A 134,295-nucleotide genomic window follows, 5' to 3' on the forward strand; every position below is an offset into this window, starting at 1 on the left:
TTTTCGATTTTACCTACATAATAATAAAAAATAAGAACTGGCTATTGAAATAAAAAATAACGAGTGCGATTAGAAAAAAAAAATTGATCTGGAAATTTGAGGCTTTGAACCGTGGTCTTTTAGGGGGGGGCGATCGCGACCGGCCGATTTCCCATTGGAGCTATTACAACTTTATTTACAAGTGCGAAATTTACCTTCGTATTTTAACGACATTGTAGCCATTTTTTCACTGTCTAAAAACTGGGATAAAACGACATTTTCTAAAAATGAATCCTAGCTAGATTTATTTATCTCTCCCGAAATCCCCTGCATACAAAACTTCATGAAAATCGTTGGAGCCATTTCCGAGATTCAGATTCTATATATATATATATATATACAAGAATTGCTCGTTTAATAGTATTAGATTAGGGTAATGTTCTACAAATACATAGCATCACCGTGAGCTTTATAATTAAATAACTTTTTTAAATGCCATCCTTGAAGATGTAAATTTGGTATACTGTAAAGGAAGCTATGTAAAATTTCATTATTAAAAAAAATTTGGGACAGTATACGATTTCGTTTGCTGATAAAAATTAGTTTTCTAATTATGCAAACTATTTTAATTTTTCTTTGCAAACAAGATAAATTTGTTATTAATAAATTAATTTATTTTAAACGTAATTAACTCACGAAATGATAATGCAATGTAATAGTCAATATTTATTAGAGAATTTACTAACGCGATGCTATAATGTTATTTGCTAATAGCGGAGAGTTAGCTTTAATCATTTTATTATAAAGCTGGTTTGAGCCGAGATTTGACCTTCAGCCTTGGAAGTACATCCTACGAACCTGATCTTATCTTTCTGCTCTTTAATATGCAACACAAAAAAATACCAAAACGAGTAACCGAAGTAAATAATATTCTTTAGAATATTTATAGGTAATTTTTTATTTTGTCACAACGAATTTGCAAAATTTAGCTATAAATTGTTTCTCGAATGAAGCAAAAACTTTTCTTATCCCTATTTTTCTGTCTTAAATTTGTTTTTTTTTTTAACCACTCTACCAACTAACTAAGAACAGCTTAAACAGGATAAATAAACGTGGTTCTGACTGAAAATTTAAAAGTAGAAAGGAGCTCAACATAGAAAATGATGCGCCAATTTAGGATTTCGATTTCCTTACTTTCAAAGCGTAAGTACTTACAGCAACACCCCTACAATTTCTTCAGTCGTCTGAACTAAATCGAGGTTTTAATAAATGTGGTTTTTTTTTCTTCCTTTCTTTCTTTTACTCTCGAAGTTGCCAATCAACCCCCTTCGTGTCTGCTTAATTCTAAATGATATTGGCGAAATCATCCGTGTTATTATGAAAGCTATAAATCCAAATCCATACTGATTTTTGGTAAATTATTATACTACGTCAAGTGTGAAACTATAAGTATATAAAGCCCGACTGACTTCAACAATCACACGTTTATCTTTACTTATGTAAGCATGTATGTGTAAATTAGATAATCATAACAAATAATTAATAATAAATTAAATTATGGTTATAGGTACTAACACACCAGTATAAGTAAATACTAAAGCAACCAACTATGTATAAAAATTTAAGTACATCATCACCATCATCATCACTTCAGCCTATCCCAATCCATGATTTTCCGCACTCCTCATCGAGCCCACCACCTGCAACCTTAAGTAGATCTTCGGTCCAGCGGGCCGGAAGGCGTCCACTGCATTTGCCTGCGTTCTCCACTCCAGGATACGTCTGCTTCAGCGGTCATTGGTCCTGCGACACAGATGACCATCCTACTGCCACAAAAATTAAAAGATTAATAATAAAGCAAAAACGACGGAATATCACTTTTAGCGGTTTTCGTGCAAAATAAGTACATCTGAGCAGGATCCTAAACAGGTTTTAAGATCATATAAAAAGGTACTTAAAAGTTTTTAAGGTTGTGATGATTTTTACTTATCGAAATCGTAGAGTTAGGTTTACGTATATAAAATTAATATGATTTCTAATAAAAACTGTTTCTTATCTATTAGTAATATAATGAAGATCAAAAGTTTATAAGATTATTTGCATGTTTGTGTCACTGAAGAAAAAAAAATTGACACCTTTATAAACAAAATAACTTTATAAACAAAGTAAACAACTTCTTTGTTATAATTTTTTTCGATCTAATTCATCATTTCATCATTGTTCGTCCTCTACGTTGTATTAGGTACTTACTCGTATTGCCAAAACCCTTATACGAATAACAATTTATTTGTCACCTAGCACCATAAACACTGTGCTCCTCTCTTTTAATAAAATAAACTCTTATACACGCTCTCATCTTCATCTTCATCTCTATGAAATGAAGCATCACACCTCGTAGAGTTTGGAAAATGTGTACTAATTCTATATAGCAAGATTTAAAATAAATATAAAGGACATTAAGAAAAATAAAAATTAAAAGTAAAAAACAATTTCCTAGAAAATGTGGGAATTTTTGTAATAATAATAAATAATAAACAACTTTATTGCACACAGTAACATATAACAATTACATAAGAATAAAGTTTAAAGGGGAAAAAAAAATGATTACATCGCATGCAACGGGCGGTCTTATCACAAGATTGTGATCTCTTCCAGACTATCCACCAGAAAGGAGCTTGTTGAATTTAAGGGGCTTGTGCAGCTTAAAAATATAATATAATTTATAATTATATAATATACACTACCATATAAATACATACATATATATACACATACGCAATACTCACAGTATTAAAAGGTATAAATAAATAAATAATAATTAAATATATAATATAATAAATAAATAAATAATATTATATATAAATAATAAAGAAGAAATTAAATAATAATACATAATAATATGCTTAATTGGGTACAAATATCAGTCGTTTTGAGAAAATAATGGCGAATATATGCGTGTAAGAAATTGAGTCATGGTTTTGTAAAAATTCTTAACTCGATTTTTGAAGACAGATATAGTAGGGGATTGACAGATTTTAGAAGGAAGGGCATTCCACAGACTTACCGCCTTTACCGAGAAAGAACTGGAATATGAGCTCGTGTTATAGGTAGGCGCCGCGTTGGCGCAAAAGTCACAGCCATAGATTGTACCTGTTGCGCTGGCGGTTGCGGGTTCGATTCCCGCACATGACAAACATTTGGTCTGGGTGTTTGTGCAGTCCTTGTGGGTCTCTCCAGAGTGCCACGGAGAGCACGTTAAGCTGTCGGTCCCGGTTGTTATCATGTACACCTGATAGCGATCGTTACTTATAGTAGGGAATATATCCGCCAACCCGCATTGGAGCAGCGTGGTGGACCTAAGATTTCTATCTAGTAAGCTCTAGTAAGCTCTGATCCTTCTCCTATATGGGGAAAGAAGCCTATGCCTAGTAGTGGGATATTACAGGCCGAAGCGTAGCGTAGCGATCGAGGCTGCGGAGGGAAACTACACTACTACACTAACTTTTTAACATCTGCGAGAGACCCCACTGGGCATCCCCAAGGATTGCCAAGTGTACAATAGTGATGCTGGATGACAGGCATACTTTCAAGGATAATACAAATGTTTATCATGTGCGGGGATCGAATCCACAACCGCCAGCACAACAGGAACAATCCATGGCTGTGACCGTTGCGCCAACGCGGCGTCGGCGCAGCCTCGATCATACCTACGAAACTACTCGAACCAGAATATGCCGCCATACACTTTCCAGATATTTACCTTTGATAATAAAGATGCCATTGCCATAGTCTGTTTTTTTAACAAACGCGAACTGAGTATGTCACTCGCAAATTTCCGATATTGAAACAGTGAGATGGGTAAGGGCTTGGACCAACGCCGTTGTGCTTGTTTTGAAATTATAAGGGCCTGTTTATATTAAAACTTCTAAAATTTACTGTAGAGAAAATTAAATTATTTTTAAATATAAATAATTTAATAAAAAATAACAATAAAACAATATCGGATATTAAGAACTTATAAATAAAATAATTATTATATGATTCTTGTAATCTTCAAAAATATCGTCAACACCTGAATCATAAACTGCTCTAAAATATTTATATATGATGGTCGACTTCGTACATTTTTGTATCGATCTTGGTTATCACATGATTGACACACACGACAACACATGACGATCATATTTGGCTATCCACTTCAGCCACTTTTAGTCCTTGTAACAAAAGAATTTGAACTTCGCCAATTTTATAACTATTTTAGCTTGCATTTGTCCTGCGACAATCTTACCTAGATACTGCTTTCATTTCAATAAGGTATAAGGTATATTATCAACTGAATGCCGTCAAGTTTTACCTCGATTTGACTTTATATAACATTCTTATTTTTATCAAATTATTATTCTTGGCTCGTAAGCTAGCTTACTTCAAAAGGTTTCACTAAAGTTTTAACGTAGATATAACTAGCACAACAAAAACATAAAATAACGTTTAATTTGTCAACCTTGCGAAACTCAACTTTGCTCTTTAATTAATTCTTTTTTTTTTAAATAAATAAAAACTGACGATTATTCTAATAACTACTGTAAAAGTTTTATAAGTGTTTGTTTGTTTGAAAGAGATAGTCTTGGGCATAGCTGGTTTGTTATTTATGTTCCTTACTAAATGTAAAATATTTTAGTAGATTCAATAGCCTAAAAGTTATGTATTCGACTAGTATGTTTAATGGGAGATCAATAATTTGTACGTAATTTTACTTAAAATTAATTTATCAATAAAACGAGAACAATTCCACAAACGTGCAAATGTGAATTTCCAGCGGTAGCTTGTTTTACCGGTATGCGTACGATGTTTTTTTGAATTGTCTCAGCGTAAATTATAACAACGAAAGATGTATAAAAGGATGACAAAATGACATCTTAGCTAGTTCGAAAGCACGAAGCCATGAGACGGTCGTTTAGTTTAGTATTTGCCATTTTGTTGGCCTCTGCAAATGCCACAGGTAAATTGTAAAAATTATTAATCATCATCATCATCATTACAGCCTATACAGTCCACTGCTGGACATAGGCCTCCACAAGTTTACGCTAAAAATAACGTGAACTCATGTGTGTTGCCCATAGTCACCACGCTGGGCAAGCGGGTTGGTGACCGCAGGGCTGGCTTTGTCGCACCGAAGACGCTGCTGCCCGTCTTCGACCTGTGTATTTCAAAGCCAGCAGTTATCCCGCCACCGGTCGGCTTTTTAAGTTCCAAGGTGGTAGCGGAACCGTGTTATCCCTCAGTCGCCTCTTACGACACCCACGGGAAGAGAGGGGGTGGCCATATTCTTTAGTACCGTAGCCACACAGTAAAAATTATTAATACGTTAAACAAAAATATTTTAAAATATCTTTTCAACCTTTTCGAGTCAAAGTCCCGGTTCTTAATACTTATTACCCCTGCAAACAATATAATAAGTATATTAGAAATGTAATTATGCATTCCTTTTTTTTTCAGTAACAAGTAATATAATTTTACCTTAATTTGTATGCAAAAATTTAACTCTGTTTACTTTCTGTGTAATACGTAAAAATAGTACATGAGGTTTTTTACAAATTCCAGAAAGAGCTCGTAGAAGCTACATTGGAGGTAGAGGACTTGGCTTTGAAAGCGGCGGTGGTTTTGGATTTGGAGGTGGCAGCGGTAGTAGGGGTGGAGTACGGGGCGGCTTTGAAGGTGGTCTAGAAGCCGGCCACAAAGGTGTACATGAAATATTTGGCCAAGCTCAAGAAAAATTTAACCGCTTCGGAGCAGGCCTAAGTGGTGAAATTGGAGGTGGCCTTGGCGAACACGTGGGTGGTGGTGAAAGCCTAGAAAGAGGTGACATCGAAAAAGGTAGCCACAACTATGGCAGTAAAAAAACTTTCGTTATAAGTGGCAGTGGATCTAGTGGTAGCCTTGTAGGAGGTAGCAATTTAGGCTCTAGCAACCTTGGCGTTGGCCACGGGACATCTAAAGATTCAGAAGCAATATCAGGTAGTGGCTTCGGAAGTGGCATTGCTGGAGGTCTAGGCCATGGATACAATAAAAATTCTGAAAGCGGAAATGAAAAAGAAAGCCATGGCAGCGGAGAAGCATTCGTCACCAGTAGCATTGGATCTAACGTTGGCCTCGGAGGAGGTAGTGGTTCAGGCAATCAAAAAGGCAGCTCTGGAGGCCTGAGTTTTGGTCATGGATCATCTGGAGAATTAGGTAGTGGCATTGTCGGAGGTTTTGGAGGTGGACAGAGTAAAGAATTTGGAAGCACCATTGGAAAAGGAAATCACGGCAGCGGAGGAGCATTCGTCGTCAATAGTAGTGGAACTAATGTTGGCCTCGGAGGAAGTAGTAATTTAGGTAGTGCGGTTGGCGGCTCTGGAGGTCTGGGTACTGGCCACGTAGAATCATCAAAGCCAGAAGAAGGTTCAATAGGCAGTTTTGGAGGCAGCACTGTTGGAAGTGGCAATAAAAAAGGAAATAATGGCAGCGGGGAAACTTTTATCGCCAGTGGCAGTACATTAAGCGGTAGCCTCGGAGAAAGTAGTAGTTCAGGCGCCATAAGTGGTGGCTCTGGAACTCATAGTATAGCCCATGGAGGTTCTGGACAGTTAGGAGCAGGACCAGCTGGTGGCTTTGGAGGTAAAACTGTTATAGGTCTAGACAGTGGACACAGTAAGGGATTTGGAAGCACCATTGGAAAAGAAAGCTACGGTAGTGGAGAAGCATTGTTCATCAGTAGCAGTAAATCTAATGTTGGCCTCGAAGGAAGTAGTAGTTTAGGCGGTGCGATTGGCGGCTCTGGTGGTCTAGATATTGGTCATGTAGGATCAGCAAAGTCAAAAGAGGGTTCAGTAGGCAGTTTTGGAGGCAGCACTTTTGGAGGTCTAGACCATGGAAACAGTAAAGAATTTGGAAGTGGCAATAAAAAAGGAAGTTATGGCAGCGGGGAAACTTTTATCTCCACTGGAAGTACATTTAGTGGTGGCCTCGGAGAAAGTAGTAGTTCAGACGCCATAAGTGGTGGCTCTGGAACCCATAGTATAGCCCATGGAGGTTCTGGACAGTTAGGAGCCATACCACCTGGTGGCTTCGGAGGTAAAACTGTTGCAGGTCAAGACAGTGGATACAGTAAGGGATTTGGAAGCACTATTGGAAAACAAAACTACGGTAGTGGAGGAGCATTGTTCATCAGTAGCAGTAAATCTAATGTTGGCCTCGAAGGAAGTAGTGGTTTAGGCGGTGCGATTGGCGGCTCTGGCGGTCTGGATATTGGTCATGTAGGATCAGCAAAGTCAAAAGAAGGTTCAGTAGGCAGTTTTGGAGGCAGCACTTTTGGAGGTCTAGACCATGGACACAGTAAAGAGTTTGGAAGTGGCAATAAAAAAGGAAGTTATGGCAGCGGGGAAACTTTCATCTCCACTGGCAGTACATTTAGTGGTGGCCTCGGAGGAAGTAGTAGTTCAGGCGCCATAAGTGGTGGCTCCGCAACCCATAGTTTAGCCCATGGAGGTTCTGGACAGCTAGGAGCAGGATCAGCTGGTGGCTTCGGAGGTAAAACTGTTGTAGGTCTAGACAGTGGACACAGTAAGGGATTTGGAAGCACCATTGGAAAAGAAAGCTACGGTAGTGGAGGAGCATTGTTCATCAGTAGCAGTAAATCTAATGTTGGCCTCGAAGGAAGTAGTAGTTTAGGCGGTGCGATTGGCGGCTCTGGCGGTCTGGATATTGGTCATGTAGGATCAGCAAAGTCAAAAGAAGGTTCAGTAGGCAGTTTTGGAGGCAGCACTTTTGGAGCTCTAGACCATGGACACAGTAAAGAGTTTGGAAGTGGCAATAAAAAAGGAAGTTATGGCAGCGGGGAAACTTTTATCTCCACTGGCAGTACATTTAGTGGTGGCCTCGGAGGAAGTAGTAGTTCAGGTGCCATAAGTGGTGGCTCTGGAACCCATAGTATAGCCCATGGAGGTTCTGGACAGTTAGGAGCAGGACCAGCTGGTGGCTTCGGAGGTAAAACTGTTGTAGGTCTAGACAGTGGACACAGTAAGGGATTTGGAAGCACCACTGGAAAAGAAAGCTACGGTAGTGGAGGAGAATTGTTCATCAGTAGCAGTAAATCTAATGTTGGCCTCGAAGGAAGTAGTAGTTTAGGCGGTGCGACTGGCGGCTCTGGTGGTCTGGATATTGGTCATGTAGGATCAGCAAAGTCAAAAGAGGGTTCAGTAGGCAGTTTTGGAGGCAGCACTTTTGAAGGTCTAGACCATGGACACAGTAAAGAGTTTGGAAGTGGCAATAAAAAAGGAAGTTATGGCAGCGGGGAAACTTTTATCTCCACTGGCAGTACATTTAGTGGTGGCCTCGGAGAAAGCAGTAGTTCAGACGGTATAAGTGGTGGCTCTGGAACCCATAGTATAGCCCATGGAGGTTCTGGACAGCTAGGAGCAGGACCAGCTGTAGGCTTCGGAGGTAAAATTGTTGTAGGTCAAGACAGTGGATACAGTAAAGGATTTGGAAGCACCGTTGGAAAAGGAAATCAAGGCAACGGAGGAGCATTCGTCATCAATAGTAGTCGATCTAATGCCGGCCTCGGAGGAGGTAGCAATTTAGGTAGCGCGATTGGCGGCTCTACAGGTCTGGGTACTGGCCACGTAGGATCACCAAAGTCAAAAGAAGGTTCAATAGGCAGTTTTGGAGGCAGCACTTTTGGAGGTCTAGACCATGGACACAGTAAAGAGTTTGGAAGTGGCAATAAAAAAGGAAGTTATGGCAGCGGGGAAACTTTCATTTCCACTGGCAGTACATACAGTGGTGGCCTCGGAGGAAGTAGTAGTTCAGGCGCCATAAGTGGTGGCTCTGGAACCCATAGTTTAGCCCATGGAGGTTCTGGACAGCTAGGAGCAGGACCAGCTAGTGGCTTCGGAGGTAAAACTGTTGTAGGTCTAGACAGTGGACACAGTAATGGATTTGGAAGCACCATTGGAAAAGAAAGCTACGGTAGTGGAGGAGCATTGTTCATCAGTAGCAGTAAATCTAATGTTGGCCTCGAAGGAAGTAGTAGTTTAGGCGGTGCGATTGGCGGCTCTGGCGGTCTGGATATTGGTCATGTAGGATCAGCAAAGTCAAAAGAGGGTTCAGTAGGCAGTTTTGGAGGCAGCACTTTTGGAGGTCTAGACAATGGAAACAGTAAAGAGTTTGGAAGTGGCAATAAAAAAGGAAGTTATGGCAGCGGGGAAACTTTTATCTCCACTGGCAGTACATTTAGTGGAGGCCTCGGAGGAAGTAGTAGTTCAGGCGCCATAAGTGGTGGCTCTGGAACCCAAAGTATAGCCCATGGAGGTTCTGGACAGTTAGGAGCCATACCACCTGGTGGCTACGGAGGTAAAACTGTTGTAGGTCTAGACAGTGGACACAGTAAGGGATTTGGAAGCACCACTGGAAAAGAAAGCTACGGTAGTGGAGGAGCATTGTTCATCAGTAGCAGTAAATCTAATGTTGGCCTCGAAGGAAGTAGTAGTTTAGGCGGTGCGATTGGCGGCTCTGGCGGTCTGGATATTGGTCATGTAGGATCAGCAAAGTCAAAAGAAGGTTCAGTAGGCAGTTTTGGAGGCAGCACTTTTGGAGGTCTAGACCATGGACACAGTAAAGAGTTTGGAAGTGGCAATAAAAAAGGAAGTTATGGCAGCGGGGAAACTTTTATCTCCACTGGCAGTACATTTAGTGGTGGCCTTGGAGGAAGTAGTAGTTCAGGCGTCATAAGTGGTGGCTCTGGAACCCATAGTTTAGCCCATGGAGGTTCTGGACAGCTAGGAGCAGGACCAGCTGGTGGCTTCGGAGGTAAAACTGTTGTAGGTCTAGACAGTGGACACAGTAAGGGATTTGGAAGCACCACTGGAAAAGAAAGCTACGGTAGTGGAGGAGAATTGTTCATCAGTAGCAGTAAATCTAATGTTGGCCTCGAAGGAAGTAGTAGTTTAGGCGGTGCGACTGGCGGCTCTGGTGGTCTGGATATTGGTCATGTAGGATCAGCAAAGTCAAAAGAGGGTTCAGTAGGCAGTTTTGGAAGCAGCACTTTTGGAGGTCTAGACCATGGACACAGTAAAGAGTTTGGAAGTGGCAATAAAAAAGGAAGTTATGGCAGCGGGGAAACTTTCATCTCCACTGGCAGTACATTTAGTGGTAGCCTCGGAGAAAGCAGTAGTTCAGGCGGTATAAGTGGTGGCTCTGGAACCCATAGTATAGCCCATGGAGGTTCTGGACAGCTAGGAGCAGGACCAGCTGTAGGCTTCGGAGGTAAAATTGTTGTAGGTCGAGACAGTGGATACAGTAAAGGATTTGGAAGCACCGTTGGAAAAGGAAATCAAAGCAACGGAGGAGCATTCGTCATCAATAGTAGTGGATCTAATGCCGGCCTCGGAGGAGGTAGCAATTTAGGTAGCGCGATTGGCGGCTCTACAGGTCTGGGTACTGGCCACGTAGGATCAGCAAAGTCAAAAGAAGGTTCAATAGGCAGTTTTGGAGGCAGCACTTTTGGAGGTCTAGACCATGGACACAGTAAAGAGTTTGGAAGTGGCAATAAAAAAGGAAGTTATGGCAGCGGGGAAACTTTCATTTCCACTGGCAGTACATTTAGTGGTGGCCTCGGAGGAAGTAGTAGTTCAGGCGCCATAAGTGGTGGCCCTGGAACCCATAGTTTAGCCCATGGAGGTTCTGGACAGCTAGGAGCAGGACCAGCTGGTGGCTTCGGAGGTAAAACTGTTGTAGGTCTAGACAGTGGACACAGTAAGGGATTTGGAAGCACCATTGGAAAAGAAAGCTACGGTAGTGGAGGAGCATTGTTCATCAGTAGCAGTAAATCTAATGTTGGCCTCGAAGGAAGTAGTAGTTTAGGCGGTGCGATTGGCGGCTCTGGCGGTCTGGATATTGGTCATGTAGGATCAGCAAAGTCAAAAGAAGGTTCAGTAGGCAGTTTTGGAGGCAGCACTTTTGGAGGTCTAGACCATGGACACAGTAAAGAATTTGGAAGTGGCAATAAAAAAGGAAGTTATGGCAGCGGGGAAACTTTTATCTCCACTGGCAGTACATTTAGTGGAGGCCTCGGAGGAAGTAGTAGTTCAGGCGCCATAAGTGGTGGCTCTGGAACCCATAGTTTAGCCCATGGAGGTTCTGGACAGCTAGGAGCAGGACCAGCTGGTGGCTTCGGAGGTAAAACTGTTGTAGGTCTAGACAGTGGACACAGTAAGGGATTTGGAAGCACCATTGGAAAAGAAAGCTACGGTAGTGGAGGAGCATTGTTCATCAGTAGCAGTAAATCTAATGTTGGCCTCGAAGGAAGTAGTAGTTTAGGCGGTGCGATTGGCGGCTCTGGCGGTCTGGATATTGGTCATGTAGGATCAGCAAAGTCAAAAGAAGGTTCAGTAGGCAGTTTTGGAGGCAGCACTTTTGGAGGTCTAGACCATGGACACAGTAAAGAGTTTGGAAGTGGCAATAAAAAAGGAAGTTATGGCAGCGGGGAAACTTTCATCTCCACTGGCAGTACATTTAGTGGTGGCCTCGGAGAAAGTAGTAGTTCAGGCGCCATAAGTGGTGGCTCTGGAACCCATAGTATAGCCCATGGAGGTTCTGGACAGCTAGGAGCAGGACCAGCTGGTGGCTTCGGAGGTAAAACTGTTGTAGGTCTAGACAGTGGACACAGTAAGGGATTTGGAAGCACCACTGGAAAAGAAAGCTACGGTAGTGGAGGAGAATTGTTCATCAGTAGCAGTAAATCTAATGTTGGCCTCGAAGGAAGTAGTAGTTTAGGCGGTGCGACTGGCGGCTCTGGTGGTCTGGATATTGGTCATGTAGGATCAGCAAAGTCAAAAGAAGGTTCAGTAGGCAGTTTTGGAGGCAGCACTTTTGGAGGTCTAGACCATGGACACAGTAAAGAGTTTGGAAGTGGCAATAAAAAAGGAAGTTATGGCAGCGGGGAAACTTTCATCTCCACTGGCAGTACATTTAGTGGTGGCCTCGGAGAAAGTAGTAGTTCAGGCGCCATAAGCGGTGGCTCTGGAACCCATAGTATAGCCCATGGAGGTTCTGGACAGCTAGGAGCAGGACCAGCTGGTGGCTTCGGAGGTAAAACTGTTGTAGGTCTAGACAGTGGACACAGTAAGGGATTTGGAAGCACCACTGGAAAAGAAAGCTACGGTAGTGGAGGAGAATTGTTCATCAGTAGCAGTAAATCTAATGTTGGCCTCGAAGGAAGTAGTAGTTTAGGCGGTGCGACTGGCGGCTCTGGTGGTCTGGATATTGGTCATGTAGGATCAGCAAAGTCAAAAGAAGGTTCAGTAGGCAGTTTTGGAGGCAGCACTTTTGGAGGTCTAGACCATGGACACAGTAAAGAGTTTGGAAGTGGCAATAAAAAAGGAAGTTATGGCAGCGGGGAAACTTTCATCTCCACTGGCAGTACATTTAGTGGTGGCCTCGGAGAAAGTAGTAGTTCAGGCGCCATAAGCGGTGGCTCTGGAACCCATAGTATAGCCCATGGAGGTTCTGGACAGCTAGGAGCAGGACCAGCTGGTGGCTTCGGAGGTAAAACTGTTGTAGGTCTAGACAGTGGACACAGTAAGGGATTTGGAAGCACCACTGGAAAAGAAAGCTACGGTAGTGGAGGAGAATTGTTCATCAGTAGCAGTAAATCTAATGTTGGCCTCGAAGGAAGTAGTGGTTTAGGCGGTGCGACTGGCGGCTCTGGTGGTCTGGATATTGGTCATGTAGGATCAGCAAAGTCAAAAGAGAGTTCAGTAGGCAGTTTTGGAGGCAGCACTTTTGAAGGTCTAGACCATGGACACAGTAAAGAGTTTGGAAGTGGCAATAAAAAAGGAAGTTATGGCAGCGGGGAAACTTTCATCTCCACTGGCAGTACATTTAGTGGTGGCCTCGGAGAAAGTAGTAGTACAGGTGGCTTAAGTGGTGGCTCTGGAAGCCACGGTATTGTCCATGGAGGTTCTGGACAGTTAGGAGCCGGACCAACTGGTGGCTTCGGAGGTAGCACTGTTAAAAATCTAGGCGATGGACATGGCGAAGGATCTGGAAGTAGTGGAAAATATAGCCATGGCCGTGGGGAAGCTTTTTTCATTGGTGGCAGTGAATCTGGTGATGGCCACAGAGAAGTTAGTAGTTTAGGTGGTGCAAGTGGTGTCTCTGGAGGCCTAGCCACTGGCCATCGGATATCTTCAGAGTTAAGATCAGGTTCAAGTGGCAGCTTTGGAGGCAGCATTGTTGGAGGTCTAGGTGGTAAATATGCTAAAGGGTCTGAAAGTAATGCGAAAGAAAACCATGACAGCGGAGGAGCTGTAATCACTAGTAACAGTGGCTCTGGCGTCAACCTTGGAGGAGGAGGTTTAAATGGAGGAAGTGGTAGATTTGGCAGTTGGAGCAGTGGATTTGGAAGTTATAGAGGCGGCTCTGGTTTTGGAGGCAGCTTTGGAGGTGGAAACGGAAGAATTGACGGTAATACTGGAGGTTACGGTGGTGGCCATAGCATGAAATGGCATGAATCTAGCAGTTTTGGAATCAGTTCTGTTGGTAGTACTGGCGGAGGTGTAAGTGGTGGACGAGGATCAGAAGGTTTTGGCACTGGAAGTAGAGGCAATGGTGGTCATAGTGGTGGTGGTAGACTGGGTGGGTTATTTGATGGAAGTTTTGGTCTTAGAGGCGGTGGATTCGGCGGATCAAGAGTACATGAACGCTCAGACCTTGGAATCAGCTCAGGAGGTTGCGTAGCAGGTATCTGTGGCGGATGCAGAACTGGCTCTTGTGGTAGACATTGAGATGCATTCATTTCTACAAAAGCTTATGTAGCCTCAAGTCCTAGTTTTTACGGAAAGTAAAAGAAAATATATGAACAACCTTTGTATCCTCAATTACAAGACATGTAATCCAATTTATTTGCTATTAACAACTATATTAAAATGTTGTTTTTTTTTATATATTTAAATATTGATTATATCAAGAATTATAATGTAAAATATTGTTTATTTACAAGAAAATGACTCACATTATCGTAAATTAAAATAATAATTTAAAATAATTACCATAATGATGACATTATCCGTATGTTATTAGAATTATTAAATATATTTGCATTTTTTTGTAAATGTTTCTTTTAAAAATAAAACCTTACACAAAAAAAACAACACGTAAAGAAACTTAATATATATATATATATATATATATATATATATATATATATACATATTTGTCCAAAAAGCAGGAAAAATATTTTGTAGTATTTTTTTTTTCTATAATAATGGATTAATGTATAAACTTAGTGGTATCAGTACAAAATTGTGAAATTAAAATTATTTTTATTAGAAAAAAATATTTTAGCGTCACTGAAATAAAAGTAAATGAATAAATAATAAAACACAGTTTGTAAAAAAACATTAATGAACAAAATGGTATAGTCTATTAGTATTTAATTTAATTACAAAGATATTGAAAATTTAAAAGAATTACTTTCTCCTTTCTATTAACACTAGCTGTGTCAAGCGATTTCACACGCCACACGTTAAATGGGCTATCCGACTCAAACATAACTTTTCAATTCGAACAAGTACTTCCTGAGACTAAAACGTTTAAACAAACAAACTTTTCTACATTATAATATTAGTATAGATTCCCAAACAAAGCTTCACTATTTGTGTAACATAGATAATATTTAAAAAAATTGTAATCATGTCCATAAAAACAACATCAAACGAAACAAGAGATACAAACTTAAATGTAAGTGGGAATGGGGAGATGTGTATTCAGTCAATTTTGAAAAAATAATTTAGATATAACCTTACCACCAATTTAACAAGAAATTTAAAACAAGTTCTCGCCGTAGCTTTATTATCTAGCAAATGCTTTTGTACAAAAATGATTCAAATTATAATTATATAGAAACGTAATTTACAGTTTTAATAAACGTGAGATATGGTAATTTAAATATAATTCATTTAATATCATGTAATACTTTGGTAAACAATGTTTCTATGTAGATTGTGAAAATTTAAATAAATTATTGTCTGGAAGTGTCAAGTTAAAGTTATAATCATCGTCACGGATATTGAGCGCTGATCTTCAACACGAATAGCAACCAATTTAAGGTCTTTTTGGTAACAGAAGTGAGGCACATACATCATCATAAAACAACAAGTCCATCATAGTGTCGTACAATGAATGGCCAGCCATACATCGCGCCAAACCTGTCACTCATACGGTCGTGCCCCTTACGTAATTGTTTCCGGTCCCTTGCTCCAAATGTACTAAGCTTTGGTTCTAATTAGTACTGCTATTTAAAATCAATATATATATATATATATATATATATATATATATATATATATATATATATATAATAATATCTTTTAGTAACTGAGCCATATAGACATCGTGCAATTATATTTGTTTTTAAATTTAAGTTTTGTTATTGTAATTATTATTTTTACTTAAATTCATTTTAATTTTTTTGTGTGTATTATTTATAAGTCAGGTTTAATATAAAAGAAAATTAAAAATGGACTTTTTATAGACACATTTATTTATTTATTTACACCAACGATTGTTAGTTACAATACTGCTTACATCTACAGCATAATATTTAATTTATTTGCGCTAATTGCACAACCAGTTACAGGTATATACCACATGCATTTTTTTTCCATTGCATTCCTCATGCATTTTTTTTTATGCATTAAACACTAGGAATAACAAAAATACTAATTGCAATGAACAACCTCTCCAGACCCTACCGTGACCCACCAGGCCTCTCAGACGCCCGACGCTTTGGATACATTACAGCAAATATACAACAAGTTCGCTAAGTCAGCTAGTTAACTATAAAAATGTTAAGTCGCATTCGCATTCAGCCTGTAGCATCCCGCTGAGGAGGTAGTAGGCTGTAGGAGAAGGATTAGAGCTTAACCCACCACGCTGTTCCCCTACGAGTTCGTGGATATGTTATAGGTAACACTATGAGTAACGATCGCTATCATGTATATATTATAACAACCGGGACTGACGACTTAAAGTGCTTTCCGGGGTACGAAGGGGAGAACCACAAGAACATCCAAACCGGAAAGAAATATTTGTACAAATACAAATATCCACCCCGAGCGGGAATCGAACTCGCAAACCGTCGGTGTTATCGCATTACCTACCATCTTTATATTTTCGGTTATTGTACCGTCTGTTTTTGTAGTTATTTAAAAAATCACCATATCTCTCTCTCTATCTCTCTCTCTCTCTGTCTCGACACTGATATCCCTCTCCCTCCTTTAAAATCGATAAACAGCGGGTTTTCAGACTAAAGTTTGTGAGCGGCTTTGCTCTTGTAACATTAGATAAAAAGTTAAACATATACAAGTAACACTCACACAATGAATATATCGAAATATAAAAAGGTTTCTTAACCGACTTCAAAAAAGGAGTAGGTAACTTAATTCGACAGTGTCAGCGTTATTTTCAGAACTTAACACCGGTGACTGGGAAAATACCCATGGGCAGAATTTTTAAATTTGGTTTTATAAATATAATATATATACGTACAAAGATTTGAAATATACTTATGAGTGTAGAGTTCCCAGCTGACTACCAGACTATCCACCAAAACCTCATCTGTTTCCGTCGGCACAATAATGGAGCGCCATGGGATCGTTTGCGCATACTACCACGACGCCCCGGTGTATGACATCTCGGCCTCGTAGGAAAGGACACTCTACCGGTCGCCATTCAACTTCTCTGCCACCCATGCAGTACCACCACCGAAAGGACGGGCTACCAGCCCGACCTTATTCGCCGAATTGTCTCGTGCAGCCCTACAGAAGCTGCAGAGTAGCTGCTTCCCTACAAAACTTACAGGGAGCCCAGCGCAACCTAGCCGACACGCACTTTCGCGCTTTACGGCGCGTGAGCACAATCGAAAGCCCACCTGTTTTCCCATTAGTTTTTCCATTGCCCAGCTTATTTTACATTGTTACTATATTATAATAACATAACAAACACCCTTACCTTAGTTTTTAGTTACAGAAAAGTTTCACAGTTCGCTGCTTAAGCGCTTATTAATGTTTACTGTTTATTTGATATGAGTCTTATTAAAATGTTTACAAGAAAATAAATTACAAGCCGGAATATTATTACATAGTATAAAACAAAGCCGCTTCCCACTGTCTGTATGCTTAGGTCTTTAAAACTACGCAACAAATTTTGATTTTTAGTAAATAGAGTGATTCCAGAAGAAGGCTTATAGGTATAATACGCATAATATAGTAGAGGAACACTGATAGTTTTTGCAACCGTGCGAAGCCGGGGCGGGTCGCTAGTATATGTATATATCTTAAACAGTAAATACAATTTCCTTCAAAAGAATACCGGTAGTAAAGCAAATAAAACTGTGAACCTTTATGATTTAAATACATTATTCCGTAACATTAGTCGTGATAGGGATAACAATGAGCGCTATTCTAACAATAGATCAAAGAACGGATTAGCATTTAATAACACACGGAAAACTCCATTACTCATATAAAATAATGTAATTAATCTTTAAACGGCGATGTCTCAGTGCATAGACGGTGTACACCTTAAACGGGTATCGATAATTTAAATCAACATTAAATTTCATTCAGCACACTTACAAAAAAAAATGTGTTTAAATATTGGTTGGTGTCGAAATATTTCTTTTTACTATTAATATAAATTTTGCTTTAGATAATCTTACAGGCGGTTCACGTATTTTAAATGAACAGTAATATGAAGAAACGCGAATTATTATCTAAAACGATTGGCGCAGTGCAATATTTTAAGTGACTTGATCATGTAGGACAATTAGAGCAAATTTTGATATCAGAATTATATAATGCTTTCGAATGCATCACGTACCTACTTATTAAAAATAATAAATATCAGAGATTTAAGGATGGAAAAGAAAAGAAAGAAAGAAATTCTATCTTTCTTTACAAAAAGAAAAGAGATTACGTTTTAAATCACTAATTCACCCTACGCAACACAGTTATGATAATTAATTTACACATTTTTTTTGCTAGAGTACGCTATTGCCTCAGCTGAACCAACCTTATGTGAACTGTAGCCATTACTAATCCGCAAGTTGTACCGCATTAAAAAACAGTGAAACATTTAGATTAAATCAAGGACATAAAAAATAATACACGAATTAACAATAATATTTTTACCACATTTAATCAGAAAGGATGATATAAATCTTAAAAAATAGCACGAAAGAAAGTTGATAGGAACGTGCTGAGGGAACGTGCATGTTACATGATATCATTTTTGAAGAATACTTACAAAGCAAAACCGTTTAACAAATACCCATTCAATTTAATGACTATTATAACCTTTAGGTACCGTCACACGTTTTTTGTCACGTAGTCACTGACGTGTAGTCACAGAGCCTGCTATATTATAATTAATAATTTTGACTATATAACATAAGTTTTTAATGTTTTTTATATAAATAAATATATTTATACAAATAAGTACCAAAAAAATGAATCATCATTTACTTAAATTTTTAATATTTCAAAAACTTTTTGCTCACGTACATTTTTTTAGAATTGCACCTGTTATCTATAATATGCTGTGTGGTTACGGCAGTAGAGAATATAACCACCCCTTCTCTTCCCGTGGGTGTCGTAAGAACTAAGGGATAACACAGTTCCAGTGCTGCCTTGGAACTTAAAAAGCCGACCGATGGCGGTATAACCATCCAACTGCTGACTTTGAAATACACAGACCGAATAATCTTCGGTGCGACAAAGCTAGCCCTGCGGTAGTACCAACCCACCTAGTGCGTGGTACCACCCAGCGTGGTGACTATAGGCAACACGCATGAGTTAAACTCATGGGAAGATGGGCAACAGCGTTTTCGGCCTGTGTATTTGTTAAGTTACCAGAGAGGGAGGAACTCTATTTCCTACTCTGTCCTACGTCAATATACACAATCAGGGCATATCTTTTAGGTTTTTTAAGTAATTATCCTGTTAGATGATGATTTTCTTTTCAACTTTAGAGGACAAAAGGCAAAAGTTTATCTTTGTTTTATAACTGAGATTTTAAATTATTTTTGTTCACCTGAAACATGGTCTCACACATAAAATATTTGAATACCTAAATAATTAGAAAGTGAAATCCACTATTTTTTTTATTATTACGTAACCACCGACTTGTAGCCACAGATACCGCTGTTCTATTTCGAACCCAAATCATTCACGTAAACTACACGCTACGTCACAACTACTACCCGTTACGAACGTGCTACTCGTGATCTCGAAGGTATTAAGAGGCTCAGGACGGGAGGACGCTGGGAACAGTGTATTCTATCAGGTTCGTAAAATGCCGTGGTCTGTGTGACCCCACGATGGTAGTTACAGGTTAAACTTAAGCTGTTAAAAGCTGAATGCCTTGAACCCTTGTAATACATATACCGACCTGTACACGAACATTTCTGAGAACGGCAAAAAAATGCTAACTTACATCAATTTTTTTTAAATAATGAACAACAATAAGTCATGTTGAGTTCCGCTTTGTTCTGTTGTATAATAGTATCGATACATAGGTATTATAAAACAAAATCCTCACCGCGTCTATCAATCCGTCCATCTATCTGTTCGCGTTTTGACTTGACGCGAGCACGGCCCTTCGCTGTTACTGAGATCATTACAATTACTAATGCTATGTCGTCATCGATTATTATATATAATACTACTCATGCAGAACCGGGGTGGCCGCTATGTATATACTTATTACTATCTAATAAATAAAAGTAATATAAATAGTTTATTTGGTTAGTTAGTTAATACTAAGACTTGGATCAGCTTAACATCAATCAATCAATGTAGTGGTTTGAGATTCGAACTAGAAATAATCTTAACCCACCTGTTTAATGGATAAAAGTCAGGACTTTTTAAACAACCCGTTCGCGACTTATTTGTAATATACTAAAGCAGATATAAAATAATTTTCGTCCATTAAATAGATAGATTCAGGTCGTCTATAGTTCGAATCTCCTACTATAGTAACCCCTATGAAAATCGAAACTATCTGTATTAAATTAAAAAAATTCAACTAAATTTAGGAAATTTATGTGAATGTACACTCATAAAACAAGGGCCTACCAATGTAGACTTTCTAAACGAATGCACTACGAAATCATGAAACTATTTTTTCAATAAAATCAAATTACACAATCAAAAGTTATCCGCATATAGCTATTACAAAGATACTCTAAAAAAAGGTCAACTAAATCTTAACCTATAATTACGAAATACGTAAGTAAGAAATAATCAAAATTCTGTGACGTTTTTACACCAAACATGACACGTTATATTGACCATTAGACATAAACGCGAATGAACCATGTGATCTAATAAAATCTATACCTAAGTGTTTGAATACTGAACATTTTTCATTTACTCTAGTGGTCTCACTTCTCTTATCCAAATTAAAACTGATCTCCAAAATGTACTATTAAATTGCAATTTTATATTTATATTTTTGTCAATTTCTAAAATAAAACATTTTAATAGTTTCAAGTTTTAAAGACGTGCCATTAAAAAGTACATATATTTAGTGGGAGATAAAAAAAATAGTTACGTAATTTTACTGCAATGGAAAATTAATTTATCAATAAAATGAGAACGATTCCACAAACGTGTATTAGTGAATTTAAAGCGGTCGTTAGTTTTCCCGGTACACGTACATTGTTCTTATGAATTGACTCAGATAGCGTAGATTATTATCATAATAAAAGATGTATAAAAGGATTATAAAATGGCATCGCAGCTAGTTCGTAAACAAGAAGCCATGAGACGGTCGTTTAGTTTAGTATTTGCCATTTTATTGGCATCTGCAAATGCCTCCGGTAAGTGGTAAGAATTAATAATACGTAAAACCGTTTTAAATTTTTACGAGATAAGTGCAGGATCTCAACACTTTTTCCTTTTATGAACAATGATATGTTTTTATTTTATTTATTTACGCATTGTTTTTAAGTATACACATAATTATACTTTTACTTGATTTATATGTAACAATTTTACTTCTTTCTCTGTAATTATCTATATATATATATATCTATATATATATATATATATATATATTCATAAGGTGATATGGTTATCTATATATATATATTCATAAGGTGATATGGAATAAAAAACCCCAATATCTGTTCGAAAAGCTGATGTGGGTTAAGGATTTTGCACTGCATAGCTTACGCAGAGGCGCGCAACTTCGCTTAAAAATACCAAAACACAAGACATCAAGGTATAGGGGATGCTTCAGATTCTCTGCAGCAAAAATTTGGAATGACTTACCACCCCCATTGAGATGTCAAATGAGTACTGAAACGTTTAAGACAAAGTATCGAAAAGCTTTACTCAATCGACAAATTGCTGCGGAGAATCTGAGTCATGCCCATTGGAAACTGCTTGATCTGAGAAATTTTTTTTTCCAAAAATGATTTTTTCATATACAAGCACACATACACAAACATACACATACACAAACATACACATACACACGCACACACAAATGCATACTCACGCAAGGGTAACTTTTACATGTTATAATATTATTGTTTATACTACAATCGTTTTTTGGTCAATGTCCTGCTTTGGATACATTTACAAAGTCGTACGGAAACCGGGGAGCACACTGCTTATTCCCACCCAGTATCACAGGGAGAAGGGAGTGGCTGAAAAACAGCGCTGCATGGGACTTAAGTCCTGTGTCAGCTGAAGCTGAGCCACTTCCTATTGCCTATTCATATTTTATTTTTTGTCAAATTTTAATACGTTTTAATATATGTTATGTTTCATGTTTTTTTTTGTGTATGTTTACTTAACGTGTTATTTTAACTTGTATATATGTGGCAATAAATCATTTTATTATTATTATTATTATTATATATATAAAAATATATTTCTATTTTGCTTGGTCACCTCATCACGCTTGAACGGCTGGACCGATTTCGCTAATTCTTTTTTGTTTAGTAGAAGGTGTTTTAGGAGAAGTTTCTTATGAAAAAAAAAGAAAATTGCGCGGTAAATTAGAAAATTTTAGAATACTTAACCACCATTTAAAATTATTTCTAATCTCACCTTAGCGCTTTGGACAATATAAACTTTTTAATGTAACCTTATGACGTTTGGATAGAATTGACAGAATGCGTGCTGCAAATATCGTCAAAGATGATGTAAAAACACTTTTTTTAAATATATTTTTTATTATACCAATTCGAATTCAATATTCATAGTTAAGACAATACATAAAAATAGTAAATATGATTTCTTTCAAATTACAGAAAGAACTCGTAGAAGCTACAGCGGTGGCGGAGGTGGCGGCGGGGGAGGAGGATTTGGCTTCGGAGGCGGCGGTGGGTTTGGATTTGGAGGCGGCGGCGGCGGTGGTGGGGGTGGAATAGGTGACTTTGGAAGTGGTCTAGAAGTCATCCGCGATGGTGTACATGGCATACTTGGAAAAGTTCACGAAGGCTTCAGCCACCTCGGAGGTGGCCTTAGCGGGAACGTGGGTGGTGGCGGTGGCCTTGGCGGTGGAATTGGTGGTAGTAGTAGTGTACGAGGAAGTAGTGGAGAAGGCCTAGGAGGAGGAAATGAAAGAACTATATATACGACATCTGACGATGGAAAGTCTGGTGGCTTTGCTTTTACTGGTACCACGGGGAACGGCGGATATGGTGGTGGCGGCGGTTACAGCAGGGGTGGAAGTGGCTATGGAGGTGGAGCTGGATTTGGCGGCAGTGGTGGTGGTGGACTATCAGCGGGAGCTGGCGGCAGTGGAAAGGGAGGCCATAACAGTGGAAGAGGAGGTTTCAGTGGCAGTGGTAGTGGATCTGGCGGTGGTTTCAATAGTGGTCTAGGCGCTGGAAATGGTGGATCTGGTGGTCTAGGAGCTGGCTATGGGGGATCTGGAGGACTAGGCGGAGGAACAGGTGGTGGCTTCGGAGGTGGCATTGGTGGAGGTCTAGGCGGCGGATTTGGTAAAGGGTCTGGAAGCAATGAAAAAGGAAATTATGGCAGTGGAGGAGTCAGCAGTGGCTTTGGATCTGGTGGTGGCCTCGGAGGAGGTAGTGGTTTAGGCGGCGGAAATGGTGGCTCTGGAGGTCTAGGCGGCAGTCATGGAGGATCTGGAGGGTTAGGAGGAGGATCAGGTGGTGGCTTCGGAGGCGGCGTTGGTGTAGGCGGTGGATTGAGTGGAGGGTCCGGAAGTACCGAAAAAGGAATCTATGGCAGTGGAGGAACAAGTTTCGGCAACACTGGCAGTGGATCTGGCAGTGGCTTCGGAGGAGGTAGTGGTTCAGGCGGTGGAACTGGTGGCTATGGAGGACTGGGTGGTGGCTATGGAGGATCTGGAGGACTAGGAGGAGGATTAGGTGGCGGCTTTGGAGGTGGCAGTGGAGAAGGCTTAGGCGGAGGAACTGGTGGATTTAACGGTGGGAACAGTGGCGGTGGATCTGGAAAATATGGAGGAGGATCTGGTGTCGGAGGTGGCTTTGGAGGTGGTCATGGTGGTTCAGGAGGTCTCGGAGGAGGCCATAGCGTGTCAGGAGGTTCTGGAGGAGGAGTTTCCGGTGGCTTCGGTGTTAGTGGATCTGGTGGTTTGGGAATCGGCGGTGGTGGCGGTGCTGGCGGAGGCCTAGGAAATGGTCACGGATCAGGAGGTTTTGATGCGGGAAATGTAGCCAGTGGCGGATATGGTGGTGATATTGGCGGATCTAAAGGATATGGAAGCTCAGGTTCCGGAAGTAGTTCAGGAGGTTGTGGAGGGGGCTGTGGTGGATGCAGAACTGGCTCTTGTGGTGGACATGGAGGTGCATTTGCTTCAGCGAAAGCTTCTGCATCAGCAAGTGCTAGCGCTAGTAGTTACGGAAAATGAATAAAGGTAAATAATACCTTGTATCCTCATGTTGAAAGACAACAATGTAAAAAGTCCAATTTCTTTTCTCGCAAAAAAATAAAAATATGATAAATGAAAAAATAATAGTTTAAAACCTTGTTTTTTCATTTTAAGATTTAATAATATCATCAATGTTTATAGAACGTCAATTATTGTTATTATTAGAAGAAAATTCCTTATTTTGTAATACTTTAAAATAATTGCTATAATTAGAACATTATTGTATATTATTATAATTTATAAATATATAAGCCCTTTTATATACATGTTTGTTTTTATTCATTATGAAAAACTTAAACTATAATAATTATAGCTACAACACACGTACTGATAATTCTGTCCATTTATCTAAGAGATAATAATAGCTTAAATTTTTTATTTTTTAAATTCTCAATGGCAATGAAAAATGTGTTTTTAATAACACTATTAACAGCGCATGTTAAAGTATATGTATTTGAAAAATGTTAGCGTTAAATCATTGACGTTTACAAAACAATCCCAATAATATAAAAACGTCTTATGAAAAAAGGTTAACAAATAAAAAATGATAATTTTCTGTTGTCTTAATATTAATGTTATCCGTACAAAGCTTCATTATACATAAAATACAAGCTATATAATATCATGTAACGACCAGAACCAACGAAACAAGACTCTAATTTAAATGTATGTGAATTCAGGAAAGAAGTCAATTACATCATAACACGTATTACATACGCAGTGCTAACAGTCATTTCTCAAAAAAACTTAAAACTCGTTCTTACGGTGGGTTTTTAACATTTTTTTACTAATTGTAAGATGATTCAAATAATAAAATTATATTGAAACGAAAATTTATATATTTTAAAAATGTTTGCTTGAAATTGATAATTCTTTTTTTAATGTCCGTTATTGTTAGGTCAGGTTTGTAAACACGAAAATTTATATATTCACGCTACGCTAGGTAGGGTCACCGGTCAAGTAGTCTATTTGACGATAGTGTTAGCGCAACAATCGCTGTAATGACTTATAGCTGTTGCGCTGGCGATTGCAGGTTCGTTCCCCGCACATGGCATAACATTTTTATATAACTACAGATGTTGGCGTGGTCTGGGCGCTTGTGCTTGTGTATTTTGGTTTTTTCCGGACCCCCAACATAGGAGTATTATTTGAAAAAAAAATTGTACTATAAAACCATATGGTAACAGCCGCTCTCGTGTAGTATTGCGAGTAGTCGCCTCAATTTTTCTTCAAATTAACGCAAGTTAAGCCGCGGGACACAGCTAATACACATAGTATAATCATAAAAAATAAACTTTAGTAAAAAATATGTGATACCCAATGAAATAGAAGCAGAGAAGTAAAAATAAAATATTTAATATCGTAATAGCTTTAACTACTGATAAATATTTTTGTATTCGCGATTTTATCATTCCAAGGAAAAGTAATTTTCTGGCAATTAACATATTTTTTTTTAATAATCTTATATATAAAAATCAATTCCGACTGACATGTCAACGCCCAGCCTAAACCACTAATGATAGAAGTTTCGTGACATTTTTTTCAATACCTTCTTCTAAGGTTGAAAAAATGTATTTTATGCAATTCCGTCATTTTAAATTTGAAATTAATTAAATGAACGCCTCGTTGCGGGTTCGATCCCCGTACATGACAAACATTTGTATTGGCCATACAGGTGTTTGCCGTGGTCTGGGTGTTTGTGCAGTCCTTGTGGGTCTCCCCACCGTGCCTCGGAGAGCGATCCTGATAGCGATCGTTACAGTAGGGAATATATCCGCCAACCCGCATTGGAGCAGCGTTGTGGATTAAGCTCTGATCCTTCTCCTACATGGGGAAAGAAGCCTATGCCCAGTAGTGGGATATTACAAGCTGAAGCGTAAGCCTGTAAAAATAAAATAATAAAACACTCTTATAATGAGTTTTGAAATTCACTCCTAAAGATGGTAAAAGATTTATTAGAGTATGTATTAAAAATTATTTGAAATTTTTTAATATAATACATCTATATTATGGTATCAACGATCGGTTGCACAATGAGGTAAACCGTTTTCTTAACCAAAAATATTTAATTTTTTAATTCATAATAACTAGCTCTCCGTCGTCGTTTCACTCGCATGGACTATACGATATTGACTGTTCCATTTTGTCCTGTTAAAATATGGTCTATGTCCATCACTGATAACGTAGTTTTCTATTGAAAAAAAGAATTTTTAAAGTAAATCCTGTAATCTTACAGGTAGAGTTTATTCATTACAAACAACAAAAATCAAAGCTTCCTGTTTATTATATTCATCATTATCATTACAGCCTATACAGTCCACTGTTGGACATAGGCCTCCACAAGTTTACGCCAAAAATAACGTGAACTCATGTGTTTTGCCCATAGTCACCACGCTGGGCAGGCGGGTTGGTGACCGCAATACTGGCTTTGTCGCACCGAAGACGCTGCTGCCCGTCTTCGGCCTGTGTATTTCAAAGCCAGCAGTTGGATGGTTATCCCGCCATCGGTCGGCTTCTTAAGTTCCAAGGTGGTTGTGGAAGCTTGTTATCCCTTAGTCGCCTCTTACGACACCCACGGGAAGAGACGGGGTGGCTAAATTCTTTAGTGCCGTAGCCACACAGCACAATATATTATATTATTATATAAGTATTTAATTACCTATAATATTGTGTTATATATTTGTATTTATGTATATATATATATATATATATACGTGTGTGTATGTATATGGTATATATATATATATATATATATATATATATATATATTTATCTCTTATGATCATTGGTTGACTGGAAGAGATGTAATTTCTGTATATTCTTGTTTTTAGTGCAATAAAGTATATAATAATAATAGATAAAGATGAATGATATAAAAAATTCAGTTTCAGCTTATCGCATTAGGGTGTTAATTTTATGTCGGGGATCCGAACTCACACAACACAATCACAAATATCTAGACCACTACAAATATTTATACGCTTCAGCCTGTAATATCCCACTACTGGGCATAAGCCTCTTTCCACACAAGTTTTAGAACAATCAAAGCGCTCTGCTATATACTTGTGTTTGGCACATGAACAGCTACGTATTTATAGGTATAAGTAGAAGATGTGAATATAGAGAGAGATATTAAGTCCAAAACAAGTTATAATTCCAATCAACCGCAACCACGAGTGTATCAAATACTAAACCTATAATTATGGCATTATGCTAGACTTCGCCGAATTTTAACAACCAAAACATCATAAATATTTACTATTTTATTTATACAATATTATCTTTAGAACTGTTACTAGAACTTTATCTTATAAATATAGAGTACCTATTATAAAAACGTACATTTTTTGTCTAGCGTTCAACGAAGTTATATTTTTTTTCTATCTTATAACAATCATTGTTACATGAAACGATATTAAGACGTAATTCTTTGTTCGATTTCCTGGCTGATTCAATCACTCAATAACTACTCATTAATCGTTTCAATCAGAATTTTAAGTGACCTTTTATATTTTTTAAATCATTTGTCATGTAATCATTTGTCATTATGAAGTCTTATGTAATTGAATAGTTTACATACAACAACTTGACTAGTTAAGTTATAATAATTAATGTTTATTTTATTTCTTTATTATTTTTGTTACAAGTTTAGTTTAGTTAGACATAACCCTAAAAGTATGACAGACAAACCAGTTTGTTCTCTATGATAAAAAACAACAATAACTCATCTTAAGTTCCGCTTAGTTCATGTGACTATAGGTATATAGAAAATATTTTATATTGTGTAATAAGTACAAATGATAAATAGTTTCGTAGACATTTATCTCAGAAAGTAGGAATTGATTTTTTTTACATACCATAACTAGTTAAACAATGAGGGTTGTATGTCACTTATGAAGTATATAACATCACGATATAGATCAAATTAGATGAGAAAGCATCACAAACATTAAAAAATTTACTAAATCAATAAAAATTAATCATCGTAAAGTGTTACACGTATAACTTCTGAACGACGTGACGTAAGGTAATAAGGTAAGGTTAGGTTAAGTTAGGTTAGTAGGTAATTCAATGTCGATGAAATCACGAGCTATGTCTGTTACATAAAAAATATATATATGATATCATTCAGAAATATTTACATTCGTCTACAAGCTGCACACTTAATAGGTCGTCGCTAAGAGGCTTCGTAAAACCTTGAATCTTTTATATCATAACATGAGCATACACTCACATACATAGAATATTCTCGCAAATCCTCATCATTTATATTTAAACGTTTATTTATAGTACATATTAGAATCACGATTACCACTGTACGCGTAATAAATTATTTTTACCTACGTCAATAAATATTTTATCCATTCGTTTAATTACTGTGTAATAAAATTATATTTTCATAGAGAATAATTAAATCATCGCAATAACGCTATTTATTTAATAATACAATTTTTCAATTAACGTATTTTTACACCAACTTTTTTATATACTTTTTGCAGACTATTTATATTTAAAATTATTAAGATTAAATTATTGCTAAATAGGTTATTAAGGTTATGCCGTTATAGGCATGGATATAACTATATCCTTTTACGAAAATAATCGCAACGAAACAAAAAATTATGCAATTACAACTTAATAAATTTATAAATAATCAACCAACGATCAATTGCCGTTAACTTAGGTTGACATCTAGCCGGGTCGAGGTGGTGAATGCTAGCGCGACCCCATCTCGCCCCACCCAGGCGGACGACTGCTCACACGTGGTGGTTTTTAGTCAGTAGGAGTCTGACATAACCCTCTGGCGCCCCCGCACTGGCGGGTATCCATGATGGATTTTCCCAACGTAAAAAAAAGGTTGACATCTAGCAATCCCCAAAACGATTTCGGCGCTATGTCGCTTATTGATTAAGATTATTCGCGCAAGATATTAAGTATAAATATGTTTCCGGTTCTATAATTACTGTACAATCATTTTAAATGTTGTTTGTAAAAATATAAACAAACCAACGAGTCTTAAATAGGTAATATTTAATCGTGGGTCATAAATAATAAGAACTTAAACGAACGTTATTACCTACTCTGACGATTTATAAGACTTCAGATTAGCCTTCGCGTGTTTTCGTTTAACCGTGTAGATATATATAATTATATTTTTATATATAAAGGTTATTATAACAGATATATCGCGTATATATATACAAGATAATTTGTTAAAAAAAACCCTTAAAAAACAAAACAACATGACATAACGTTTTACTTAAATTTAACATTTAATGATATTGTTTTCTAATGATCATTATATTTATCACGACAAAATCTGAAATAGTATATTTCATTACCGACAAATGTCTACCCGAACCGAGGCGCAGCCGAAGGCGAGGGTTGACAGTCAGACAAGTTGCAATGACGGTTCCGCACGTGTACTGAACGACTATTTTTAATACAGTTGCGAAAAAATAAAGCAATTTAATAAAATAATAAACAGAAAATTTCTGAAAAATGGCGTCAACCATAGAATATAAGCAGAGTTTTTTTTTTCTTCACCCATTCTGATAGGCAAAGGGAACTAATCGGAACTATGCCCATACAGTCAAGTCTTCAGTAGAAGTTTTTTTATTGATATGAAATGAAAATGAAATTTAATGAGATGAAATGAAATGAAACCTAACCAAACTCATTCAATCAAATCATTAAATCTGATATTGACACGAATTAGTAGCTTCTTTTTAGAAATATACGTATTTGCATGAATCATAAAAACTTCTATGAATTTTTTTGGTAAAAACTTCATGGTTTGTTATTCTTTTTAATAGACATTATGTTGACAGTTGGGAAAGAAAACGCACGAGTTCGGGAAAGGTAAAAAAAAGTACGAGTGTGTAATAGCCCACATCTCGAACGCTATAACGTCCCTGCAATACGCCACTTTTTGAGCAACTGTATTAAAAAAGTTTTTTCATTATAATTTAATGATATTCTTTAAAAAACATTTGTCTAAATTATATATAATCTTAATCGATGATCTAAAAACTTACTCAATATATAAAAAAAATCTTATCTTTAATTCACGTCAATACGTAATATAAAACAGCTATAAGTTTATATTAACTTAATCCACGTCGAGAACTTCGCTAATTTCTGATTTGTAGAAGATCCGAAACTCACTCGATCTTCACCGAGCTGATAATAGAATGAAACATACTTTGTAATAAATTAAGTATATTAGATAATATATAAAAAATAACTAGCCTAAAAAAATCCTAGACTGATTATTTAATTTTTTTTTTTTTAATTGCAACATCAAGATAATAAGAAATTTCTATATATGAAACATTGGGTGGTAAAAAAAATAGGCTACGTTCCAGTACGTGACCACAACGACTGTAACATCCTTCCATCGTTTTTCAATTTAGACGGAAAATTTTATTAGTCACATACAGATAAGAATTATAAGACGGTATCTTTAGTAATTGAACAAAAAAGTTATTATTTATGCTTTATTTATACACAAATAAATAAAATAGGAGTGTCTGTTTGTAATATTAAAATAACCGCTTTTTACAATTTTTATCTGTGTCTGCATGTTCCGGCTAATCTCTGAAATGGCTGGACCGATTTTGACAGGACTTTCACTGGCAGATAGGTGAGGTAATAAAGAGTAACTTAGGCAACTTTTATTTTAGAAATATATTTATTTTATAACTCTGCGAACTGAACAATAACTTTTTGTTAAATTTCACGTGGACGAAGTCGCGAGCATAATTTTAATATAATATATTCAAATTTAAACTTTACTTCACTTATTTCAATGTTGTGAGGTGATTATTTAGTATCTTAAGAGTTACAGATAAAGTTTTTAATCAGTAATATTCGCATATATATTTTTGATTATTTTTGAAAAACATACGAAATGGGACTTTGTAATGTAAACGTTACGATATGTTCGTTATGTTTCACAAACCTAAGCGGATCGTTCTTCTCATGTCCTTTCATGTTCATGAATTCATTGGGTTCGAAAACGTTTTTCAAATAAAGGGAACGGGCGTATTCCACGTAAATAAGTTTTACCGGATTTCTGATTAACCTAAATGATTATGTGCAAAATAAATCAAGTTTAGATCTATCAAATTTATGAAAAAGTTCACTTTTATATTTACACCTAAAAACAGAGTGCTGTCGCATATGTACTATACTATCTCTCTGGGACACACCTATTTTGCTATTCTCTTCCACATTTTCCCGATGCATGCGGCAACGCGAGATCATCCTTTGTCAGCTTATGTACGCCGTTTGAAAAAGTTTCGAAACTGCTAATCCACGTTTTCAAAGTTGTATGGGTTTGCCTTTATTCTATAATTGAATTTAGCGAGAATCTTATATTGACTTTATGATAATAGCTTTGGTTATGATCTTCTTCATCTAGTTGTACAATATTTATGTATTTGACTTGTTCATTAATGCTTCTAGGATATATTTTTTCAAATAAACCAAAACAAGTAATAATCAAACAGTAAATAATACACACTAAGTGTTGAAGTATGTTTATGACAACTAATAAAAAGCTTTTCAATAGGTATACCGATTGTGATGATTCTTGTTTTAATCGAAAGCTGATACTTGTCATCGATATCTGATAAATACTTTTTGAGTAATTTTTGATAACGCGTATTATTACTTGACTGTTTCTTTGTCGACGTACGTTATATTAAACCTATATATGTATAACTTTTTTACTGTGTCTACCAATTTTGATGATTCTTACTTTAATCGGAAGTTAATGTTTGTCATGTACTCGTTTAATTTTGATCGAATTCTGATTAGTATTTTTTTGAGTAATTTTTGATAACGCGTATTTACTTAAAATGCGTTTTTTATATACTGGTACAACGATTTCGATGTTTTTTTTTATAAATCAAAAGCAAAAACTAAACTATGCTAAGTTTAATGCCTGTGTTATAAGGTTATAGGTAACAGCCGACTGACGTAGCGAAATAGTTTTTTTTTTAAATTATACATAGATATAATACATATCTAAATATATAAATACAAATATTACACCCAGACTCAGGCGGGCAATCGAAAATGGCAATCGAACCCACAACCCGCGCTACAGAAAGCAGGATCACTACAAACTGTGCCAATGGGCTAATTATCTATAACTGTTGAATCTATTAACTGTTTTCATTGCTTCTAAAAGCAATATGACGATGGACTAATCCTATCTAATTTGATGAAAGTGATGACAATGATAAAAACGATGACACGTGGATGTCCTTGTGGGTCTCGTCACCGTACGCAATATATAGCACGTAAAACCTGGTTGTCATCATAATGACGTTATTTATGGTGGAGAAATTTTTTGTTCACCGATACTGAAGCAATGTGGTACCAACCACAAGGTTCAAACCATATGGATAAGCTAAGGTAATATATAAGACGATATAATAATATACATTTTGATGTAGATTCAATTTAATCTAATCGTATTATACGAGGAAAATGTACTTAAAAATTAACAATAACATGTGGTTCTCGCATGCCTCCGTCCTTCCAAAGAGCAACTGAATAAAAAACATCAATAAAACGTTCACAAAAAATTAAAGTGCATTTTAAATATTTATCTGATTATGACATAATCAGATTTTAGTGTATATAAGCAGCCTAGGATATCTGTAGGCACAGTCCAACAATGACTAGGATTGCTATAGTTTGTGTGGGCCTCGCGGTTTTCGCTATCGTTCAAGCGACGCCAGGTAATAATTTTGCAATTATATTTAAATTAAACATGTTTTCCGATTGCAAGATGCATTGATGTACAAATCCAAAAATTTAACTGAGGAAGGGCACAGCAGGTACTCTTCTGCTTAAAATCTGGAGCAGCGTTATTGGGGAAAAACGTCGACCAAACAGAAGATAATATTGACAGCTAAATTAATATTAGTTTCAAGCAGTGTATTCGTGTGGTGAGTAAGGTGCCCAGAGCTCCTGGGGCGATTTGGGTTTGGGTCGGTAATGCGCTTACAATGCTTCTGGTGTTGCAGGCGTGTATTAGCTACGGTAATAGCTTGCCACCAGCTGAGCTGTACCGCAAGTTTGCCGACTTAGTTGTATAAAAAAGCCACTCCTAACTTCTCTTTCAAATCAATTTTTTTTATTCCTGACATAATGATATAAGTAAAGATATAATCAAAGTTATTTGCGTGTCTAGTAATTCTTATGATTTACAAATTTGTAAATAAATCGTCTTTTTATTATTTTTCTCATAAAATGTTTTTTTTCTTAGGTGGTTATGGCAAAGGGGGAAACAGCGGTGGAGGTGGATTAGGCGGTGGCGTCGGCGGCGGTAGTGGACTTGGGAGTGGAGGTGGAGGTGGCTTAGGAGGTGGCGGTGGACAGGGTCATGGAGGTGGTGGTGGAATTGGAGGTGGATTTGGAAAAGGTAGCGGAGGCGGAAGTGGTTTCGGAGGTGGCGGCGGTGGCGGCCTTGGAGGAGGTGGTGGTTTTGGGGGTGGTGCTGGTGGTACCGGCGGTGCCAAGCACAAAGGTGGATATGGGTAAGTGTGAACAATTTAATTATTTATTTTTAGTAAATAACAATAAAATTATCGTGTATGCGCCAACAGCGATGAATAAAATCGCAATAATATCGTGTATTTATTATCGTGTATTTATTACAGAACCAAATAACATACTTTAAAGAACAAATTTTATAGCACTTAAATAAATAATGTGTTGCTCCAACGCCATCTATCAAAAATCGAGAAAACGTCGTCGTTAGACTAAAATAAGACTAAATTAATAACGTCGAAAGACTAATAATTTAGTGTCTCATAGCGATAGATGGCGCTAATTTCTTTACCATTTTGATATTATATTTTAATTTTTTTCTTATTTACTGAATTTTTTTGTTCAATTACAATAAACTATAGCTTATGTCACTCCTGAATAGTGTAACTTTCTGTTAGTGAAAGAATTTTCATGATCGGATCAGTATTTGCGAAAATTATCCCCTATATATATAAAAAAATTATAAATTTTACCTCTTTATAATATTAGTATAGATTATTATCGAACTTACCTATGCATGTGTAGAAACTAAGTAATATAACAAAAACAAAATACATTAGGGAAAAGTCGCATGAACAGAATCGTAACAAGTTTAAAAATATTTAACAAAAGGTAAACGATTTTTTTTATACAGTGCGTATTTTTATTGAAAAAGAATTCAGTCAATGAAATACCCAAAAAAAAAACATTGTTTGCTTCCAATTTTAAATTCTAAAAACCGACGTTTTTACTCAATATTTCATCTCACTTCACTCACTCACTTCAGCCTAATACAGTCCACTGCTGGACTCCACAAGTTAGCGCCAAAAATGGCCTGAACTCATATGTTTTGCCCAGTCACTACGCTGGGTAGGCGGGTTGGTGACCGCAGGGCTGGCTTTGTCGCACCGAAGACGCTGCTGCCCGTCTTCGACCTGTATATTTCAAAGCCAGCAGTTGGATGGGTACCCCGCCCTCGGTCGGCCTTTTAAGTTCCAAGGTGGTAGTGGAACTGAGTTATCCCTTATTCGCCTCTTACGACACCCACGGGAAGAGAGGGGGTGGCTATATTCTATCGACTGTAACCACACAGCATAAATATTTCATAAGACTTATAAAAGCTTACTGAGTTTATAAATAGTTTTTAATTGAAATAATTTTGTTTCAGGCGCTAATTTCAGCGCTACAATGGGACACAACGGCTGACAATATTGTTCAACAATATTGAGTAATACTCAACTTTTAACTCTTCATAATATCAAGTTTTTTCCGGCCATAATAATATTTTTTTTTAAATATAGCATAATGTTTCAAAAACTTTGTTTTTTTTTCATCCTAATCAAATAAATAAAATTTTTAACATTATAAAACTTGTTTACTACTAGTAATTTATATTTTAGAAGTTGTATTGGGGCAGTTCGAGATCTCTTAGCTAACTTTTAGAGAATCAACTACGAGTACTTACTAGAAATTACAATTACTTATTACAAAAAACTATTAAATTCATCAGAGCACCCTTAAGTAGTTATGCTGTTACACATATCAATAAATAACATAATAACTAAAATTTCAGGTATATAGGTATAACTAAAATTATAGCGTATGGCACCGCACCTAGTATAAGCGGTTACCGTATTCTATAGACGCCTACAACACCATCGCAAGATTTAACGTTGCTGACCCTACCTCCTGCCCAAGAGCTATGTCTAATTTACTAACCACAGGAACGCAACGTTATTTTGCAACTGAATTAAATTGATGAGACGTTCTGTAAAGTTCAGGCATTTGTCAAGTCAAACGGCTCAAAGTTTTGATTACCATATAGGAAATATATTCTATCATATAAAAATTGAGGCACATTAATAATAGGAAAAGGCAACAGAAACGATTTTAATAAGACTTGAATTATTTTTGAAGTAAAACTTTTTTATGCGTGTTTGAGTTTCGAAATAAGATGGAAAATGCGTGACGAGAGCGTCACAAAAAGTGTGATCGGGTGAGGCGAACGGAAGTTGAGAGGGAGATATAAGTTAGTAACGATAGAAAGTTTTACTTCAGTTCTGTGGTCTAAAGCACACTCATTTTTTATATAAAACTTCTTTACGCACGCTTGACTTAGGGAGTTACGAAAAGTGTGATCGGGCGAGACGAACGGTACAAGTGGGAGAGGTATAAGCACTCATTTTCTTTCTTTTTTTCTCTTATAGCCAATTGCGTTTCGTATATCTAAGACACAGTGCAGGCCTTTTGCTCAGAAAGTATTACTTCAATCGTGTGATCTAAAGCACACTTTTTTTTTTTGGTTTACGTTACAAATTTGTTGCGCTATGAAGTATTAAATGTCGGTATCCTAATTAAAATCAATTTAGATCTCTATCCCTTTTACAAATAATTGGCGAAAACGAATCGATAAATGAATAATTGTGTTTGCTCCCAAACGAAAAAAAAACCGACTTCAATTACATCGAAGAGTAACAACGTATATCGACGAAAAAATAGTTAAGTAACTACGCGTTATCAAAGATTACTCAAAAATCAGTTATCATATCATATGATATGATAACTGCTTTAAATGGGACCAATTGGCACACACCACCTTTCGATTAAAAAAAAAAATTGTCGAAATCGGTCCACACGGTCAAAAGTTCTAATGTAACATACATAAAAAAAAATACTGTCGAATTGAGAACCTCCTCCTTTTTTGGAAGTCGGTTAAAAAATAAAAAATTACAGTCGAATTGAGAACCTCCTCCTTTTTTGGAAGTCGGTTAATAAAGAATGATATATATGATAGATAAAATTTATTACCTGCTTTCAATGCTTTAAAAGAAACAAGTAAAAATCATAGTGACAAAAAAGTTGGCAATGGCGAACTTACCTCTATAACAGATCTCTACCAGTCTACAGCCCCAGATCTACAATTTTTTCGAACCGGTGAAAAACCTGATAGTGGCGCCCCCTCCCTTCAGCGTTTGAGAGAAACTGTCAAAACTAACAAATAATTTGCAGTTTTTGTGTCCATTTGTGAAAATAATAATATATACAAGTAAATAAAATTGGAGTGACTGTTTGTAATATTAAAATGACCACTTTTACTAAATGCGTATGGATGTTGTACACACATCATCATCGGTACATAAGTCAATTTTTTTTTAATTTTCGTCTGTCTGTCATCTGTCTGTTTGTTCCGGATAATCTCTGAAACGACTATACCGATTTTAATGGAACTTTCGCTTTTAAATAGCTGATGTAACGAGGAATAAATAAAGCTACGTTTATATTAGAAATTTATTTATTTATTAACTGCGCTACTCCGTTCTATTTGATTCAATTTGATACTAATCGATTTTCTATTCGATTTTATATTTGGTTCTACTCGATTCTACTCGAATCTACTCGACTCTACTCTAGTCGATTCTACTCGAATATACTCGACTCTACTCTAGTCGATTCTACTTGAATCTACTCGACTCTACTCAACTCTGCTCAACTTTGCTCGACTCTAATCGACTCTACTCAGCTCTACTCGACTCTACTCTACTCAACTCGACTTTACTCGACTCCAAATGACTACATTTGAGTACTCGACGCGATTCTCTATTCAATTCTCTTTTTTAACCGACTTTAAAAAGGAGGAGGTCCACCGGAACAATTGTGTTTGTAATACCACCGGAATAATTGTGTTTGTTCGCAAACGAAAAAAAACCGACAAGTAATACAACGTAAGTAGACGAAAAAATAGTCAAGTAATTAAGTGCTATCAAACATTACTCAAAAAGTGATCATCAGATCTCGATCAAATTTAAGTAAGTCCACATGACAAGCATTAGCTTTCGATTAGAGATCATCAAAATCGATAAACCCAGTGAAACGTTATGCGGCTTAATACTACGTCGGGTGATGAAAAAACAGTCTAGTAAATACATATTATTAGATACTAAAAGTACTTCTCAGATCTCAATCAAATTTAAATGGGACCACATGACACGCAACTCCTTTCCATCAAGACAAAATTCATCGAAATCGGTTCACCCAGACATAACATACATACAAAAAAAAAATACAGTCAAATTGAGAACCTTCTCTTTTTTTTGAAAGTCGGTTAAAAAGTGGGTTTTGCAGAGGCCGATGAAAATTGCCAAAACTTGCATTTGAGACCGAGCTGTTGGTCTGGAAAAAAAACTAAATAGTTATAAATTTTAAGTACTTTAATTTCTGTAAATAAACCATTTACTAAAATTAAATAGTTTTCGAGTTTTATTAAGCAAAAAACCGAAAAAAACAGATTATTGCTTTTTTTCGATTTTTTCAATGTTGCGTCTCGAAATTTGGTCTGTAAATCTCAGATTCGAATTCAGAACCCAAAACACATATAGAATGAAAGAAATCAGAACTACCCCAAAACTTTCCCACTAGTATCTGTTTGGGCTACAAATTGACTGAATTAACACAGATACACTTATGTGGGCCTTATTTTTTAAATATTGGGTGCATATCGGGTAGGTCTGAGAATCGGCCAACATCTATTTTTTATACCGCTAAGTTATAGGGCGGGGGGTTAAGGGGGTTAATAACATATATAGCAAAACAACGTTTGAGGGGTTGTTTTCAGCCTGTAATATCCCACTACTGGGCATAGGCCTCTTTCCCCATGTAGGAGAAGGATCAGAGCTTAATCCACCACGCTGCTCCAATGCGGGTTGGCGGATATATTCCCTACTATGAGTAACGATCGCTATCAGGTGTACATGATAACAACCGGGACCGACGGCTTAACGTGCTCTCTGAGGCACGGTGGGGAGACCCACAAGGACTGCAAAAACATCCAGACCACGGCAAACACCTGTATGGCCAATACAAATGTCAATGTTTGAGGGGTCATCTAGTAATAATTATAAATCAATAAACTTATTCAAAATTAATAATATAAATAAATGTATACTTGACTACATACACACTTACATACATAGATACATATATTGAGAGAATATTCATGTTGATGAATTCGGAGAAAAGATGACTCCTTAACTGGTCCTTAAAAGCATAAATTGAAGTGATAAACAATGATAAAAATGTGTTGAAAGATCTGGGTGGATGTACTTGTGGATCTCATCACCGTATTATGAATAGCACGTAAAACCTGGTTGTTATCATAATGACATTATTTATGGTAAAGAAATCTCTTGCCCATCGAAAATGAAGCAATGATGATGGATGGATGAGGATTAAGATTCAAATTATTTGAATAATACGCCTTTTGCCGAAAAATAAGACGTATACAGTCTGATTTAATTCAGTTTAATCTAGTCGTATGATAAAATTTACATAAAAATTAAAAATAAAATATGGTTCTCGCACGCCGGCGCCTTCTTAAAAGCAACTGAATAAACACATCATTAAAATATTTTCAAAGAATTAAAGTGGATTTTAAATGTTTATCTGATCATGACGTTTTATTAAATGTTAGTGTATATAAGCTGGCTAGGATATCTGAAGGCACAGTCCAACAATGACTAGGATCGCTATCGTGTGTGTGGTTCTCGTGGTCTTCGCTATGACTCAAGCGACACCAGGTAATAATAATTTTGCATATATTTAAACTTAACATTTTTTACGACTCCAAGATGCATTCATGAAGAAATCCAAAAATAATTTTGTTTTTATAATACTAGATCGGAAAACAATCGTACGGCTCACCTGATGGTAAGCCATTACCGTAGCTTATATATATGTTGCAGTCAAAACTCTTAACCAGTCAAAAGCACTATTGACTAGCAAAATCAGTCAAAAGTACTTTTGACCGTTTGCTTTAGTCAATAATACTTTTGACTAAAATAACAGTTAAAAGTACTTTTGCCCAATGGAGCTGGTTAAAAGTACTTTTGACTAAATGATTCCGTCAAAAGTGATTTTGACTGGTTGTATCAGTCAAAACTCTTAAAAAGTTAGGGTGGTCGATAAAAATAACGACAAACGCAGATATAAACTTTTATATTACTCATCATTATAGTGGAGAACCTGCTGATATTAGAACAAAAATGAGTGACTACGAAAAGAAAGAAGGCTTTTTGCAAAGAATTTTAGCAATGGAAGATATGAAAGATAGTCATTTCAATGTGATGACAAAAGACAAATTTGAAAAGTTTGCAATGGATGTGGAAGACGCGAAATTTAATGAAAAGAAAACACCATTACAATACAGTAGGCTACAACGCCTTAAAATCATTGAAGTTTGTGGTATAAAAAAATTAGTTACAAACATAGAACCTGACAAATATTTTTTGCTGGCTGAGGAAATCTACGACATTATTGATGCTGCTCATATTTCTATAGGGCATGGTGGTCACGATAGACTTAAGAATGAAACGGCAAAAAAGCACGCTAATGTAACAAAAGAAATGATTAATATATATTTGTCAATGTGCGAAGTATGCCAAAAATGTATGGTCTGGTTTCGAAACCGATCCTGCACACTGAAATGAACAGCCGCTGCTAAGTCGATCTGATTGACATGCAGTCGCAAGAAGATCGTGGGCATCAATTTATTATGATTTATCAGGATAATTTGACTAAATTTGTAATTTTGCGACCACTGACGTCAAAAGGGCTACTGAAGTTGCATATCAATTAATGGATATTTTTTTGATCTTTGGAGCACCATGTATTTTGCACTCAGATAATTGTAGAGAGTTTGTTAACTCAGTTGTAAAAGAATTCACATCATATTGGCCGGAACTAAAACTAGTAACTGGGAAACCACGTCATAGCCAAAGTCAAGGTTCCGTGGAAAGGGCTTATCAAGAAGTTGAAAATATGCTAGCTTCTTCAATGGAAGACAATAAAACCACTAACTGTTGTAATAGATGTGTAAATGGACTTAAATTTGTTCAATTCATGAAGAACATAGCATTTCACTCGGGGATAAAGCAGTCTCCGTATCAAGTAATGTTTGGAACGGAACCTAAAGTGGGGCTTACAACATCTAATCTACTTTTGGAAATTATAAGCGGATTACATAATGAAGAAGACTTGAAAGTTGCAATCACAGAAATGAATCAAAACTTCGATGATAATGAAGAGAACCAAGAAAACAAGAAAAACTTGAAACAAAAAAAAACACGTAAAGAACAAGAGGAAATCAAAGAACAAGGAGAAAACAAAGAACAAGAAGAAATATTTGAACACAACAGAAACGAATCAATGATATTGGAAGCAAGAGAAAAAGCTCATTTGAATTTAGTAAAACAAGCAAAGAGAATGAAAACAGCAAGCCATCAATCTCATCTACTACTGAAAGTTGGAGACAATGTGACCATACCAATCGCAGACGTAGACAAAGGAAAGGCAGACCTTCGTAATTTAATTGGAGTTGTATTAGAAGTTACTTGTGAGAAGTTATACAAGATTGGGACAAAGAGTGGGATTTTGGATCTACTAATTCAAATTTAATGTGAGTCTACTTAGTGAAATAGTAAAAATAAATGAATTTGTGTGTGTGTGCGTGTGTGTGTGTGCGCGTGTATGCGTGGGTGTGCGTGGGTGTGCGTGCGTGTGTGTGTGTGTGTGTGTGTTTTTGCATGTGCGTGTGCGCGTTTGTGCGTATGTGCGTGTGCGTGTGCGCGTGTACGCGTTTGTGTGTGTGTGTTTGTGCGTGTGTGTATTTGTTTGTAGGTTTTAACTGTTTTTAACATTTTATTTTCCAGATCCGAATTTGATGGCTGCAAAGAAAAATTTATCCGGCGGGATGAGGTGCCCAACTTAACAATTACATTACGAACAGAGCTGCAAAGAACGCTGCTATCCTAACAGGACAAGGTTATGCACGATGTGTATGTTCTACGGGCTGTAAAAACAATAAATGTTTATGCAAGAAAAAAAGTTTGCTGTGTAATTCAAAGTACCCTAATAGTTTGAGTTGCATGAATAAATAATACGACATTGTAGACTGATAAACCTTGTAAAGTTATTTTAAAAAACACGTATGTTGCTTACGATGCATAAATAATATGTAATAAGTAAAACATATATAATTTACAAGGTTCTCATTATACAATCACGAATTATGTTTTGATTTTTTTAAATTTCAATTAAAGTTCAAAATTATTTAAGAAAAGCCATTAACGTAATATAGGTACTGTGTTCTTATAACCAGTGAAATTTCTGATTATTTATTTTAATGATAATTTTTAAGTGCGTGTCTTCTTTATGTTGATTGTAATACCAAATTTTTCGTAAAAAACGATTTCACATTTAATAAATATCTTTTTTATTCACATCTAACGAGTTAATAGTGCTTTTGACTGACGCTTTTTTGCAGTTAAAACTACTTTTGACGGAGAGCGTCAGTCAAAAGTACTTTTAACCGCAAATTTGGAGTCAAAAGTCCTAATTACCAAATATTTTCAGTCAAAACCACTTTTGACCCACTTGTCCAGTCAAAAGTACTTTTGACTGATTTCGCTAGTTAGTAGTACTTTTGACTGGTTAAGAGTTGCGACTGCAACATATATATTATAGCCTGCAACACCAAGAAGATCGCAAGCGCGTTTCCGACCCTATCTCCAATCCCCGCCAGGAGCTCCGGTCACCTTACTCACCAACAGGAAAACAATAGTGCTTGAAAACAGTATTATTCCTTCCCCAGTCGCGCTGCTCCAGATTTTGAGCAGAAAAGTTCCTGCTGTGCCCTTCCTCAGCTAAATTAAAAAAATGTAGATGGAGAAAATATGTAGCAGCCCGACTGGGGTAGTACCTCGACCTAACAGAAGATCACTGCTAAATAATATTGCTTTCTTTTAATAGTGTTGTATTTCTTTTAATAGGGTTCTATTCGATTATGTGTTATGACAAAGACGGAAACAGCGTTGAATGTAAATTAGGCGGCAGCGACGACGACTTTTTCAGAAGTGACGGTCGCAGCCTTGCAGGGGGTGTTGGTGGTGTTGGGGGTATTTCTGTTGATAGGGGCCAACGTTAACATGGGTAAGTGTAAACAGATTTAACGATTTATTTTTAATGGATAGTAATAAACTTGTAGTGTTAGAAATTAGTTTACAATTTTATTACTTATTCTTATCGTAGTTAGCAATTCATTTGTAGGAAGTAAGTAATATAATACAAACAAAATATATTCGAGAGAAGTCGCATGAATAGAATCGTAACTAAATATTTAACAAAAAGCAATACAGTGCATATTTTTATTGAATAATTGTCTTTGTTCGCAAACGAAAAAAAACCGACTTCAATTACATCGACGAGTAATACAACGTAGATCGACGAAAAAATAGTCAGGTAACTACGCGTTATCAAAGATTATTCAAAAAGCAGTTATCAGATCTCGATGAAATTTATATGAGACTACATGATAAACACCAGCTTATGATTAAATTAAAAATTATCAAAATCGGTACACCCAGTAAAAAGTTATTGCGGATTTTCGAGAGTTTCCCTCGATTTATCTGGGATCCCATCATCAAATCCTGGTTTTGTTGCTTATCATGGTGTCAAACTAGAGATATCCCCTTTCTAACAAAAAAAGAACTATCAAAATCGGTACATCCAGTAGAAAGTTAAGCGGTATAATACAACGTAGGTCGACGAAAAAAGCGTCAAGTAAAAACGCATTATTAGATATAACTCGAAAAGTAGTTGTTAGATCTCAAATAAATTTAAATGGGATCAAATGACACACACCACTTTCGATCGAAAGAAAATTTGTCGAAATCGCTCCACCCAGTCGAAAATTCTAAAGTAACATACATTAAAAAAAATAAAAAAAAATACAGTCGAATTGAGAATCTCCTCCTATTTTGGAAATCGGTTAAAAATAATTTAATAAATGAAATGCCCAAAAGACATTGTTTGCTTCCGATTTTAAGTTCGAAGAACCGAACGAAGTCTTCGCAAAATATTTCATTACGCTTCAAAAGCTTACTGAGTTTATAAATTGTTTTTTAATTATTGTAATAAACATTTATTCTTTGTTTTCAGATGCTACTTTCGGCACCACACTGGCACAGGACGGCAGACAATATTATGTAACAATATTGAATAATATTCAATTTTTAGCTTCTTGTAATATCAAATTACAATTCCGGCTATAATAATATATACCTAATATTCCAAAATATAGCATTAATTTTTCAAAAACCATCATCCTATTCAAATAAATACATTTTTTAAAATTACAAAACTTGTTTACTACTAGTAATTTATATTTTAGAAGTTCGAGATCTCTTAGCTATAGAAAATCAACTACGAGTACTTACTAGGTTAATACCAATACAAGTACTTGTTACGAAAAACTAATTAATTCATCAGGAAACCCTTGTGTAGTTATGCTGCAACACATGTCAATCAATAATTTCGTAAGCCTACAAGCAAACAAAATAAAATTTTATTTTATTACACCAAAATGAGTGTGAGGCCTACGGTCAAAATTGAACATGTTATCACGAAGGGGTGTCTATTTGAAAAGCCATTCACGCCTCTGAATTGATACCGCCAAGATATCATGTTATTCGTTGTGATCGAGCGGATGGGCTTAAAGCAAGGAGGCACGTGGTGACGTAGTAATGGATAACCAGGTGTTTGAAATAATGAATGCAACTGTTTACTTGCATAAAAGATTTTTGTTTTTGTGTTGTGTTGTGTTCATTTCCCCTAACAGCAAGGAAAATGACTATATCAATATTCATGAAAGAGCACCAACTGTCACACACCTCGCTGTTCATTTAGAAAACGGACAGCGGGTGTATTTCACTGAAAATAATGTAAATGACATTGTGAATAATCCAAGAGATACTACTTTAACAGCGTTTTTCAAACTATGTGCAGAGGACGACTTCGCAAAAACTCTGACCTACGACAAGGTGCCTGCCTATTTATTATACCTGGAATCAAAATACGAAAAAATTCCAACGACGAAAGCAGGGGGCGGTAGTTCTCGGGTACCCTGGCGTGAGAAAAACAGATGCTCTTGGAAGGGTGTACGTGGTACACCCTAATAATGCAGAATGTTTTCATTTGCGGTTGTTACTCCACGTTATAAAAGGCCCTACTTCGTTTAGAAGTCTCCGCACTTTTGAAGGTGTAACTTACGACACATTCCAAGGGGCTTGCAAAGCTATGGGCCTCCTCGAAGATGACAGTCACTGGGAGAGTACGCTCTCTGAAGCAGCCATATGCTGTTCACCAAAATCACTTAGGTGCCTTTTTGCCATTATGATATCGTTCTGCCAAATCACGGACCCGCATCTTCTTTGGCAAAACTATCAGGAAAGTATGTCCGAAGATATACTGCAACGCAGACGACAAGAATTGTCATCAGATGATTTAGAGTACGACCAAAATATTTTTGATGAAGCTTTAAATGAATTAAATAAAGAGGTCGAATCTCTATCAGGTAAAAGTATAAAAGATTTTGGTTTTAACTTGCCGTTAAATTCAAATCTTTATGCAATGAACAACATCGAGGATTTACGAGAGACTGACTATGATTACACCCAACTCTTACAGACAATTCAAGATGAACATCGCTTAAATCCAGAACAAAAAATTGTTTACGACCAAATATTGTCATCAGTTAATAGTAATGAAGGGAAAATGTTCTTTCTAGATGCACCCGGGGGCACGGGTAAAACATTTATAATTAATTTATTATTAGCAAAAGTAAGGTCTGACAGAAAAATTGCTCTTGCCGTGGCGTCGTCCGGTATTGCAGCCACACTTTTGAAAGGCGGGCGAACTGCACATTCCACTTTCAAACTACCTTTAAAAATTTGCAGTGACGACGTCTCTAGCGTTTGTAACATCTCAAAACAGAGTAAAACAGGTAAATTAATGCAGGATTGTAGCTTGATTATTTGGGACGAAGCTTCCATGTCCCATAAAGTATCAGTTGAGGCATTAGACAGGACAATGCGCGATTTACGCAACAGAAATTGCCCAATGGGTGGCTGCACCGTTTTGTTTTCTGGAGACTTTCGTCAAATTTTGCCAGTCATAGCAAGGGGGACTAGAGCTGACGAAGTCAATGCATCACTCAAAAGATCTTATCTTTGGCCACATATTACAAAATGTGAACTTAATACAAATATGAGAATTTTGTCCTCCAGTGAAGACAATAAACAATTTTCAAATAACTTACTTCAAATAGGTAATGGTGCATTTCAATCCGGAAATGTTAAAATCAATCTTAGTAACCTATGTGCTTTGGTTCAAAATGTGGAAGAATTGGTTGAGACCGTATATCCCGATATTACTAATATAACTACAAAGACTTTATGTTGGTTTAAGGAAAGGGCTATATTGGCACCTACTAATGAACAGGTTGATAAAATTAATCATTTAATTATTTCCAAGTTTGAAGCACCATCACAGATATACTATTCAGTTGATACAGTTTTGGATACCGCAGAGGCAGTACATTATCCAACTGAATTTTTGAATTCTTTAGTTCCTCCCGGAATTCCTCCACACAAGTTAATATTAAAAGTGGGTTCACCGGTGATATTACTTAGAAATTTAAATCCCCCAAAATTGTGTAATGGCACGAGACTCAAAATAGTTAAATTAAAAAACTTTCTAATCGAATGCACTATTTTAACTGGCTGTGGTACTGGTGATACTGTTTTAATTCCCAGAATACCGATGATTCCCTCCGAATTACCCTTCCAATTCAAAAGACTGCAATTTCCAATCAAATTAGCCTTTGGTATTACTATTAATAAGGCACAAGGCCAAACTTTAAAAGTGGCAGGAATAGATTTAACTGATCAATGTTTTTCTCACGGCCAGTTATATGTTGCCCTTTCAAGGGTGACATGTAAAAATAATCTGTTTGTGTTTACTAACAATCCGTCAGAAGTAATGAACGTTGTGTATAAGGAAATATATCAATAGAAATATTCCTTATACACAACGTTTCAAGTAAAAAGTATTCACTTTTAAATATCCGATGCCTACCTTACAGCTTCATCATCAACAATGTGTAGATATCTTTGTCATCACATATACTTCTTTATCTATACCTAAAACACTGGATGTGTCTATAATATGCGAGGAGTTATTTCAATTACTCTAGGCTCCCATCACCACATCCTGACCTGGTTACTATAGGAAAAGCTGCAATGTTTACTCTTTCAAACATAATAAGAATTATCCAAGTCGATACACTGGCCTCGAAGTAATAGGGAAACATAGTCATTATTGGGGAGTTTCGACGATGATATGATATACCTAATCATCGTATTTTTAAAAACAGACAAACAAGTTACACATAAAAATACCAAAATCGTCATAGGTTTGCCTATAATATTTAAGAACTTCCTGCGATTTCACCAGGATCCCATCATCAGATCCTAACTGGACAATGGGACCACCTGCATACGCACCATATATTAAAAAACATCCCTACGAATTGAGAACCTCCTCCATTTTTGAAGTCCGAAATCCACACGGGCGAAGCTGCGGGCGGAAGCTATCTATATAAATAAAAATGAATGTTGTTAAGCGCATAACTCGAGAATGGCTCGGCTAATTTATTTTTTTGTATGTTCCTTAAGGCCCACGGAAGGTGTTAATACAAAAAAAAATTTACTATTGACAGAACGAAGTCTGTCCGGGCAGCTAGTGATAAATATTTAAGATAATAGAGGAATATTGTAATATTTACAGTGATGTATTAGTACTCGGTGATTTTAATTTACTGTCTTGTCCGATAGATATGACTAATAATTATGAATGTTTCAGGAGCTATTGTGGATTCATTCCGAGTAACGGCATAATAAACTGTAGTGGTAGATGTTTAGATCTTGTACTGAGTAATGCTACGAGGGCAGTGTGTGCGTGAGGACAGCGGCTCCACTCGTAACAACTGATCCGTATCACCCGACGCTTGAAGTGAAAGTACGTGTAGACTCGTCGTTCCTGTTCCCCGGTTAGGTACTCCCGATATATGATTGCGATGCTAAGCCATTCAGACAGGCAGAATGGAATTTTAAAAAAGCAAATTTCTTTGTATTTTATCCATCAATAGCAGCAATCATATTCACATTTTTTTTCTTTTCAGTAAACCTACTAAATTAATATTTTCATTTTTAAATGTTTCCTAAAAGATATGGTGTAAGCAATAAGGCCGCCTTTTGTACTTTTTTACTATTCCGAACTTTACTGTCGTTCAATTGTTTTTATTCCTTGTCACATACTCTACTACACAAAACTGTTTCATCTAGCACCGGCTCGTAATAATTTCACATAAATTGATCCCATTTTTAGCAAAAAAGTACGAATTTAAGTTTCTCCTACAATTAATTTATGAGTAATTTTGTTTTTTCAGTAAACGGAATATTGGTCGCGGTTGTTTCTTCTGCAACCAGAAGAACCGTAAAGCTTGTTTCCCAGCCTAATGGTGTAAAAATAAATTTATATAGAAATCAAAAATTACATAAAGTTACAGTTTACATAAATACTGCAGTGTATTTCTCAGGTGGTTCACCTTACACCTTTAATAAAAATATACCACTTGTAGAAAAACCCAAACAAAATTAACATTTTTGTACACATGCAGTATAAATTAAATAATCTAATTACGAACATTAAAAGTTATAATTAAATCGCAAGCAATTATCTTGCAAATGATTAATTATGTTTGTGTAAGCTACTGACATAATAATGCAGGCGAAACCGTATTTAGACGGAAAATTTTATTAGTCACATACAGATAACAATTGGTATGTTGGATGGTATCTTTAGTAATTGAACAAAAAAGTTATTATTAATGCTTTATCTTTTAATATAATGTATTCAAATTTAAACTTCACTTATTTCAATGTCGTGAGGTGATTATTTAGTATCTTAAGAGTATAAAGTTTTTATTCAGTAATATTTAAATATATATTTTTGATCATGTTTTAAAAAACATGCGAAATGGGACTTTGTACTATAGGGCTTTAAGGAGTCGAAATAATCTAAGTAAACGTTTACGATATTTTCGTTATGTCTCACGAACCTAAACGAATCGTTCTTCTCGTGTCCTGTCATGTTCATGAGTTCATGAATTGGGTTCAAACTAGCGAATCGTACAAGGAAAAGTTTTATTCGAAGAATAAAATACACACTTTTGTCTAGAGTTTTTTTTTTCAGCTTTATATTATTGAGTTTAATATACTAACAATATATTTCTTTAAAATGCAAAGCTACGTAAATATAATAAATCAGTATTTAATTAGTAATAATTATTGCAATGATGACATCGACTTTCTACCGTGTGCGGTGCGCCTAATATACAGTATGCGGTTACCGTTGTCTACCGTAGTACCGCGTTGGCGCAACGGTCACAGCCACTGGTGGTGGTGGCTGTGGCGTTGGCGGTTGCGAGTTCGATCCCCGCACATGATAAACATTTGTATTGGCCATACAGATATTTGCCATGGTATGGACGTTTCTGCAGTCCTTGTGGGCCTCCCTACCGTGCCTCGAATAGCACGTTAAGCCGTCGGTCCCGTTTGATATCATGTACAAATGATAGCGATCGTTACTCATAGTAGGGAATATATCCACCAACCCGCATTGGAGCAGCGTAGTGGATTAAGCTCTTATCCTTCTCCTACACGTAATCATCGTTTATAAAATTTACAATACATGATAAAAAAAATAGCAACAAAAAACCACTAAGGTTTCAACCTGTGCTATCAGTGGAAAAAGGCCTATGCCCAGCGGTGAGATATTACAGACTGAAGCTTAGTCTACGCTTATGACAGTGTAGAACTGTAATTATGCTTAGTTAGTATGTTGCCTGGGTGGACCGATTACAATGATTTTTTTAATCGAAAGGTAGTGTGTGTCAGTGGTCTTATTCAAATTTAATTGAGAACTAAAAGGTACTTTTCATGCTATATCTAATAATGCGTTTTTACTTGACTATTTTTTCGTCACCCTACGTTGTATTATAAGTATTGCATAACTTTTTACTCCTTGCATCGATTTTAATGTCTGTTGTATAAATCAAAGGTTTATACTTGTCTCGTAGTCTTACTAAAATACTAGCGATGTCCGTGACTTCGTCCGCGTGAAATTTAACAAAAAATTTATTGTTCAGTTCGCAGAGCTATAAAATAAATAAATTTCTAAAATAAAAATAGCCTAAGTTACTTCTTATTACATCAACTATATCTGCCAGTGAAAGTCCCATCAAAATTGGTTTAGCTGTTTCAGATTAGCCGGAACAAACAGACAGACTGACTGACAAATTTTTTTAAAAAATGCCATTTTAATATATGTCCGTGTATACTCCATCCATATGCATTTAGTAAAAAGCAATTAGTTTAATATTACAAACTTTATTACTCCAATTTTATTTATTTGTATAGATATATATGGTAAAACCGGGATAGATGCCTCACTTTTTGAAATAGCCACCTAATTTTAAAAATATGATTTTTATACGATTATTTTTTATTAATGTAGCTAGCTCAATCCTTTATGTTGAATTATTACTATTTTCTTTTAACCTATCCAATGCAGATTTAGCAGAAATTAGATTTTTGTGAACACTTTTTTTTGAGGATTGTGCCTACCGATATGGATAGTTGCCCCAGCATGAAAATAGTGAGTAGGATAGATTATTATATGGATGAGATTTGAAAACCCAAACCAAATGTTAGGTAGTTCTACTTCTAAAACATCGATGCCTTCATGGGCCAAAGTAATGAAAAACATTTTGGGGTTTTTTAAATCTTTTAATGGTTATAATCAGAATATAATTTTCATATCACACAAATTACTATACCTAATTAAAATTTTAAAGCGTTTGTTTAACTAAAATATAAATTCTTAAGTTTCAACATGATATATATATATATATATATATATATATAAATTTAATTAAATTTTACAAGCATTTGTTCAACAAAAGTATAAATTGTTAATTGTTGGTATAAAATATTCATATCAAGTGTCAACATGCACATTGTACAATCATATTTTCTCATCGAAAGCTGACTGTAGGTTTTCTGTAGTCCAAGAATATACTCGTGATCGCATTCCTCCCTTTCTTTTATATTTTCGTGGCATAGTTCTGCTAGAATCAGTAAAACATCCAAACATAAATATACGTAAATACATAAAAAAAATAACACACACTAAAAAAATTTAAACAATATAAACTTACTCTGTACATGGTGTATGAAAAAAAATCAGGGCAACTATACTTTGTGATAGGGATAGATGCCCACGTATTTTTTAAATAAATTATAAATAATTGTGTTTGCAGATATACGAAAAAAAAACCGACTTCAATTACATCGACAAGTAATACAACGTAGATCGACGAATAGTCAAGTAACCACGCGTTATCAAAGATTACTCAAAAAGTAGTTATCAGTTCTCGATAAAATTTAAATGTGACCTCACGATGAACATCAGCTTTTCATTAAATTAAAAATTATCAAAATCGAAACACCCAGTAAAAAGTTATTGCGGATTTTCGAGAGTTTCCCTCGATTTCTCTGGGATCCTATCATTAGATCCTGGTTTCCTTATCATGGTACTAAACTAGGGATATCCCCTTTCTAACAAAAAAAGAATTATCCAAATCGGTATATCCAGTAGAAAGTTATGCGGTATAATACAACGTAGGTCGATGAAAAAAGCGTCAAGTAAAAACGAATTATTAGATATAACTCAAAAAGTAGTTGTTAGATCTCAAATAAATTTTAATGGGTTTTACCTTATGGTAGATCGAATCTTTTAACTGTTTTCAATGCTTTTAGTCCTATCTGATTTGATGAAAGTGATGACAATGATAAAAACGAGGACACGTGGACGTTCTTGTGGATCTCGTCACTGTACGCAATATATAGCACGTAAAACCTGGTTGTTATCATAATGACGTTATTTATGGTGGAGAAATTTTTTGCTTACTGACACTGAAGCAATGTGTTATCCATGACAAAGTTCAAACCATGTGGATAAAACACCTTTCGCCAAATAATAAGACGTATACAGTCTGATATAGATTCAATTTAATCTATTCGTATGATAAAATATACATAAAAATAACAATAAAATATAGTACTCGCACGCCGGCGCCTTCTTAAAGGCAACTGAATATAAACATCATTAAAATATTTTCAAAAAATTAAAGTGGATTATAAATGTTTATCTGATTATGACGTAATTAGATTTTAGTGTATATAAAGCTGGCTAGGATATCTGTAGGCACAGTCCAACAATGACTAGGATCGCTATAGTTTATGTGGCCCTCGTGGTCTTCGCCATGGTTCAAGCGACACCAGGTAATAATTTTGCATATATTTAAATTAAACATATTTTCCGACTCCGAGATGAATTAATGTAGGAATCTAAAATTCAACTGAGGAAGGGCACAGCAGGAATGTTTCTGCTCAAAATCAGGAGCAGCGCGACTGGGGAAGAACCTCGACCTAACAGAACATCACTGCTAAATAATATTGCTATAATAGTGTCGTATTTCTTTTAATAGTGTTGTATTACTATTTTGAGTAAGATGAACAAAGCTCTTGGGAGGAATCGGGTGTTGAGGTACGGTCGGTAACGCGCTTGTGGTGCTTCATGTATAGTAGGCGTCTATAGCTATAGTAATCACTAGCCACCAGGTGAGCCGTGCGCTAGTTTTCCAACCTCCAAGTATAAAGAAATCGACTCCTGACTTCTCTTTCAAATCTTTTTTCTTAGTTTCTGAAAATAATGATATGAGAAAAGATATACAATCAATGTTGTTTACGTGTCATGTAATTCTTATAATTTATAAATTTGTAAATAAGTCATCTATCTATAATTTTTCTCAAAAAATTGTTGTTTTTACGTGAATATAGTAAAGACGGAAACAGCGGTGGAGGTGTCGTCGAAGGCGGCGTCGGCGGCGGTAGTGGACTTGGCAGCGGAGATGGTTTAGGAAGCGGTGGCGGCGGCGGTCTTGGAGGAGGTATTAGTGTTGGGGTTTTTCCGTTGATAAAGGCCAAGGTTAACATGGGTAGGTGTTAACACATTTAACTATTGATTTACAATCGATAATAATAAACTTGTAGTGTGAGAATTTAGTTTACAATTTTATTACTTAATTCTTTTCGAAGATACCGATTCGTTTGTAGGAAGTAAGTAATATAATATAAACAAAATATATTAGAGAGAAGTCGCATGAATAGAATCGTAACAAGGTTAAAAATATTTAACAAAAAGCAATACAGTGCATATTTTCATTGAAAAATAATTCAATAAATGAGATGCCCAAAAATCATTGTTTGCTTCCGATATTAAGTTCGAAGAGCCGAAGACTTCGCTAGAAATATCTCATAAGACTTCAAAATCTTACTGAGTTTATAATTTTTTTTAACTGTAATAAATATTTATTCTTTGTTTTCAGACGCTAATTTGGGCACTGTACTGAGACACGACGGCTGGCAATATTATGTTACAATATTGAGTAATATTGAACTTTTAGCTCTTTGTAGTATCAAATTACAAATCCAGCTATAATAATACACACCTAATATTCTTAAATATGGCTTTAATTTTTCAAAAACCTTGTTATACGTTTTTTTTATTCTAATTTAAATAAATTTACTAACATTACAAAACTTGTTTACTACTATATAGTAATTTACATTTTAGAAGTTGTATTGGGGCAGTTCGAGATATCTTAGCTAACTTGTAGACAATCAGCTACGAGTACTTACTAGGTATTACAATTACTTGTTACAAAAAACAAATTAACTCATCAGAGAACCCTTAAGTAGTTATGCTGCAACACAAGTCAATCAGTAACATAATAACTAAAATTTTAGATAAATAAAACAAAAAATTCTAAAAATCCATCTTTTGAGTCATATAATTTAGAACGACGTAAATTATTATTATTATTAACAACTCATATCTCGACTGACGTCCTCTTCAATTACTTTTGTACAAAAATTCGTACGAATACATTACTTTTCTGTAACAGAATAAAAAATAACTAAATAAATCATAAGCAATCGTTATTGGTAACATTTTTATTTTACTTTTAAATTCATGAAACAACTATTGCGTAATAAGTAAGCAAGCAAACAGACAAATTTTTCCCAACTTAAATTTCAAAAAAATTTCTCATTAGAATACAACATGTTTTTTAATTTTGCAATTAATATTTTATACTCAAAAAATAATCATTTTGCGGGACGTCCTCGCTTTGGCGGTGGCGCAAAGATCTATTTTTAAAGATAAATTAAAATTATAAATAATTGAGACAGAACTCATTTCTTAAATGTTAGAGTTTTGGATTTCTTAGCAAAATCGAAATACTTTTTTTGCTACTTTAGTTTTTAATAACTTTTGCAATTTTTTCCGTGCTAGAAAACCCTTTCAACCCATTTTTCTAGACGGATCGAATGAGCTATGGCTCATATTTTTAGGAAGTTTATCCCTATTTAACACGTTTCTGAACTTGTTAACCTAAAAATGTTAACTGTGGATCGCATCGAATTCCACGCAGTAGATGCTACGTTATGCCGAATCAAACACATAGACGGACGTAAAATGCCACAAATAATTAATTTAGCTACTCTCAACAACACTCCTACAATTCGGTTTTCGTAAATATGGAATACACTTCGTTAGATGAGGACGACTCAATTAATTAAAATATTCAAAATACGTAAAATGTGTCAAACCAATAATTCTACAAACATACAAATTATATGACGTCCACACATCATAGCTTATTTTATGTTTGTTTTCTCTTTTCGCAACGCTGTCGCTGAAAATGGACGAAATTCGTATAAAAATGTAAATTTATTACTAAATTTTAGTTTACTTATTAGTAGGTAACATAAGGAGCATCGCAAACATATAGCTGAACCCACCACCCTCCGAAGCTTTATTATCAATCTTCAGTCCAAATATTCATTCTACAGTAAAAGTTACAAAAAAAATGCCAAAAAAACTTAACCGAAGGAAAATAATTGACAAAATAGTAGAAAGCACTTGATTATCGTTCGCTCCGTTTTTAACATCATTTTTCATATGTCTGAATGTTCGTTAGTGTACACGTGTAACATTTCAATTCGAAAACTTATAATTATAAAAAGAAAACGTGTCACCTACCAAACTTTATTGATGTTCACATTTTAAAATAACACTAGTAGTGGTCGCCCGGTGGTCGAAATTCAACCAAAACAAAAGAGTATATTATGCGTGTGTGTGTCAAATACATCAGTCAATGTGTGGAATGTTTTTTTTATTGATTTAATGATTTCAAGGTTTTCTACTTTAATAACAAGTAGGCTTTTTAAAGGACATAAATTACACTACCTATTAAAAAACCCATCAAAAAAACGTTAACAAAAAACAAGTTATGTGTATATGATCATGACATATTCAGATTTGAGTATATATAAACCGCCCAAAATATCTGTAGGCACAGTCCAACGATGACTAGGATCGCAATACTTTGTGTGGCCCTCGTGGTCTTCGCCATGGTTCAAGCGACACCAGGTAATAATTTTGCATATATACTAAACATATTTTCCGACTCCGAGACGCATTAATGTAGAAATTCAAAATTTAACTGAGGAAGGGCACAGCAGGAACGTTTCTGTTCAAAATCTGGAGCAGCGCGACTGGGAAAGAACCTCGACCTAACAGAAGATCACTGCTAAACAATATTGCTTTCTTTTAATAGTGTTGTATTTCTTTTAATAGTCTTGTATTCCTATGGTGAGTAAGATTACCAAAGCTCCTGTGAGGAATTGGACGTTGAGGTAGGGTCGGTAACGCGCTTGTCGTGCTTCTAGTTTAGCAGGCGTCTATTAGCTACAGTAATCACTTGCCACCAGGTGAGCCGTACGCTAGGTTGACGACCTAGTTGTATAAAGAAATTGACTCCTAACTTTTCTTTCAAATCTTTTTTCTTATTCCCTGACATAATAAATAAATAATGATATGAGAAAAGATATACAATCAATGTTATTTGCGTGTCTTGTAATTCTTATGATTTAGAAATTTGTAAACAAATCGTCTATTATTTTTCTCAAAATATTGTTTTTTTTTACATTGTTATGGCATAGACGGAAACGGCGGTGGAGGTGGATTAGGTGGCGGCGTCGGCGGCGGTGGTGGAATTGGCAGCGGAGGTGGTTTGGGAACCGGTGGCGGCGGCGGCCTTGGAGGAGGTGTTGGTGGTATTGGGGGTATTTCCGCTGATAAAGTCGATAGCAAACAGCAAGCTTTACATACATGAGTAAGTGTCAACAGATTTAACTATTTATTGTTAATTTATGAAAATAAACTTGTAGTGTTAGAATTTAGTTTACAATTTTATAGCTTATTATTATTGAAGATTTCAGAACCTACTCATTTGTAGGAAGTAAGTAATATAACATAAACAAAATATATTAGGAAGTAGACGCATGAATAGAATCTTAACAACGTTAAAAATATTTAACACAACGCAATACAGTGCATATTTTATTAAAAAATAATTTAATAAATGAAATGCCCAGAAGTCATTGTTTGCTTCTGATTTTAAGTTCTGAGAGCCGAAGTCTTCGCTAAATATTTCATACGACTTCAAAAGCTTACTGAGTTTATAATTTGTTTTTAATTATTGCAATAAATATTTTATATGGGTGCTGTGTGGCTACGGCACTAAAGAATTTAGCCACCCCCTCTCTTCCCGTGGGTGTCGTAAGAGGCGACTAAGGGATAACAAGGTTCCACAACCACCTTGGAACTTAAGAAGCCGACCGATGGCGGGATAACCATCCAACTGCTGGCTTTGAAATACACAGGCCGAAGACGGGCAGCAGCGTCTTCGGTGCGACAAAGCCAGTACTGCGGTCACCAACCCGCCTGCCCAGCGTGGTGACTATGGGCAAAACACATGAGTTCACGTTATTTTTAGCGTAAACTTGTGGAGGCCTATGTCCAGCAGTGGACTGTATAGGCTGTAATGACCAATAAATATTTATTCTTTGTTTTCAGACGCTACTCTCGGCACTACACTGACACACGACGGCTGATAATATTATGTTACAATATTGAGTAATATTCAACTTTTAACCCCTTTTCATATCAAATTATAATTCCGGCTATAATAATATATACCTTATGTTTCCAAATATAGCATTAATTTTTCCAAAAATTCTTGTTGTTATTTTCATCCTATTCAAATAAATACATTTTTTTAAATCACAAAACTTGTTTACTACTACTAATTTATATTTTAGAAGTTGTATTGGATCAGTTTGAGGTCTCTTAGCTAACTTTTAGAGAATTAACCACTAGTACTTAGTACCTACGAATTACAATTACTTGTTACGAAAAACTAATTAATTTATCAGAGAACCCTTAAGTAGTTATGCTGCAATACACGTCAATCGATAACATAATAACTAAAATTTAAGGTAAATAAAACAAAAAATCCTAAAAATCCGTCTTTTGAGTTTATTTTAAATGATATCATTCAGATCGACGTATATTATTTTTATTAACAACTAATATCTCGACAGACGTCCTCTTCAACTATTTTTGTACAAAACCTCGTACAAATACATTACTTTTCTGTAACAAAATACATTTTTATTTTACATTTAAATTTATGAACCAACTCTTGCGTAATAAGTAAGCAAAAGCAAGCAAGAGACAGATACTAAAATTATAAAAATAGGTTCCGAACCCCGTTTTTAATAGGACCCATATTGTGGGTTCTCTATTTGTTGAAAAGTGGAATTCAAAATTTTTTCCAACTGGAAATTTTACACCCTATTTTTTTTCATTATGCAATTAATATTTTATACTCAGGTTAGCGTGGTATGGGCATGTAATGAGGAGGGATGACCGCTATGTCGGTAAAAGAATGTTAGGGATGAATGTCGAAGGACGAAGAGCGATCGGCAGACCGAAAAAGCGATGGATGGATTGTGTGAGTGAGGATATGAGAAAGAAAGGAGTAAGCACTGAAGTGACGAATAATAGAGAGGAATGGAAGAGGAAAACATGTTGTGCCGACCCTACATAAGTGGGATAAGGGCAGGAAGATGATGACTCAAAAATAATATTTTCGCAGGACGTCCTCGCGTTAGCGGTGGCGCGAAGATCTATTTTCAGTGCTAAATTAAAATTATAAATAATAGAGAGAAAACTCCTAGAGTTATGAGTTATTAGAATTTTCCTCCTCCTTATGTAGCTTTTTTTTAAATTACTTAAATGTTAAAAATAGTTTTGGATTTCTTAGCAAAACCGAAATATCTTTTTTGCTACTTTATTTGTTAATAACTTTTGCAATTTTTTTTGTGCTAGAAAATCCTTTGGACCCGTTTTTCTAGACGGATCGAATGAGCTATGGCTCATCTTCTTAGGAACTTTGTCTCTATTTAACGCGTTTCTGAACTTGTTGACTACACTACTACAGCAAATTTTATATTAGATTCCAAAACTCATGAAATGTTAACTGTGGATCGCATCGAATTACACGCAGTAGATTTTACGTTATGCCGCATCAAACATAGAACGGACGTAAAATTCTATAAATAATTAATTTAGCAAGTCTCAACAACACTCCGACAATTCACTTTTCGTAAATATGATATAAAATAAAAATGAATAGAAGAGTATCATGATTAGACATTATTTTTTTTATTAGACATTAATTAAATATTATTTTTTCATAGACGATGTGTTGGCGCAGCGATCATAGCACTGGCTGTTGCGCTGACGGCCACGGTTCGAACCCCCCTCACCATAGACATTTGTATAGACCATATCGACGATGGAAAGGCATAATGTATTATCCGCCATTTAGTAAAATGATCAGGAGAGACGATTAAAGTTTTAAAAACTTTATAACTTTTAAAGTATTGGAGATATCTCTATGAAATTTTGTGAAATAGTAATAAAATTTATTACAAATGTATACGTTTAATAAAAAATAACGTATGTCTAATATTTGTATTATTTTATGGAGTTAACACAAAATACCATAAAATCTCAGATAGGTAAAATTAGTCTATATCTAAATATTACATCCAAAAAATGTCAAGCAAAGTGTTTTATATCCAGAATATAATTTAATATTTTCAAGTAAATTGTTTTATATCCAAATAAATGTGATATTGCTATCGCGTAAAATGACTTAAAAACAAATCCAATCATGACCAGAGAGAGGTAAACACTTTTATGTAACCTTTTCATATCTATGCGAACCTGGTAAAACAGTTGTACAGACATCAGTGTATTCGAACAAAGAGGGTCAAGTAGCTTAACCATACACTTAACTACCATTTAAGCCACAAACTAAACTTTAAAACAAAACAAAAAAAAAATGAAAAATAGATGTTTAACTGAAATTATATTCATCATAAAGTTACAATTAAAAAACTGAATTAAACTTTCATACTGACGTTTACAAACATAGTATATAACATATAATTATATTATTAAACTTAAATTAATACTTGATAAAAAAAAATTAAGCTACAATATGTTCTTTGGACAGTTTTAATTTGTACTTAACTATTTTCAGTATTTTTAAAAGATTTTCAAAAAATAACTCAAAATCTTAACACCTAACTATTAAAAAACTTTTCAGTCCACCATAACGAGTGGTTTAATGAAACTTCTTAGGTAATACTCAGTTATCATCTATCTCACCATTAGAAATGTCTTCAAAATCTGAGTCTGGTAGAACATCTGCCTTATTGGCGGAGGTACGAAGATTCAAATACTCACTATGATATCTTTGAGGAATGACAAATGGTCAGTTTAAATGCAGATTTTATTTGTAAAAAAAAACAAGTAAATTTTGTTTGATTGTATTAAAATAGATTCTAGAAAGAATAGAAAAACGACTCAACGCATAATGTTACCTTATTTTGGATAGGTAAAATGTATTATCTTGGAAACAATGGCATTTTAGAGTAGAGTAAAATGTATTAACTTACAATGACTAACATTTAAAATCGGAGTAAAATGTTTTAATTCTACTGATCAAGAAAAGTCAAGTTGGGTATAATGTATCAATTAAAAAATGATAATATTATAATTTGGTAAATTGTTTTAACATTTAAATTTGGTTAAAGTCAAGCAAGGCAAAGTAGCATAAGATAAAAATTTTAGTTATGAGGTGTTTTAATGACGAAATCCACTATTTACTATAGAGTTAAAACACAAGAAAATATGAAAAACTTCAAAATCACTGGTGTATTAACGACCATAAAAGTCGTCAGATCGAGCTGAAACCAGGACCATTCGAAAGAGTTCATTCTCCCGATTCCAACGGTATATATAACTCGATATCGCCAAAAATGGCGGTTAATAAATACAATTTGCCTTTCCACCATCGATATAGATATCTGTCGTGGTCTGAGCATTGTGCTTATGTATTGTGTATGTTTCCGGATCCCCAACACAGGAGAAAATTCTACTGGGGGCCGTTGAGTGGGAAACGTTTATTAATAATTAAAAAAAATATATATTTGAAAAATATGATATATCATCCAAGGATAATTAAATCGAACGCGTAAATTAATTTTATAAATATACTCGTATATAGGTCTAGGATTAATGAAAACCATATTTTTTTTCTTTTCAGTAAACCTACTAAATTCATATTTTTCATTTTTGAAGGTTTCCTGGAAGATATGGTGTATGCAATGCAGCCGCCTTTTGTACTTTTTCTTGTTTTGTATTTTGGCCTGGTGTCCAATTAAGAATATGCTATTTTTTTACTTGATTCCTAACCTTATTGTCGTTCAAATATTTTTATTCCTAAACGGGATATTAACCGCGGTTGTTTCTTCTGCAACCAGAAGAAAAAATTAAATTACATAAAAATCAAAAATTACATAAAAGTACAGCATTCATAAACAATCCAGGGACGGACAGGGGGCACATCATCACACACACAATCACCTGTGATTCACCTTGTACCTTTAATAAAAACACTCCGCTTGTAGAAAAACTCAAATGAAATCAACGTGTTAGTACATTATAAATCTAATTATGAACATTAACAGTTATAATTAAATCGCAAGCAATTATCTTGACAAATGATTAATTATGTTTGTGTAAGCTACTTACATAATAATGCAGGCAAAACCATATTTAGACGGAAAATTTTATCAGTCACATACAGATAACAATTATAAGAAGGTATCTTTAGTAATTAAACAAAAAGTTATTATTAATGCTATATCTTTTAATATATTCAAACTAGCTGTGTCCGCGACTTCATACGCGTGAAATTTAACAAAAAAGTTATTGTTCAGTTGGCAGAGTTATAAAATAAATAAACTTCCAAAATGAAATTAGCCTAAGTTACTCCTTATTTTTTCAGCTATCTCCCAGTGAAAGTTCCGACAAAAGCAGTCCAACCGTTTCAGAGAATAGCCAGAACAAACAGACAGACAGAGAGACAAAAATTGTCAAAAATATTATTTTGGTATATGTACCGTGTACATCCATATGCATTTAGTAAAAAGCGGCTATTTTAATATTACAAACACACACTCCAATTTTATTTATTTGTATAGATTTAAACTTTACTTCACTTATTTCAATGTTGGTAGGTAATTATTTAGTATCTTAAGAGTATAAAGTTTTTACTCAATTATATTTCCATATATATTTTTGACTATGTTTTGAAAAACATGTGAAATAGGACTTTGTATTACAGGGCCCTAATCTTAAATCTATATGTTCCTGATGTCTCACGAACCTAAACGAATCGTTCTTCTTATGTCCTTTATGTTCAAAAGTTCATCAATCGGATCCAAAAACGTTTTTCAAATATAGAAAACGGGCGCATTCCACGTAAATAAGTTTTACCGGATGTGGTCCTTCATTTACCAACTGATTTCTGATTAACCTTATGATTATGTGCAAAATAAATCAACTTATACCTATGTCGTTTATGAAAAAGTTCACTTTTATATTTACACCTAAAAACAGAGTGCTGTCGCATATGTACTATAATACATAAGTCTCTGAGACACACCTATTTTGCTATTCTCTTCCACATTTTGCCGATGCGTGCGGCAACGCGAGATTATCCCTCGGCTGCCAATATATCGCTTTTGAAAAAGTTTCGAACGTGCTAATCTACGTTTCTAAAGCGATATTGCGTGGGTTTGAATTTTGTTCAGGATTGTGCAAAGATGTTAAAAGAATTGTTTGATGCTGTAATTCTTCTTACCGAACTTCTCAGAAACTTCTTTGTGAAGACCTCACACGATCGTTTTAAACCGTCCTGAATGCCAGCGGACGCACATTAAATAAATATTAACGATGGCGATCATAAAGTATGAGATAATGTTTAAAGAGACTTAATGCTTTAAAAGAGACTTTTACGTTTTAAAAAGACTATTTGAAAGAACAGTATAACTTTTAAACATATTTGATTACAGATGGACAAATATATTAAATTTTCGGTTTTATGTCTTCATAATAATAACGTGACGTAGGTGTCGTGAGAGGCGACTAAGGGATAACACAGTTCCGCTACCACCCTGGAACTAAAAAAGCCGACCGGTGGCGGGATAACCATCCAACTACTTGCTTTGAAATACACAGGCCGTAAACTGGCAGCAGCGTCTTCGGTGCAACAAAGCCAGTGCTGCGATCACCAACCCGCCTGCCCAGCGTGGTGACTATGGGCAAAACACATGAGTTCGCGTTATTTTTGGTGTAAACCTGTGGAGGCCTATGTCCAGCAGTGGCCTGTATAGGCTGTAAGGATGATGATGATGAATAATAACGTAACCGATCTAACGCCCTATTCTATAATTACATTTGGCGAGAATCTTACAGACCACGGTAAACACATGTATGGTCAATACAAATGTTTTTCATGTGCGGAGATCGAACTTGCAACCGCCAGCGCAACTGGTCAATCCATGGCTGTAACCGTTGCGCCAACGCGGCGTCATCACAACACATCAATATTCGAAGGTATTACAGATTTAAATGCAGGGACATAGGCAGTTGCGGCAGTACGTTGCGGGCTTAGATTTGAGCGATGAGTGTTTTTCAAATAACCAATTATATGTCGCTCTTTCAAGATTAACCACAAAAAAAACGTTTGTATTGTTTGATGACAAAATTTAGAATTAGCATTGCACCCGTGCGAAGCCGGGGTGGGATGCTAGTATAAAATAAATCTATACTTGACTACATAAACACTTACATGAACATGTACATACATAGATACACAAATACATATATTGAAAGTATATTCATTATGAGAGGTTCATGAATTCGGAGAAAAGAAGATTCCTTAGCTTGTCCTCAAAAGCATAAATTGGAGTATTAAACAATGATAAAAATGTGCTGAAAGATCTGGGTGTATGTCCTTGTGGATCTCATCACCGTATTATGAATAGCACGTAAAACCTGGTTGTTATCATAATGATATTATTTATGGTAAAGAAACCTCTTGCCCACCGACACTGAAACAATATGGTGGATGAGAATTTAAACTATTTGAATAATAAATACGCATTTTGCTGAAAAATAAGACGTATACAGTCTGATGTAAATTCAATTTAATCTACTCGTTTGATAAAATTTAGATAAAAATAAAAAATAAAATATGGTTCTCGCACGCCGGCGCCTTCTTAAAAGCAACTGAATAAAACCATCATTAAAATATTTTCAAAAAATTAAAGTGGATTTTAAATGTTTATCTGACTATGACGTAATCAGATTTTAGTGTATATAAGCTGGCTAGGATATCTGTAGGCACAGCCCAACAATGGCTAAGATCGCTATACTTTATGTGGCCCTCGTGGTATTCGCTATGGCTCAAGCGACACCAGGTAATAATTTTGCATATATTGAAACTAAACATATTTTCAGACTCGAAAATACATAAATGTAGAAATCCAAAATTCAACTGAGGAAGGGAAAAGCAGGAATGTTTCTGCTCAAAATCTAGAACTGCGCGACTGGGGAAGAACCTCGACTTAACAGAAGATCACTACTTAACAATATTGCTTTCTTTTAATACTTTTGTATTTCTTTTAATAGTCTTGTATTCTTATGGTGAGTAAGATTACCAAAGCTCCTGTGAGGAATTGGGCGTTGAGGTAAGGTCGGTAACGCGGTTGTCGGCTTTTGGCTCAGCAGGCGTCTATTAGCTACAGTAATCACTTGCCACCAGGTGAGCCGTACGCTAGGTTGCCGAACTAGTTGTATAAAGAAATCGACTTCTAACTTTTCTTCCAAATCTTTTTTCTTATTTCCTGACATAATAAATAAATAACGATATGAGAAAAGATATACAATCAATGTTATTTACGTGTGTTGTAATTTTTATGATTTAGACATTTGTAAATAAATCGTCTATTATTTTTCTCAAAAAATTGTTTTTTTTTTGCATGGTTATGCCATAGACGAAAACAGCGGTGGGGGTGGATTAGGCGGCGGCGTCGGCGGCGGTGGTGGAATTGGCAGCGGAGATGGTTTGGGAAGCGGTGGCGGCGGCGGTCTTGGAGGAGGTGTTGGTGTTGGGGGTGTTTCCGCTGATAAAGGCCAAGGTTAACATGGGTAAGTGTAAACACATTTAACTATTTATTTTAAATCGATAATAATAAACTTGTAGTGTTAGGTTAGGTTAGGTTAGTTTACAATTAGGTGGCGAATGCTAGCGCGACCCCATCTCGCCCCACCCAGGCGGATGACTGCTCACACGTGGTGGTTTTTAGTCAGTAGGAGTCTAACATCTCTGGCGCCCCCGCGCTGGAGGGTATCCATGATGGATTTTCCCCACGTAAAAAAAAAAGGTTAGTTTACAATCTTATTGCGTATTCTTATGAAGATACCAAATCGTTTGTAGGAAGTAAGTAGTATGATATACACAAAATATATTATTAGGGAGAAGTCGCATGAATAGAATCGTAACAAGGTTAAAAATATTTAACACAAGGCAATATAGTAAATATTTTTATTGAAAAATAATTCAATAAATGAAATGCCCAAAAAATCATTGTTCGCTTCTGATATTAAGTTCGAAGAGCCGTAGAAGAAGTCTTCGCTAAATATTCCATAACACTTATAAAATTGTTTTTAATTATTGTAATAAATATTTATTCTTTGTTTTCAGACGCTAATTTCGGCACTACACTAGAACACGACGGCTGACAATGTTATGTAACAATATAAAGTTATATTCAGCTTTTAGCTCCTTGTTATATCAAATTATAATTCCGGCTATAATAATATATACCTAATATTCCTAAATATAGCATTGATTTTTCAAAAACCTTTGTTTTTTTTTTCATTCTATTCAAATAAATACATTTTTTTAACATTACAAAACTTGTTTACGACTATTAATTTATATTTTAGAAGTTGTATTGGGGCAGTTCGAGATCGCTTAGCTAACTCTTAGACAATCAACTGCGAGTACTTACTAGGTATTACAATTACTTGTTACGAAAAACTAATTAATTCATCAGAAAACCCTTAAGTAGTTATGTCAACACATGTCAATCAGTAACATAATAACTAAAATTTTAGATAAATAAAACAAAAAAATTTTAAAAATCCATCTTTTGAGTTAATTTTAAGTCATATAATTTAGAACGACGTTAATTATTATTATTATTAACAACTCATATCTCGACTGACGTCCTCTTCAATTACTTTTGTACAAAAATTCGTACGAATACATCACTTTTCTGTAACAGAATAAAAAAATAACTAAATAAGTCATAAACAATCGTTAGTAGTAAAATTTGTATTTTACTTTTAAATTCGTGAAACAACTATTGTGTACTTTTAGAGAATGAACCACTAGTCCTTAGTAGGAATTACAATTACTTGTTACAAAAATCTAATTAATTCATCAGAGAACCCTCAAGTAGTTATATGCTGCAACACACGTCAATCAATAACATAATAACTAAAATTCGTACAAATACGCTACTTTTCTGTAACAGAATAAAAAATAACTAAATAAATCATAAACAATCGTTATTGGTAACATTTTTATTTTACTTTTAAATTCATGAAACAACTATTGCGTAATAAGTAAGCAAGCAAACAGACAGATACCAAAAAATAATAAAAATAGGTTCTGAGCCCTCTTTGTATATGACCCATAATGTGGGCTCACTATTTGTTGAAAAGTGAACTTGAAAAATTTTCTCCCAACTGAAATTTTAAAAAAAAATCTCATTAGAATACACCATGTTTTTTAATTTTGCAATTAATATTTTATACTTCAAAAATAATAATTTTGCGGGACGTCCTCGCTTTGGCGGTGGCGCGAAGATCTATTTTCAAAGATAAATTAATATTATAAATAATAGAGACAGAACTCATTTCTTAAATGTCAGAGTTTTGGATTTGTTAGCAAAATCGAAATACTTTTTTTGCCACTTTACTTTTTAATAACTTTTGCAATTTTTTTCGTGCTAGAAAATCCTTTCAACCCATTTTCTAGACGGATCGAATGAGCTATGGCTCATATTTTTAGGAAGTTTATCCCTATTTAACACGTTTCTGAACTTGTTAACCTAAAAATGTTAACTGTGGATCGCATCGAATTCCACGCAGTAGATTTTACGTTATAATAATAATAATAAATACTCTTTATTGTACACCACAAAGAAAGATTACAACAAAAGTTATACATGAAAAGAAAGATGTACAAAGGCGGTCTTATCGCTAAGAGCGATTTCTTCCAGACAACCTTTGGGCATAGGACATAGCGAAAAAAAAGAGAAGCGGTAGGGAAGTGTACAAACAGTTGATAAAGAATTGGCATATAATTAACAAGCAGTATGATATTAACAGAAGTAAATATACATATACACATACATATACATACACATACATATATACAAATAAATATATACATATATACTACATAAACAAATACTACATAATATATATATTTATGGAGCTGATAATGATAATTATGAAGTATTTAGTGACAAAAAATGCGCCTTAAGATATTTTTAAAACAAGCAAGAGATTGAGCTTTTCGTATAGAGAGAGGAAGAGAGTTCCAAAGTTGTACAGCTTTAACAGAAAGGGAGTTTGAATAAAAGGAAGTAGTATGAGAAGGAGTTTTGAGTGTTAAGGTTGAAGATGACCTGAGGGAACGTTCATGAGTGTCACAGAGAAACTCAAAGCGATTTTTTAGATAACGCGGTGTATCTGGATGGAAAAGTACACAATATAGTAGAGAAAGGATGTGAGTATTCCTGAGAAAGCGGATAGGGAGCCACTTGAGTTGATTACGAAAATCGGAGATATGGTCATATTTGCGAAGACCAAATATGAACCATATGTAGAGATTCTGGAGGCGCTCAAGCTTATTTAACTGCTCCTCTTTAAGGTCGTCAGTCATCAGTCGTCAGCTGACAGCGCGTGCGATCGGTTGGAGGTCAGTGACCTCTTATAAAAAAAATGGATACAGTAAAATGTAATAATTGTAATATTGTGATAAATGAGGTGCTCTGTTTTTGTCAAAATAAAATAGACGTCATGAATAATGTGAGTTTGGCGCTTTTATGTCGGCAATCATTTGAAGAAGACGAGATTTTTAAGGCAAAATGCTTACTGTTCAGCTCAATATCATCTCGTCTAGTGAAAAGAAAAGGTGAAGATAGAAAGCAGAAAAACATAGAAGATATTATTGGGGTATTACGTAGTACAGAACCAGATGACATACCTATATTTGTTGCTAAAAGTCTGCACAAGTTGCCACCTGTTACTTTTGATCATGTTGATGCAACGCGTATTTTGAAGGATATTATCATACTACAAAACCAAGTACATACACTACTTCAGAGCCAGGATGACTACGTCAAGAAAGGTGATCTAGATGAATATTTTAAGAACAAAGAAAGTACATCGTTCATGCAACCAAGACAGAATGGAACTTATGTAAATAAAAATAGAGGCGGTTTCGGTTTGCAAGATAGTTATGAGTGCGCTAGCGGACCGATGGGGCTATTGACCGGCCTAGAAGGTGAGTCGTCCACGAACATTAATGAGGGTAGACGAATTTTTGAACAACCGTCCCCGTCACACGCAAGCCCTGTGGCGGTAAACAGTGGACAGTCTATCTCTGTTGCACCCGACTCAGCTCCTGCGCAACAGCCGACACACGTGGAGGCCCACCGCGGCCGGGAGGCCCACCGCGGCAACACTTCGAATGCATTAAGCATTAGTTCAAATGTGCAAGCGCGGACGTCTGAGAAGGTGATGTCATGCAATATTGTAAAGGGTGAGCTCGGTAGCGCAGTCAACGGAGTGCAAAATGACAATGAAGGTGAATGGGTTCGTGTTGTAAAGCGTAGGAGGACGTCCCGTTTTAAAGGTATGAGAGGTTCTGCCAGCGTGAATGCGGAGACTAAATTAAAAGCAGCTGATAGTATGATACCTTTATTTATCTACAATGTGTCAAAGGAAAATAACGAAAACGACGTGGCGGAATATATATATGAAAAAACTCAAATTACTATAAAACCAGAGAAAATTAATACGAAAAGATCGAAGGAATACTTATCTTTTAAGTTTTATATACCTAGCAGTAAATTGCATTTATTTACGGATACTGAGCTGTGGCCGGAAGGTATATATTTTAGAAAATATTTTCTATTTAGACATGGTAAAAAGGCTATGGTTGATCGTGAGCAAAAAACCTAAGTAATGGCACAGAATTATAGACAAAAAAATCACAGTTTGAAGTTGGTGAGTTTTAATTGTAAATCGATAAAAAGATCAGTGAACAGCGTGAGAAGTTTATGCGGTTCGGCGGATGTGGTAGCGTTACAGGAAACCTGGCTTATGCCATATGATCTAGCATACCTTAGCACTGTGCATGATGAGTTCGAGTCTACGGGTACGTCGGCGGTGGATACGGGTGGAGGCATGTTGCGTGGCCGTCCGCATGGAGGTGTAGCGCTGTTATGGCGTAAAAATGTGTTTACATCTGTGTCTGTAGTCAAATGTAACAATGTGAGGTTATGTGCTATCAAGTGTCAGTTTCGTGAGCAAGCTATACTGTACTTTTCTGTGTATATGCCAGTGGACTGTATTGAAAATCTCACAGATTTCACGGACTGTATGAGTGAAATTAACGCAATTATTGAGGACAGCGGTATTGAAGTGGCTTTTATTCTAGGTGACTTTAATGCGCACCCTGGGGAACTATTTTTTAATGAAATGTGTCGGTTTTGTGAAGATCAAAAGTGGGTATGTGCTGACTACGAATTATTATCAAGTTGTACTAATGTTTATACTTATATGAGTGATAGCCATGGCTGCTTACGTTGGTTAGATCACTGCCTTGTAACTCGTTTGGCTAGGAATTACATTGATAGTATTAATATTAAGAATGATGTGACGTGGTCCGATCATTATCCCATGGAGATTTACTGTAGTTTTAGCTTGGATCGTTCTCGTTTACAGCCAACTGAATTTTTAACTATTAATAAAGTAATCTGGGGTCACAGGGATAGTGATCAGATTAATTTATATACAGACTATTGTAATAAAAAGCTAATGTTGCTTAATTGTCCTTATGAAATGATAGACTGTTGTAATAAATTATGTAATAACTCTGAACATAAAAAAGCTATCGAAAATATGTATGATAATATCGTAGGTATATTACGGGATGCAGCGGTTTATTGTTATAAAGCTGCACCGTGTAAAAATAAACGGTCCATCACGGGGTGGAATAAACATGTGGCGCCACTTCATGCTAGGGCTCGTTATTGTTTTCAGTCTTGGATATGGGCGGGAAGGCCAGCTGATGGAGCCATCTACGAGGATATGAGGGATTCTCGTAGGGCCTTTAAATACAAACTCAAATGGTGCCAAGACAACGAGGAACAGATTAAAATGGACATACTAGCAACGTCATATAAGAATAAGAACTTTGGAAAATTTTGGCAGCAAACAAACAGACTGAATGCAAGACCGAGTCTTCCTGCTGATGTAGGTGGCATTAGCGGTTGCCGTAACATAGCAAATATGTTTAAGACTCAGTTTAAAGTGAATCCCTGTGAGGTCAATTGCACCGTAGCCTGCAGTGGGGACACAATAAATACCGGAGAGTGCTTGTTACGTTTTACAACTGGCGAAGTAGTCGACACGATTATGAGCATGAAGCGTGGGAAGTCACCTGGACATGATGGCCTTAGTGTCGAGCACCTTCGACATGCTGGTGTGCACCTTCCCAGAGTCCTCGGTATGCTATACAATCTTTGCATTAGCCATGGTTTCCTACCAGACGCAATGACAGTGACAGTAGTCGTGCCTATTATCAAAAATAGGACGGGGGATGCGGCAGACAGAACCAACTACAGACCGATATCTCTTGCTACCATCACAGCGAAGGTTCTTGATGGCTTGCTTGATACACAACTTAGTAAAGCAGTCAATATACACGATGCGCAGTTCGGCTTTAGGCCAGAACTATCAACTGAGAGCGCAATTCTGTGTCTCAAGCAAGCTGTAAGGTACTACACCGATAGAAAAACCCATGTTTTTGCGTGCTTTTTGGATCTGTCTAAAGCATTTGACCTCGTGTCCTATAAAATTTTATGGCAGAAACTTAAAACAGAAACTCATTTAAGACCCGAGTTGATATTACTATTGAAGTACTGGTATGGCATTCAAAGTAATGTGGTTAGGTGGGGTAATGCACTTAGTGATCCATACAAACTGGAGTGTGGAGTGAGACAGGGGGGGCTGACGTCACCCAGGCTGTTCAATCTTTACATGAACAACCTGACAGAGAGGCTTAGCAGAGCAGGCGTTGGTTGCTCGATAGACGGTGTTATAATGAATAATTTTAGTTACGCGGACGACATGGTTCTGTTGAGCCCCTCGGTCAGTGGTCTTCGAAAATTAATAAAAATCTGTGAGGAATATGCTAAGGAGAACGGACTCAGATATAATGCTAAAAAGAGTGAAATTTTAATCTTTCGAGGTAAAAATAAACCATTAAATTTCAATCCTAATATACATCTCTGTGGAACTCCTCTAAAACAAGTATCTGAGTTCAAATACCTTGGCCATATTGTGAATGAACGCCTGGATGATGATAGTGATATCGAGCGCGAGCGCAGAGCTTTGTCTGTTAGAGGTAATATGTTGGCCCGTAGATTTGCTCGTTGTACGTCACAAGTAAAGGTAATTTTATTTAAAGCCTTTTGTCAGTCTTTTTACACGTGTAGTCTATGGGAGAATTACACTCGGCGAGCATATAGTGCTCTGCGTGTACAGTACAACAATGTGCTGAGGGTTTTGTTGAAGAAGCCTCGGTACTGCAGCGCGTCGGCAATGTTTGCGGATGCTCATATAGATGATTTCTATGCGATCATGCGCAAGCGGACCGCGTCCGCAATGCGCAGATTAATGAACAGCTCCAATAACCTCCTCAGCACATTGGCTGTAAAGCTAGATAGTCCCCTCTGGAGACGCTGGGATGGTGCACACGTAGCTGCGAGGGAAGCTTAAAGAAATAAATTTTGATAGCTTTTACTTTTTTTTTTTTATTTTTATAACTAACATAGTTGTTAAGAATTATTGTAACTGACATTTAATTATAATTTTGATTTCAATTTCGATTTTGCCTTGATTCTTAGTTTTAATTTTTGATTTTGGTTTTACGGTGATAATTTGTGATAATTTAATATATTGAAATTTTTTGAAACTTAATTTAAATTGAATAAGTTATTATTTCTTAAGCTTTTCTATTGATTGAATTATGATTTTAGTTTTTAGCTTTAATTTTAATTTTGATTGAATTTTAATATTGATTTTTTTTTTTTAAATTTTTTATTATTGTAATTTTGAATTTTAGTATTTATTTTAATTTTTTAATTTTAATTATTGTAATATTGATTGAATTTTAGTATTGAATTTGGTGATCATTTTAATTTTTGGGTTTGATTGAATTTTTGTATATTGATTTTGATGTTAGCGTTATTTTTATTGATTTTTGACTTGGTATAATTTGTTTGTTTGTCATTTGTCACAATTGTTGGAACTAACATAGCGTAGGAAAAAATGTAACTAACAAAAATATGGACATAATTATGTCTGAAATAAATTATTATTATTATTATTATTATTATTATTATTATAAGGTCTAGGTAACAAATATCAACATAGTCAAGAATCGGTAGTAGGAGTGACTGTGTTAACGCAAATTTTGGTAGGCATAGGAAGAAAAGATTGAAGCCGGCGTTATGCCGAATCAAACACATAGACGGACGTAAAATTCCACAAATAATTAATTTAGCTACTCTTAACAACACTCCTACAATTCGGATTTCGTAAATATGAAATACACTTCGTTAGATAAGGACGACTCAATTAATTAAAATATTCAAAATACGTAAAATGTGTCAAACCAATAATCCTACTAACATACAATTATATGATGTGTGGACGAAAGGACGTTGAAACCTTATTAATATATTCCTGAGATATAAATAAAGGTGTACAGTTTTTTATTCTACAATCAAACAAACTTGACAAATTACAAGTAACATAGCTTATTTTATGTTTGTTTTCTCTTTTCGCAACGTTGTCGTTGAAAATGGACGAAATTCGTATAAAAATGTAAATTTATTACTTAATTTTAGTTTACTTATTAGTAGGTAACATAAGCAGCATCGCAAACATATAGCTGAACCCACCACCCTCCGAAGCTTTATTATCAATCTTCAGTCCAAATATTCATTCTACAGTAAAACTTAACTGAAAGAAAATAATTGCCAAAATAGTAGAAAGCACTTGATTATCGTTCGCTCCGTTTTTAACATCGTTTTTCATATGTCTGAATGTTCGTTAGTGTACACGTGTAACATTTCAATTCGAAAACTTATAATTATAAAAAGAAAACGTGTCACCTACCAAACTTTATTGATGTTCACATTTTAAAATAACACTAGTAGTGGTCGCCCGGTGGTCGAAATTCAACCAAAACAAAAGAGTATGTTATGCGTGTGTGTGTCAAATACATCAGTCAATGTGTGGAATGTTTTTTTTTTTTTATTGATTTAATGATTTCAAGGTTTTCTACTTTAATAACAAGTAGGCTTTTTAAAGGACATAAATAACACTACCTATTAAAAAAACTATCAAAAAAACGTTAACAAAAAACAAGTTATGTATATATGATCATGACATATTCAGATTTGAGTATATATAAACCGCCCGAAATATCTGTAGGCACAGTCCAACAATGACTAAGATCGCAATACTTTGTGTGGCCCTCGTGGTCTTCGCTATGGTTCAAGCGACACCAGGTAATAATTTTGCATTTATACTAAACATGTTTTCCGACTCCGAGACGCATTAATGCAGAAATTCAAAATTTAACTGAAGAAGGGCACAGCAAGAACGTTTCTGCCCAAAATCCGGAGCAGCGCGACTGGGAAAGAACCTCGACCTAACAGAAGATCACTGCTAAATAATATTGCTTTATTTTAACAGTGTTGTATTTCTTTTAATAGTCTTGTATTCCTATGGTGAGTAAGATGATCAAACCTCCTGTGACGAATTGGGCGTTGAGGTAGGGTCGGTAACGCGCTTCTGGTCGCGTGCTTCTGGTTTAGCAGGCGTCTATTAGCTACAGTAATCACTTGCCACCAGGTGAGCCGTACGCTAGGTTGCCGACCTAGTTGTATAAATAAATTGACTCCTAACTTTTCTTTCAAATCTTTTTTCTTATTTACTGACATAATAAATAAATAAATAATGATATAAGAAAAGATATACAATCAATGTTATTTACGTGTCTTGTAATTCTTATAATTTAGAAAGTTGTAAATAAATCGTCTATTACTTTGTTCAAAAAAAATCTAACTCTCTTCTATTCTAATAAAGTTTTTTTTACATGGTTATGGCATAGATGGCGTTGGAGGTGGATTAGGCGGCGGCGTCGGTGGCGGTAGTGGAATTGGCAGTGGAGGTGGTTTGGGAACCGGTGGCGGCGGCGGCCTTGGAGGAGGTGTTGGTGGTAATGGGGGTATTTCCGTTGATAAAGTCGATACCAAGCAGCAAGGTTTACATGCATGAGTAAGTGTAAACAGATTTAACTATTTATTTTTAATTTATAAAAATAAACTTGTAGTGTTAGAATTTAGTTTACAATTTTATAACTTATTATTACTGAAGATTTCAGAACCTACTCATTTGTAAGAAGTAAGTAATATAACATAAACAAAATATATTAGGAAGAAGGCGCATGAATAGAATCGTAACAAGGTTAAAAATATTTAACACAAAGCAATACAGTGCATATTTTATTAAAAAATAATTTAATAAATGAAATGCCTAGAAGTCATTGTTTGCTTCCGATTTTAAGTTCTGAGAGCCGAAGTCTTCGCTAAATATTTCATACGACTTCAAAAGCTTACTGAGTTTATAATTTGTTTTTAATTATTGCAATAAAGAATAAATTTCTTTGTTTTCAGACGCTACTTTCGGCACTACACTGGAACGCGACGGCAGACAATGTTATGTGACAATATTGAGTAATATTCAACTTTTGGCCCCTTTTAATATTACATTATAATTCCGGCAACAATATATATATATATATATTTATATATTACCTTATGTTCCCAAATATAGCATTATTTTTTCCAAAAACTCTTGTTGTCATTTTCATCCTATTCAAATGAATACATTTTTTTAAATTAAAAAACTTGTTTACTACTACTAATTTATATTTTAGAAGTTGTATTGGGGCAGTTCGAGGTCGCTTAGCTAATTTTTAGAGAATCACCCACTAGTACTTAGTTACGAAAAACTAATTAATTTATCAGAGAACCCTTAAGTAGTTATGCTGCAACACATGTCAATCGATAGCATAATAACTACAATTTTAGGTAAATAAAACAAAAAATTCTAAATATCCGTCTTTTGAGTTTATTTTAAATGATATAATTTAGAACGACGTTTGTTATTGTTATTAACAACTCATGTCTCGACTGAGGTCCTCTTCAACTATTTTTGTACAAAAATTCGTACGAATACATTACTTTCCTGTAACAAAATAAAAAAATAACTAAATAAGTCATAAACAATCGTAAGTAGTAACATTTTTATTTTACTTTTAAATTTATGAACCAACTCTTGCGTAATAAGTAAGCTAAAGCAAGCAAAGAGACAGATACTAAAATTATAAAAATAGGTTCCGAACCCCGTTTTTACAAGACCCACAATATGGGCTCTGCTCTGCGAAGATCAGTCCCCACTCATTCAGTGTGCTAGGTGTCTGGGATACGGGCACACCAAAAAGCTCTGCAAGTCCACTACAGACACCTGCAGCCACTGTGGAGGTGAGCACATGGGGAAGGACTGTCCATCCAAAAAGAACTCAGAGCCCCCGAAATGTGTTAACTGCGCACGGGCCAAGAGGGACTGTGCCGATTGGGTTCACAGTGCTTATAACACAGATTGCCCGGAAAGGCAAAAGTGGGACTCCATAGCAAGATCTAGGATCCAGTACTGCTGAGGTTTTCCCGGGGAGCAATGTGTCAGTCCAAAGTGGACGAGCGAGCAGGGTCTTGTTTATACAAGCTAACCTGCAACGCTCAAAGCTTGCTACACTCGAACTTTTCAAAGTAGCTCGGGATAGAGGAATTTCCGTCGCGTTTCTCCAAGAACCATACGTGGGTAGATTAGGCGTGATGAAACAATACCCAGGCACGTAAGTGATCCAGTGCACCATGAATCGCCAAAAACCCGTAAAGGCTGCAATCGTGGTTTTCGGCGACTGCCTGGAGGTAATTCACGACCCCCAGATAGTCACTGAAAATGTAGCGGCGGTCTGTCTGAAAGCAAACCAGCTGAAGCTGGGATTGTTGTCCGTCTACTTTGAGCCAGACCAAGACATGAATCCATATCTAACACAAATAAGGGAAACGACCCATAAAGTTCCAACAAACAACTTGCTGGTGGCAGGAGACGTTTATGCCTGGAGTCACTGGTGGGGCAGCAACACCGAAAACCACCGTGGAGCGGAATACCACGCCTTCACCACGGAAATGGACCTCCATATCCTTAATACAGGGCATGTTCCCACCTTCGAGACATATAGAGGCGACAGGTTATACAGTAGCTGTGTGGACGTGAGACTTTCGAGTCACTCTTTACTTGGCAAAATGGAAAACTGGAGAGTGGAGAGAAGCCTTACAACTTCAGATCACAATGCTATTACCTTTGCATTGCGCTTAGAAAAAGCTTTGGAACCCTTAAGGCCTATCTCAACGCGCATATACAATACAAAGAAGGCAAACTGGTCGGACTTCTCTGCACACTTCATGACCGCATTGGCTGAGCACAGCATTACATTAGATAGAATTTCGAATCTCTCGACGTCGGAGGAATTAGAGGAGATGTTGAACACCTATACATCTGCCATTCAGGATTCTTGCATAAGAGCGATTCCAAAAAAGAAGGAGTGGAAAGGTGTAAACAAACCGCCTTGGTGGTCGGCTGAACTGGAGCAATTGAAAAAGGACGTTCTGAGGAAGAAACATCGAATACGAAATGCTGCACCCACTAGGAGGCAATTCACAGTCGAAGAGTATATACGGGCTCGAGAAATATACCAAAATAGTGCGAACGAAGCGGCCACACAAAACTGGAAAGAGTTTTGCACAACTCAAAACCGCGAGAGCGTTTGGGATGGAATTTACAGAATCATTAGAGGGACCTCGGGGAGGCAGGACGATATGCTATTAAGAGACGCAAATGGTGAGACACTATCGCCGGAGCAGTCGGCTAACCTCCTGGCAGAGTCGTTTTATCCTGATGATTCTGTGGAAGCCGAAACCGAACAACATAAAGCGATTAGAGCGATTACGGAAGGCATAGCTCCTGCGGAGATTCAAGACCTTTCAGATGATGACCCCCCCTTTACAATACCAGAATTGGAAAAGATTCTTACGAATCTCAGTCCTAAAAAAGCTCCGGGCCCAGATGGGTTTACATCGGACATCTGCACCGCGGCCATTAATTGTGACAGGGAATTATTCTTGGCATTAGCCAATAGATGTCTATCATTGTCATATTTTCCCAAACAGTGGAAGGTCGCCCACGTGCGCATTCTCCGCAAGCCAGGAAAGGAAGACTACACCCACCCAAAATCATATAGACCAATAGGCCTACTGTCAATCTTAGGAAAAATAGTAGAAAAGCTCCTCGTGGGTAGACTTCAGTGGCGCTTCTTTCCAACTCTTCACCCAAGCCAGTATGGATTTGTGCCGCAGCGTGGAACTGAGGACGCGCTCTACGACTTGGTTGAACATATACGAGCGGAAATAAAGTCGAAAAAGATAGTTCTTCTAATCTCGCTTGATATAGAGGGCGCATTCGACAACGCATGGTGGCCAGCCCTTAAGAAACGGATGATAGAAAAACAATGCCCCAGAAACTTATATGCCCTAGTAGTGTCCTACTTAACGGACAGGAAGATCAGAATCAACTATGCGAGAGCGACAAGTGAAAAGGGTACATCGAAAGGCTGCGTCCAAGGATCAGTTGGTGGACCAACCTTCTGGAACCTAATCCTGGACCCGCTACTCCAAAAAATGGCAATGTCAGGGATTTATTGTCAAGCATTTGCAGATGACGTGGTCCTTGTGTTCTCTCACCACCAGACTAGCGTATTGCAATCCCAAGCTGATACGATCCTTGCTGCCGTTCATGATTGGGGCACCCTTAATAAGTTGAGCTTCGCACCGCACAAGACCAAAGCGATGCTACTTACAAGAAAGCTCAAATATGACCTCCCCACAATTCATATGGCTGGCACTCGGCTGGGCTTTGTAAACGAAATCAAATTGCTGGGCTTGGTCATAGACTCTAAATTGACCTTTAACGCGCATGTGTCTGCTATATGTAAAAAAGCCGCAGATATATATAAACAACTAGCACGCGCGGTGAGGGTTACGTGGGGTTTGAATGGTGAGATAGTGAGGACCATATATGTGGCGGTAATAGAGCCTATAGTTCTCTATGCAGCAAGCGCATGGTCTCCGGCAGCCGAAAAACTGATGACTATAAGACAGTTGGGCTCGCTTCAGAGAGGTTTCGCTATAAAGTTATGCAAAGCGTACAGAACTGTATCTCTGGCATCGGCCTTGGTCCTTTCGGGTCTATTACCCCTTGATCTTCGAGTCCAGGAGGCTGCTACCCTATTTAAAATCAAAAAAGGGCACTGCGTGGACTTCGTTCCACCAGGAAAAGAAATGGAGCGCAGGGTGGGATATTTACAAAATCCCCACCCATCTCTACTCATAACAACCGAGTATGAGTGCTTGGAGAGCCTGGATCACCAAACTCTTAAAGATCACCGAATAATAGGTCCCCTTATATTCACAGACGGCAGCAAGATAGAGGGAAGAGTCGGAGCTGCCCTAACATGGTGGGAGGGGGATAGGGAGTCCGGGTATTCTACGTTTCAACTTGAGCCCCACAATACTGTTTTTCAGTCAGAAATGTATGCACTCTACAGAGCGGTAATTATGGCAAAGCGGTCAAATTGGACCTCGATCAACATCCTAAGCGACTCAAGATCCTCGCTCGACCTATTAAGAAGCCCATCAGTCACCCACCACCTCGCTCTCGATATGAAAAAGTGCATACGTGATATGCAAGAGGACGGCAGAATTGTGAGGTTTTTCTGGCTCAGAGCCCACGCAGGAACGCCGGGCAATGAGCGAGCGGACGAACTAGCTAAGAAGGCAGCACTAATGAATAAGTTGGCCCCCGACTACGATCAAGTCCCAATATCGTACGTTAGGAGGCGTATACGTGAGGAGACGGTGAGGAGATGGCAGCGGCGCTATGAGTCGTCTGTGGCTGGTTCGGTCACGAAGGTGTTTTTACCGTGCGTAAAAACCGCCAGGACTATAATCAAGAATATGACACTAACACCAGTCGATGTCCAAATTCTAACCGGTCACGGGGGCTTCTCGGCGTACCTGCATCGCTTCGGCCTTAAAAGTAGTCCCTCATGTGTGTGCGACTCGGAGTGCGAGGAAACGGTGATCCATATTCTTTTAGAATGTTCACGGTTTAGCCAAAGGAGACTGGAGTTGGAAACCCAGCTACAGATAAAACTAGACCAAATTTCTCTAAACACTATCTTGGAGAAAGAGACTACAAGATCGCCTTTTCTCAAATTCGCAAGAACGGTCGCTCAAATGGCTGCCAGAGCAAATGGTTCGGTCGCTGCACTATCTGCCGTCCATACAACACAGCCCACATTACAGAATGCAGCAGTTGCACAATCCAGCATTCCAAAAAATCCAATTGCGAGGTCACTGCAAGCTGTCCCTAAACTGCTGCGGAGACTTCTTGGGAGGGCAAAAACACCGACAACGTCTCAACACACCACCCAGTACGCCACGTTTGAAGAGCTAATTAGAGAAAGAGGAGAACGTGGCGACCCAAGTATAAGGACGCGGGGTGTAGCCCTTTTCATGAGTGACACCGCAGAAAAAATAGGTATCAGTTTCTGTCGCTCGGAGAGTTCGGATCGAGTGACGGTGTCGCCGGGACTCGCCCTGCTCTTAAAAGGGAGTACCGCAAAAACGAGCATTAAGCGTGACAAGATTGATGCTCTGGACTTGCGGATGGTGAGTGGCTCGGACTATCGATGCGTACAGCTGCAAGAAAAGGTTATCGTACTGTTCGAATGGGGCGAGGAGACCCCATTCGCGCGGGCATGCACAATACTCTCAAAACTCTGCGGAGAAGGCCAAGACAATGGCCCGCGAAAAATTAGTGTGGATGCCATGAGGACCGGCTTCTTTAAAGGGGACATAACAAATTACTATGGATGCCTAATAGCATCAGAAAGGCACGAAATCATAGTATATGAAGACAGGGGGGAAGATCTGAATTTCCTGAAAGCAGAAATTAAGCCATCGTCCCCAGTTGAGGGGCCGGTTCTCAGTGAGCCACCACTGAGTGAATCCGAACGCCTACAACTGAAAATAGCAGCACAGAGATCACACACCACTTCCATGACCAATAACAGTGAGCGGACTTCCGATACCCGCTTGGTGGCACTGCAGAATTCCATCCACAGATTGGTCTCTCCAATAAAGACGACGTTTAATTCGTCTCGCCGCGCGCCTCGACCTTCAACATCGACGGACCGACAGGCTATGGCTCTAAGGGAGTTTCTGAGGGCTGACCATCTAGGAAAACCGGTTAAGCCGAAAACTCACCGAACTAGGGCCGATAAGGGACAAGTAACCCCGCCCAGGCTAAGACCGGCATCGAACCCGCTAGACCATGCTGTTAACGCAATGGTTGAATTCCTAGCCATAGTAAAAGCCAATCGAGAAGTCAACTTGGCCACATGCAAAAAGATCTTGGAGGCCCATCAGCGAGGCAGCGAAGGTCTGCTAATGGTGCTGCTCGATGAGGCAGAGGCAGCCATATATAATAACGACACGTCCCAGGTTATCAAAGGACACATGTCAGGAAAATATATCAAAATTTATAAATAAAAAAAAAAAAAAAAAAAAAAATATGGGCTCTGCATTTGTTGAAAAGTGGACTTCAAAATTTTTTTCCAACTGGAACTTTTACACCCTATATTTTTTTTTTTTTTTTTTCATCATGCAATTAATATTTTATACTCAAAAATAATATTTTTGCAGGACGTCCTCGCTTTAGCATTGACATGAAGATATATTTTCAGTGCTAAATTAAAATTATAAATAATAGAGAGAAAACTCCTAGAGTTATGAGTTATTAGAATTTTCCTCCTCTTTATGGAGCTTTTTTTTTTAAATTACTTAAATGTTAATAGTTTTGGATTTCTTAGCAAAATCGAAATACCTTTTTTCTACTTCATTTGTTAATAACTTTTGCAATTTTTTGCGTGCTAGAAAATCCTTTCGACCCGTTTTTCTAGACGGATCGAAAAAGCTATGGCTCATCTTCTTAGGAACTTTGTCTCTATTTAACGCGTTTCTGAACTTGTTGACTAGACTACTACAGCAAATTTTATATTAGATTCCAAAACTCATGAAATGTTAACTGTGGATCACATCGAATTACACGCAGTAGATTTTACGTTATGCCGGATGAAACATAGAACGGACGAAAAATTCTACAAATAATTAATTTAGCAAGTCTCAACAACACTCCTACAATTCACTTTTCGTAAATATGAAATAAAATAAAAATGAATAGAAGAGTATCATGATTAGACATTATTTTTTTTATTAGACATTAATTAAATATTATTTTTTCATAGACGACGTGTTGGCGCAGCGATCATAGCACTGGCTGTTGCGCTGACGGTCACGGTTCAATCCCCGCTCACCATAGACATTTGTATCGACCATATAGATATCTGTCGTGATCTGAGCATTGTGCTTATGTATTGTACAACACAGGAGAAAATCCTACTGGGGGCCGTTGAGTGGGAAACGTTTATTAATAATTAAAAAATATATATATTTGAAAAATATGATATATCATCCAAGGATAATTAAATCGAACGCGTAAATTAATTTTATAAATATACTCGTATATATATATACTCGTATATATATATATCGGTCTGGGATTAATGAAAACCATATTTTTTTTCTTTTCAGTAAACCTACTAAATTCATATTTTCTATTTTTAAAGGCTTCCTGGAAGATATGGTGTATGCGATGCAGCCGCCTTTTGTACTTTTTCTTGTTTTGTATTTTGGCCTGGTGTCCAATTAAGAATATGCTATTTTTTAACTTGATTCCGAACCTTATTGTCGTTCAATTATTTTTATTCCTAAACGGGATATTGACCGCGGTTGTTTCTTCTGCAACCAGAAGAAAAAATTAAATTACATAAAAATCAAAAATTACATAAAAGTACAGCATTCATAAACAATGCAGGGTATCACTTTGCACCTTTAATAAAAACACACCGCTTGTAGAAAAAATCAAACGAAATCAACGTGTTTGTACATTATAAATCTAATTATGAACATTAAAAGTTATAATTAAATCGCAAGCAATTATCTTGACAAATGATTAATTATGTTTGTGTAAGCTACTGACATAATAATGCAGGCAAAATTATATTTAGACGGAAAATTTTATCAGTCAAATACAGATAACAATTATAAGAAGTTATCTTTCGTAAATGAACAAAAAAGTTATTATTAATGCTTTATCTTTTAATATATTCAGACTAGCTGTGCCCGCGACTTCATACGCGTGAAATTTAACAAAAAAGTTATTGTTCAGTTGGCAGAGTTATAAAATAAATAAACTTCCAAAATGAAATTAGCCTAAGTTACTCCTTATTTTTTCAGCTATCTGCCAGTGAAAGTCCCGACAAAAGCAGTCAAACCGTTTCAGAGAATAGCCGGAACAAACAGACAGACAGAGAGACAGACAAAAATTGATAAAAATGTTATTTTGGTATATGTACCGTGTATACATCCATATGCATTTAGTAAAAAGCGGTTATTTTAATATTACAAACAGCCATTCAAATTTTATTTGTTTGTATAGATTAAAACTTTCACTTATTTCAATGTTTGATCATTTCAATGGGTGATCATTTAGTATCTTAAGAGTATAAAGTTTTTACTCAGTAATATTTCCATATATATTTTTGACTACGTTTTGAAAAACATGTGAAATGGGACTTTGTATTACAGGGCCTTAATCTTAAATCTATATGTTCCTTATGTCTCACGAACCTAAACGAATCGTTCTTCTTATGTCCTTTATGTTCAAAAGTTCATCAATCGGATCCAAAAACGTTTTTCAAATATAGAAAACGGGCGCATTCCACGTAAATAAGTTTTACCGGATGTGGTCCTTCATTTCCCAACTGATTTCTGATTAACCTAATGATTATGTGCAAAATAAACCAACTTATACCTATGTCATTTATGAAAAAGTTCACTTTTATATTTACACCTAAAAACAAAGTGCTGTCGCATATGTACTATACTTTCCCGATGCGTGCGGCAACGCGAGATTATCCCTTGGCTGCCAATATATCCCTTTTGAAAAAGTTTCGAAAGTGCTAATCTACGTTTCTAAAGCGATATTGCGTGGGTTTGAATTTTGTTCAGGATTGTGCAAAGATGTTAAAAGAATTGTGTGATGCTGTAATTCTTCTTACCGAACTTCTCAGAAACTTCTTTATGGAGACCTCACACGATCATTTTAAACCGTCCTGAATGCCAGCGGACGCACATTAAATAAATATTAACGATGGTGATCATAAAGTATGAAATAATGTTTAAAGAGACTTAATGCTTTAAAAGAAACTTTTACGTTTTAAAAAGACTATTTGAAAGAACAGTATAACTTTTAAAAATATTTGATTACAGATGGACAAATATATTAAATTTTCGGTTTTATGTCTTCATAATAATAACGTGACGTGGGTGTCGTAAGAGGCGACTAAGGGATAACACAGTTCCGCTACCACCTTGGAACTTAAAAAGCCGACCGGTGGCGGGATAACCATCCAACTACTGGCTTTGAAATACACAGGCCGAAAAGGGGCAGCAGCGTCTTTGGTGCAACAAAGCCAGTGCTGCGGTCACCAACCCGCCTGCCCAGCGTGGTGACTATGGGCAAAACACATGAGTTCGCGTTATTTTTGGCGTAAACCTGTGTAGGCCTATGTCCAGCAGTAGGCTGTAATGATGATGATGATGAATAATAACGTAACCTATCTAACGCCCTATTCTATAATTGCATTTGGCGAGAATCTTACAGAGCACGGTAAACACCTGTATGGTCAATACAAATGTTTGTCATATGCGGGGATCGAACTTACAACCGCCAGCGCATCAGGTCAATCCATGGCTGTAACCGTTGCGCCAACGCGGCGTCATTACAACACATCAATATTCGAAGGTATTACAGATTTAAATGCAGGGACATAGGCAGTTGCGGCAGTACATTGCGGGCTTAGATTTGAGCGTTAAGTGTTTTTCAAATAACCAATTATATGTCGCTCTTTCAAGATTAACCACAAAAAAAAAAACGTTTGTATTGTTTAATGACAAAAATTAGAAGTAGCATTGCACCAATGCGAAGCCGGGGATGCTAGTATAAAATAAATGTATACTTGACTACATAAACACTTAGATGAACATGTACATACATAGATACACAAATACATATATTGAAAGTATATCCATTATGAGAGGTTCATGAATTCGGAGAAAAGAAGATTCCTTAGCTTGTCCTCAAAAGCATAAATTGGAGTATTAAACAACGATAAAAATGTGCTGCAAGATCTGGGCGGATGTCCTTGTGGATCTCGTCACCGTACGCAATATATTATAGCACGTAAAACCTGGTTGTTATCATAATGACGTTATTTATGGTGAAGAAATTTTTTCCAACCGACACTGAAGCAATGTAGTGGATTGAGATTCAAAGTATTTGAAATAATACGCCTCTTGCCGAAAAATAAGACGAATACAGTCTGATGTAAATTCAATTTAATCTACTCGTTTGATAAAATTTAGATAAAAATTAACAATAAAATATGGTTCTCGCAGCCGGCGCCTCCTTAAAAGCAACTGAATAAAAACATCATTAAAATATTTTCAAAAAATTAAAGTGGATTTTAAATGTTTATCTGACTATGACGTTATCAGATTTTAGTGTATATAAAGCTTGCTTGGATATCTGTAGGCACAGTCCAACAATGACTAAGATCGCTATACTTTATGTGGCCCTCGTGGTCTTCGCCATGGTTCAAGCGACACCAGGTAATAATTTTGCATATATTGAAACTAAACATATTTTCAGACTCTAAAATACATTAATGTAAAAATCCAAAATTCAACTGAGAAAGGGAAAAGCAGGAAAGTTTCTGCTCAAAATCTAGAACTGCGCGACTGGGGAAGAACCTCGACTTAACAGAAGATCACTGCTAAACAATATTGCTTTCTTTTAATAGTTTTGTATTTCTTTTAATAGTCTTGTATTCTTATGGTGAGTAAGATGACCAAAGCTCCTGTGAGGAATTGGGCGTTGAGGTAAGGTCGGTAACGCGGTTGTCGGCTTCTGGCTTAGCAGGTGTCTATTAGCTACAGTAATCACTCGCCACCAGGTGAGCCGTACGCTAGTTTGCCGACCTAGTTGTACAAAGAAATTGACTCCTAACTTTTCTTTCAAATCTTTTTTCTTATTCCCTGACATAATAAATAAATAATGATTTGAGAAAAGATATACAATCAATGTTATTTGCGTGTCTTGTAATTCTTATGATTTAGACATTTGTAAATTAATCGTCTATTATTTTTCTCAAATAATTGTTTTTTTTTTACATGGTTATGCTATAGACGAAAACAGCGGTGGAGGTGGATTAGGCGGCGGCGTCGGCGGCGGTAGTGGAATTGGCAGCGGAGGTGGTTTGGGAAGCGGTGGCGGCGGCGGTCTTGGAGGAGGTGTTGGTGTTGGGGGTATTTCCGCGGATAAAGGCCAAGGTTAACATGGGTAAGTGTAAACACATTTAACTATTTATTTTAAATCGATAATAATAAACTTGTAGTGTTAGGAATTAGTTTACAATCTTATTGCGTATTCTTATCGAAGATACCAAAGCGTTTGTAGGAAGTACGTAATATAATATAAACAATTATTAAAATATATTAGGGAGAAGTCGCATGAATAGAATCTTAACACGTTTAAAAATATTTAACAAAAAGCAATATAGTACATATTTTTATTGAAAAATAGTTCAATAAATGAAATGCCCAAAAAATCATTGTTTGGTTCTGATTTTAAGTTCAAAGAGCCGAAGTCTTCGCTAAATATTCCATAACCCTTCAAAAGCTTTCTGAGTTTATAATTTGTTTTTAATTATTGCAATAAATATTTATTCTTTGTTTTCAGACGCTACTTTCGGCACTACACTGGAACACGACGGCAGACAATGTTATGTGACAATATAAAATTATATTCAGCTTTTAGCTTATTGTTGTATCAAATTACAATTCCGGCTATAATAATATATACCTAATATTCCTAAATATAGCATTGATTTTTCAAAAAGTTTTTTATTTCTTTTTCATTCTATTCAAATAAATACATTTTTTTAACATTACAAAACTTGTTTACTACTAGTAATTTATATTTTAGAAGTTGTATTGGATCAGTTCGAGATCTCTTAGCTAACTTTTAGAGAATCAACTACGAGTACTTACTAGGTATTACAATTACTTGTTACAAAAAAAACAAATGAATTCATCAGAAAACCTTTAAGTAGTTATGCTGCAACACATGTCAATCAATAAAATATTAACTAAAATTTAGATAAATAAAACAAAAAATTCTAAAAATCCATCTTTTGAGTTTATTTTAAATGATATAATTTAGAACGACGTTTATTATTGTTCTTAACAACTCATGTCTCGACTGACGTCCTCTTTAATACAACAATTCGTACAATACGCTACTTTTCTGTAACAGAAAAAAAAATCTTAAACAATCACTATGAGTAACATTTTTTTTATTTTTTTTAAAATATCACTAATAGGAATCGAACCTGCATCTCAGACTCAACGTGTCTGTGCTCTAGCCAATTTAGCTATGGAACGATGTCCCCATCAGGTTGCAACATCCCCACTGGAACAGTCGATTTTTGATATGATATAAAAATGTTTAGAATTCCCTCTTGTGTGAGTAACACAAAAATAAATAATACGAATTTCTATTTTACTTTTAAGTTCGTGCAACAACACTGTTCGTGCTGGACAGGGTGTGAAGTTCCTCGCCCGCCATCGCAAAGGGAGGATCCTTTAACCAGACGGGTATTATGTCTGGTGGGCTAACGCCCCCGACGGTCATTGTCGGGATCTTGTATATATACTCAATCACTTTGAAAACTCTGATAGCGCGATGTAGCATACGTCAGTTTTCTTTAATTACGTAGTTAGTATGTTGCGCGATAGATGTCGTTACAAACTCTTGCGTAATTGATAAGCAAAAAAACAGATACTAAAATTATAAAAAATAAGTTCTGAGCTCTGTTTGTATAAGAACAATAATGTGGGCTCTCTATTTGTTGAAAAGTGGACTTGATAAATTAGTTTCAAATGGAATTTATTGATTCAAATGTATAGAATACACCCTTTTTAACCGACTTCCAAAAAAGGAGGAGGTTCTCAATTCGACTGTATTTTTTTTTTTTTTTTATGTATGTTACATCAGAACTTTTGACTGGGTGGAGCGATTTCGACAAATTTTCTTTTAATCGAAAGGTGGTGTGTGCCAATTGGTCCCATTTAAATTTATTTGAGATCTAACAACTACTTTTCGAGCTATATCTAATAATGCGTTTTTACTTGACGCTTTTTTCGTCGACCTACGTTGTATTATACCGCATAACTTTCTACTGGATGTACCGATTTTGATAATTCTTTTTTTGTTAGAAAGGAGATATCCCTATTTTGGTATCATGATAAGGAAACCAGGATCTGATGATGGGATCCCAGAGGAATTGATGGAAATTCTTGAAAATCCGCAATAACTTTTTACTGGGTGTACCGATTTTGATAATTCTTTTTTTGTTGGAAAGAAGATATCCTTAGTTTAGTACCATGATAAGGAAACCAGGATCTGATAATGGGATCCCAGAGAAATCGAGGGAACTTTTTGAAAATCCGCAATAACTTTTTACTGGGTGTACCGATTTTAATAATTTTTAATTTAATCGAAAGCTGATGTTTGTCATGTGGTCACATATAAATTTCATTGAGATCTGATAACTACTTTTTGAGTAATCTTTGATAACGCGCAGTTACTTGAGTATTTTTTCGTCGATCTACGTTGTATTACTCGTCGATGTAATTGAAGTCGGTTTTTTTTTTCGTTTGCGAGCAAACACAATTATTTTATTTTGCAATTAATATTTTATACTCAATAAATAATAATTTTACGGGACGTCCTCGCTTATCTATTTTCAGAGTTAAATTAAAATTATAAATAATAGAGACAGAACTCCTAGAGTTATGACTTGTTGGAAATTTCCCCAAGTTTAAGAAGCTTTTTTTTAATTTCTTGTTGTTCTTAAAAAAAGAGAAATACCTCTTTTGCAACTTCATTTGTTAGTAACTCTTGCAAGTTTTTGGGTGCGTTAGGTACGTGCAGTAGATTTTACGTTATGACGGATCAAACATAGAGACGGACGTAAAATTCTACGAATAATTAATTTAGCTACTCTCAACAAGACTCTTACAATTCACTTTTCGTAAATATGAAATACAATAAAAATGAATATTAGAGTATCATAATTAGACATTAATTTATTATTTATATTTGAAAAGTATGATATATGAATGTTTACATTACTCCAAGGATAATTAAATCGAACGCATAAATTAATTTTATAAACTTGCAACATGTTACTAATTTTGGGCTAAAACACATTTTATATTTATTATTATTAATACACAAGTAGTAATTTTATTTTTATAAATCTAATTATGAACATTAAAAGTTATAATTAAATCGCAAGCAATTATCTTGACAAATGATTAATTATGTTTGTGTAAGCTACTGACATAATAATGCAGGCAAAACCATAATTAGACGGAAAATTTTATCAGTCAAATACAGATAACAATTATAAGAAGTTATCTTTAGTAAATGAACAAAAAAGTTATTATTAATGCTTTATCTTTTAATATATTCAGACTAGCTGTGCCCGCGACTTCATACGCGTGAAATTTAACAAAAAAGTTATTGTTCAGTTGGCAGAGTTATAAAATAAATAAACTTCTGAAATGAAGTTAGCCTAAGTTACTCCTTATTTTTTCAGCTATCTGCCAGTGAAAGTCCCGACAAAAGCGGTCCAACCGTTTCAGAGAATAGCCGGAACAAACAGACAGACAGAGAGACAGACAAAAATTGATAAAAATGTTATTTTGGTATATGTACCGTGTATACATCCATATGCATTTAGTAAAAAGCGGTTATTTTAATATTACAAACAGACATTCAAATTAATTTTATTTGTATAGATTTCAACTTCACTTATTTCAATGTCGTGAGGTGAGTATTTAGTATCATAAGAGTATAAAGTTTTTACTCAGTAATATTTGCACATATATTTATGACTATGTTTTGAATAACATGCGAAATGGGACTTGCGAAAAAGTTCACTTTTATATTTACACCTAAGAACAGGGTGCTGCCGCATATGTACTTTTCTAAATCTCAGGGACACACCTATTTTCCTATTCTCTTCCACACTTTGCCGGTGCGTGCGGCAACGCGAGATAACGTTAAAGATATGTTGCGCTATGCGCTTTTAAATGTCGGTATCCTAATTAGAACCAATTTATATCGCTATTCCTTTTACAAATAATTGACGTAAACGAATCGATAAATGAATAACGAATGATATATAATATGATAGATCGAATTTATATAACTCAAGAGTTTTCAATGCTTTCGTGTTATCTGATTCGATGAAAGTGATGACAATATATATTTTTATCGTACTTATTTGATGCGCTTTTTTTAATAGATAAAGTAATTCAAGAAGAAGGTTTATATGTATAATACACGCATAATATAGTAGAGAAACACTGATAATTTTAGACGTTTCTAAAGTGATGTCGTAAATAAACATACTTATTGTGCTTACATTGCAAACCCTCGCCGAACCCTACAAGATACACCAAAAAAGTGTTAAACAGTTACTGTACACCTTAAAAAGGCGTTCAAAAAAGTCCGCGATGGCATACGTCTGTCTCTTAGGGATAACTCACAATAAGCATTTTTTTAACCGACTTCCAAAAAAGGAGGAGGTTCTCAATTCGACTGTATTTTTTTTAATGTATGTTACATCAGAACTTTTGACCGGGTAGACCGATTTCGACAAATTTTGTTTTAATCGAAAGGTGGTGTGTGCCAATTGGTCCCATTTAAATTTATTTGAGATCTAACAACTACTTTTCGAGTTATATCTAATAATGCGTTTTTACTTGACGCTTTTTTCGTCGACCTACGTTGTATTATACCGCATAACTTTCTACTGGATGTACCGACTTTGATAATTCTTTTTTTGTTGGAAAGGGGATATCTCTAGTTTGGTACCATGATAAGGAAACCAGGATCTGGTGATGGGATCCCAGATAAATCGAGGGAAACTCCTGAAAATCCGCAATAACTTTTTACTGGGTGTACCGATTTTGATAATTCTTTTTTTGTTGGAAAGAAGATATCCCTAGTTTAGTACCATGATAAGCAAACTAGGATCTGATGATGGGATCTCAGAGAAATCGAGGGAAACTCTTGAAAATCCGTAATAACTTTTTACTGGGTGTACCGATTTTGATAATTTTTTATTTAATCGAAAGCTGATGTTTGTCATGTGGTCACATATAAATTTTATTGAGATCTGAGAACTACTTTTTGAGTAATCTTTGATAACGCGTAGTTGTTTGACTATTTTTTCGTCGATCTACGTGGTATTACTTGTCGATGCAAACACAATTATATTCTTTACTTTTTACGAAAAATAATAGCTTATTGGCGAAGCGATTTTAAGCAATACAGCATATTATCCAATTCCTTAAATCTATTATGCTTTCGATACAGATCAATATTCGAAGATATTAATACAGATTTAAAATGCAGGGATATAGCGGTTGCGGCAGTACGTTGCGGCCTTCGATTTGAGCGTTGTATGTTTTTCACATATCCAATTATATGTCGCTCTTTCAAGAGTAACCTCTGAAAAAACGTTTGTATTGTCTAATGACAAAGAAAGGTGTGAACGTTGTATATAAAAACATTCTGTTGTATATTTAGTATCAGCTTTAACCCGTGCGAAGCCGGGGTGGGACGCTAGTATAAAATAAATGTATACTTGACTACATAAACACTTGCATGAACATGTACATACATAAAGACATAAATACATATATTGAAAGTATATCCATTATGAGAGGTTCATGAATTCGGAGAAAAGATGATTCCTTAGCTTGTCCTCAAAAGCGTCAATTGAAGTGATAAACAATGATAAAAATGTGCTGCAAGATCTAGGTGGATCTCATCACCGTACTGTGAGTAGCACGTAAAACCTGGTTGTTATCATAATGACGTTATTTATGGTGGAGAACTTTATTGCCCACCGACAGTGAAGCAATGTGGTGGATTAAGATTCAAACTATTTAAATAATAAATACGCATTTTGCCGAAAAATAAGACGTATACAGTCTGATGTAAATTCAGTTTAATCTACTCGTTTGATAAAATTTAGATAAAAATTAAAAATAAAATATGGTTCTCGCACGCCGGCGCATTCTTAAAAGCAACTGAATCAAAACATCATTAAAATATCATCAAAAAATTAAAGTGGATTTTAATTGTTTATCTAATTATGACGTAATCAGATTTTAGTGTATATAAGCTGGCTAGGATATCTATAGGCACAGTCCAACAATGACTAAGATCGCTATACTTTATGTGGCCCTCGTGGTCTTCGCCATGGTTCAAGCAACACCAGGTAATAATTTTGCATATATTAAAATGAAACATATTTTCCGACTCCAAGATGCATTAATGTAGAAATCCAAAATTCAACTGAGGAAGGGCACAGCAGGAACTTTTATGCTCAAAATCTGGAGCAGCCCGACTGGGGAAGAACCTCGACCTAACAGAAGATCACTCTCTAAATAATATTGCTTTCTTTTAATAGTGTTGTGTTCCTATGGTGAGTAAGATGACCAAAGCTCCTGGGAGGGATTGGGTGTTGAGGTAAGGTCGGTAACGCGCTTGTCGTGCTTCTGGTTTAGCAGGCGTGTATTAGCTACAGTAATCACTTGCCACCAGGTGAGCCGTACCTAGTTGTATAAAGAAAGCAACTCTTAACTTCTCTTTTAAATCTTTTTTCTTAGTTTCTGACATGATAAATAAATAAATAACGATATGAGAAAAGATATACAATCAATGTTATTTACGCGTCTTGTGATTCTTATGAAAGCTTTGTAGCTACGGCAATAAAGAATATAGCCACCCCCTCTCTTCCCGTGGGTGTCGTAAGAGGCGACTAAGGGATAACACAGTTCCACTACCACCTTGGAACTTAAAAAGCCGACCGATAGCGGGATAACCATCCAACTGCTGGCTTTGAAATACACAGGCCGAAGACGGGCAGCAACGTCTTCGGTGCGACAAAGCCAGCCCTGCGGTCACCAACCCGCCTGCCTAGCGTGGTGAGTATGGGCAACACATATGAGTTCACGCCATTTTTGGTGCGAACTTGTTGAGGCCTATGTCTAGCAGTGGACTGCGATAGGCTGAAGTGAATTCTTATGATTTAGAAATTTGTAAATAATCGTCTATTACTTTTCTCAAATATTAAAAGATTTTTTTACATGGTTATGGCATAGATGGCGTTGGAGGTGGATTAGGCGGCGGCGTCGGTGGCGATAGTGGAATTGGCACCGGAGGCGGTTTGGGAAGCGGTGGCGGCGGCGGCCTTGGAGGAGGTGTTGGTGGTGTTGGGGGTATTTCCGTTGATAAAGACCAAGGCTAACATGGGTAAGTGTAAACACATTTAACTATTTATTTTCAATCGATAATAATAAACTTATAGTGTTAGAATTTAGTTTACAATTTTATTACATATTCTTTTCGAAGATACCGCTTCGTTTGTAAGTAACTTATATAATATAAACAAAATATATTAGGGAGAACGAGGGGGAAGAGTTTACTGAGTTTATATTTGTTTTTAATTATTGCAATAAATATTTATTCTTTGTTTTCAGACGCTACTTTCGGCACTACACTGGAACACGACGGCAGACAATGTTAAATAAATAAATATAAATATATCTACACAATACACACACGGTCGTCTGTTCCTAAAGTAAGCAACTTAATGCTTGTGTTATAGGTAACAGCCGACTGGTATATAGCTACATATTTTTTTTTTTCGATAAACATACTTATAAATAATACATATATAAATATATAAATAAATATTTATATTACACCCAGACTCGGGGTGGGAATCGAACCCACAACCCTCGGAACAGAAAGCAGGGTCACTACAAACTGCGCCAACGGGCTAGTCAATGTTATGACAATATTGAGTAATATTCAACTTTTAGCTCCTTTTCATATCAAATTATAATTCTGGCTATAATAATATATACCTAATATTCCTAAATATAGCATTGATTTTTCAAAAACCTTTTTGTTTTTTTTTCATTCTATTCAAATGAATACATTTTTTTAACATTACAAAACTTGTTTACGACTAGTAATTTTAATTTTAGAAGTTGTATTGGGGCAGTTCGAGATCTCTTAGCTAACTTTAACCACCGCGCCTCCGGCTTAAAAAAACGCTCCAGGGGTAGGGTACTCGTATCTATTCATTTGTATGTATATGTAATATTTGTATATATGTGTAATATTTCGGGCCAAGAGGGACTGTGCCGATTGGGTTCACAGTGCTTATAACACAGATTGCCCAGAAAGGCAAAAGTGGGACTCCATAGCAAGATCTAGGATCCAGTACTGCTGAGGTTTTCCCGGGGAGCAATGCGTCAGTCCAAAGTGGACGAGCGAGCAGGGTCTTGTTTATACAAGCTAACCTGCAACGCTCAAAGCTTGCTACACTCGAACTTTTCAAAGTAGCTCGGGATAGAGGAATTTCCGTCGCGTTTCTCCAAGAACCATACGTGGGTAGATTAGGCGTGATGAAACAATACCCGGGCACGCAAGTGATCCAGTGCACCATGAATCGCCAAAAACCCGTAAAGGCTGCAATCGTGGTTTTCGGCGACTGCCTGGAGGTAATTCACGACCCCCAGATAGTCACTGAAAATGTAGCGGCGGTCTGTCTGAAAGCAAACCAGCTGAAGCTGGGATTGTTGTCCGTCTACTTTGAGCCAGACCAAGACATGAATCCATATCTAACACAAATAAGGGAAACGACCCATAAACTTCTAACAAACAACTTGCTGGTGGCAGGAGACGTTAATGCCTGGAGTCACTGGTGGGGCAGCAACACCGAAAACCACCGTGGAGCGGAATACCACGCCTTCACCACGGAAATGGACCTCCATATCCTTAATACGGGGCATGTTCCCACCTTCGAGACATATAGAGGCGACAGGTTATACAGTAGCTGTGTGGACGTGACACTTTCGAGTCACTCTTTACTTGGCAAAATGGAAAACTGGAGAGTGGAGAGAAGCCTTACAACTTCAGATCACAATGCTATTACCTTTGCATTGCGCTTAGAAAAAGCTTTGGAACCCTTAAGGCCTATCTCAACGCGCATATACAATACAAAGAAGGCAAACTGGTCGGACTTCTCTGCACACTTCATGACCGCATTGGCTGAGCACAGCATTACATTAGATAGAATTTCGAGTCTCTCGACGTCGGAGGAATTAGAGGAGATGTTGAACACCTATACATCTGCCATTCAGGATTCTTGCATAAGAGCGATTCCAAAAAAGAAGGAGTGGAAAGGTGTAAACAAACCGCCTTGGTGGTCGGCTGAACTGGAGCAATTGAAAAAGGACGTTCTGAGGAAGAAACGTCGAATACGAAATGCTGCACCCACTAGGAGGCAATTCACAGTCGAAGAGTATATACGGGCTCGAGAAATATACCAAAATAGTGCGAACGAAGCGGCCACACAAAACTGGAAAGAGTTTTGCACAACTCAAAACCGCGAGAGCGTTTGGGATGGAATTTACAGAATCATTAGAGGGACCTCGGGGAGGCAGGACGATATGCTATTAAGAGACGCAAATGGTGAGACACTATCGCCGGAGCAGTCGGCTAACCTCCTGGCAGAGTCGTTTTATCCTGATGATTCTGTGGAAGCCGAAACCGAACAACATAAAGCGATTAGAGCGATTACGGAAGGCATAGCTCCTGCGGAGATTCAAGACCTTTCAGATGATGACCCCCCCTTTACAATACCAGAATTGGAAAAGATTCTTACGAATCTCAGTCCTAAAAAAGCTCCGGGCCCAGATGGGTTTACATCGGACATCTGCACCGCGGCCATTAACTGTGACAGGGAATTATTCTTGGCATTAGCCAATAGATGTCTATCATTGTCATATTTTCCCAAACAGTGGAAGGTCGCCCACGTGCGCATTCTCCGCAAGCCAGGAAAGGAAGACTACACCCACCCAAAATCATATAGACCAATAGGCCTACTGTCAATCTTAGGAAAAGTAGTAGAAAAGCTCCTCGTGGGTAGACTTCAGTGGCGCTTCTTTCCAACTCTTCACCCAAGCCAGTATGGATTTGTGCCGCAGCGTGGAACTGAGGACGCGCTCTACGACTTGGTTGAACATATACGAGCGGAAATAAAGTCGAAAAAGATAGTTCTTCTAATCTCGCTTGATATAGAGGGCGCATTCGACAACGCATGGTGGCCAGCACTTAAGAAACGGATGATAGAAAAACAATGCCCCAGAAACTTATATGCCCTAGTAGTGTCCTACTTAACGGACAGGAAGATCAGAATCAACTATGCGAGAGCGACAAGTGAAAAGGGTACATCGAAAGGCTGCGTCCAAGGATCAGTTGGTGGACCAACCTTCTGGAACCTAATCCTGGACCCGCTACTCCAAAAAATGGCAATGTCAGGGATTTATTGTCAAGCATTTGCAGATGACGTGGTCCTTGTGTTCTCTCACCACCAGACTAGCGTATTGCAATCCCAAGCTGATACGATCCTTGCTGCCGTTCATGATTGGGGCACCCTTAATAAGTTGAGCTTCGCACCGCACAAGACCAAAGCGATGCTACTTACAAGAAAGCTCAAATATGACCTCCCCACAATTCATATGGCTGGCACTCGGCTGGGCTTTGTAAACGAAATCAAATTGCTGGGCTTGGTCATAGACTCTAAATTGACCTTTAACGCGCATGTGTCTGCTATATGTAAAAAAGCCGCAGATATATATAAACAACTAGCACGCGCGGTGAGGGTTACGTGGGGTTTGAATGGTGAGATAGTGAGGACCATATATGTGGCGGTAATAGAGCCTATAGTTCTCTATGCAGCAAGCGCATGGTCTCCGGCAGCCGAAAAACTGATGACTATAAGACAGTTGGGCTCGCTTCAGAGAGGTTTCGCTATAAAGTTATGCAAAGCGTACAGAACTGTATCTCTGGCATCGGCCTTGGTCCTTTCGGGTCTATTACCCCTTGATCTTCGAGTCCAGGAGGCTGCTACCCTATTTAAAATAAAAAAAGGGCACTGCGTGGACTTCGTTCCGCCAGGAAAAGAAATGGAGCGCAGGGTGGGATATTTACAAAATCCCCACCCATCTCTACTCATAACAACCGAGTATGAGTGCTTGGAGAGCCTGGATCACCAAACTCTTAAAGATCACCGAATAATCGGTCCCCTTATATTCACAGACGGCAGCAAGATAGAGGGAAGAGTCGGAGCTGCCCTAACATGGTGGGAGGGGGATAGGGAGTCCGGGTATTCTATGTTTCAACTTGAGCCCCACAATACTGTTTTTCAGTCAGAAATGTATGCACTCTACAGAGCGGTAATTATGGCAAAGCGGTCAAATTGGACCTCGATCAACATCCTAAGCGACTCAAGATCCTCGCTCGACCTATTAAGAAGCCCATCAGTGACCCACCACCTCGCTCTCGATATGAAAAAGTGCATACGTGATATGCAAGAGGACGGCAGAATCGTGAGGTTTTTCTGGCTCAGAGCCCACGCAGGAACGCCGGGCAATGAGCGAGCGGACGAACTAGCTAAGAAGGCAGCACTAATGAATAAGTTGGCCCCCGACTACGATCAAGTCCCAATATCGTACGTTAGGAGGCGTATACGTGAGGAGACGGTGAGGAGATGGCAGCGGCGCTATGAGTCGTCTGTGGCTGGTTCGGTCACGAAGGTGTTTTTACCGTGCGTAAAAACCGCCAGGACTATAATCAAGAATATGACACTAACACCAGTCGATGTCCAAATTCTAACCGGTCACGGGGGCTTCTCGGCGTACCTGCATCGCTTCGGCCTTAAAAGTAGTCCCTCATGTGTGTGCGACTCGGAGTGCGAGGAAACGGTGATCCATATTCTTTTAGAATGTTCACGGTTTAGCCAAAGGAGACTGGAGTTGGAAACCCAGCTACAGATAAAACTAGACCAAATTTCTCTAAACACTATCTTGGAGAAAGAGACTACAAGATCGCCTTTTCTCAAATTCGCGAGAACGGTCGCTCAAATGGCTGCCAGAGCAAATGGTTCGGTCGCTGCACTATCTGCCGTCCATACAACACAGCCCACATTACAGAATGCAGCAGTTGCACAATCCAGCATTCCAAAAAATCCAATTGCGAGGTCACTGCAAGCTGTCCCTAAACTGCTGCGGAGACTTCTTGGGAGGGCAAAAACACCGACAACGTCTCAACACACCACCCTATACGCCACGTTTGAAGAGCTAATTAGAGAAAGAGGAGAACGTGGCGACCCAAGTATAAGGACGCGGGGTGTAGCCCTTTTCATGAGTGACACCGCAGAAAAAATAGGTATCAGTTTCTGTCGCTCGGAGAGTTCGGATCGGGTGACGGTGTCGCCGGGACTCGCCCTGCTCTTAAAAGGGAGTACCGCAAAAACGAGCATTAAGCGTGACAAGATTGATGCTCTGGACTTGCGGATGGTGAGTGGCTTGGACTATCGATGCGTACAGCTGCAAGAAAAGGTTATCGTACTGTTCGAATGGGGCGAGGAGACCCCATTCGCGCGGGCATGCACAATACTCTCAAAACTCTGCGGAGAAGGCCAAGACAGTGGCCCGCGAAAAATTTGTGTGGATGCCATGAGGACCGGCTTCTTTAAAGGGGACATAACAAATTACTATGGATGCCTAATAGCATCAGAAAGGCACGAAATCATAGTATATGAAGACAGGGGGGAAGATCTGAATTTCCTGAAAGCAGAAATTAAGCCATCGTCCCCAGTTGAGGGGCCGGTTCTCAGTGAGCCACCACTGAGTGAATCCGAACGCCTACAACTGAAAATAGCAGCACAGAGATCACACACCACTTCCATGACCAATAACAGTGAGCGGACTTCCGATACCCGCTTGGTGGCACTGCAGAATTCCATCCACAGATTGGTCTCTCCAATAAAGACGACGTTTAATTCGTCTCGCCGCGCGCCTCGACCTTCAACATCGACGGACCGACAGGCTATGGCTCTAAGGGAGTTTCTGAGGGCTGACCATCTAGGAAAACCGGTTAAGCCGAAAACTCACCGAACTAGGGCCGATAAGGGACAAGTAACCCCGCCCAGGCTAAGACCGGCATCGAACCCGCTAGACCATGCAGTTAACGCAATGGTTGAATTCCTAGCCATAGTAAAAGCCAATCGAGAAGTCAACTTGGCCACATGCAAAAAGATCTTGGAGGCCCATCAGCGAGGCAGCGAAGGTCTGCTGAAGGTGCTGCTCGATGAGGCAGAGGCAGCCATATATAATAACGACACGTCCCAGGTTATCAAAGGACACATGTCAGGAAAATATATGGCAGCCTATAGCGGCACGGGTGGTTTTGTGGGCACGGCCGAGGCTGCGGGGCGGGAAAACACGTCACCAAAATTTTTAACACCTCCGAGGGACCCGGTTTTGGTAGTTGCCAAGTGCACGAGAGTAATGCTGGATGACAGGATGCTTGAGATGGCAAAATCCATTTCAGTTGATCTTAATGTCGACGCGGGCCTCGTGGGCTGGCAATTGCCGAAGCTGGAGTGGATAAACGGGGTACCTGGGTGCGGAAAAACGACACACATAGTTAGGAACTTCGATGAGAATGTGGAAATAGTAGTTACCACGACGGTCGAAGCTGCCAAAGATCTTAAAGAGAAACTAGCCCGCCGCTTTGGCGACAAAATCAGGTCTAGGGTACGTACTATGGCCTCCATTTTAACAAATGGATTCAAAAGGGGCACGAAATGTAACCGTTTAACGGTGGACGAAGCCCTTATGAACCATTTTGGAGCTATAGTAATGGCGGCTCGGCTTTCGGGGGCAAGCGAAGTTGTTCTCATCGGAGATGTCAACCAATTGCCTTATATAGACAGAGAAAATCTGTTCGAAATAAGGTACTGTAGACCTTACCTGACAATCAACATCTCACGTGAGTTGTCCTGCACATACCGGAGTCCCATGGACGTTGTATATGCCATCTGCGAGGTATATATAAACATGTACTCGGCAAATCCCACCATCCACTCCCTCAGAATGAATGGATACACTGGCGCGCCAATACCAAAACTTCAAAAGGCCACCCTATACTTGGTCTATACGCAGGAAGAGAAAAAATTCCTGATGGACCAGGGATACGGTGCTGGAGAGGGATCGCGCGTCATGACCATTCATGAAGCACAAGGGCAAACCTACAGCGAGGTCATCATCGTCCAGACAAAGACCGAGAGGCTACAAATCCACGACAGTGTGCCTCATGCGGTAGTAGCGTTAACAAGACACACTAACACCTGTGTCTACTACACTGACGACGGTGATGACGCAATCGGCAGGTTCGTTAGCCGAGCGCTGGGTGCCTCGACAAAAACAATCTTGGAGCACAACCTGAAAAGAACCATCCACAAGCGTGATATGTCGTTGGCAAGGGCTCTGCTCAAGATGCTGGGATCAGGCGTGGCTCATGATATAGTAATAAGAAAGTAGATATATAAATATATAAATTCTTATATCCTTTTGGTTTATCAAATAGTTACAAATAGCAGTTATTTTGCATGTTGATATATTTATTTAAATTTTAGTTAAGCTAAGTTTGATTATTAATATTATCTCAACTTTACACTTTATATAAATTTGATTGATGACCTTTTTAAATGAATTTTATTATTAACATGTAGCATCTTTACTGTTAATTTTTTATGCGAAGTAATTTTAATTATACTTGCTACACGGCATTAATATAATGTGGAATGTTGTGTACCCCGTGATGGGATACATATTAGATAATAATGTAATAGTGAATTATATATAATGTTCCATATGTATTTTGTGGATGTACCTATAAAATAAAATAAAAAAATAGATAAATAAATAGTTATGTAGTGAAATTTAAGTAAATAACAGAAATAGATAACTTATACATAGATAAACAAATAATAACTATATAAAAAATAATATATATATAAGAAAAAAAAAAAAAAAATCCTTACTAACAGTAACATAGGTTAAGTGTACATTGTAAGTAGAACATAAGTGTACATATATGGTAACTAGGAAATAAGTGTACATATATGATAACTAGGCAAATAAGTGTAAATATAGACATAGATAAGAAAAATAATAATGTTAGAAATTAGAAAGCAATTATGTGTATACTTCTGCATAAACAGTATTTAGTAAGGAAAAAAAAAAAAAAAAAAAAAACCGTCGGCGTCGGGCCACGTCCTAGTTTTACTAGGCAGTCACAGGACTGTCGATCTGTAGTATAATAAGTAGAAAAATCGCCTGTAGTATTATAATGCATGCATGATAAACAAAGGCACGGGCATTTTGAGCCCGTGGATCAAAATTTATAAATAAAAAAAAAAAAAAAAAAAAAAAAAAAAAAAAAAAAAAAAAAAACTTAAAACTATTTAATGGGGTGCCAGGAGAGTTTTTTTTTTTTTTTTTTTATATCCGACTAGCGTATGACAAGCCTGGTTATGTGGAACTCTGCCGAAACCTGACTCAGGCTATATGCTATACTCAGAGACTTGTAGCATGAGAGGAGAATTATTGTGGACTCAGGCAATATATCCTCCTTATTTAAAAAAGGGCATTTCCGACAGCTCAAGTACCGCATAAACAGCAATCACAAATGCGCAACTTTATTTCGCAACTTTATTTTTAAACACAGTTACTATCTCTCCAGTCTTACTTCACGTCTGTCTGTTTTTTTTTCGCCGCGCTACCAATTTGCTTATTCGCATACTACCTACCCAGATAAATTTTTAATCTTATACTACCTACCAGACATAACACGATAATAATAAACTTGTAGTGTTAGAAATTAGTTTACAATTTTATTGCTTATTCCTGCCGAAGATACGAGTACTCGTATCTATTCATTTGTAGGAAATAAGTAATATAATATAAACAAAATATATAAGGGAGAAGTCGCATGAATAGAATCGTAACAAGTTTAAAAATATTTAACAAAAAGCAATACAGTGCATATCTTTATTGAAAACTAGCTACACTGCGCGCGTTGCAACGCTTCAGAAATCTTTGTGGGCTCATACACAACACTCTCCTAAAGATCATGACTTGATCGAATGTACAGTTTACAATTCTATAAAGGACATAGTGAAAAATCACACACAATATATCATATCTTAAACTAACTTTAACTGAGGTAGGGCACAGCAGGAATTTCCTGCTCAAAATATGGAGCAGCCCGACTAGGGTAGTACCTCGACCTTACAGAAGATCACACACTTCAGCCTATCGCAGTCCACTGCTGGACATAGGCCTCCCCAAGTTCGCGCCAGACATCCCGGTCTTCCGCAATCCTCATCCAGCCGACACCGGCAATCTTACGTATATCGTCGGTCCAACGGGCCGGAGGACGTCCCACACTGTGTTTGCCAAGACGCGGTTTCCACTCTAGGACCCGCCTACTCCAACGGCCATCGGTCCTGCGACACAAATCACCAGCTCACTGCCACTTCAACTTGCTAATTCTGTAGGCTACGTCGGTTACTTTCGTTCTCTCGCGGATAGTCTCATTTCTAATCCTATCTTTAAGAGAAACCCCAAGCATAGCCCGTAGAAGATCACAGCAAAATAATACTGTTTTCAAGCAGTATTGTGTTCCTGTTGATGAGTAAGGTGACCAGAGCTTCTGGGGGGATTGGGTCGGCAACGCGCTTGCGATGCTTCTAGTGTTGCAGGTGTCTATAGGCGCTTACCATCAGGTGAGCCGTACGCTTATTTGCCGACCTAGTGACATAAAAAAAAAAACTATTAAACGAGCAATTCTTGTATATATATATATAAAGAATTTGAATCTCGGAAACGGCTAATTAACGGCGGAATTTAGTATGCAGGGAATTTCGGGAGAGATAAATAAATCTAGCTAGGATTCATTTTTAGAAAATTTCATTTTATCCCAGTTTTTAGACACTGAAAAAATGGATACAATATCGTTAGAATACGAAGGTAAATTTCGCAATTGTCAATAAAGTTGTAATAACTCAGGTGGGAAATCGGCCGGTCGAGAACGACTGAAAAGACCACGGTTCTAATCCTCAAATTTCCAGATCGGTTATTATTTTTCATTTTTTTATTATTAACTCATATTTTATCTTTATTATTTTTTAATAATTTTTTTATTGTTGATTTTTTATATTAGTTTATATTTTTTATTACTGTCGCTAAAAAAATATTATTCACATTTTATAATTATGTAATTCGTATTTAAATATGATTTCCAAAAAACACGATTTACTAAAAATACCGAGCTAAGCTCGATGACCCAGGTATATACTAATAAATGAAATGCCCAAAAAATCATTGTTTGCTTCCGATTTTAAGTTCGAAGAGCTGAAGTCTTCGCTAAATATTTCATAACACTTCAAAAGCTTACTGAGTTTATAAATTGTTTTTAATTATTGTAATATTTATTATTTGTTTTCAGACACTAATTTCGGCACCACATTGGCACACGACGCACAGTAGGCTGAAATTCACGTTTCATAGATATTCAAATTTATTTTTTCAAGTGACGCTTTTTTTGCTTGAATGCGATTAAGAATAACTGTTATGTGCCTTATATAATGAAGTTTCAGGCTTATAATCGTAAACAGCGCACTTAGAATTTAAAAAAAAATTGTATTCAGTCGACATAATAAATGATGATATCTCCATATTCGCACAATTGCGCCTAATATCCTCTTAGGTTCTTAAAATATAAATTATTTTTGATTTTTTGACATACTTCATGCTGCGGCCAAACGTGCGTTTTTTTTTTTAAATTTTTAAAAAATTTACCAATTTCGTTTTCTTTATTTTTTGGTTTTTAACTAATATCAAGATTTACATGGGTGTATATATACTTTAATTTTGTGCTATATTAGAAAGTGAAATTCATTAAAAAACCATAAAAAAGTTTAATTATTACAATAAAAATATAATATGATAAAATTAAATAAGGCTATGAATATATTATTTTTATTATTGCCTTTTCTGTATCACTCTCTTCAGAGCCGAATTCAAAGTCAGAGTTTATGTCAGCAATATCCATAAACTCGAATTCAGGGGTTTGAAGATTCAGCAGATCCAATGTTTCAGCAAATACATTTTTCTTTTTCTTTGCATTCGTTTGTTGGGTCTTACTGCTGAAATAAGTGGATCGGACGAAAGAAGAAGACAATTAAAAATATCTTCATTGGAACTTATTCTGCTCTTCTTACGTGAGTGATGTTCTCTGAATCTTCTGAAGTCTTTGTTCCTCGTACCAATTGGACTATTGCGTTACAAGCGATAATTTCGGCTCCATGAAGCAGTATCGTGTGCACTGTTGATGGCATGTAGTACCAGTTGTATAATTTTACATACTTTTCAGTAGTTATGTACGCATATTCTTTAAATTTCGAAACATTTGTTATTTTTTTCATCCTATTTAAATAAATATATTTTTTAACATTACAAAACTTGTTTACAATTACTAATTCAAATTTTAAGAGTTGTGTTGGGTCAGTTCGAGATCTCCTGGCTAACTTTAAGAAAAAAACTACTAGTACATTATAAGAATGACTATTACCTGTTACAAAAACTAATTACTGAAAAAAAAAACTAATTAACTGAGGTAGGGCCCAGCAGGAATTTCCTGGTCAAAATCTGGAGCAGCCCGACTGGGGTAGTACCTCGACCTTACAGAAGACCACAGCTAAATAATACTGTTTTCAAGCAGTATTGTGTTCCTGTTGGTGAGTAAGGTGACCAGAGCTCCTGGGGGGGATTGGGTTTTGGGTCGGCAACGCGCTTGCGATGCTTCTGGTGTTGCAGACGTCTATAAGCTACGGTAATCTCATACCATCAGGTGAGCCGTACGCTTGTTTGCCGATATAAAAAATAATCAGAGAACCCTTAAGTAGTTATGCTACAACACACGTCAATCAATAACATAATAACTAAAATTTTAGCTAAATAAAACAAAAAGTTCTAAAAATACATCTTTTGAGTTTATTTTAAATGATATAATTTAGAACGACGTTTGTTATTGTTATTAACAACTCATGGCTCGACTAACGTCCTCTTCAATTACTTTTGTACAAAAATTCGTACGAATACATTACTTTTCTGTAACAGAATAAAAAATTTACTAAAAATACATTTTTATTTTACTTTAAAGTTCGTGCAACAACTCTTGCGTGATAAGTAAGCAAGCAAACAGACAGATACAATTAATTCAAACTGTGTCACTTTTCTCACTTACAGAATGTTTATACCCGTCATAACTTCTAAACTAAAGTTCGATCTGAATCATTTAAATATATAGGGATTAATATTAGGATACCAATATTGAGTTAATTTTTAAGAAAAAGAAAGTTGTCAAGTAAATGTCAATTTATTTTTATTGATTTTATATTTTAATTTAAATATTATTAATTCTTGTATTCTGTAAATAAATTTCACCCGTATTTAAACCTTATTATTTAAACAAAAACTGTTATTGTGGCTGAACTAAAATAGTTAGGCATAAAATAGTTAGTCCGCCATAGTGGCTTTAGACTAACGTTACTTTATTCTAATTATTCTTCGCAAGCCCTTTCATTTGATAACATATTGTAGAAGTGTATTAAAAATAACTAGACCGCCATCTTGCGCCAAGGTGGGCTTAGAATGACGTCACGAATGCATGCATTGTCATCCAAATTGAACTTGTACACAAAATTTCAGCTCAATCGGTTGAAGATATGCTTCAAGATATGCTTCAAAATTGAGTGGCAAGATTTTATACGAACAAACTTACATACACATTCATACATTGCAAGATAAATAAAAGCTTGTAAAAATAGGTTCTGAGCTCTGTTTGTATAGGACCCATAATGTGGGCTCTTTATTTGTTGAAAAGTGGACTTGAAAAATTTTTTTCAGCTGGAATTTATTCATTTAAGTGATTAGAAGACACCTTTTTTTATTTTGCAATTAATATTTTATACTCAAAAAATAATAATTTTGTGGGACGTCCTCGCTCTAGCGGGAGCGCAAAGATATATTTTCAGAGTTAAATTAAAATTATAAATAATAGAGACAGAACTCCTAGAGTTATTTTTAGAGAAATTTTCTCCTCTTTAAGGAGCTTTTTTTTTAAAATTTCTTAAGTGTTAATAGTTTCAATTTAAAAAATAAGAGAAATACCTTATGTGCAACTTCATTAGTTAATAACTTTTGCAATTTTTTGCGTGCTAGAAAATCCTTACGACCCGTTTTTTTAGACGGAGCGAATTAGCTATGGCTTATGTTTTTTTGGACCTTCGTCTCTATTTAACGCGTTTCTAAACATGTTGAATAGACTACTACAGCAAATTTTATATTAGATCCCAAAACTCATAAAATGTTACCTGTGGATCGCATCGAATTCCACGCGGTAGATTTTACGTTATGCCGGATCAAACACATAGACGGACTTAAATTCTACAAATAATTAATTTAGCTACTCTCAGCAATACTCCCACAATTCGCTTTTCGTAAATATGAAATAAAATAAAAATGAATATAAGAGCATCATAGTTAGAAATTAATTTATTATTTATATTTGAAAAATAGAAGGATAATTAAATCGAACGCGTAAATTAATTTTATAAACTTATATATATATATATATATATATATATAAGTTTATAAAATTAATTTACGCGTATTACGCGTATATATATATATATATATACATATATATCTGGGATCAATGAAAACCATATTTTTTCTTTTTAGTGAACCTACTAAATACATATTTTTCATTTTTAAAGGTTTCCTGGAAGATTTGGTGTATGCAATGCAGCCGCCTTTTTAACCGACTTCCAAAAAAGGAGGAGGTTCTCAATTCGACTGTACTTTTTTTTTATGTATGTTACATCAGAACTTTTGACCGTGTGGACCGATTTCGACAAATGTTTTTTTTAATCGAAAGGTGGTATGTGCCAATTGGTCCCATTTAAATTTATTTGAGATCTAACAACTACTTTTCGAGTTATATCTAATAATGCGTTTTTGCTTGACGCTTTTTTCGTCGACCTACGTTGTATTTATACCGCATAACTTTCTACTGGATGTACCGACTTTGATAATTCTTTTTTTGTTGGAAAGGGGATATCTCTAGTTTGGTACCATGATAAGGAAACCAGGATCTGGTGATGGGATCCCAGATAAATCGAGGGAAACTCCTGAAAATCCGCAATAACTTTTTACTGGGTGTACCGATTTTGATAATTCTTTTTTTGTTGGAAAGAAGATATCCCTAGTTTAGTACCATGATAAGCAAACTAGGATCTGATGATGGGATCTCAGAGAAATCGAGGAAAACTCTTGAAAATCCGTAATAACTTTTTACTGGGTGTACCGATTTTGATAATTTTTTATTTAATCGAAAGCTGATGTTTGTCATGTGGTCACATATAAATTTTATTGAGATCTGACAACTACTTTTTGAGTTAATCTTTGATAACGCGTAGTTGGTTGACTATTTTTTCGTCGATCTACGTGGTATTACTTGTCGATGTAATTGAAAGTCGGTTTTTTTTCGTTTGCGAGCAAACACAATTATATTCTTTACTTTTTACGAAAAATAATAGCTTATTGGCGAAGCGATTTTAAGCAATACAGCATATTATCCAATTCCTTAAATCTATTATGCTTTCGATACAGATCAATATTCGAAGATATTAATACAGATTTAAAATGCAGGGATATAGCGGTTGCGGCAGTACGTTGCGGCCTTCGATTTGAGCGTTGTATGTTTTTCACATATCCAATTATATGTCGCTCTTTCAAGAGTAACCTCTGAAAAAACGTTTGTATTGTCTAATGACAAAGAAAGGTGTGAACGTTGTATATAAAAACATTCTGTTGTATATTTAGTATCAGCTTTAACCCGTGCGAAGCCGGGGTGGGACGCTAGTATAAAATAAATGTATACTTGACTACATAAACACTTGCATGAACATGTACATACATAAAGACATAAATACATATATTGAAAGTATATCCATTATGAGAGGTTCATGAATTCGGAGAAAAGATGATTCCTTAGCTTGTCCTCAAAAGCGTCAATTGAAGTGATAAACAATGATAAAAATGTGCTGCAAGATCTAGGTGGATCTCATCACCGTACTGTGAGTAGCACGTAAAACCTGGTTGTTATCATAATGACGTTATTTATGGTGGAGAACTTTATTGCCCACCGACACTGAAGCAATGTGGTGGATTAAGATTCAAACTATTTAAATAATAAATACGCATTTTGCCGAAAAATAAGACGTATACAGTCTGATGTAAATTCAGTTTAATCTACTCGTTTGATAAAATTTAGATAAAAATTAAAAATAAAATATGGTTCTCGCACGCCGGCGCATTCTTAAAAGCAACTGAATCAAAACATCATTAAAATATCATCAAAAAATTAAAGTGGATTTTAATTGTTTATCTAATTATGACGTAATCAGATTTTAGTGTATATAAGCTGGCTAGGATATCTATAGGCACAGTCCAACAATGACTAAGATCGCTATACTTTATGTGGCCCTCGTGGTCTTCGCCATGGTTCAAGCAACACCAGGTAATAATTTTGCATATATTAAAATGAAACATATTTTCCGACTCCAAGATGCATTAATGTAGAAATCCAAAATTCAACTGAGGAAGGGCACAGCAGGAACGTTTATGCACAAAATCTGGAGCAGCGCGACTGGGAAAGAACCTTGACCTAACAGAAGATCACTGCTAAATAATATTGCTTTCTTTTAATAGTGTAGTGTTCCTATGGTGAGTAAGATGACCAAAGCTCCTGGGAGGGATTGGGTGTTGAGGTAAGGTCGGTAACGCGTTTGTCGTGCTTCTGGTTTAGCAGGCGTGTATTAGCGACAGTAATCACTTGCCACCAGGTGAGCCGTACCTAGTTGTATAAAGAAAGCAACTCTTAACTTCTCTTTTAAATCTTTTTTCTTAATTTCTGACATGATAAATAAATAAATAACGATATGAGAAAAGATATACAATCAATGTTATTTACGCGTCTTGTGATTCTTATGAAAGCTTTGTAGCTACGGCAATAAAGAATATAGCCACCCCCTCTCTTCCCGTGGGTGTCGTAAGAGGCGACTAAGGGATAACACAGTTCCACCACCACCTTGGAACTTAAAAAGCCGACCGATAGCGGGATAACCATCCAACTGCTGGCTTTGAAATACACAGGCCGAAGACGGGCAGCAACGTCTTCGGTGCGACAAAGCCAGCCTTGCGGTCACCAACCCGCCTGCCTAGTGTGGTGACTATGGGCAACACACATGAGTTCACGCCATTTTTGGTGCGAACTTTTGGAGGCCTATGTCTAGCAGTGGACTGCGATAGGCTGATGTGAATTCTTATGATTTAGAAATTTGTAAATAATCGTCTAATACTTTTCTCAAAAATCAAAAGATTTTTTTACATGGTTATGGCATAGATGGCGTTGGAGGTGGATTAGGCGGCGGCGTCGGCGGCGGTAGTGGAATTGGCACCGGAGGTGGTTTGGGAAGCGGTGGCGGCGGCGGCCTTGGAGGAGGTGTTGGTGGTGTTGGGGGTATTTCCGTTGATAAAGACCAAGGCTAACATGGGTAAGTGTAAACACATTTAACTATTTATTTTCAATCGATAATAATAAACTTGTAGTGTTAGAATTTAGTTTACAATTTTATTACTTATTCTTTTCGAAGATACCGCTTCGTTTGCAAATAACTTATATAATATAAACAAAATATATTAGAGAGAACGAGGGGGAAGAGTTTACTGAGTTTATATTTGTTTTTAATTATTGCAATAAATATTTATTCTTTGTTTTCAGACGCTACTTTCGGCACTACACTGACACACGACGGCTGATAATATTATGTTACAATATTGAGTAATATTCAACTTTTAACTCCTTTTCATATCAAATTATAATTCCGGCTACAATAATATATACCTAATATTCCTAAATATAGCATTGATTTTTCAAAAACCTTTTTGTTTTTTTCATCCTATTCAAATGAACACATTTTTTTAACCTTACAAAACTTGTTTACGACTAGTAATTTATATTTTAGAAGTTGTATTGGGGCAGTTCGAGATCTCTTAGCTAACTTTAACCACCGCGCCTCCGGCTTAAAAAAAAAACACTCCAGGGGTAGGGCAGACCAAGACCACGTGGACAGTGGGGTGCTCCGATTCGGTTTTGGGTATTTTTCGAATTTCTATACCTATATTTTAGCACGCAATGTTACTAATTTTATTAGAATATTATGTCTGGCGCGTTATTTTGTTAAAAGTGTCTATTTGTCGGTCGTTAAAGGTCAGTTCGTATCGTATTTTGATCTTGCAGTAAAGATCTTTTTTACGTACATTTGTTCGAAAATAACGTGTGAAAGTCACAGAACGGAGGAAAAGTACACTTCCCGCAGCACCGGAATTAAGTAGAGTCAGAAATAACAAAAATTTAAACTCCCATAAATTAGTCACCTGTGATGTACATAATATGTCAATCGATAACATAATAACTAAAATTTTAGCTAAATAAAACAAACAATTCTTAAATTATTTTCTTATTCTACTAGATATCAATTCATACTATTGCACGCCTTAAATCTAGTTATGTCTAACTTAAAACTATTTAATGGGGTGCCAGGAGAGTTTTTTTTTTTTTTTTTTATATCCGACTAGCGTATGACAAGCCTGGTTATGTGGAACTCTGCCGAAACCTGACTCAGACTATATGCTATACTCAGGGACTTGTAGCATGAGAGGAGAATTATTGTGGACTCAGGCAATATATCCTCCTTATTAAAAAAAGGGCGTTTCCGACAGCTACGACAAAATAAATAATTTAAGTTACCGATATTATTCTTTAACTTACCCCTTCGCGCATAATGCAACACACATTTACCACATTTAGACTCAAGTACCGCATAAATAGCAATCACAAATGCGCAACTTTATTTCGCAACTTTATGTTTAAAAACAGTTACTATCTCTCCAGTCTTACTTCACGTCTGTCTATTCTTTTTTCGCCGCGCTACCAATTTGCTTATTCGCATACTATCTACCCAGATAAATTTTTAATCTTATACTACCTACCAGACATAACACGATAATAATAAACTTGTAGTGTTAGAAATTAGTTTACAATTTTATTGCTTATTCCTGCCGAAGATACGAGTACTCGTATCTATTCATTTGTAGGAAATAAGTAATATGATATAAACAAAATATACTAGAGAGAAGTCGCATGAATAGAATCGTAACAAGTTTAAAAATATTTAACAAAAAGCAATACAGTGCATATCTTTATTGAAAACTAGCTACACTGGGCGCGTTGCAACGCTTTGTTTTTCGGGTCGTACCAACTCAGAAATCTTTGTGGGCTCATACACAACACTCTCCTAAAGATCATGACTTGATCAAATGTACAGTTTCCAATTCTATAAAGGACATAGTGAAAAATCACACACAATATATCATATCTTAAACTAACTTTAACTGAGGTAGGGCACAGCAGGAATTTCCTGCTCAAAATATGGAGCAGCCCGACTAGGGTAGTACCTCGACCTTACAGAAGATCACACACTTCAGCCTATCGCAGTCCACTGCTGGACATAGGCCTCCCCAAGTTCGCGCCAGACATCCCGGTCTTCCGCAATCCTCATCCAGCCGACACCGGCAATCTTACGTATATCGTCGGTCCAACGGGCCGGAGGACGTCCCACACTGTGTTTGCCAAGACGCGGTTTCCACTCTAGGACCCGCCTACTCCAACGGCCATCGGTCCTGCGACACAAATCACCAGCCCACTGCCACTTCAACTTGCTAATTCTGTAGGCTACGTCGGTTACTTTCGTTCTCTCGCGGATAGTCTCATTTCTAATCCTATCTTTAAGAGAAACCCCAAGCATAGCCCGTAGAAGATCACAGCAAAATAATACTGTTTTCAAGCAGTATTGTGTTCCTGTTGATGAGTAAGGTGACCAGAGCTTCTGGGGGGATTGGGAGATTGGGTCGGCAACGCGCTTGCGATGCTTCTAGTGTTGCAGGTGTCTATAGGCGCTTACCATCAGGTGAGCCGTACGCTTATTTGCCGACCTAGTGACATAAAAAAAAAACTATTAAACGAGCAATTCTTGTATATATATATATAAAGAATTTGAATCTCGGAAACGGCTAATTAACGGCGGAATTTAGTATGCAGGGAATTTCGGGAGAGATAAATAAATCTAGCTAGGATTCATTTTTAGAAAATTTCATTTTATCCCAGTTTTTAGACACTGAAAAAATGGATACAATATCGTTAGAATACGAAGGTAAATTTCGCAATTGTCAATAAAGTTGTAATAACTCAGGTGGGAAATCGGCCGGTCGAGAACGACTGAAAAGACCACGGTTCTAATCCTCAAATTTCCAGATCGGTTATTATTTTTCATTTTTTTATTATTAACTCATATTTTATCTTTATTATTTTTTAATAATTTTTTTATTGTTGATTTTTTATATTAGTTTATATTTTTTATTACTGTCGCTAAAAAAATATTATTCACATTTTATAATTATGTAATTCGTATTTAAATATGATTTCCAAAAAACACGATTTACTAAAAATACCGAGCTAAGCTCGATGACCCAGGTATATACTAATAAATGAAATGCCCAAAAAATCATTGTTTGCTTCCGATTTTAAGTTCGAAGAGCTGAAGTCTTCGCTAAATATTTCATAACACTTCAAAAGCTTACTGAGTTTATAAATTGTTTTTAATTATTGTAATATTTATTATTTGTTTTCAGACACTAATTTCGGCACCACATTGGCACACGACGCACAGTAGGCTGAAATTGACGTTTCATAGATATTCAAATTTATTTTTTCAAGTGACGCTTTTTTTGCTTGAATGCGATTAAGAATAACTGTTATGTGCCTTATATAATGAAGTTTCAGGCTTATAATCGTAAACAGCGCACTTAGAATTTAAAAAAAAATTGTATTCAGTCGACATAATAAATGATGATATCTCCATATTCGCACAATTGCGCCTAATATCCTCTTAGGTTCTTAAAATATAAATTATTTTTGATTTTTTGACATACTTCATGCTGCGGCCAAACGTGCGTTTTTTTTTTAAATTTTTAAAAAATTTACCAATTTCGTTTTCTTTATTTTTTGGTTTTTAACTAATATCAAGATTTACATGGGTGTATATATACTTTAATTTTGTGCTATATTAGAAAGTGAAATTCATTAAAAAACCATAAAAAAGTTTAATTATTACAATAAAAATATAATATGATAAAATTAAATAAGGCTATGAATATATTATTTTTATTATTGCCTTTTCTGTATCACTCTCTTCAGAGCCGAATTCAAAGTCAGAGTTTATGTCAGCAATATCCATAAACTCGAATTCAGGGGTTTGAAGATTCAGCAGATCCAATGTTTCAGCAAATACATTTTTCTTTTTCTTTGCATTCGTTTGTTGGGTCTTACTGCTGAAATAAGTGGATCGGACGAAAGAAGAAGACAATTAAAAATATCTTCATTGGAACTTATTCTGCTCTTCTTACGTGAGTGATGTTCTCTGAATCTTCTGAAGTCTTTGTTCCTCGTACCAATTGGACTATTGCGTTACAAGCGATAATTTCGGCTCCATGAAGCAGTATCGTGTGCACTGTTGATGGCATGTAGTACCAGTTGTATAATTTTACATACTTTTCAGTAGTTATGTACGCATATTCTTTAAATTTCGAAACATTTGTTATTTTTTTCATCCTATTTAAATAAATATATTTTTTAACATTACAAAACTTGTTTACAATTACTAATTCAAATTTTAAGAGTTGTGTTGGGTCAGTTCGAGATCTCCTGGCTAACTTTAAGAAAAAAACTACTAGTACATTATAAGAATGACTATTACCTGTTACAAAAACTAATTACTGAAAAAAAAAACTAATTAACTGAGGTAGGGCCCAGCAGGAATTTCCTGGTCAAAATCTGGAGCAGCCCGACTGGGGTAGTACCTCGACCTTACAGAAGACCACAGCTAAATAATACTGTTTTCAAGCAGTATTGTGTTCCTGTTGGTGAGTAAGGTGACCAGAGCTCCTGGGGGGGATTGGGTTTTGGGTCGGCAACGCGCTTGCGATGCTTCTGGTGTTGCAGACGTCTATAAGCTACGGTAATCTCATACCATCAGGTGAGCCGTACGCTTGTTTGCCGATATAAAAAATAATCAGAGAACCCTTAAGTAGTTATGCTGCAACACACGTCAATCAATAACATAATAACTAAAATTTTAGCTAAATAAAACAAAAAGTTCTAAAAATACATCTTTTGAGTTTATTTTAAATGATATAATTTAGAACGACGTTTGTTATTGTTATTAACAACTCATGGCTCGACTAACGTCCTCTTCAATTACTTTTGTACAAAAATTCGTACGAATACATTACTTTTCTGTAACAGAATAAAAAATTTACTAAAAATACATTTTTATTTTACTTTAAAGTTCGTGCAACAACTCTTGCGTGATAAGTAAGCAAGCAAACAGACAGATACAATTAATTCAAACTGTGTCACTTTTCTCACTTACAGAATGTTTATACCCGTCATAACTTCTAAACTAAAGTTCGATCTGAATCATTTAAATATATAGGGATTAATATTAGGATACCAATATTGAGTTAATTTTTAAGAAAAAGAAAGTTGTCAAGTAAATGTCAATTTATTTTTATTGATTTTATATTTTAATTTAAATATTATTAATTCTTGTATTCTGTAAATAAATTTCACCCGTATTTAAACCTTATTATTTAAACAAAAACTGTTATTGTGGCTGAACTAAAATAGTTAGGCATAAAATAGTTAGTCCGCCATAGTGGCTTTAGACTAACGTTACTTTATTCTAATTATTCTTCGCAAGCCCTTTCATTTGATAACATATTGTAGAAGTGTATTAAAAATAACTAGACCGCCATCTTGCGCCAAGGTGGGCTTAGAATGACGTCACGAATGCATGCATTGTCATCCAAATTGAACTTGTACACAAAATTTCAGCTCAATCGGTTGAAGATATGCTTCAAGATATGCTTCAAAATTGAGTGGCAAGATTTTATACGAACAAACTTACATACACATTCATACATTGCAAGATAAATAAAAGCTTGTAAAAATAGGTTCTGAGCTCTGTTTGTATAGGACCCATAATGTGGGCTCTTTATTTGTTGAAAAGTGGACTTGAAAAATTTTTTTCAGCTGGAATTTATTCATTTAAGTGATTAGAAGACACCTTTTTTTATTTTGCAATTAATATTTTATACTCAAAAAATAATAATTTTGTGGGACGTCCTCGCTCTAGCGGGAGCGCAAAGATATATTTTCAGAGTTAAATTAAAATTATAAATAATAGAGACAGAACTCCTAGAGTTATTTTTAGAGAAATTTTCTCCTCTTTAAGGAGCTTTTTTTTTAAAATTTCTTAAGTGTTAATAGTTTCAATTTAAAAAATAAGAGAAATACCTTATGTGCAACTTCATTAGTTAATAACTTTTGCAATTTTTTGCGTGCTAGAAAATCCTTACGACCCGTTTTTTTAGACGGAGCGAATTAGCTATGGCTTATGTTTTTTTGGACCTTCGTCTCTATTTAACGCGTTTCTAAACATGTTGAATAGACTACTACAGCAAATTTTATATTAGATCCCAAAACTCATAAAATGTGGATACCTGTGGATCGCATCGAATTCCACGCGGTAGATTTTACGTTATGCCGGATCAAACACATAGACGGACTTAAATTCTACAAATAATTAATTTAGCTACTCTCAGCAATACTCCCACAATTCGCTTTTCGTAAATATGAAATAAAATAAAAATGAATATAAGAGCATCATAGTTAGAAATTAATTTATTATTTATATTTGAAAAATAGAAGGATAATTATATCGATATATGATATAAAATCGAACGCGTAAATTAATTTTATAAACTTATATATATATCTGGGATCAATGAAAACCATATTTTTTCTTTTTAGTGAACCTACTAAATACATATTTTTCATTTTTAAAGGTTTCCTGGAAGATTTGGTGTATGCAATGCAGCCGCCTTTTTAACCGACTTCCAAAAAAGGAGGAGGTTCTCAATTCGACTGTACTTTTTTTTTATGTATGTTACATCAGAACTTTTGACCGTGTGGACCGATTTCGACAAATGTTTTTTTTAATCGAAAGGTGGTATGTGCCAATTGGTCCCATTTAAATTTATTTGAGATCTAACAACTACTTTTCGAGTTATATCTAATAATGCGTTTTTGCTTGACGCTTTTTTCGTCGACCTACGTTGTATTTATACCGCATAACTTTCTACTGGATGTACCGATTTTGATAATTCTTTTTTTGTTGGAAAGGAGATATCCCTAGTTTAGTACCATGATAAGAAAACCAGGATCTGATGATGGGATCCCAGAGAAATCGAGGGAAACTCTTGAAAATCCGCAATAACTTTTTACTGGGTGTACCGATTTTGATAATTCTTTTTTTGTTGGAAAGAAGATATCCCTAGTTTAGTATCATGATAAGCAAACTAGGATCTGATGATGGGATCTCAGAGAAATCGAGGGAAACTCTTGAAAATCCGTAATAACTTTTTACTGGGTGTACCGATTTTGATAATTTTTTATTTAATCGAAAGCTGATGTTTGTCATGTGGTCACATATAAATTTTATTGAGATCTGACAACTACTTTTTGAGTAATCTTTGATAACGCGTAGTTACTTGACTATTTTTTCGTCGATCTACGTTGTATTACTCGTAGATGTAATTGAAGTCGGTTTTTTTTTCGTTTGCGAGCAAACACAATTATGTACATCTTCTTGTGTTGTATTTTGGTCTAGTGTACAATAAAGAATATGCTATTTTTTAACTTGATTCCGAATTTTATTGTCGTTCAATTGTTTTTATTCCTAAACGGGATATTGACCGCGGTTGTTTCTTCTGCAACCAAAAGAACCGTAATGCTCGTTTGCCACCCTAATGAGTACCCTAAATAAAATTACATTTATATCAAAAATTACATAAAAGTACAGCATTCATAAATACTGCAGGGTGCACACAGGTGGTTCAACTTGCACCTGTAATAAAAACACACCGCTTGTAGAAAAACACAAACGAAATCAACGTGTTTGTACTTTATAAATCTAATTATGAACATTAACAGTTATAATTAAATCGCAAGCAATTATCTTGACAAATGATTAATTATGTTTGTGTAAGCTACTGACATAATAATGCAGGCAAAACCATATTTAGACGGAAAATTTTATTAGTCACATACAGATAACAATTATAAGAAGGTATCTTTAGTAAATGAACAAAAAAGTTATTATTAATGCTTTATCTTTTAATATATTCAAACTAGCTGTGCCCGCGACTTAGTACGCGAGGAATTTAACAAAACAGTTATTGTTCAGTTGGCAGAGTTATAAAATAAATAAACTTCTAAAATGAAAGTAGCCTAAGTAACTCCTTATTTTTCCGGCTATCTGCCAGTGAAAGTTCCGACAAAAGCAGTCCAACCGTTTCAGAGAATAGCCGGAACAAACAGACAGACAGAGAGACAGACAAAAATTGTTAAAAATGTTATTTTGGTATATGTACCGTGTATACATCCATATGCATTTAGTAAAAAGCGGTTATTTTAATATTACAAACAGACATTCAAATTAAATTTATTTGTATAGATTTCAACTTCACTTATTTCAATGTCGTGAGGTGAGTATTTAGTATCTTAAGAGTATAAAGTTTTTACTCAGTAATATTTGCACATATATTTATGACTATGTTTTGAATAACATGCGAAATGGGACTTGCGAAAAAGTTCACTTTTGTATTTACACCTAAGAACAGGGTGCTGCCGCATATGTACTTTTCTAAGTCTCTGGAACACACCTATTCTCCTATTCTCTTCCACATTTTGCCGGTGCGTGCGGCAACGCGAGATAACGTTAAAGATATGTTGCGCTATGCGCTTTTAAATGTCGGTATCCTAATTAGAACCAATTTATATCGCTATTCCTTTTACAAATAATTGATGAAAACGAATCGATAAATGAATAATGAATGATATATAATATGATAGATCGAATTTATATAACTGTTTTCAATGCTTTCGTGTTATCTGATTCGATGAAAGTGATGACAATATATATTTTTATCGTACTTATTTGATGCGCTTTTTTTAATAGATAAAGTAATTCAAGAAGAAGGTTTATATGTATAATACACGCATAATATAGTAGAGAAACACTGATAATTTTAGACGTTTCTAAAGTGATGTCGTAAATAAACATACTTATTGTGCTTACATTGCAAACCCTCGCCGAACCCTACAAGATACACCAAAAAAGTGTTAAACAGTTACTGTACACCTTAAAAAGGCGTTCAAAAAGTCCGCAATGGCATACGTCTGTCTCTTAGGGATAACTCACAATAAGCATTTTTTTAACCAACTTCCAAAAAAGGAGGAGGTTCTCAATTCGACTGTATTTTTTTTTATGTATGTTACATCAGAACTTTTGACCGGGTAGACCGATTTCGACAAATTTTGTTTTAATCGAAAGGTGATGTGTGCCAATTGGTCCCTTTTAAATTTATTTGAGATCTAACAACTACTTTTCGAGTTATATCTAATAATGCGTTTTTACTTGACGCTTTTTTCTTCGACCTACGTTGTATTATACCGCATAACTTTCTACTGGATGTACCGACTTTGATAATTCTTTTTTTGTTGGAAAGGGGATATCTTTAGTTTGGTACCATGATAAGGAAACCAGGATCTGGTGATGGGATCCTAGATAAATCGAGGGAACTCCTGAAAATCCGCAATAACTTTTTACTGGGTGTACCGATTTTGATAATTTTTAATTTAATCGAAAGCTGGTGTTTATCATGTGGTCACATATAAATTTTATTGAGATCTGAGAGCTACTTTTTGAGTAATCTTTGATAACGCGTAGTTGTTTGACTATTTTTTCGTCGATCTACGTGGTATTACTTGTCGATGCAAACACAATTATATTCTTTACTTTTTACGAAAAATAATAGCTTATTTGCGAAGCGATTTTAAGCAATACAGTATTATTCCTTATCCAATTAAGTACCTTAAATCTATTATGCTTTCGATACAGATCAATATTCGAAGATATTAATACAGATTTAAAATGCTGGGACATAGCGGTTGCGGCAGCACGTTGCGGCCTTCGATTTGAGCATTGTATATTTTTCACATATCCAATTATATGTCGTTCTTTCAAGAGTAACCTCTGAAAAAACGTTTGTATTGTCTAATGACAAAGAAAGGTGTGAACGTTGTATATAAAAACATTCTGTTGTATATTTAGTATCAGCTTTAACCCGTGCGAAGCCGGGGTGGGACGCTAGTATAAAATAAATGTATACTTGACTACATAAACACTTGCATGAACATGTACATACATAAAGACATAAATACATATATTGAAAGTATATCCATTATGAGAGGTTCATGAATTCGGAGAAAAGATGATTCCTTAGCTTGTCCTCAAAAGCGTCAATTGAAGTGATAAACAATGATAAAAATGTGCTGCAAGATCTAGGTGGATCTCATCACCGTACTGTGAGTAGCACGTAAAACCTGGTTGTTATCATAATGACGTTATTTATGGTGGAGAACTTTATTGCCCACCGACACTGAAGCAATGTGGTGGATTAAGATTCAAACTATTAAATTAATAAATACGCATTTTGCCGAAAAATAAGACGTATACAGTCTGATGTAAATTCAATTTAATCTACTCGTTTGATAAAATTTAGATAAAAATTAAAAATAAAATATGGTTCTCGCACGCCGGAACATTCTTAAAAGCAACTGAATCAAAACATCATTAAAATATCATCAAAAAATTAAAGTGGATTTTAATTGTTTATCTAATTATGACGTAATCAGATTTTAGTGTATATAAAGCTGGCTTGCATATCTGTAGGCACAGTCCAACAATGAATAAGATCGCTGCTATACTTTATGTGGCCCTCGTGGTCTTCGCCATGGTTCAAGCGACACCAGGTAATAATTTTGCATATATTTAAATTAAACGTACTACTGTCCGACTCCAAGATGCATTAATGTAGAAATCCAAAATTCAACTGAGGAAGGGCACAGCAGGAACTTTTATGCTCAAAATCTGGAGCAGCCCGACTGGGGAAGAACCTCGACCTAACAGAAGATCACTCTCTAAATAATATTGCTTTCTTTTAATAGTGTTGTGTTCCTATGGTGAGTAAGATGACCAAAGCTCCTGGGAGGGATTGGGTGTTGAGGTAAGGTCGGTAACGCGCTTGTCGTGCTTCTGGTTTAGCAGGCGTGTATTAGCTACAGTAATCACTTGCCACCAGGTGAGCCGTACCTAGTTGTATAAAGAAAGCAACTCTTAACTTCTCTTTTAAATCTTTTTTCTTAGTTTCTGACATGATAAATAAATAAATAACGATATGAGAAAAGATATACAATCAATGTTATTTACGCGTCTTGTGATTCTTATGAAAGCTTTGTAGCTACGGCAATGAAGAATATAGCCACCCCCTCTCTTCCCGTGGGTGTCGTAAGAGGCGACTAAGGGATAACACAGTTCCACTAGCACCTTGGAACTTTAAAAGCCGACCGATAGCGGGATAACCATCCAACTGCTGGCTTTGAAATACACAGGCCGAAGACGGGCAGCAACGTCTTCGGTGCGACAAAGCCAGCCCTGCGGTCACCAACCCGCCTGCCTAGCGTGGTGAGTATGGGCAACACATATGAGTTCACGCCATTTTTGGTGCGAACTTGTGGAGGCCTATGTCTAGCAGTGGACTGCGATAGGCTGAAGTGAATTCTTATGATTTAGAAATTTGTAAATAATCGTCTAATACTTTTCTCAAAAATCAAAAGATTTTTTTTACATGGTTATGGCATAGATGGCGTTGGAGGTGGATTAGGCGGCGGCGTCGGCGGCGATAGTGGAATTGGCACCGGAGGTGGTTTGGGAAGCGGTGGCGGCGGCGGCCTTGGAGGAGGTGTTGGTGGTGTTGGGGGTATTTCCGTTGATAAAGACCAAGGCTAACATGGGTAAGTGTAAACACATTTAACTATTTATTTTCAATCGATAATAATAAACTTATAGTGTTAGAATTTAGTTTACAATTTTATTACATATTCTTTTCGAAGATACCGCTTCGTTTGTAAGTAACTTATATAATATAAACAAAATATATTAGGGAGAACGAGGGGGAAGAGTTTACTGAGTTTATATTTGTTTTTAATTATTGCAATAAATATTTATTCTTTGTTTTCAGACGCTACTTTCGGCACTACACTGGAACACGACGGCAGACAATGTTATGACAATATTGAGTAATATTCAACTTTTAGCTCCTTTTCATATCAAATTATACTTCTGGCTATAATAATATATACCTAATATTCCTAAATATAGCATTGATTTTTCAAAAACCTTTTTGTTTTTTTTTTTCATTCTATTCAAATGAATACATTTTTATTAACATTACAAAACTTGTTTACGACTAGTAATTTTAATTTTAGAAGTTGTATTGGGGCAGTTCGAGATCTCTTAGCTAACTTTAACCACCGCGCCTCCGGCTTAAAAAAACGCTCCAGGGGTAGGGCGGACCAAGACCACGTGGACAGTGGGTCGCTCCGATTCGGTTTTGGGTATTTTTCGAATTTCTATACCTATATTCTAGCACGCAATGTTACTAATTTTATTAGAATATTATGTCTGGCGCGTTATTTTGTTTAAAAGTGTCTATTTGTCGGTCGTTAAAGGTCAGTTCGTATCGTATTTTGATCTTGCAGTAAAGATCTTTTTTACGTACATTTGTTCGAAAATAACGTGTGAAAGTCACAGAACGGAGGAAAAGTACACTTCCCGCAGCACCGGAATTAAGTAGAGTCAGAAATAACAAAAATTTAAACTCCCATAAATTAGTCACCTGTGATGTACATAATATGTCAATCGATAACATAATAACTAAAATTTTAGCTAAATAAAACAAACAATTCTTAAATTATTTTCTTATTCTACTAGATATCAATTCATACTATTGCACGCCTTAAATCTAGTTATGTCTAACTTAAAACTATTTAATGGGGTGCCAGGAGAGTTTTTTTTTTTTTTTTTTTTTTATATCCGACTAGCGTATGACAAGCCTGGTTATGTGGAACTCTGCCGAAACCTGACTCAGGCTATATGCTATACTCAGAGACTTGTAGCATGAGAGGAGAATTATTGTGGACTCAGGCAATATATCCTCCTTATTTAAAAAAGGGCATTTCCGACAGCTCAAGTACCGCATAAATAGCAATCACAAATGCGCAACTTTATTTCGCAACTTTATTTTTAAACACAGTTACTATCTCTCCAGTCTTACTTCACGTCTGTCTGTTCTTTTTTCGCCGCGCTACCAATTCGCTTATTCGCATACTACCTACCCAGATAAATTTTTAATCTTATACTACCTACCAGACATAACACGATAATAATAAACTTGTAGTGTTAGAAATAAGTTTACAATTTTATTGCTTATTCCTGCCGAAGATACGAGTACTCGTATCTATTCATTTGTAGGAAATAAGTAATATAATATAAACAAAATATATAAGGGAGAAGTCGCATGAATAGAGTCGTAACAAGTTTAAAAATATTTAACAAAAAGCAATACAGTGCATATCTTTATTGAAAACTAGCTGACCCGGCGAACTTCGTATCGCCTAACACAAACTTTATCGTATGGTATTAAAGTTCAAATTGACTTTTAAGTATTATCACAAATCTTTTGTATGGGTGTATAGAAAAGTGTTGTTTTTAGAGTTTTTCAGGAAATTTAAATTTTTTTTTGAAATTTTCTCTCCGTAAGAACCACCCTCGTACTTCAAGGAATATTTTTAAAAAAGAATTAGCGAAATCGGTCCAACCGTTCTTGAGTTTTGCGCTTAGCAACACATTCAGCGACTCATTTTTATATTATAGACTAGCTACACTGGGCGCGTTGCAACGCTTTGTTTTTCGGGTCGTACCAACTCAGAAATCTTTGTGGGCTCATACACAACACTCTGCTAAAGATCATGACTTGATCAAATGTACAGTTTACAATTCTATAAAGGACATAGTGAAAAATCACACACAATATATCATATCTTAAACTAACTTTAACTGAGGTAGGGCACAGCAGGAATTTCCTGCTCAAAATATAGAGCAGCCCGACTGGGGTAGTTCCTCGACCTTACAGAAGATCACACACTTCAGCCTATCGCAGTCCACTGCTGGACATAGGCTTCCCCAAGTTCGCGCCAGACATCCCAGTCTTCCGCAATCCTCATCCAGCCGACACCGGCAATCTTATGTATATCGTCGGTCCAACGGGCCGGAGGACGTCCCACACTGCGTTTGCCAAGACGCGGTCTCCACTCTAGGACCCGTCTACTCCAACGGCCATCGGTCCTGCGACACAAATCACCAGCCCACTGCCACTTCAACTTGCTAATTCTGTAGGCTACGTTGGTTACTTTCGGTCTCTCTCGCGGATAGTCTCATTTCTAATCCTATCTTTAAGAGAAACCCCAAGCATAGCCCGTAGAAGATCACAGCAAAATAATACTGTTTTCAAGCAGTATTGTGTTCCTGTTGATGAGTAAGGTGACCAGAGCTTCTGGGGGAATTGGGGGATTGGGTCGGCAACGCGCTTGCGATGCTTCTTGTGTTGCAGGTGTCTATAGGCGCTTACCATCAGGTGAGCCGTACGCTTATTTGCCGACCTAGTGACATAAAAAAAAACTATTAAACGAGCATTTCTTGTATATATATATAGAATTTGAATCTCGGAAACGGCTAATTAACGGCGGAATTTAGTATGCAGGGAATTTCGGGAGAGATAAATAAGTCTAGCTAGGATTCATTTTTAGAAAATTTCATTTTATCCCAGTTTTTAGACACTGAAAAAATGGATACAATATCGTTAAAATACGAAGGTAAATTTCGCAATTGTCAATAAAGTTGTAATAACTCAGGTGGGAAATCGGCTGGTCGAGAACGACTGAAAAGACCACGGTTCTAATCCTCAAATTTCCAGATCGGTTATTATTTTTCATTTTTTTATTATTAACTCATATTTTATCTTTATTATTTTTTAATAATTTTTTTATTGTTGATTTTTTATATTAGTTTATATTTTTTATTATTGTCGCTAAAAAAATATTATTCACATTTCATAATTATGTAATTCGTATTTAAATATGATTTCCAAAAAACACGATTTACTAAAAATACCGAGCTAAGCTCGATGACCCAGGTATATACTAATAAATGAAATGCCCAAAAAATCATTGTTTGCTTCCGATTTTAAGTTCGAAGAGCTGAAGTCTTCGCTAAATATTTCATAACACTTCAAAAGCTTACTGAGTTTATAAATTGTTTTTAATTATTGTAATAAATATTTATTATTGGTTTTCAGACACTAATTTCGGCACCACATTGGCACACGACGCACAGTAGGCTGAAATTCACGTTTCATAGACATTCAAATTTATTTTTTCAAGTGACGCTTTTTTTGCTTGAATGCGATTAAGAATAACTGTTATGTGCCTTATATAATGAACTTTCAGGTTTATAATCGTAAACAGCGCACTTAGAATTTAAAAAAAAATTGTATTCAGTCGACATAATAAATGATGATATCTCCATATTCGCACAATTGCGCCTAATATCCTTTTAGGTTCTTAAAATATAAATTATTTTTGATTTTTTGACATACTTCATGCTGCGGCCAAACGTGCGTTTTTTTTTTTAAATCTTTAAAAAATTTACCAACTTCGTTTTCTTTATTTTTTGGTTTTTAACTAATATCAAGATTTACATTGGTGTATATATACTTTAATTTTGTGCTATATTAGAAAGTGAAATTCATTAAAAAACCATAAAAAAGTTTAATTATTACGCTTCAGCCTGTAATATCCCACTACTGGGCATAGGCCTCTTTCCCCATGTAGGAGAAGGATCAGAGCTTAATCCACCACGCTGCTCCAATGCGGGTTGGCGGATATATTCCTTACTGTGAGTAACGATTGCTATCAGGTGTACAGGATAACAACCGGGACCGACGGCTTAACATGCTCTCCGAGGCACGGTGGGGAGACCCACAAGGACTGCACAAACACCCAGACCACGGTAAACACCTGTATGGCCAATACAAATGTTTGTCATGTGCGGGGATCGAACCCGCAACCGCCAGCGCAACAGGTACACTCCATGCCTGTAACCGTTAATTATTACAATAAAAATATAATATGATAAAATTAAATAAGGCTATGAATATATTATTTTTATTATTGCCTTTTCTGTATCACTCTCTTCAGAGCCGAACTCAAAGTCAGAGTTTATTTCAGCAATATCCATAAACTCGAATTCAGGGGTTTGAAGATTCAGCAGATCCAATGTTTCAGCAAATACATTTTTCTTTTTCTTTGCATTCGTTTGTTGGGTCTTACTGCTGAAATAAGTGGATCGGACGAAAGAAGAAGACAATTAAAAATAACCTCATTGGAACTTATTCTGCTCTTCTTACGCGAGTGATGTTCTCTGAATCTTCTGAAGTCTTTGTTCCTCGCTTCTGAAGCCTCTGCAGATAATCTACCAATTGGTACTATTGCGTTACAAGCGATAATTTCGGCTCCATGGAGCAGTATCGTGTGCACTGTTGATGGCATGTAGTACCAGTTGTATAATTTTACATACTTTTCAGTAGTTATGTACGCATATTCTTTAAATTTCGAAACATTGATGGATTGACCCGAAGTTATGGCTTGCAAAATTACAGAAAATTATGACAATATTGAGTACATAATATTGTCTATATTATGTGACAATATTGAGTAGATAATATTCCACTTTTAGCTCCTTGTAATATTAAATTACATTTCCGGCTGTAATAATATAGTAAATATATATATACCTAATATTCTTAATAACAGTATTATTTTTTTTTAATACATTTGTTATTTTTTTCATCCTATTTAAATAAATATATTTTTGAATTTGAATTATTAAAGAGTTGTGTTGGGTCAGTTCGAGATCTCCTGGCTAACTTTAAGAAAAAAACTACTAGTACATTATAGGAATGACTATTACCTGTTACAAAAACTAATTACCTCATCAAAAAAAAACTAATTAACTGAGGTAGGGCCCAGCAGGTATTTCCTGGTCAAACCAGTACCTCGACCTTACAGAAGACGAGAGCTAAATAATACTGTTTTCAAGCAGTATTGTGTTCCTGTTGGTGAGTAAGGTGACCAGAGCTCCTGGGGGGATTGGGTTTTGGGTCGGCAACGCGCTTGCGATGCTTCTGGTGTTGCAGACGTCTATAAGCTACGGTAATCTCTTACCATCAGGTGAGCCGTACGCTTGTTTGCCGACCTTGTGATAAAAAAAAAATCAGAGAACCCTTAAGTAGTTATGCTGCAACACACGTCAATCAATAACATAATAACTAAAATTTTAGGTAAATAAAACAAAAAGTTCTAAAAATACATCTTTTGAGTTTATTTTAAATGATATAATTTAGAACGACGTTTGTTATTGTTATTAACAACTCATGGCTCGACTAACGTCCTCTTCAAATTACTTTTGTACAAAAATTCGTACGAATACATTACTTTTCTGTAACAGAATAAAAAATTAACTAAACAAACATTTTTATTTTACTTTAAAGTTCGCACAACAACTCTTGCGTGAAACAAAAAACTGTGTCACTTTTCTCACTTACAGAATGTTTATACCCGTCATAACTTCTAAACTAAAGTTCGATCTGAATCATTTAAATATATAGGAATTAATATTAGGATACCAATATTGTGTTAATTTTTAAGAAAAAGAAAGTTGTCAAGTAAATGACAATTTATTTTTATTGATTTTATATTTTAATTTAAATATTATTAATTCTTGTATTCTATAAATAAATTTCACCCGTATTTAAACCTTATTATTTAAACAAAAACTGTTATTGTGGCTGAACTAAAATAGTTAGTCCGCCATAGTGGCTTTAGACTGACGTTACTTTATTCTAATTATTCTTCGCAAGCCCTTTCATTTGATACCATATTGTAGAAGTGTATTAAAAATAACTAGACCGCCATCTTGCGCCATGGTGGGCTTAGAATGACGTCACGAATGCATGCATTGTCATCCATATTGAACTTGTATACAAAATTCCAGCTCAATTGGTTGAAGATATGCTTGAAGATATGCTTCAAAATTGAGTGGCAAGATTTTATCCGAACAAACTTACATACACATTCATACATTGCAAGATAAATAAAAGCTTGTAAAAATAGGTTCTGAGCTCTGTTTGTATAGGACCCATAATGTGGGCTCTTTATTTGTTGAAAAGTGGACTTGAAAAATTTTTTTCAGCTGGAATTTATTCATTTAAGTGATTAGAATACACCTTTTTTTTATTTTGCAATTAATATGTTATACTCAAAAAATAATTATTTTTTGGGACGTCCTCGCTCTAGCGGGAGCGCAAAGATATATTTTCAGAGTTAAATTAAAATTATAAATAATAGAGACAGAACTCCTAGAGTTATTTTTAGAGAAGTTTTCTCCTCTTTAAGGAGCTTTTTTTTTTAAATTTCTTAAGTGTTAATAGTTTCAATTTAAAAAATAAGAGAAATACCTTATATGCAACTTCATTAGTTAATAACTTTTGCAATTTTTTGCGTGCTAGAAAATACTTACGACCCGTTTTTTTAGACGGAGCGAATTAGCTATGGCTTATGTTTTTGTGGAACTTCGTCTCTATTTAACGCGTTTCTAAACTTGTTGAATAGACTACTACAGCAAATTTTATATTAGATCCCAAAACTCATAAAATGTTACCTGTGGATCGCATCGAATTCCACGCAGTAGATTTTACGTTATGCCGGATCAAACACATAGACGGACTTAAATTCTACAAATAATTAATTTAGCTACTCTCAGCAATACTCCCACAATTCGCTTTTTGTAAATATGAAATAAAATAAAAATGAATATAAGAGCATTATAGTTAGACATTAATTTATTATTTATATTTGAAAGATAATAGAAGGATAATTAAATCGAACGCGTAAATTAATTTTATAAACTTATATATATATATATATATATATATATATATATATATATATATATGTATATCTGGGATCAATGAAAACCATATTTTTTCTTTTTAGTGAACCTACTAAATACATATTTTTCATTTTTAAAGGTTTCCTGGAAGATTTGGTGTATGCAATGCAGCCGCCTTTTTAACCGACTTCCAAAAAAGGAGGAGGTTCTCAATTCGACTGTATTTTTTTTTTATGTATGTTACATCAGAACTTTTGACCGTGTGGACCGATTTCGACAAATGTTTTTTTTTAATCGAAAGGTGGTATGTGCCAATTGGTCCCATTTAAATTTATTTGAGATCTAACAACTACTTTTCGAGTTATATCTAATAATGCGTTTTTGCTTGACGCTTTTTTCGTCGACCTACGTTGTAATTATACCGCATAACTTTCTACTGGATGTACCGATTTTGATAATTCTTTTTTTGTTGGAAAGGAAATATCCCTAGTTTAGTATCATGATAAGAAAACCAGGATCTGATGATGGGATCCCAGAGAAATCGAGGGAAACTCTTGAAAATCCGCAATAACTTTTTACTGGGTGTACCGATTTTGATAATTCTTTTTTTGTTGGAAAGAAGATATCCCTAGTTTAGTACCATGATAAGGAAACCAGGATCTGATGATGGGATCTCAGAGAAATCGAGGGAAACTCTTGAAAATCCGTAATAACTTTTTACTGGGTGTACCGATTTTGATAATTTTTAATTTAATCGAAAGCTGATGTTTGTCATGTGGTCACATATAAATTTTATCGAGATCTAATGACTACTTTTTGAGTAATCTTTGATAACGCGTAGTTACTTGACTATTTTTTCGTCGATCTACGTTGTATTACTCGTCGATGTAATTGAAGTCGGTTTTTTTTTCGTTTGCGACCAAACACAATTATGTACTTCTTCTTGTGTTGTATTTTGGTCTAGTGTACAATAAAGAATATGCTATTTTTTAACTTGATTCCGAATTTTATTGTCGTTCAATTGTTTTTATTCCTAAACGGGATATTGACCGCGGTTGTTTCTTCTGCAACCAAAAGAACCGTAATGCTCGTTTGCCACCCTAATGAATACCCTAAATAAAATTACATACATATCAAAAATTACATAAAAGTACAGCATTCATAAATACTGCAGGGTATTTCACAGGTGGTTCACCTTGCACCTGTAAAAAAACACACCACTTGCTGAAAAACACAAACGAAATCAACGTGTTTGTACATTATAAATCTAATTATGAACATTAACAGTTATAATTAAATCGCAAGCAATTATCTTGACAAATGATTAATTATGTTTGTGTAAGCTACTGACATAATAATGCAGGCAAAATTATATTTAGACGGAAAATTTTATTAGTCACATACAGATAACAATTTTAAGAAGTTATCTTTAGTAAATGAACAAAAAAGTTATTATTAATGCTTTATCTTTTAATATATTCAGACTAGCTGTGCCCGCGACTTAGTACGCGAGGAATTTAACAAAACAGTTATTGTTCAGTTGACAGAGTTATAAAATAAATAAACTTCTAAAATGAAAGTACCCTAAGTTACTCCTTATTTTTCCCGACAAAAGCCGTCCAACCGTTTCAGAGAATAGCCGGAACAAACAGACAGACAGAGAGACAGACAAAAAATGTAAAACATGTTGTTTTGGTATATGTACCGTGTATAGGTACATCCATATGCATTTAGTAAAAAGCGGTTATTTTAATATTACAAACAGCCATTCAAATTTTATCTATTTGTTTAGATTACAACTTTACTTCACTTATTTCAATGTCTTGAGGCGAGTATTTAGTTTTTAATCAGTAATATTTGCATATATATTTATGACTATGTTTTGAAAAACATGCGAAATGGGACTTAGTATTACAAGCCCTAATCTTAAATTAAAAGTTCACTTTTATATTTACACCTAAAAACAGAGTGCTGCCGCATATGTACTGTCGTCTCTGGGACACACCTATTCTCCTATTCTCTTCCACACTTTGCCGGTGCGTGCGGCAACGCGAGATAACGTTAAAGATATGTTGCGCTATGCGCTTTTAAATGTCGGTATCCTAATTAGAACCAATTTATATCGCTATTCCTTTTACAAATAATTGACGAAAACAAATCGATAAATGAATAACGAATGATATATAATATGATAGATCGAATTTATATAACTCAGAGTTTTCAATGCTTTCGTGTTATCTGATTTGATGAAAGTGATGACAATATATATTTTTATCTTACTTATTTGATGCGCTTTTTTTAATAGATAAAGTAATTCAAGAAGAAGGTTTATATGTATAATACACGCATAATATAGTAGAGAAACACTGATAATTTTAGACGTTTCTAAAGTGATGTCGTAAATAAACATATTTATTGTGCTTACATTGCAAATCCTCGCTGCACCCTACGAGATACACCAAAAAAGAACATAAACAGTTACTGTACACCTTAGAAAGGTGTACAAAACAGTCCGCGCTGCCATATGTCTGTCTCTTAGGGATAACTCACAATAAGCATTTTTTATTCTTTACTTTTTACGAAAAATAATAGCTTATTTGCGAAGCGATTTTAAGCAATACAGCATATTATCCAATTAAATACCTTAAATCTATTATGCTTTCGATACAGATCAATATTCGAAGATATTAATACAGATTTAAAATGCAGGGATATAGCGGTTGCGGCAGTACGTTGCGGCCTTCGATTTGAGCGTTGTATGTTTTTCACATATCCAATTATATGTCGCTCTTTCAAGAGTAACCTCTGAAAAAACGTTTGTATTGTCTAATGACAAAGAAAGGTGTGAACGTTGTATATAAAAACATTCTGTTGTATATTTAGTAGGTGTCAGCATTGCATCCATACGAAGCCGGGGTGGCTAGTATACTTAACTACATAAACACTTACATGAACATGTACATACATAGATACGTAAATACGTATATTGAAAGTATATCCATTATGAGAGGTTCATGAATTCGGAGAAAAGATGAGTCCTTAACAGGTCCTTAAAAGCATAAATTGAAGTGATAAACAATGATAAAAATGTGCTGAAAGATCTGGGTGTATGTCCTTGTCGATCTCATCACCGTATTATGAATAGCACGTAAAACGTGGTTGTTATCATAATGACATTATTTATGGTAAGGAAATCTCTTGCCCACCGACACTGAAACAATATGGTGGATGAGAATTTAAACTATTTGAATAATAAATACGCATTTTGCTGAAAAATAAGACGTATACAGTCTGATGTAAATTCACTTTAGTCTACTCGTATGATAAAATTTAGATAAAAATTAAAAATAAAATATGGTTCTCGCACGCCGGCGCCTCCTTAAAAGCAACTGAATAAAAACATCATTAAAATGTTTTCAAAAAATTAAAGTTGATTTTAAATGTTTATCTGACTATGACGTTATCAGATTTTAGTGTATATAAAGCTGGCTTGCATATCTGTAGGCACAGTCCAACAATGACTAAGATCGCTGCTATACTTTATGTGGCCCTCGTGGTCTTCGCTATGGTTCAAGCAACACCAGGTAATAATTTTGCATATATATAAATTAAACATATCTTCCGACTCCAAGATGCATTAATGTAGAAATCCAAAATTTAACTGAGGAAGGGCACAGCAGAAACGTTTATGCACAAAATCTGGAGCAGCCTGACTGGGGAAGAACCTCGACCTGACAGAAGATCACTGCTAAATAATATTGCTTTCTTTTAATAGTGTTGTATTCCTATTTTGAGTAAGATGAATAAAGCTCTTGGGAGGAATCGGGTGTTGAAGTAGGGTCGGTAACGCACTTGTGGTGTTTCTGACTTAGCAGGCGTCTATTAGCTACAGTAATCACTTGCCACCAGATGAGCCGTACGCTAGGTTGCCGACCTAGTTGTATAAAGAAATTGACTCCTAACTTTTCTTTCAAATCTTTTTTCTTATTTCCTAACATAATAAATAAATAAATAATGATATAAGAAAAGATATACAAACAATGTTATTTACGTGTCTTGTAATTCTTATAATTTAGAAAGTTGTAAATAAATCGTCTATTACTTTGCTCAAAAAAAAATCTAACTCTCTTCTATTCTAATAAAGTTTTTTTACATGGTTATGGCATAGGTGGCTTTGGAGGTGGATTAGGCGGCAGCGTCGGTGGCAATAGTGGAATTGGCACCGGAGGTGGTTTCAGAAGCAGCCGCAGCCTTGGAGGAGGTGTTGGTGGTAATAGCGGTATTTCCGTTGATAAAGGCCAAGGTTAACATGAGTAAGTGTAAACACATTGAACTATTTATTTTTAATCGATAATAATAAACTTGTAGTGTTAGAAATTAGTTTACAATTTTATTACTTATTCTTATCCAAGATATATATATTACCGTTATATTCATTTGTAGAAAGTAAGTAATATAATATGAACAAAATATATTATTAGGGAGAAGTCACATGAATTGAATCGTAACACGTTTAAAAATATTTAACAAAAAGCAATATAGTACATATTTTTATTGAAAAATAATTTAATAAATGAAATGCCCAAAAAATCATTGTTCGCTTCTGATTTTAAGTTCGAAGAGCCGTAGAAGAAGTCTTCGCTAAATATTCCATAACACTTCAAAAGCTTACTGAGTTTATAAATTGTTTTTAATTATTGTAATAAATATTTATTCTTTGTTTTCAGACGCTACTTTCGGCACTACACTGGAACACGACGGCAGACAATGTTATGACAATATTGAGTAATATTCAACTTTTAACTCCTTTTCATATCAAATTATAATTCCGGCTATAATAATATATACCTAATATTCCTAAATATAGCATTAATTGTTCAAAAACCTTGTTATTTTTTCATCCTTTTCAATATTTTTTTTTTTTACAAAACAAAACTTGTTTACTAGTATTAATTTATATTTTTGAAGTTGTATTGGGTCAGTTGGAGATCTCTTAGCTAACTTTTAGACAATCAACTACGAGTACTTACTGGGTATTACAATTACTTGTTACGAAAAACTAATTAATTCATCAGAGAACCCTCAAGTAGTTATGCTGCAACACACGTCAGTCGATAACATAATAACTAAAATTTTAGATAAATAAAACAAAAAATTCTAAAAATCCGTCTTTTGAGTTTATTTTAAATGATATCATTCAGAGCGACGTATATTATTTTTATTAACAACTAGCGGACCCCGCAGACGTTGTCCTGCCCGGAAAACAGCTACCAAATTTGATAGCTTACATACCGATAGCAGCGCCACCTACCGTGTCCAATTGAGATAAAAACTACCATATCTTCCAAGTCAGACAAAATTACAGATGCTTACAAAATTTGATAAAAATTGGTTTAGTAGTTTCGGAGTTACATACTGATAGCAGCGCCATCTACCAGGTTCGATTGAGATAAAAACTACCCTATCTCCCAAGTTGGACAAAATTATAGATGCGTACAAAATTTGATAAAAATTGGTTCAGTAGTTTCGGAGTTACATACCAATAGCAGCGCCACTTATCGGGTCCAATTGAGATAAAAACTACCCTATCTTCCAAGTTGGACCAAATTACAGATGTTTAAAAAATTTGATAAAAATTGGTTCAGTCTTTCAATAATTCAGTGAACATGTTATATGTAACAACTGATCCCCAAAGCGCTGGAAGCTGGCGGCCTCGACCCACGCCTGCGTCCGTCCATCATCATCTACTAATCGCAAGTAACCGACATGCACTCGCAGCGATCATGCTTAAAATACGTACAAAAAGGCTAGCGGACCCGGCAGACGTTGTCCTGCCCGGAAAACAGCTACCAAATTTGATAGCTTATATTTATTGATAGCAAATATTGACATTAATATTTATACGATACTAACGTCACTCAATTGTTTTGCCTTCCCGGAACCTCTCCACTAACACAAACTTTATCGTATGGTATTAAAGTTCAAATTGACTTTTAAGTATTATCACAAATCTTTTGTATGGGAGTATAGAAAAGTGTTGTTTTTAGACTTTTTCAGGAAATTTAAATTTTTCTTTTTTTTTTTTTGAATTTTTCTCTCCGTAAGAATCATCCTCGTACTTCAAGGAATATTTTAAAAAAAGAATTAGCGAAATCGGTCCAACCGTTCTCGAGTTTTGCGCTTAGCAACACATTCAGCGACTCATTTTTATATTATAGACTAATATCTCGACTGACGTCCTCTTCAACTATTTTTGCACAAAAATTCGTACCAATACATTACTTTTCTGTTACAAAATAAAAAAATAACTAAATAAATCATAAACAATCGTAAGTAGTAACATTTTTATTTTACTTTTAAATTTATGAACCAACTCTTGCGTAATAAGAAAGCTAAAGCAAGCAAAGAGGCAGATGCTAAAATTATAAAAATAGGTTCCGAACCCCGTTTTTACAAGACCCATAATGTGGGCTCTCTATTTGTTGAAAAGTGGACTTCAAAAATTTTTTCCAACTGGAACTTTTACACCCTATTTTTTTTTCATTATGCAATTAATATTTTATACTCAAAAATAATATTTTTGCAGGACGTCCTCGCTTTAGCATTGACGTGAAGATATATTTTCAGTGCTAAATTAAAATTATAAATAATAGAGACAGAACTCCTAGAGTTATGAGTTATTAGAATTTTCCTCCTCTTTAAGGAGCTTTTTTTTAAATTACTTAAATGTTAATAGTTTTGGATTTCTTAGCAAAATCGAAATACCTTTTTTGCTATCCGATTGATGAACTTTTTAACCGACTTCCAAAAAAGGAGGAGGTTCTCAATTAGACTGTATTGTTATTTTTTTTTATGTATGTTACATCAGAACTTTTGACCGGGTAGACCGATTTCGACAAATTTTGTTTTAATCGAAAGGTGGTGTGTGCCAATTGGTCCCATTTAAATTTATTTGAGATCTAACAACTACTTTTCGAGTTATATCTAATAATGCGTTTTTACTTGACGCTTTTTTCGTCGACCTACGTTGTATTATACCGCATAACTTTCTACTGGATATACCGATTTTGATAATTCTTTTTGTTGCAAAGGGGATATCCCTAGTTTGGTACCGTGATAAGGAAACCAGGATCTGATGATGGGATTCCAGAGAAATCGAGGGAAACTCTCGAAAATCCGTAATAACTTTTTACTGGGTGTACCGATATTGTTTTCTAATGTTTACGCGAATTTTACTCATTTAATAAAACACATTTTTCGGATTTTATCGCGGTTTATTATTAAATTTTGATTCCCGACGTTTCGGATACTTTACAGCAACCATGGTCACGGGAGGACTG

General features: G+C 35.9%; 4 protein-coding genes and 3 long non-coding RNA genes across 27 annotated transcripts; all 7 read left to right on the forward strand.

The window, feature by feature from the left end:
* The first annotated feature begins 5,865 nt into the window (after positions 1 to 5,865).
* On the forward strand, positions 5,866 to 13,805 carry LOC123654020 (uncharacterized PE-PGRS family protein PE_PGRS54-like). Its single transcript, XM_045590015.1, has 2 exons — positions 5,866 to 5,885; positions 5,945 to 13,805. The coding sequence occupies exons 1-2, from the start codon at positions 5,866 to 5,868 to the stop codon at positions 13,803 to 13,805; spliced, it is 7,881 nt and encodes a 2,626-aa protein (XP_045445971.1).
* A 7,014-nt stretch (positions 13,806 to 20,819) lies between these two features.
* Positions 20,820 to 34,824, forward strand: LOC123654129 (glycine-rich cell wall structural protein-like). The gene is made up of 5 exons (XM_045590097.1): positions 20,820 to 20,902; positions 22,346 to 23,936; positions 32,638 to 32,714; positions 33,245 to 33,515; positions 34,676 to 34,824. Exons 1-5 carry the CDS (start codon positions 20,845 to 20,847, stop codon positions 34,680 to 34,682), a joined length of 2,004 nt encoding a protein of 667 aa, XP_045446053.1. The 5' UTR covers positions 20,820 to 20,844; the 3' UTR covers positions 34,683 to 34,824.
* A 4,192-nt stretch (positions 34,825 to 39,016) lies between these two features.
* LOC123654245 lies at positions 39,017 to 46,410 on the forward strand. Its single transcript, XM_045590194.1, has 6 exons — positions 39,017 to 39,080; positions 40,184 to 40,894; positions 41,211 to 41,256; positions 44,177 to 44,378; positions 44,440 to 45,340; positions 45,665 to 46,410. Exons 1-6 carry the CDS (start codon positions 39,017 to 39,019, stop codon positions 46,408 to 46,410), a joined length of 2,670 nt encoding a protein of 889 aa, XP_045446150.1.
* Positions 46,411 to 51,468: 5,058 nt separating this feature from the next.
* On the forward strand, positions 51,469 to 85,563 carry LOC123655169 (ctenidin-1-like). Of its 21 annotated transcripts, none has more exons than XR_006743357.1 (4): positions 51,469 to 51,803; positions 55,590 to 55,694; positions 73,508 to 73,575; positions 73,974 to 74,071. XR_006743357.1 is itself a non-coding variant. In XM_045591028.1 (3 exons), exons 1-3 carry the CDS (start codon positions 51,740 to 51,742, stop codon positions 64,657 to 64,659), a joined length of 255 nt encoding a protein of 84 aa, XP_045446984.1. In that variant the 5' UTR covers positions 51,469 to 51,739; the 3' UTR covers positions 64,660 to 64,780. The 21 variants fall into 21 exon arrangements, 4 of the variants coding, with proteins under 4 accessions (XP_045446984.1, XP_045446976.1, XP_045446970.1 ...); XR_006743348.1 differs by lacking the exon at positions 51,469 to 51,803 and adding an exon at positions 54,921 to 55,017; XR_006743363.1 differs by lacking the exon at positions 51,469 to 51,803 and adding an exon at positions 55,332 to 55,358.
* Positions 85,564 to 90,951: 5,388 nt separating this feature from the next.
* Positions 90,952 to 92,342, forward strand: LOC123655259. The gene is made up of 3 exons (XR_006743367.1): positions 90,952 to 91,027; positions 91,914 to 92,064; positions 92,292 to 92,342. It is a non-coding gene; the product is annotated as an uncharacterized LOC123655259 (long non-coding RNA).
* Positions 92,343 to 107,246: 14,904 nt separating this feature from the next.
* On the forward strand, positions 107,247 to 108,744 carry LOC123655268. The gene is made up of 3 exons (XR_006743371.1): positions 107,247 to 107,322; positions 108,208 to 108,358; positions 108,586 to 108,744. It is a non-coding gene; the product is annotated as an uncharacterized LOC123655268 (long non-coding RNA).
* Positions 108,745 to 118,782: 10,038 nt separating this feature from the next.
* On the forward strand, positions 118,783 to 120,261 carry LOC123666467. Its single transcript, XR_006745253.1, has 3 exons — positions 118,783 to 118,860; positions 119,751 to 119,901; positions 120,129 to 120,261. It is a non-coding gene; the product is annotated as an uncharacterized LOC123666467 (long non-coding RNA).
* The last annotated feature ends 14,034 nt before the right edge of the window (positions 120,262 to 134,295 follow it).

Source organism: Melitaea cinxia, chromosome 1, assembly GCF_905220565.1.
Source record: "Melitaea cinxia chromosome 1, ilMelCinx1.1, whole genome shotgun sequence".
In the NCBI taxonomy this organism is placed as follows: Eukaryota; Metazoa; Arthropoda; class Insecta; order Lepidoptera; family Nymphalidae; genus Melitaea; species Melitaea cinxia.

What these genes read in the sequence shown, in the direction of transcription:
- LOC123655169 (XM_045591007.1), top strand. Translation starts at nt 51,740, where the DNA reads ATGACTAGGATCGCTATAGTTTATGTGGCCCTCGTGGTCTTCGCCATG. An exon ending in CATGGTTCAAGCGACACCAG is followed by an intron (nt 51,804 to 52,366) that starts GTAATAATTTTG and finishes AATATAGTAAAG; the next exon opens with ACGGAAACAGCGGTGGAGGT. An exon ending in AAAGGCCAAGGTTAACATGG is followed by an intron (nt 52,520 to 52,909) that starts GTAGGTGTTAAC and finishes CTTTGTTTTCAG; the next exon opens with ACGCTAATTTGGGCACTGTA.
- LOC123654245 (XM_045590194.1), top strand. Translation starts at nt 39,017, where the DNA reads ATGACTAGGATCGCTATCGTGTGTGTGGTTCTCGTGGTCTTCGCTATG. An exon ending in TATGACTCAAGCGACACCAG is followed by an intron (nt 39,081 to 40,183) that starts GTAATAATAATT and finishes TTTTGCACTCAG; the next exon opens with ATAATTGTAGAGAGTTTGTT. An exon ending in AAACTCTGACCTACGACAAG is followed by an intron (nt 44,379 to 44,439) that starts GTGCCTGCCTAT and finishes CGACGAAAGCAG; the next exon opens with GGGGCGGTAGTTCTCGGGTA.
- LOC123654020 (XM_045590015.1), top strand. Translation starts at nt 5,866, where the DNA reads ATGGCAGTAAAAAAACTTTC. An exon ending in ATGGCAGTAAAAAAACTTTC is followed by an intron (nt 5,886 to 5,944) that starts GTTATAAGTGGC and finishes TTTAGGCTCTAG; the next exon opens with CAACCTTGGCGTTGGCCACG.
- LOC123654129 (XM_045590097.1), top strand. Translation starts at nt 20,845, where the DNA reads ATGAGACGGTCGTTTAGTTTAGTATTTGCCATTTTATTGGCATCTGCA. An exon ending in GGCATCTGCAAATGCCTCCG is followed by an intron (nt 20,903 to 22,345) that starts GTAAGTGGTAAG and finishes TTCAAATTACAG; the next exon opens with AAAGAACTCGTAGAAGCTAC. An exon ending in TATCGTTCAAGCGACGCCAG is followed by an intron (nt 32,715 to 33,244) that starts GTAATAATTTTG and finishes TTTTTTTCTTAG; the next exon opens with GTGGTTATGGCAAAGGGGGA.